This window comes from Diadema setosum, chromosome 11 (assembly GCF_964275005.1).
Source record: "Diadema setosum chromosome 11, eeDiaSeto1, whole genome shotgun sequence".
NCBI lineage: Eukaryota > Metazoa > Echinodermata > Echinoidea > Diadematoida > Diadematidae > Diadema > Diadema setosum.
Window position 1 is genome coordinate 26,136,917 of NC_092695.1, and position 144,179 is coordinate 26,281,095.

Consider the following 144,179-nt stretch of genomic DNA (forward strand, 5'->3'; position numbering starts at 1 on the left):
CTTTACATCCTCTTTGCATCCGTAAGTGCAGTGGGACCGGGCCTTTAGCCTGCTGCAGCAGTCACCTCACGCCTCAGTTCGCTCCTTCCTTTAATAATAATGTGGACTAACGCCTGCACATCTTTTCAAGACAACCGCCCCATTGCTGGATGTTAACTTAGAAAAATGGTAACTCTGCACATCACAGGTAACTATAGTAACACTATCCCACAGCCAGTCAAAGCCAAGAAATCACTGATGGTTACAACCTACTGCAGAGCTATAATTTATCTATACGTTTAAGATAGTTATATGTCAGGCGGGGCCAAGGAGCACGAGTATTTTAGTTGATGCACATCTTGGAAGATTTCAATTACGCGCGGTATTATCTTGATGCCTGGTGAAAAAAGACCGACTGAGAAAGTTTGCTGACCGTTTTCAATTGCTATGTCCTCTTCCTACTGATGATGGAAATAATTGTGATTTTATGCTGTGATGTAAATGTAACAAGCATGCTCACCATGTTAAGTACATGCAATAATTTACAAGTAATTAATTGATCGAAAAGAGCAATACGTTGTACGTCAAAGCATACTCCCTTGCTTGCGTTGCTCAGACGATTACAATTATAGGGGTGGATACGCAATTTGAAATCGCCTTCAAAAATGTTTTTGCCTTTGACGGTCAGTTCTGTGATTGATGTAAATTGTTTGTCAAAGGCCTGTTTGTTGATTCCTTTTGAACCCACTTCATTCATCTTGCTCCTATTTTTCACCTGCTCCGATTTTGTTCCTATAAGATACATACCCGAGTCCTAGAGAAACGTGCAACGATGCGAGGGGAAATAAATAATCTTCCCCATCACGAAAAAAAAAAAAAAAACCTCCAACAAAAACGAAAAAAACACACAAACAGCAACACAACAACAACAACAAACAACGACAACAGGAAGGACAAAATGCCGCACGGAAGGAAAGTTGTGCCAGATCGGAAAGCAATCATGAAGACCATTACACATTGTACTAGGAATATCACTCTTCGGGTTGAGTAGAATCAATCATAACATTTTTCTAAAGCCATACGAAATAATCAATTAACCAGACCGGATTCAACATGAATAGTTGATAAAAGTAACGATCTTTTTATTCATTTCAACATAATTGGTTGAGGATAGTGTAACAATCTTTTTCATTCATACTCGAGCTCCCCAAAGCTGCATGCAGATTCTGTCTTTGGTTAAACGTGTCATCATGATGTACACTGTACACATTCACAATACACTGTCAGTCCAAAGGCTTGATAAACATGAAAAAAAAAAAAAAAAAAAAAAAACAGGCACAAAACGCTACTGATGAAAAACCACCTGATTAGTTCATATTCTTGCAGAATTAACTTGTGAACTTTGGATAGCATCAAACATGTCAATGAAATCTGCCTTTTCGTCTGTCTCGTGAGGTATACAGATGGCCTCGGGACATTGTTTTGGCGTTGAGTGAAGTAAGTAAATAATATAAACTCTCCAGTATAGTGAATGGATAATGAAGAATAAGTGAATTCACATCCAGAGTGAGACACTAAAGCCTTACATATCTATTTATTGTAAGGACATGTAACAAAATACATTATGGGGAAATACAGTACATTCCCGTTATAACAAAGTCCTCGGGATAGGCGGTTTCTTTCGTTATATCGAAATTTCCTTATAGGCGAAAAGCATAGTGTATAGATGATAATTTTGAGACCTGAATTTTGATTTCGTTGTACGTGTAACGAGAATTTCGTTACAACCGTGTTCCTTATAACGGGAGCGTACTGAAACGTCTTTATGAAGCCGGTACACTTCGTAGTGAGGCTAACAAATCGTGCACAATGTCCCGAAATACATTGGAGACAACATATCCTATTTGAAACTTTACGAAGTTCACATTCATAATTCACACGAACTCCAAGCATTCTGTTTTCCTTTGTATCAATGTTTGGGTAATGTGTTCTTTGTTTATCTGCAGCGCAAACGAGCAGCACGAACAGATTACACCTTGCTGGAAAAAGTGTTTAGAAGGATTGCATTCACTACAACACTGTTTTTGTCATCCAATCGTGAGTCTGGTACGAACTGTGGCAATTTGATGCCTAGTACAGTTTGTATTTAAAAAATAACATCACTCCCACCAATAGCAAATTATTTTTGTGTTTTATTTTTCTTTATTTTTTATTTATTTATTTTTAATGGCTGGTCTCACAGAACAGTGAACTAACTCCTCTATTGTCAAAGCTTATGAGCAAAGCCCTGCTCATTCAACTGAATTATTCTTAACGGATCAAGAGACTAGACATTACACACTGTTGAATGCAACTATATATCAAATGCTGTAATTTACGTCCACTGAGAAATAATACATCTCCACACATGAATACAAATACATGTTTAGAGGAAAAATACATCCAAAATGTTGTATTTGTACATGCATTCATAAATGAATTAAGAGCAAGAGAGAAGTGGCAAATTCCTGGTGGTAATACAAAAATGAGGAGCATTCCTGTTTGGCAGGAAATGAATATGCCATTGATACCCCAAGTACTTTGTACTAAGTAACCCTCTGCTACAAGTACATGTACTTAATATCTAACTTTGCTTTGTGAAGGTAGGTGGTGTTTTTGATAATGATACATGTGTATATTTATGTTTATAAAACATGAGGTCTTAACTTATCGTAAGTGCAAGCATGGATAGTAAGGAGAAGCGGAGTACTGAAACAAGAAATGTTACAAAAATATTATCTTGGTGGTGAATGTTAATACATATTTGTATGCCATGAGCACAGTACAGATAGAAATATACTATGAGTAATGGTGGTTTAAATGCACATTAATAGGTAATGACATTGTGCTATAAATTACCGACATGTATTCAGTACCTGTAAGCACATCGTTACACAGAACCAGGTGTATAGTCCCACAGTCATCACGCACCGTTTGAAAACAAACTTTGTAGCAGTTATTATACCACTTACCTTTGATGCACTCTGTCATAATAAGATAATAGGGCCGTCTGTTTTACATGTACGCCATTATGTTATCTCCCGTGTGTAGTGAATGTCTCCATTCAGCTGGTATTAAACAAGCTCACACATATATACACTCTAGAAACCAATGAAATCTATTCCCTTGCCATTGCAGTGTGGGGATGGTGCAAAAGCAAACTGTTATTTGTCATGGTATTTGTCAGTGTGCGCCTTTGAATCCAACATTCAGAAGAGGCGATGGAATTAATCTGTCAGTAGTTCGACTATGATGTCTGACTAAATCATGTATTAATTCCATCATTAAACCCAGAGACAGCTACTTTGTGCACAGTGTTAACAACATTTTGAGTAGACAGCATTGAGAGGATTAATGGAATATCATGGGAAATATTTGTGGCTGATTTTTTTTTTTTTTAAAGAAGCCTGATATTTTACAGGAAATTTATTGGACACTTGCTCACAGAATTGAGTGCACTGCTATCAAGATTACCAAATGAAGGTATACAACATTGTAAAAGCCTGCATTCTGTGATTTCTTTAATAGTAAATATGTGTTACTGTATTTTTACAATTGTAACCAGAGCTATAGAATAGACAGCAGTCTATGACTAAATAGTGGGTGTTGTAGTCATCATATCTGGCACAAAGAATTTGCTACAGGGAGTGGTTTCTGGTCTAATAAGAGGTAACTTTACAGTTGTCATAGTGAGCATACACAGTCTTCTTACATGCAGCACACGAGAGTAACATGAGGATTATTGTAGTCAAGAATATACATGGTATTCCATTTATTAATAATACGGAAGGGGGCATTCTGTACTGTACTAGGGAATATTTGACTTTTTTTTCAAGAGACAATTTCTGACAGTGGCAAGCTACAGGTGTATATAAGGCTCCTGTGCCAACAAAGTCTTACTAATAAACAGTAGAAAGATATAATATGTTGTGTACACCATATCTGATATCCTACAGTCTGTCTCATATTCACCCTGTGACGAAACAAGCAAAGAGAAACATAATTCGTCTCTAAATCTGAGAGGATGATCGTAGCCACTTTGGTATGACACAGGAATGTAAAGCAAATTATAGGAAGCACTGCAGAAAATGTTGATATTTTGTTCTTTTATTATTGGTTGGCCATCTGCACTCTTACAAGTCAACCTGGTTTGTTCATACATGAAAAAGCTGCACATTATTCTGACATAGAGCACAATATCATATTATATGCTATGCCCATAGTATGTGGGTATGATTGACTATACTATACGTAACTCACTTTTCAGAGTTACTATAAACTGCCATACACCAAATGTACGGCCAACCCGAGTCTCACTATAAATGAAATAAAATGATGGGTATACGCTGTAGTTGCATTTTGTCACTGCCACTGTTGTTGTTTTTCCCCAGTGAATAAAAAACAACAACAAAAAACAACAGAAAAAACATGAATTTGAGATTGAGGAGAATCTTATCCATTTATTATCATTTTATATATACACGTATATATATATATATATTTTTTATTTTTTTTTTGGGGGGGGGGCAGTGTTCTCATCTGATGTTCATCTTCATTTAAGTCTGACATGGATGGGGAGTTAACTGCAATACTTAATCTGGATTTCCAGATGAACATGAAGAGCATGAACTGATTCAGTGACGCCACTTCCGACAATCAAACAATGCAGTGCACAATGGTACAATAGCTGGGATTTTCAGCACCAGTGTCTCTACATACAAGTAGATTACAAAAGAACTGTGATATACAAATTTGCTAGAAATACAAATTTGAATTATGACATTCACAAACAATAACCAACTCATGACAAATGTCAACATGAACATATTCCAGATGCCAATGACTGGAGTTTTAAAACATGTAGCTGTACAAAATTGTACACGGAGACTCTCTAACTTATTCTGTTAGTACAGAAAACAGAAAAGAAACATTCCGTTGTAGTTTTTCAAACACCATGATGCAAACTGGTGGAAAAAACAAACATACCGATGCCTCAGCAAATGGAAATTGAAAATGGAAAGATATAAGTACAAGAAAATGTTTAAAGAAATGTTAATGTAAAAAGGAAATCCATATTGATGTACAACGGAGGAAGATATAAATGCGATGTCCTCATTTACATATAATTCAATCATTCTATGCTTTCAGGCTACTGTGCATCTTTACATTTCCTTCCAAATTAGTGGCACAAAAAAAAAAATGCTATCTGTTGACCAATAATTCTCGGGGCAACCTTTGGAATATCACATTAATTACATACCAGCACTGCTTCAACTGCTATAATATTTCGTCACCTCTGGCATGCTCAAGCATATAAGTGTGCCCCAAAACCACCATGTGTTGTTCCCTGTGCAGCATACAATGTAAGAACACAAACTTGTGGGCGGATCTTCAAGCAGCATCAAATACGATGGAAAATGAACACACCCATGTCTCTGCCCTTCAGTCTTAATATTTTTGTGACCATGACAACTAATTATTGTCTTTAATCACATGAATCAACAAAAAGACTAGAAGGATGTAAATCCTAGACCTTACAATATGTGGATGTCTTTCTTGCTGTAATGTGACTCCACACTACATCTCCTACATGCATGATGTCTATGATCTTTTCATTAAAACAAGTCTGACTAGCTCCATTCTAACAGGGAAAACTGTCACTGTCCAATCAGTGCTATGGGAACTCGTTTTTGCCAATGTCGATACAATAATATACCCGTCAAAGTGTGCTGCTATGCGTTTCCTGTCACTAGCTGATACAAAGTATACGCTCTTCAACCCTTTCAGATATTGGACAAATTATGATAAGTCATCAAATAGCACATTTCAGATACTAATGGTGCATACACTGCATCACATTTCAGGATTTAAATATGGGAGTTGGATCAGCTGTATCATCATCATTCTATTCCCATAAATCACCAGCAATATGTGAGAGAGAAAAAAACCAACAACTCTACAAGCAGGTGGTTTTGCATTGTTCCCACGAGGTATCATTTCTGTCCAGTGGCTCATTCGCCTGCTCTCCTAACAAACTGCATTGGAAGATTCCCTCAGTCTTCTTTGGGGATGAGTTTGTTCATTTCTGGCTGCAGGAGTTCCTCAACCAAGTTATTCACGAACCTGTTCAGTTCGGAGACTATGTCTTCTTTAGTTCTGTCAAGGGAAACACGGGAAATACATGTACATTACTCAAGGTGGATTATTAAAACGCACATAATTGGAAATGTCAAACTGTCAAATGTACAGCATTGGAACTGGCTACAGCTTGGTTTGTGGTGATGCTGATCCTTGAGCAGTGGGCGACAGGTTCAAATCCCAGACAGGTTCCTTCTTTCTCTCTTTTTTGACGATGGCCTATCATAGCACACATTGAACTTGCTACTTAAATCACAGACAGTAACATCACAGAACTTCTAATTCTATGACTGCACACACTCTCAGCAAAAATAATTCATTTCATTCAGATTGAGTTGGTTATACAAGGCTTTGAGTATGCACAATCCATCTGGCATAAGGAGAAAGCGGCGCGAGACTGCTGCTTTCCATGAAAGGGAAATCTTTAAGGGCATCTAATCTCTCATAGAGGCTTAGAAAGTTGATATCAATTTCAGGAAGTCATCCATCATGCTGTACACATACTGTAAATCAGTCCTAGCTTCTCTTACATACATGAAGGGTAAGAATCTGATACCCATTCTAAAATCTTACCATCATCCATACCACGTCTTTGCACATTAAATTACCACTGGTATTTGACAGTTTTCATGAGCTTTTCTTTAAACTTTCACACATTAGTATTGGATTCAAATGTATCAAAAGACTAAAGGCAGGTGCATGTGGGATCAGGTACTGACCTGCTAGCGCTGTCGGCGCAGATCTCTGTGTAATACTTGATCTTTGGCTCAGTGCCGCTTGTTCGGAGGGTGGCTACCACGCCATTGTCAAATGTGAATGTGATCATGTGACTGGACTTGCTCACTGGAAGTATCTGGATGGAAAACAAAATGTACAGCCACATATGATAGGATTAACTGCAATGAAGAATTATCATTTCATTCAGAAATCATTCATGATTATTTTCATAGTTGTTATTTTTGGTTTTTCAAACATGGGAACTTCTGCATAACAAGAGAAATGGCACTAAATTTCTTTCTCCCACTTCCAAGTTCACTATTTTACAGAATATACAACAAGAATACATTGTCAAAAAGTAAAGAGGTAGTATATTTGTCTAAGCAGCACAATAGAATCATGCAATTGATCTGACGTAATACTATCGTGCAGTATTAGGACACCTTTTTGACGATTCCCATAATGAAGTGGACTCGTTAATAAGTTCCACATTATAGCAATGGACCACTTTCAACACCCTCAACACAAATTTGATTACAGAAGATGAAATTAAGTCATCCCAGTTTGAAAGTAGATTTGTGATCATGCTTGTAGCATACTGTAAGATAGCTCATAATGCATTGCAAGTTATGGATTCTACCAACTTCAAAGCACCAAACACCAGATCAGGGGTGTGGAATGCCTGGAGCCGTATACAAATGATGCACACGTCTGAGTGTGTCAGTAGGAATTGTGTGTGTAAAATAACTACACAATGAGGCGAAGCTGAGTAGGTTTTAATAGACTACAATCCATAGTTACTGCATGCACAATACTCCTACTGACACAAAAAAGGCATGTGAACCATCTGTTTTACGGAACAGGGGATTTCCCCCCCCCCCCCCCCCCGAAATCTATTTTTTGATCACTGAACCCGATGGTAGCTTTACGGGATACATTTCCTTTTGGCTTACCTTAGAAGCATATCATGCATCTAGTACTTCCAGCCATGCATCTAGTAACTACTGGATGTTTGGTAAATTAACTGGATGCATGATGATAGCTAGCCCATAGGCATCCCTTACCGAGTGCACAAGCACTTGTGATAGTGTGCCAACTGTTGCTAAAGGCGCAGGATAACATGTTTGCAGTGGCTACCGTCAATGAGGCAACATGCTATCTGTAAAAATCAACACACAGCTCTTGACAACCGAGTTCACAGAATTTTCTCGACCCATCTGATAATGTTGTATACTTACAGCCTTTTTGTCTGGCTGCCTGCTGTCATGCCCCGTGGTGAGGTCTCGGACAGACGTTACTTTACTTCCCCCGACAGATGATGGATACTGAAAACAAGAAGAATATCAGCAATTGCTGTCAGTAAAGGTTTGTAAATTCTACATATCATAGCAAAACATATATCACATTCAATTCATTTTTCTTTGTTTTTTTTAAATGAGAGTCACTTCGTTGTTTATTCTTTCTCAGTCTAATCTGATTATCTATGATAAATTCAATGCGTTCTTTTGCTGCGATACATTGTGAACATGATTCTACAAGCACCTTAACAAAATTGTTTCTGCAAGAATATCTCTAACTCTCAAGCACTTGCTCTCGTAAACAAATCTGCAGATATCACATTGAAATCATCAGCTCATCACTTAGAATTAGCCAGAACATAACTTACTGTCAACACCATCTTGTCAATTAAACATCAATCAAAAGAGAAAGCGCATTCAAGACCACTTGGGGAAAGTCTCTGCTCTTCAAATAAAGTCTTACTCTTATCTTTTTGTTGCTATTTAATTTCATGAGCATTTGACCTGCTGTTGAAAGTTTCATACAACATTCGATGTGGATTATAAAGGGAAAGTCAGTAATCTGTTGTCAGACATGCACTAAAGTTAGGTTACTACCTCATGAACACTATTCCAGAGTAATGGGATGGGGAGGGGCATTTATACTAGCTAACAAACTACAGCTACTATTACTACAAATGTGACCGTGCATCACAAAACGAACACAAAGTCACAGCCCTTGATTTTGCGCGAGGACCTCAAAAGGGTGAAACAGGTCAACCAAGTCAATCTTGAGTTTTTTATACTTTCTGAAAGAGGTATTCTTTGTCTACCTTATTCATAAGTTTGGGGTCATAAAACAAACAGGAAAGTGTGTTTTCAACAGTTTTTCTACAACCCTTTTTGTAGAGTAGTGCGATTAGGTACGTCTTCACAGGTCCCTTTTCATTTCTTTAAAATCCTTTAAACATCCTTCAGTTTCAACTCTAATTAACTTTTGAATAGATAGTGCTACCACCTTGAAAGTTGGCATTTATTATGGACAGAATGTGTTAATTGAGCAGGCTCAATTTCAGCCTAAACTGATAATCCCTTCATTGTTGATGCTCCAGTGGTTTACGTCCTGCTTCTTGTCCGATTTATCACACAGCCAGCACGGTTTCTAAAGATTAAGCTCTTGAAGAGACCCTTTACTTCAGAGCCTCTCTTCTCAGTTCACATCTTTCCAGAGTGTGTGCTTTCTTTCAAATATTCAGACAGGTTAGGAGAGTCCATTTGAATTGAGTTATACATCATTTTAAAGCTTAGAATCTGCTCTTTCACCATCTGCCCTTAACTAAAAATACATGTCAGGCGACATTTTTGTTGGTTTTGTGATGCAGGGTCACAAATTGATGAACACTGACAAGTGAAACAGAGGACACAGTACACTTACAGATTCCTGGTCTAAAGTCCGTATCCTGGCGAAGATAGCATTTATTGTCTCTGGGTTGTGGCAGATGTAATAGGAATTCCTTGATACGTGGTAGCCATACCTGTATTGGGTGTATGAAAAACAACTGCAATTTCACTGCAAGGCTATAACAACTAAAAACATGCCCCAAAATATCAACAACTAGAAACAAAAAGCTAAACCTAGAATAAAAAAGACATTAAGTAACTAAACAAAACATAATAAAACAAAAGATGGGCAAAGTCAAGAAGATAACGTTAGTCACAAGTAATTTGGCTTGTTTTCATGCCCCACTTGCAGGTCTGCCAACATTCCCACATCCAAATCAGCGAGATTCCACACAGCAATCAGGGAGATATCTGGGTGTTACATGCATTTTAATGGGTGAAAATAATTCCAAAATCAGGGAAAATTTAATATACTCTTATTCAGACATGAACAGATTTTGATACTTTCAGGGAGACTTCTGCAGAATCAGGGAGACTTGGCAGCTCTGCACTATTAGAGCATGAACTATTTCCAGGAAAGCTATGACAAGCAAAAGCTCAAACCTGGAATAAAGGTCCTCCAGCTTCCCTGTTAACGTCATGCCCTGGGAATCCAGGTAAGCAGCCATCTCCGCAGTAAACGTTCCTGCACTGACGCCATCTTTGTCCAACACCATTGTACCGCACATGAAACCTGGCAGAAATACACATCATAATCATACTCTTTACAAGACAAGAAAAAAAAAAGAGGAAAAAAAAAGAAGAAAATGTCACTTGTACAATCTAACATAGAATTTCTGCAATTCTTGTCAAAAAATGTTACTTTTAAATTCATTGATATATCATGCATCTAATTTCAGTACAAACCATCATGCAATTTCATAAAGTGGTTACCCGCACTGAATTTTGACCATGGCATAATTTCCAACATTTGAATTATCCTTCCTCAGTATCATTAATTCATCATTCTATAATAATGAAAGTGTAACAGTGTCTGAACTGCTAATTCACTGTATCAAAATTCACAAGGAAATCAGTGGATATCATTGCAGAAAGCCACCAACAAATTGTGCATTTAAACAAATCATGCCTTTAATTTGTCACATTGAGAAACAGGCCTTGTATGATGAAGACGAAGGGCTCTGAATGGTACTAGCACTCACCAATGGCTTCTTCATAGGCAAAGAGGACGGATTTCTTCTGCTCCATCAACTCCACAGCCTTATTTCCCATCCACTTGAAGCCTGTTAATGTTTCCTGTTGATACAAATACAGCATATCTTAAAAAACAACTAGGAATGTTGCTTTGGCGGCTGGCATGCCTCCGCCATATCGCATAGTTCTCCCAATAGGTTTATAGAATATGCCTTGAAAATGTTACATGACAGTTTCACATAATTGGCCCCCCCCCCCCCAAAAAAAAAAAATGAAATGACATATTTGTAACAAATATGTGAAGTGTTTACTTTCCTTGAACTAGGTTTCATTTGGATGAATGCCTATATAATTGAAGGGGTCGGTGCAATATAGTGCTAACCCACACTTTGGTAAAAATTGAGTTACATGCATTTTCATAATCCTTATCCTTCACTCTAACATCCGTGAAAATATCATATTAGATTTCAACCAATAAGATTGTAAAAATGCATGCATTCATGTTTTATTAGTGTACAATGTATGGACTTTCCAAACATTCAACAGCGATTATCTCAAAATGACTATTGTGTGGGTTAGCACTATATTGCACCGACCCCTTCAATTTTAAGAGAGCAAGTATTTACAGTTGGTATTTGAGCATTTTCACTTGACCTATGACCCTTGCCCTTTGACCCCATGGTCCATACTTCTTCAAATAAGATTTGTCATACAATTTACATCAAAGCAAAGCTTATATTTTTCTCTAAAACATTACTTTTTACATGTCCAAGGTGATAAATACCAATAAAAGTTACATAGATTGAAAAACAGAACATTTTCCCAAAGCATGACTTCATTGCTGTCTCAGAATAATGTGGCACACAGGGGGTTTACCCCATGGCACATAAAGAGTTAACATCAAGTTTATTGAATGAAATGTCCACAAAAGTGATTTCCAGACAGATGAACAGATGAACGGATGGACAACCCAAAAATAATATGCCTCCATCGACACTTGCATGGCAGAGGCATAAATACACTCTCACACAAATGTCTGATGTGGCATGTGATGTACAATAAGTTATGTGACTCTGCATAAGAAGTTTGGATCCATATGAATCAATGAACGTGACATGATACTGTTGTTGTTTTTACACACTTGCTACTCCCCTCTGAGTTTGTTTATTTCCACTTTTAACGAGAAGTATACAAGAGAGTATATTATGGAAACCCCACACGAACATCCATCTACACAGACAGCTACATCAGATACAGTCGACCTTGCCTGTAAAGTCAAATCTATTTGGACCAAAGAAATAGTTTCAACTTTGAGAAAATTCTACTTACATTGTATGAGGGACTAAAATCAATAGAATGTAAAGAGGACTTGAAAAAAGACCTTCAATTTTTAATAGGCCATTAATCCACTTATGCGAGGTTAACTTAAAGAAGGTTGACTGTATTTCAAGATACCTATGAATAAATTTTACTTTACTTGGTGTGTCAACAAGCTTCATAATCCTTTAATGATGGTTGCTATGGTTTGAAATCCCTCTTTGTATGTTCTCCACAAACACCCTGCTTCGAAGCATATTTTTGCTCAAGTACCATTTCTGGGGACTGAACTTTTACATCACTCATTTCAATTGGTTATGATAATAATGTACTTTTGATCAATTATATCATTTTGTTAAAAGCTGAGTCTGATTTCTTTCGTACTCTGACTGTAACTCAAAAAAGTGTGTAAACAAAAACAAATGTTTTAATACTCATACAATATGACACCATAAAAATCACATTAGGATTACACTGACGATGCACGAAGGAGCGTGACTTACCAGAAATTGAAATCCTTCTTTCTCTGCCATTTTCTGGAGAAACTTTGAGGAAACAGTACTGGCTAGCATGTACACATCATTACCTGCAGAAAAACAAAGATCACAATGACACTCAGATGAAACGTGTGTTCAGTGCTGATACTGCAAGTCAAGACGAAGCTCCTCTGATCCTTTTCTTTGTCTATCAATATGGGTTGAGGAAGCAACTCCGACATGCTATAAAATTGTTCTCCATGTGGTTCTCAAACAAATGACTAGTTGACTAGATTGCACAAGAAGTTCCATTAACCTGTCGAGGACAAGCTGTTTTTCTATAATATGCATTTCCCACCGACATCTGCCTAGTCCCAAGTATATTCAGGACTAGGGTAACAGTTTCTCTCATTAAAGTCGAATGCATCTCTCATTTGCTTCTTGCATTCTATTCTAAATGTTACATAATCATTTGCTTTAACCACCCAATTCAGATATGAAATATAAACCCCTATAATGATGTCTATGGTAAAAGCTGTTATTTTCCTGTTCAGATATAATATTTATTTGAATGTGGTCACAGACTTTTTGCAAGATGTTGTTTCCCAGCTTTGACCCAAAGATTATCTCAAGTGCACTGATGCCTGCTGTTTTCACTCCCTATCAACTTTTTGTGTGCCATGGTGTAAACCCCCTGTATGCCACATTATTCTGATTCAACGCAGGAGCACTTTTGGGAAAACATTTTTTTCCCCTTTTTTCTGAAGCCATGCAACGTCTTAGACATACGTTTATGCTACACGTAAACTTACATTGAGCAAAATTGGAGAGAAAATCCAAGCTTTGCTGCAATGTAAAGTTTGTGACAAAGTTGTGATTATTTCTCTCGCACATGGCCAGTACAGTAGTAGCTATATATATGATTTTTTCCTTTTCCAGGCCTGAGAGGCATGACTTTTGTAGCAAATACAACCTCTGCAGAAAATTAGAATTTACTAAAAAAAATAAAATATAAAAAAAAAATCCTAGGATCATCACTACATATTCACATATCGGGCAATGCAAATTAAATGTCTGCAGAATTGAATCTCAATGAAACTTTCATTGTATCTAGGTATTTGGCGATTTATCGATCGGTTTGGGCAGGATTGTGCATTTGAGCAAAATGTGCTATCTACTGAGTCAGGCATACGAATGTGGCACATAAAGAGTTGAATTCGCTGCCAAGCAGTGATTAGCAAATTTTGTAAAAATTAAACCCTTACGAAAATTACAGCTTTTACAGTTCTAGAATCTCCTATCATTGGACATCTCTGCATTAACTGGTACTCCACCTACTGATAGCGGAGTCTCCGTTCTCCTTCTTCGCCCGATGGAAGCACCACCAACCCAAGAGGGCGCCCAACTCGTTTCCTGTAAAGATCTTCCATGACCCGTTCTTCTGCTTCTCCCCTACTGCCAGCCGGTCTGCGTCGGGATCGTTGGCAATGATGATGGTGCTGTCGTTGGCCTCGGCTGTGCTCATGGAGAGGTCGAGGGCACTCTTTCCCTCCTCAGGGTTGGGATATTTCACGGTGGGAAACTCTGGATCTGGCTCAACCTGTGAGGAGGGAGCAAAAACAGAACTTCTGTTGCAAAGCCACAGTGGAGTGAAAGAGCAAAACAAAAGAATTCAAGGCCATGTTTGAGTGCTCCAAAGCGGTAACCAAAGTGATCTACAGTAGTGTATTTAAATCCCATGCGTACCATACTATATCATGCCAGATTTGGAGTGTTTGAGCAATTCAATTATGATAGCTGGTTTTATAGCACATTTCACACTTGTTAAGTATCTCAATGCACTCTACAGACTATCATTACCCCAGTCACTGGATACATCATTTCCAACCAGCACTGACAGTGCTCATTCTCCACTCCCTGGGGAGCATACCAGCCATTTGCAGCCATTTTACAGGCGCACACATGCTAATCAACCAACATAAGCTTTCTTATCCTGCCGGGTACCCATTTATACTCCTGGGTGGAGAGCAGCAATGTGGACAAAGTGCCTTGCTGAAGGGCAAACGTGTCGGGCTTGGCATGGGCTCGAATCCACGAAACGTACCACGCTCATGTCGTTCACAGACGAGCGCTCTTATCCACTCAGCCACGACACCTCCAATTTGTGGAGAAAGCATACATTATGAGTTATATTTAGATGCGATCACATTTGGTAGCAACAGGGTCATGCACCTGGCACGCTTATGCCACTTACAGGTGTCCCACACAAAGAGAATCAACTCTTTGTATTACAGTGTATGAAGTATGTGCATGTTACAAGCATTCTTCTCATACCAACTTTCGGTATGGTTATGTCACGCTTTTGGAGCACATTTGAGAGGTGGTCCTCTTTGCACTCAGTAGTAGTATGGTACGTATTTTACACTTTAGGAGTATTTGAGCACTCCTCTGGCGTGTGTATGGTAAGGTATGGTACACATTTGATGGCAAATTTATCACTTGTATAGATGACTGATTTTTACCTCTTCACTGAACTTTTCATCATGGTAAGACATTAGCCGGGCAACAAAAACATGTGACCTACAACCATGAAAGCCTGATTGAATTGCAGGACACTGACTTTCTGATTGTGGGCTTTTGCAAAATCTCCAGATCTGAAGTGATTGGATGATGACATAACATGTCCTATTACATTTCAAAAAAATCGGTTAGCAGAAACAGGAAAAACCAAGAGCAATATACAATGTAGACAGCATGATGTCCACTAAGTATTTGCTTGAGTGAATAGTGAATGCACTGTGAACTATAATGTAGTACATCAAAACTAACAATGTAAGACTAAAACGAACACCCATATCTCACATACTGGCTACTTGTGGGTGCTCTTCTCCACTAAGAGTCAACAAAGTTGTGCTATAGGTCAATAGGGAGCTTTAGATTTTCGCGACCGGGACGTTCAGAGAGAAAAAAAAAAATACGTTCTGAGCATGCGCACAAATGCACATCAAGTCAATCTATATTTCACTATGTGTTCTGGGCTATTTTTACGTCCGCTCAATTTAAGATGCAAAGAGCTACTTGATGCACTGATTATATGGGGGCACCATTTTATTTTTTATACGTTGCGTCCCAGTGTAATCTAAAGGTACTTTTCAGCACGACACAGGGGAGAGGAGAACATCCAACGCACTCGTTGTCTCAAACGTCCACGCGTCAAAATCTAATGAGCTACAGATTCATAACCACTTATAACTTTAAGACAGTCAGTGAGTGTGGTTGTTCAACAATACTGTTTCCTTCCTTCCGATTGCAATGCATGTTCAAATGATGTATTAGTTTTACCATCTGGGGCAATTATCTACAGACATCTACGGTGTATATTGTTCTTTCACTGTAGACAAACAGTGGGTTACGTTGAAATGTGGAGGGATGAAATATCAACCAAATACATATCATAAAGGTCTACTGGTATCAGCTGGGCACAACTGTATTATGACCTTTATTATCAACTTAATTACTTTAGTTCAACCCAAGCTCTGTTCGGGTCAAATTCTGATTATTCTTATCTTCACTATACAACAAACATGGTTCAGAGTCAACAAATATACCAGGACTGATGCAAGGCTGTCACTCAATGCAGTAATGGGGAAGTCAAATAGCGTGATTTACTTCAAACTCAACTTCCATTCATTTGCACATGTGTAGGTAACTTGCAAATGTGTATACAGCGTGAACCCAAAGAAAAAAAAATCACCCACTGTATCTGCTTGTGAAATGCTTGCAATTTCCTTCATACATGTCATCATTCCCACGTCTTAAATCAGCAATTGCATAATCACATCAACCCCAACTGTGCTGTGCTCAAAAATTGGCATGCATGCTGGAGTGCTTTCTTTGCGGACTGGCACAGACGTCTAGAAAACTATAAATCCTCAATGAATAGAAATTACCTAGTTCACCCCACCCCCAAACCCCCACTGTGTCAACGGCCATTCCTACTGGACAGATGCACAATGCTATGCATGAAAGGATTTAATAACTTTACAACTGCGTCACATTTTGATGGACTATTGATGGTGATGGAAGCTTGGCAAGTTAAGCTTAAAGTTCCTAGGCACAAGGCACATAAAGGTTTGATCTTCTTGTGACCTGGAGTATTAAACCAGCTCACCTGCTCTTTCACCATGACAAATGGCTTGAAGCCAAACTCTTTGACGGATGCATTGATGAACTTGGTGCCAACTCCATGCATGGCTGAATAGGTGAACTGTAATGGTGTCCTTTCGTTTATTGATCTGGAAAAAGAAAAATATGTGCATAAAATATGTAAAGGAGTCCAAGCATCAAGACAGTGATAGAAAAATCTGCACTTTACGAATATTTACTTCTCAAGACAGGAGGCTTTGATGTTCAGGGTCAATTGAAGTCCATTGTCTCTTTCTTGGCTTGAAGTTCCATAGCAACTATTGTCTTGGAATTATTGAATCATCTCAAAGTTGGCGAACTCATAATGTACAGTCTTTTCATGAATATGTAAGAGTAATGTTGTTACTACATATTGTACAGTTTAACATATTCTTGTGAGGTGTTTTAATAATGCATTTTTGTGTGCCTCCCAATATGTGAAAAACTCAGGAAATAGTGTCAAACAAAAGAAATATGGCTCTTTACAAAATACAAAATGCACCTACAAATTCTGCACTTCCCAACTTTTGATAAGATGCAAGGATTACTCACTCAGAAAGTACCCAGGATGTAAAATCAAGATAGCTGACTACATGCAAGCATATATTTCCATTCCCACCAAGAAACTGACCTGTGATACTTTTTGTGGGTTTTTCTGATACAAGGTCACGTACATACATGTTTGATGTCGTTGTTTTTTCTTTGCTTCAGATATATTGACAGAGGAATGACTGTATCCATTGAAAGCTCACCTGTAAAGACAATGCTGTTTTAATTCCTGTGTATAGGAGTAGAGGATTTCTTCATACGGATCTTGAAGCTGTTTGCTGGTCTCCAGAACTGATAAGTCCCATGAGTTTGACCATGGTTCTAGATTTTCCAGTATGTTTTTGGCTATCCCCTTGTCAACTGGGCTGATGATCTGGAACAGGAACAGAAACAGAAACATAATTCATCTCCTTATCATCTTGCATCATAACAGGTCCAGATGATATCGGAAATCTCATACACAGCCATACATTGTCATTCTGAAGCAATTAATCAGGGTACAGAGTTCTATTTTGCAGAAACCTAAATTTAGCTTGTAATACAAATAATGGCCAATCTTGAAACTTTTCATAGGTCTGACATTGCAACATACACACAAGGATTCATTTCATGTCCTCACTGTCATACTTTGCCCATAACTAAAATACCAGTTTCACAAATTCAGCATACAATATGCTTGGAATCTTTCAGCAGCTGACAGCATGCAAGTTTGCCAGGACCCTGCTCCAGTAAATGGTGCTAATAATGAAGGTTTACATAAAAGAGTAATGAAATCTTAAATCAACAAAACATGAGAGATGTAAGCCATGTTCAGACGTATTTCTAGTCGGAGTAAAATTTTATGGCGCAGCAATTAAAATTCAAATCTATACTTATCTAACCACGACCCTGTGTCCACACAACGGCAAGGCCTTCGCGGGGATCACCGTGGAGGGTCGGTGTAACTTTCGGAAGTGGTAGCGCCGCGCACATCGACCACACAATTGTTTTTACCAGAGGTGTTTTCTTCTCCATTCTTGTTCATGGCAATTTCTGAACGCTAAATTCTTTGTTGCGATCGACTAGGTTAGATTGCACTACACGCGCACTTGTACTCGCAAAATGTCAACATTGCGATTTGACCCCGGAAGTTCAAGGTACACTTATATAAGTTCAGAGATACTCCAAGGGCTTGTCCGCACGGGCAATTTACTCCGACCGTCTAATCGTGGTAGCGAGATACTCCTGAGAAAACTCAGGAGTATCTTGGTCGGAGGAAGAGGTCGTGGTAAGTTCCTCCGACCGGAGGAAGTTCCCACGACCTTGTTCAGACCGGCATTACTCCGACCCTTCCTCCAAAGTTACTCCGACCAAGCTTCCTCCAACCCTTCCTCCGAAGTTACTCCGACTAAAACTGCCCTCGTCTGAACATAGCTGTAGTCATGTACGGGAATTCTGCTGATAGACCTTCTCAGGCTTAATAGACATTACCTGTGCTGAATTACTCCAGTAGACTTTGTAGCCATTGTCTCCCTTTGGATTGTGGGATGGGGTTACCATGACACCTGCAACACAGCTGTATTTCCTTATGGCATATGGCTAAAACAAAAATCAACAATAAGATATCACAATGATTAAAATAAATGATAAAAGATTAGCTGCAGAGGTAGTATATTACAGCAAGAAACTCAAATAACAAGGAAAAGTAGAAATTATGCGGTGCGTAATATATGTCCCCGCCGGAAGTACATGTAGCATTTTGTAGCAAAATGTACAATACAGGTAAAAAATCAAGGTCAAAGGTCAAAATTCTGTGGAAAAGTTTTGAAGCCCTCACCTACTGTAGTGCCATCACATAAAGCAAACGGAATCGAAATCGGGTTGGAAATGGCGAAAGAGTAGCATTTTGTAGCCATTGTACAATATAGGTCAAAAATTAAGGTCAAAGGTCAAAGAAGTCAAAGGTCAAAATTCTGTGTAGAAGTTTTGAAGCCCTCACCTAGTGCCATCACATAAAGCAAACGGAATCGAAATTGGGTTAGAAATGGCGAAGGAGTAGCGTTTTGTAGCAAAATGTACGATATAGGTCAAAAATCAAGGTCAAAGGTCAAAGAAGTCAAAGGTCAAAATTCTGTGTAAAAGTTTTGAAGCCCTCACCTAGTGCCATCACATAAAGCAAACGGAATCGAAATCGGGTTAGAAATGGCGAAGGAGTAGCATTTTGTAGCAAAATGTATAATATAGGTCAAATAATGAAGGTCAAAGAAGTCAAAGGTCAAAATTCTGTGTAGAAGTTTTGAAGCCCTCAACTAGTGCCATCACATAAAGCAAACGGAATCGAAGTCGGGTTAGAAATGGTGAAGGAGTAGCATTTTGTAGCAAAATGTACAATATAGGTCAAAGGTCAAGGTCAAAGGTCACAACTGAAATTCTGTGTAGAAGTTTCAAAGCTCCCATGTAGTGCTATCATTTAAAGCAAACAGAATCAAAATTGGCTCATAAATGACAGAGAAGTAGCAAATTGAAGATTTTGATCACACACGGACGCACAGACAGACGGACACACGGACACACACACATACGGAGCCTGTTTCATAGTCCCCTGCTCGAACTCGTTCGGCGGGGACAAAAATTGATTTTTTAATTCAATTTCTGCATTGAAATTTCAGAAATCCCCTTTTTCTATGATACTTCTGTCCACATTTCAGTGTTTGCAAAATTACAATAAAAACTCCCCTTTCTGTTGTAATGTAAAGAAGCATGCATAATGATGCACATTAATTGAAGGAATGTAAAAGATTATGTGGATTTGAAAACCTCCCTGAATTTGGTAAAGCAACGGAATCAAATGTATGTAAATGTAAATAAACACTCAGCAGACAAGTAAAATAGATTACAACAGAAACTCTCCAAAATGATTAAAATATCACAATTCAAATGATGTGCTTCTGAGACCCCGTTTACAGTGCGAGGCTCGGCCGCGGCTGAGCCGCGGCCGAGCCTAGCCCCGCGCAAAAGGCCAAATGCGAGGCCAAAATTGGCCTCGCATTTGGCCTTGCTCTGGAGGTGGTCTCGGCGAGCCGCGGCCGAGCCCGGCCTCTTCTTGATGTAAACGCAAACTGGGCCAAATGCGCGGCCAATTTTAGTCTGGCTTCCAGACCCTCTGCCCGTACTATTTCGCTATTCACGATATTAACCCCCTCAACGTGGAAAACTAGTATAGTTTAAAGTGGTTTTGTCCTGCAAAGGATTTTTCCTTCGTCAAAGGCTTTTGCCCGAACGGCGACTTCGTCGCCACGGAATCCAGTTGGCAAAGGGTCTGAAAACCAGGCTATACCAAATTGCGTTTGTTTACAAGCAGAGCGCCACTACGACAAAATATTGAAAGGTTTGAATTAAATGCGCGGCCGAGCCCAGCAGTGTAAACAGACAAAATTGCGAGGCTCGGCCGCGCAATTGAGGCCGGGCTCTGCCGCGGCCGAGCCTGGCCCCACACTGTAAACGGGGTCTAATTTGTCTCACCAATTCATTTTGATGAGTTAACCATTTTTTTTTTTCTAAAGAAAATCATATTAAATTTTCTGTGTGGCTGAGTGGACAACAAATGGTTACAAACCACTTGCCACCTGCCACTTAGAACATGGTTAATGATTATAAAACCTTGATGACCCTTGAACTTTGACCACTGGCCAGTGAAACTGTAGTTTTGGATGAGATGGGGAATTCAGATTATAACTTTTTGGGAGATAATTAGAAGCTACTTATGAAATCTTAAACAGCATACAATTCTAAAAGTTTCTTTGATGAAATGGTTTTGAAATGGCTCAGATATCTGAAAACAAGTTAAAAGTAAAACAAAGTGGGCCTAATAAAATGCGGGCTCTGTCTTTTATCGGGATCTCTTTATTTTTGGATATCTCAGCCATTTCAAAACCAATTCTCATCAAATGAAATTTGAATTTCCTCTTCGATCGATATGCTCTTTTATATTTCATTTAAGTGGTTTCTAATTATCTCACAATAAGGTTAAAATTTGAATCTCCCATTTCAACCAAAACCCTACCATTCCTTTAATCTGATCTAATCAGTGGTAATCAAAGTGTGGTAGATGTTTCAGTAATATTCTGCTTTAATAATTAGGTGATCCGAGTATCCTCTCGGATCACCTTCTGTATCTGTACTGATTCTTTGTTCTTCTTTTTAATCTTCTTTATTTCTGGACAAAATTTGTGCAGAGGTTAGCTCAGAAAGTGCATTGCCTCTCAATGTCAAACTTATACTATATATGTATCATGTCGCAAAGACGACAGCGCAAGTAAAATCATAGTGATCAGTCGACCGTGACGTCACTATGACGTCATTATATGAAAACACATTTTCATAAATATCTCATTAATAGAATGGAATTCTTCAATGAAATTTACGTCACACATATTTCAAGTCAAGTGAATTCTACTCATATTCTCAAAATTCATTTTTATCTCAAAACGCGCGCGTACGCGCGCGTTGAAATATTTGTATGCTCAAATCGAGCTCAAATTTTTTTTGCACACGTTTCAGACCATTTGGAGCATTTTTTGAAAAATTGAAAAAATTCGACGGACGCGTACGCGCGCGCACATATTCGCACACACAGATCATATGCAATAGAAATTTCCCGTTTTTTTACATTTATCGGATGCCTGAAATGTCAAGGAATATTTCTACCAAGTTTCAAGTCAATCCGACTTAATATGACGTCATACGGGCCCGTCAAAGTTGAAATTCCGCGCGCGCATCAATGGCGATATACAGTGCAACGATGCCAAAAAAACGCCAATTTTAAATCCGGTTTTACTCGTCAGGATGGACGGTGACCCCCCATTTTCTTTACATATTCTGAAAGCTGATGAGTTGAATATGTTATTTCATGGGTTGGCGATGTTGGAAAAATGATTAAAAGATATCAAATATCTTAATAAAGTAAAAAAAGTAAATTTTCAAAATGACGTCATCAAATTTCAAGTTCACTCAAGCGTATCTCACTTATCCTTTGCCAATTTACACCCAGATTTCAGTATGTTGTAGCTTATTATATGATCTTTCATTAATATAATTACAACATTTTGATTGGATGACGGCATCACCTCGTAAAAATGGATTGAAAGTAATATTGTCAAATTTGACCAGTTTACGTGTTATCTCTATGGGAGAGCAGTTTTTCTGGCAGTGAAAATTGACATGACTCTCTTTTTCGAGCACTAGCTCACTTATGCTTCGGTGAATTTCTCCCAGATTTTAGTATGTTGTAGCTGAGACTTTGGGCTATCGTAAGTGTGCCCTCCATTTTTTCATACGATGTCGGCATCACGTCAAAAAACTTGGTTGAAAATGGCACGAGGCTTCGATGCAGCGTCATTTTGCTTAATACACAGGGCCTATGGAGAATGAAATAGGTCATTGCGTAGCGCATCCGACTCGTAATCCTATGGTCCCTGGTTCGAGGCTCACCCCTGCCAATATTTTTTAAATTTTTTTAAACACTTTTTTCTTCTTTTTCTTTAGTTAATCTTAATCTCCCTTTCCTTACTTTATCTTTTTCTGATTTTTTTATGCTTCTCCTTCAAATTTCTATAAAATAACATAATTTTTTCTTTATTTTTCTTTCTTTCTACTTTCTGTGCAATAGATGAACAACAACAATGGCTATCAATCCCATATTTTGCACATGTTTAGTACATGTCACGTACATTATTTCATAAAATAACAACTACTTGATCGGACACCATCTTGGGTATGTAAATTAGGGTCAAAGGTCATAAATGTTTCATCCAGTATCTTGGTGAATACATGTCCTATCTTTCCCATATTTTGCACACGCAAAGACCATGTTACAAGAATCATTTCATAAAATAATCACTTTTTGCTTAGACGCCATTTTGGGTGTGCAAAGTGAGGTCAAAGGTCAAATATACTTCATTCTGTATTTCCGTTAGTGTATACGGAATTCGGTACCAAAGATGGCAGGTCTCACTCCCTTTTCTAAATGAGAATCCAAATATCACACGGCCAATGTCTCTAAACAAGGATGAAACCTTATGGTCATGCCTATTGTGATCAGGACTCTAATCATTGATTAAAAAAAAAACGGATCACCTAATTTGTCAGTCTTGACAAATTCCGGGTCTAGTTGAATTTGATTCTACCAGAATTATTTGTTTTACATGTGTCAGTAAGGAAACAGTGAATGCTTGTAAGCAACCAGCTTCAGGAACAGCAGCTTGAAGTTCCCTCCATAGGACTACGCAACGAGGACAAAGTGCCTCGCCTACAGGACACAATTGCTGCTATGTAAAGGCCGTGTCACACCATTCCGGGCAAGATACACGGGCTTGTGGCGAGGAGGTAGTTTCCAGCACGTAGAAGATTTTCAGCGGGCGAACAAGAATGTTTGCAATTTTCATTCATGCCTTGTCATACCGAACGGGGGAACTTCTGCGGCTTGACTTGCGGGGAAACAAATTTACTCCCCGGAGCTCTCTGCAGTTGGTCCGCACCTGACAGTATCTAGCGCGTAGTTGCCCGGAGGTGCTCACGCAAGTCCGATTTAACCGCAGCCAAGTTTTGAGCATGACCAAAACTTTTTTTTCCGGGTGAGTCGCGGGAATGCCCGTAGAGGTCCACGCAGAACGCCAGTAGGAGACCCTTAGCGGCAGTACTTCCCGCGCAATTCCCACGCAGGTACTTCGCAGTCCCGTATGCAGCCAAGATAATGAAATTCTGTGAGATTTCAGCCATTCCATTAGAGGAATTCCTTCACTGAGTTGTCAGCCCCCACGCGACTGATACAAAGGTCACACAGTATACTCGCAAGTATAACGTGTCCAGCAAGTAAGACACATACGCTGACTCGCATAAATCCTTTTCCGCCCTCAGGAATGTCCGGTATGCTAGAAAATCTCTACACGTAACAAGCCCGAGTAGCTTGCCCGGAAAGGTGTGACAGGGCCTAAACACGGTTGCGGGTAAAATAATATGCGTGCGCACCTCCGGGCGACTACTTTTGAGATACATGCTAGGTACTGTCATGTGCGGATCATCTACGGGGACCTCCAGGTAGTCAAAATTTTTCTTAGCAAGTCACACGCAAGGCTGGTGTGACACGGCCTTAATGAACACATGAACACATCTTGCCCTAACAAAGAGAATACCTCTGTAAGCTTACCACAAATGGTGTTGGAACAATGTCTGAATACAAGTAGACTGGTATCCCAGCATGCAACATGATGGCTGCTGTCAGGTGGGCATATCTGACAAAAAACAAAACAAAACAAAACAAAAGAAAATAAAACAAATCAAATTCAATCACGGATTATCCACACACAAACCGAGGTAGTTAATGGTTGAAACAGATGACATCACTGATGATGAAAACAATAGTAGTGTTACTTGTATAGATATATTGACAGTAGTAATACAAAGACAGTGGTAATGGTGATGGCAATAATGACAATAATAATATTTTAATAAAAAAACTACTTTTTCTCCTACAACCATTATAACCAGGCCATCTACTACTACTACTACTACTACTACTACTACTATTACTACCACTATTACTAGTACTACTACATGTACTACTATACTACTATTATTAGATAGTAATGATTATATTAATAACCACACCATATAATCTTGATATTTACAATAGAGTGAGATTGCTATATAAAATTTAATGAATAAATACGTGGCTTTACTACTGAACCACAAAAAGGAATGTTGTAATTATCAGAACAGTCCTTTTCATGGTCCGGTAGTAATGTCAGATGCTTATTTTCGTGTAGCCGCCTGACAGCTTGACAAGACTGATACCAGTTGAGTCAAAACCAAAAATAGACAAAGTGAAAATCTCTCCTGTCATATCTAACACACAAGAATATGACCTGCAGCCACATATCACACCAACTCTTTTACTGTACAAATGCAGTGTTATCAGAAGGTGCAAAACATCAAGGGGTCAAACTGATACTACATAGTTGGCATTGCTATTGATAGACACTTTAACCCATTGAGGACGAGTCCCGAATATACTCGGGCAAGTGTCTATGGGAAATGCTTGTTGTAGCAAAATCAATCCGTCCTCAATGGGTTAAGACAGTATCAACAATATCAATTTCATTTTAATAAATACATTTATTTCTGACAGTTTTATCTGGCCTTGTACAAAAATTAAACCCACTCAAGGAACAGCAATACGGTAGAGTGCAGCAGGCACTGATCAAAATGAGCGACTAAATACAGTATAAACCCAAGAGTAGACTGAACTGAACGTAAAAAGGGAGAGATTTGCAACCAGCAAATATTGATGTGATTCATTCTAGATGACTAAATTATGAAGAGACCTGGTGCATCAGAACGTGAACAGGTGCAGATGGTACAGAAATGTGTGTGCACTGGCATTACAAGCACTCATTTTCCCTCACACAGTATTATAATGCCCACGGGATGATTGTGTTACATGTAACATTAAACTCATGATGGTGATGGTTATGGATTACCTTTGACTGCAGTGCCTGGCATCATAGCCAATGACAATCCCTCGAGATTTGCACTCTGGGTTGCTGGATTCCAGGTACCTGAGAAGCCCCTATTGGGAAGAAAGAATACTTGTCATAATGATTGATGGAAATGATTCTACTAGTGGTAGGAATAGTATTAGTAAATCCAGTAATAATATACAAAGTACATGTAAGCAATGATAGTAATGATGATGATGATGATGATGATAATAATAATAATAATGACAACAATAATAATGATAATAATAATAATAATAATAATGATAACAATAATAATAATATCAATGATAATATCAATGATAATAATTACAATGTGGTGATATGTTGAAGATAACAATTTTAATTACCTGTACAATAACACATATGTATTCTAAACCTTCCTTTCCTACAATGGAGTTACATTCTCAATTAATTCCAAGACATTTTTTCTAGCTTGGGGCTTTATATACTATAGTAACGTGTCAAGCAATTGACAGTTTCATTTTGATCCATACATGCCTTGAATAGATGATTCATTTTCAAAAAGATTGACGGACTATCTGTACAAGTCTCAAGCCTAGCCATCAGAGGTACAATAGCCGCGGTCACACTGGCAAAACATCAAGACGTTTTAGATCGCGATCTTTAAGAACTCAAAAATTTGCCAGTGTGACCGCGAACTTCTCACGAAACTCCCCACTCCAGCTAGTGATATTTCCCTACCCCCCACCAAACTTCTCGATCTTTTGCCAGTGTGACTGCTAAAAACTGAAAGTTTGCAATTTTAAACTTCTCGATCCCTTGCCAGTGTGACTGCTAAAAACTGAAACTTTGCGATTTTGAACTTCTCAATCTTTTGCTAGTCTGACCGCACCTCATGTACAAAGTATCTTGCGCAATTGGCCAATTGTGAAGGTCTATTAAACTGGTGACATACACTTGGGCCTCACCTGAGCTGTTTGAATGATTATTAGATCATTAATCCTGGCAGTGCCTGCCTCCATCGCTGCCCGTAGACCTGGACAGGTGTGAAATGAAAGACTCAGGTATCTAGAATGTTTGAATTATCAGCAAAGATAATTTACATGATCATGGCAGTGAATGAAACTGGATACAAACTACAAGAGGGAAAGCAAAGAAAATCTGAGATTACCTGATAAGTTGTATTTGCTGTAGAGTGATTGTACTTACAGTGTATCACATTCTAGTGAGAGAAACACAAATATATATATATATATATATATATATATATATATATATATATATATTTTCTTTTGTAAGTGAAGGACACATGCTAAAACTTATGGAAACTGTATGCTCTAAGATAAACAGATCTTAATAATGTTAATTTGCTTTCAAAAGTCAAAGCTGTAAAACTTTTTACAATCATGTCACTCAACAATTTCATTAAAGGACATAAAATCTTCCCAAACAAGATTCTGCCTACGCTGTATATGTCAATGACTTCTACATCACTATCATGATTGAGTGATTTGACTAACATTGGAATGCAACTTCCCCTGACCTGAATATACAGCAATTTGCAAGTCTCCATGCAGTGTCTTCTAGCAATTATATTATAATAGTATGGAAACATTTTTGTTCACACTATCACATGGACAATAAACAACCTTAACACCAAAGCAACATCAAGAGGAGATAACATCATTACCCGCTGTTCCAAACTGGATCCTGGTCCCAAACCTCTTCCGCAGCTCATCAACATTGTGGTCATTTAGCAGATCAATCACTTCTTGCCTGGTAGCCATATTCTGCATGACAAAAACAGTTCATTGAGGTTTAATTTGTGACAAAAAGAGCATTAGCTGGGCTTGCTTTCAATGTGAATAAGTTGCAATATATTACATGTGGACATGATTTTCCTCTTCACCTTAAAAGTCAGCAGGAACCCTGGGGCAGATGACTAAATAGTGAGTATTGTAGCATGTTGCAACCAAGTATTTCTGTGAGAAGTGAATTTCAGTCAGGCAATAGCAGTTCACATACACGTAGATATCTCTGTGATTGTTCATTGTCTTTGTAAACATACACCTGTATAAACCGCACACTTTATAATTATTGTAAGTGGAGCTAGTACCGGTATGAGCACCTTTCAGTACTGTATGGAATTAGTGTTATAAAACACCATTACTAGTGCTACTTCACAGCTCCAATAACAGTATGTCAGCAGAGCACAAAGCACCGCACATTGCAAAGTCGATCAGACTGCTAACAATTCATTAAATCAAATTACTGTTTAAATGCCATGGTACAGGACATGTATCTGAAAGTAGTATGCCCAAATTGGACACTACTTTGTATCATAATCTATGAAAAAATATACAGCTGTATACAATAGTTTGTAGCAGCAATGATGACATCAACTACGTACACTGTACAGTATCAAGGGTGATGGCTTCTATCATAAGGGATAATCTGATGCAATGAGCCAATCACATTGCAGGTCTCTGTTCTTGCATCATTTTGGACTACTGAGAGTGTCAAATGAGGTAGCCTTGTGTCTTCAACAATGGATGTACTGTATGACATGTACAATTTGTACGTAGAGTAAGGAATTTACATAGTACACTGTATGATGTCATCATGTGTACTGCAAATCCAGAAATTTTCATGTGCATGCAACTTTTGCAATTTTTGCAAAGAGCCAAGATTTGCCGAAGTAAAATGTATGTGAAAGTTTTTGTCCACACACGCATTGTATGCCAGTGGCAATTTGTGGAAATCTCATGCCGCGCATGTTTCTGGTTTACAGTAATATTGAAATAGTCAGATTGTCTTTTGCAACACACAAAGACACAGAGCTATGTATATGCTTTGTGGGTGAAGAGCTCTTAAAGTTTACAAAGGTCTTCAAATGCCAAGATCTAAAAGATAATCTTGAGTGGCTTGCTATTGAAACCCATGGTCATTTTGGGAAAACTTGGCATTTTGCTCAAAAAGGCTATGTACAAATGAAGAGTTTGTTTGCAAAATCGATAAGTCCATATTTGCCAAATGGAGATATTTGCGATTAAAGGTCAAGAAAAAAAAAGAGAATAATAAGAAAATTTTTGCTTCTTTTGACCATAACTTCAAAAATATAGCTTTATACGTAGTGACCAATATATCATTCAAAAAGTATTATTTTGTACTTTATGACAGAGACCGTACTTCAAAATCTTAAAAAATGGACTTATTGGTTTTTGCGAACAAACTCTTCAAATGTACACTGTTATACATTATAGTAATACATGTACAATGTATGTAGGTCACAGCTGAGATGAGATCTAGCTGCTCATTGCAGGCCGACTGCAATTTCCTTTTAATCTTCCTTTAACAATGAATCCATACAGCTTGTACAAAATTGTATGTTATTGTTAGGGATGCACTAGACAAGATACTTGCAATGTTATGAGCGCAAAGTTCTAATCACTTGCATTTAATTCCTCAAACTTTTCTGAAATGATGACATTTTAGCCCCTGAATGAAAAAGTACAGTGTACCTTTATGTACACTGTGTGATAGTATCATTAATCTTTTACAGCCTGGTATCATTAATCTTTTACAGCCTGAAAAAAATAAAAATAAATACCGGTAAATGAAAAAATTGGTGGCAAAAGGATAATCAAAGATTGATCAACTAAATAAACATGCTCCTTTTTTTATGATGTACAAGGCTGTTCACCTGACTCATGATAAAAAGCAATATAACAACTTATTAAATCGTTTTTAATGTTGTATGGAGGACTGACATTTTGTTCAGAACTCAGTGAAATCTTGACTTTAAGGCATACAATGAACACCAACTTGCAGAAGTACGCTTTGTAAGGTGTGCAGTATGATGTGTGGACTGAGAGTTCTATACGGTCTCCTCTCCAAATACTAGCATATTCTGTCGGTACCTGTATACAATGCCATACACGCACTGTACGTACATGATTGCTCATGAATGCAGACTCACGACAACTCCCAAGGGCTTTCTGAGAACTGCAAAGAAAGAATCTACTGTACGTATTATAAAAATGAATTGGCTAAGTTTCTAAAGTGCACACACACGCTGTTTACAGGTGTACAATGCTTTCTATAAGGCATCCAACATGAATATAGTTTTATATTATGTTCTAGTTTTACATTATATTTTGTTCTGTTACACCTGTACATGTCTTTGGGTATCCACAGGTTTTGCTGTTTCAGGCCTATTTAGTGTCTGTAAATTGTTCTTCCTTTTAACCCGTTACAGACTAGTCCCGAATATACTCGGGCATGTGTTTATGGGAAATGCGAGTCGTAGCAAAATCAGCACATGCTCGCTGGGTTGGTATTCACTGTCTTTCAAGTTTGGAGCAATTGTTCACAATGCCATAAATAAAGGAGCCCAGCTGCATTTTGAAAATTCATGAAGCATAACATTACACAGAAGTGCATTGTCGGCTGATGATCATGCCAACATGTACCGGTAATCAACAGGGCTATTTTGACAAGGCTAATAATTGGTGAGGACATGTACACACTGTATCTATTTCACATAATGTAGCATCTTTGCAAAATTAAAGGGGGTGCATGCACCCCTTCCATTTTTCACCCCCTCCTGGACCCACCACTGTCATTAGTACATCCAGCTTTGTAAAACATCAAGATCACTGAAAAAAGATATCAATGTATTGAAGATGATTTCTTTAATATCATAATGCTTCAGTTTTTAAATATCAAAATTGTTGTACTGTAAATGATAATAAATAAGCTGTATTAAACTGAAAGAGGAAACTGGCTATGCTGCAAACATTATTTTGTAAAAAGTGCTGAAACAAATGCAAAATTTAGTCGAACAGTAAAAACTGACAGTATTGAAAATTCACACTTGGAAGTATACTGTGTCGTGTCTTCCCTATAGAACCAGAAAGTTGTTACACATGAAGCTTCATAGAGAAAATCATAAACCCATTTCCTGCTTTATTGTCAGTTTGTTACAATCACACTTACAGTAGATACTACATTGTAGTCAGAAGTACTACAGTTGAACCTCTCGTATCCGGACAAGTCGGGACCGGGGCTCATCCGGATAAGGGATTTGGCTGGATATGGGAGACTCAATGCTTTATACATACATACACATGTACTGATGTAGCCCATTGTAGTACCACATGTAGTAATGTGTATACTGCAACCTTTTCATTGTTACACTCAGTAACAGACCCCAAAATAGAGGTTTGTGTTTGCAAGAATGAAATAATTTTCTTTTAAAAATTCTTGGGATGATTTACCTAAATAATTATTAAGAAATGTATCAAGTATATGTAATTCATGTGTGTTTGTGTAAGAGTTCTCATGGAGTTGGGAATCCCCCTTTCCTGCCGTAATTATAATAAAAAAAAAAAAAAAAATCATGGCGAGATTGCGTCCGTATAATAGAGAGATCCGGATAAAGGGAGGCCGGATAATAGAGGTTCAACTGTACAGTACGTGTACATGTACATTGCACAATTTGTAGTTTGTAGATCTACAGTACCAGGGTAAGCAACCTGTATTGACAATGCACAGTATGCACTGTAGGCCTTAATTTGATATGTCTGTCTGCAAATATATGGGACAAGCCCCCTGGGACATTCTGCTGGGTTGGTACAGTGCAGAAAGGTCATTTCAGGTCACATTGCAACATTGTCTCATCCATGCAGCCGTAAAAACTGTGATACACATTCAGGATGGCACACTAAGACTCAGACTCAGAGGCTGTGTCTGACGAGTATTCATGTCTGGATGGCACATCATCCTCACATGCTTGAAATGTCATGCATGGTCCGATGCTTTGGCAGTCTTGTCATAGAGTGTGGGACAAGAAACACACTGCCAGCAGCTTAATTACTCAGGGGCATTCACACAAACTGACTAACTGCAGACACAGTCACATGTACGAGTGGATGTACAACATATACATGTAAGTTGCACACGTCTAACGACAATATGGAATACACACAAGAGGCCCCAGAGGAGATACACTGTTAACTAGCTCAGTTGCCTAGACCTTTTAAAATGTCAAAATTATGTGTTCACTTCCACAAAGAGGGTAAGGTTGTGGGTACACTGTACATCTTGCGCCTGGCTTATAATGGTAATGCCCATCTTGGGAGGGGGGGGGGGGAACAGATATCCATTACAGATACATTGTACTATACAGTTGGTCTTGTTTTATTTACATTGTAGTGTTATAGACCTAAACAAAAGTATGGGTACCGGTACACCTCACTCTGCGGCCAAATCCTGCATTTTAGTCCACGCCAAGCACGCAAACTGCCCATATACACAAGTCGACCACAACACCATCCAAATTCAACCGCCTGCTTTATGTAGAAACCTACAGAGTGTGCTATGTATGTGCTTTTGCGCAGGGTCCAACCTTGTCCTTGGCACAGGAGGTCGAACCTTGGTTCAGGTGCTGAGCATTATAATTATTATTAAAAATTACTAGGTGTAGGTACAATTGTAGCCCGACCAGACGTCATGCAAAGCGATACTTGTGTACACGACAGGGCTGTGTATTACATTGATTGTATTTGTAAAGTCTGCGAATCACACAGAATATCAAATGGATCTAGATCGGAGATCAGAGGCCCATTGCATAAAAGTTACTATTATGGTAACTTTGCCATCCAATAGTAACTTTCATGGAATTCTTGATTTTGATTGGCTGTTGAGTATTGTTGCCATGGTAGTTATCATTGGATGGCAAAGTTACCATAATTGTAACTTTTATGCAACGGGCCCCAGATGTAAATTAGTATATTACAATTTTTCTAATGTCAGATCCAGACCACAGTACCATCGGTACCTACTAGCACTAGAATCTAGTAACAGACGACTGTGATGTCCTGATGATGCCATGGATTCATGTCAATGATATTTCTCTCTTCTTGGCATCATTCATAGCCAAGGCAAAGTCGGCTACCCTGGGTTTTAGGGGGCTAAATTATTTCAGGCTTCTAACTTCAGCACAGCCCAGGCCCCTATTAAAACCTAGTATCCTATTAAACCCAAAACTCTAACCCTATCAAAACCTTTAAAAAAAGCCACCTACGAGACCTAAATTTAATCATACTAGATCTACTTTGATACATATCACTTTTTTTTTTTTTTCAAATTTTAGCAGAGACAGAATCTATCACTAGGGCCTAGACGATTCTATATTACATATGGTTGTGCTGAAGTTAGAAGCCTAAAATAATTCAGCCCCCTCAAAACCTAACTAAACACAGCCCATTCGCTGTAAGTTATAACAAGTTACAGTGACTGGGCTGTGTATAATTCAAGTTACTAAAAACCGAAGTTTGCCGGCAAAGTCAAAAGATATGAATAATGATGTGACATAGAACCTAGTCTGCTCTGGTGGTAGACCTCAAACACTTGTCTTTACATGTAGAAATCTTTCTAGACCTAAACTAAAAAACCACATGAAATAATCAACTCTGAGGATAACACATGAAAAAATATTTACTAAGTTTACTATTAAAGGACCTAACGTTCTAGATTTCTAACGATGTAATGGGCAGTTCACTGGTACAGAGTGAGTGGTAGCCCCACCACTCACCAGACGTCGCGTGAAGAATGTCGCGACATTTGTGTACGTACAGCGACAGGGCTGTGTAAACCTACTGTACTGTAGTTTAGAGGAGTGGAGTTCAGGTGGGCAGAATCTAAAACATAGATTGTGTTAGATCTAAATTGTTGTACTCTTTTCTCGTATTAAACCTACCCTATCCCACTCTAGCCATTGCTTGATGGTCTTGTCGAGTTCAGGGTCACCGGTGTCGACGTTTTCACCCATCTCCCTGCTGTAGGCTACCAATGCCCAGCTGTCGGCTCCTACTCGCTTTGGGGGGTTAATAAAGACTTTCAGGGTTCACGACCAAGGAGACACCACACGTCCTCGATCCCCGGAGCTTCAGGTCAAGCTTCGCCCACGTCAGTGCTCGAAATGTAATGCTCCACTCCAGTGTTTATGGCAGTGTCCATATGCTACGTCGCGACGTGTTGGAATGAAAACTGAAACATCCCCGCATATGATATGCCGCAATGATAATACTCGTGAGTGTTGATATTACATTGCATGGGAAATGTGATACAGCGGCGGCTTTCCCTTGGCCTTGTCTTGTGATCTGACGCTCACCACCGAGCTCCTCACTCAACGGTGACTACCGCTCAATCGTCCGTAGTGCAGCCTGTTATCAGACAAGCCAATCAACCCTAGATAGTAACGTTAGAGAGAGCCTAGATGGTCCGTGTCACCTTCGTCGAAATGGACGATGGTTCGGATTAAATTATTTACACCACGTGTTCTGCTGTGAGTTGAAGCCGAGAACACACGCACAAGCGCTAGCACTCACAGTTTTAGTACAAGAGTACTATATTATGCTGTACTCGCTATTACTGTGGACGGCGGCGTTATTGCGGAGTCCAAAGTTACCGTTCCCGGAGAAGCGGCGGTGGCGGCGGCGGCAGCTAGTGTACTTGCTACGAAACGTTAGTACGATCACGAATAGGCGCTAGGCGGCCCGTGTCAAGAAGAATATGGTGGAATACAGGGAGATCATACCACGTGTCCAGCATCCTGATGACGACAAGTGCAAGGATCAAAATGTATCTCGGGAGGAAAGAGCGCAATTACAACGTGTACGTGCGTGCGTACTGTTATGCAATGAGCAAAAGCCACAGTTCAGAGAAAAATCTGTACACTGACACCGATAAATAGACGCAAAACCAACCTCTTCAACCTGCCTTAGCGACCACCCCTCTGTAGCGGACACCTGTCGTTTACGGCCACTGAAAAGTCCCCCGAGAGAACTGACAGGTAAGCCATGCTAAGGACCCTGTGTCCACAGCGGCCCCTTTCAAACACTGCCAGCAGACGCCAATTTAGAGGTCACAGATCCATGGAGCCGCAGGCCGAATATCAGTAGACCACAGTGTTGTTGTTGTTGTTTTTGCAGCCACGTCGGTAACACCACCGAATTATTTAGTTCGGTGGGTAACACACGATTATATACTAAGACACAACAAATCAATATTCCAAATGGGCTTTACAGTACTCAGTAACTCTTATCCATTTTACACACACACTATTAACACGAAGCAGGGAGTTTCCCACCTTCCTGCACGGAAGGTAGGGCCTATATTTTCAAATTACATTCAAAATGAAAATAGAACTCATACAGTCTCTGAAAATAGCAATAACATAATTATTTGACCAAAAAAAAAAAACCCACAAACAAACTACATATTTAGAACGGTTTGTAGCTTTCCACCGATCTATTTCCCTCCATTCAGGCAGAGTAATTAACGCATTCGTAAAAAGTTTATTATTTACTTGCTGTTTATTATTTACTTGCTGTTGCACACTTTGATAGTGGGCAATAACGCGATCGTTATATTTCTCAATGCATGAAACAAACGTATGCACATAAATTATCATTACAAATTATGATGCAAACGTAATGTCGGAGAACCTGTCTACAGCGGGTTGCAACCTGTCTGTAACGGCCAGCCGCCACTGCGTCTCGCTTGGATGGCCGCTAGAGACGATTTGACTGTACTGTAAAACCAAAAACATGATCCCAGGAAACTTTCGCGAATAGCCACAAGGGGGCCTAAGTATTATTGTATGTATCGTGGAGACAAAAGATAACAACAAAACAAGAGTAAAAGCAACTTTTACGCGCATTCAACTTGCGCTAATCTTGGCTCCTCATGAAATATGCGAAAGTTTCATGGACGAGAAAAGTTCTGGGTCTAGAGTATCGGCCTACGTAGCAAGAAAAAAAGAATGATAAAATGCAATGATGTATATATGAATATGAATGACTGGTCAATGTCTGCATTTCAGCTCAAAGTTGATGAAGATTACATTGACAAAGCGTTGATAAGGAACAGTTCCACTTTACGATTCGTATCATCTTTTCTGTATTTGTATAGGCCTGTGGTATAAGAGAATGAATGACTGACTTATGTAGACTTAGTAGCTCCCACGTCGTCCGACGCATGAGGCGGTCATCATCCTCCAGCTTCGTCTATCGGCGGCTAGGGCCTTGATATCCTCCCACTCTTTTAGGTCTTTAACATCTCTGCAGACAATCTGTTGTCAGTTCATTCGTGGTCTGCCTCTTCTCCTTCTGCCTGGAGGAACCCACCAGAGGGATTGGTTAGCTATACGATCAGGTAGAAGTCGTGCAGCATGCCCATAAGCCACTTAAGCCGCCTTTTGCAAATGATGGAGGATACTGGAAGTTGATTAGTTCTCTCTCTCTGACTTCCTTATTGGTAATGAAGTCATTCCACTTAATGTGCAGTATTCTTCGGAGGCATTTTGAGTCGAATGCATCAAGCTTGGATTCTTCAGATGTTTTCAAGTTCCAAGTTTCACAACCATAAAGGAGTGTTGATAGGACATTTGAGTTGTAGAATCGAAGTTTGTTTTTTCAGGCAAAATTTCTTGCTTGACCAGATTGTGTTCAGCTTCTTGAAGGCAGCAGAAGCCTTCCCAATACGACAGTTAAGTTCCGTTACAATCACACCCTCCTTGTTTATGGAACTCCCAAGATATGTGAAAGTCATCCACAATGTCAATCTTTTCTTGGCCAATAAAGACATCAATTGGAGGTTGGTGGTCGCCTGATAACATGTTCTTTGTCTTTTTGGTGCTAATGACTAGGCCCAGTTTTCCTGCTTCATCACTTATACTTCTGATTAGCTGTTGAAGGTCAGATGGGTTATCAGCTGTGGCTGAATGAGAATGAGAATGAGAATGAATGAGAGGGCCAAGAAAGGGCAAACCACTGTATTTACGTCCTTAATTTATTTATTTTTAATCAGCGAACTATTTCTTTGTTCAATTGCACTGAACCTAAACTGGAAATAGGAAAGAGATATCTAAGGATCCAATGCACACTCTCACTCACTCACACTAGGGAGGTGGGTCTGATCCCCACCCCTGTACTCACACACAGTAACAGACAAGAACAGTTTAAATGCAAAAATCACTTTATCAACTTTTATGAACTTCAGACATCTGAGATTGAAGCTACTAACAAAATTAGACATCCATAAATAACATTGTGATGATTTTTGTAATACATTGTATCTTCAAAATATTTCTCGTCATGAATCGACTGCAGTTTCAATGGAGTGATTTTTTTTTTCTCTATTTGACGAAGACCTTATACTTATCAAATCACTTTGAAATGGCATTTTTATTATCATTATTATTTTTTGCATTTTGAACTCTTGTAGAATCAACACAACACACAGACTATAACCATTTACGCTGGAAACATAACACCTTGAAGAGTTCTTTTGTATTTAGCAATACATTGGTATTTAGCAGACACAAAGTGAGTGACGGTTGATAATGATATAGCTGTAGCCTCATCGCTGTAGCTCCATGGTTAACGAATGATCTATCCCCTGTACTTATCTCTCCTAGTCGGGTATGTATTCCCTATTCCCATATCATTCAGATTCAAAGATGAATCGGTGCAGAGAAAAATCTCTTTGCTCAAGGCCGTGTCACACCTTTCCGGGCAAGCCTTGCGTACGACTTGCGAAGAACATTTTTTACTGCCCGGATGTCCCCGCAGATGACCCGCACATGACAGTACCTGGCACGCATCTCATCCGTAGTCGCCCGGAGGTGCGCACGCAAATCCTTTTTAGGCCCTGTCACACCTTTCCGGGCAAGCTACGCGGGCTTGTTGCGTGTAGGGATTTTCCAGCATACCGGACAAATTATTTCTGAGGGCGGACAAGGATTTGGGCAAGTCAGTGCATGTGTCTTATTACTTGCTGGACGCGTTCTACTTAAATCCTTCTTGCGGGTATACTGTGTGACTTGTGTGCCAGACGCGTACGTGGGGGCTGACAGCTCGGTGAAGGAATTCCTCTGAAGGAATGACAGAAGTCCCACAGAATGTCATTACCTTAGCTGCATACGGGGACTGCGAAGTATCTGCGTGGGAGTTGCCTGCAACGTACTGCCGCTAAGGGCCTCCTACATGGCGTTCCGCTTGGACCTCTCCGAGCATCACCGCGACTCACCCGGAAAAAGTTTTGGTCATGCTCAAAAATTGGCTGTGGTTATTAGAATCGGACTTGCGTGCGCACATCCGGGCAACTACAGGCGAGATACGCGCTAGTTACTGTCAGGTGCGGACCAACTGCGGAGAGCGCCGGGTATCAAATTTGTTTCCCCGCAAGTCAAGCCGCAAAACTTCCCCAGATGCGGTATGACAAGGCCTTTAGCATGCTCAAAACTTGTTCCGAGTGAGTAGTGGGGGTTCGCTCGCAGAGGTAAATACAGAACACCAGTAGGAGACCCTTACTGGCTGCACCTCGCAGGCAACTCCAACGCAGGTACTTCTTAGTACCTGTAGGTCGCTCGTAACAGAAAACGGATCGGTTTCTAAGCTCTTACGCAGGTCACACGGAATACACGCAAGCAGAAGGTAAATAGCACGCGTCTAGCACGTAGGAAATAAGTGCGAAACTCGCAAACATTCTTGTCCGCCCGCGGAAAATTCTCCTGCGTCCTGAAAAATCCCTCCTCGCAACAAGCCCGTCTTGCTTGCCCGGAAAGGTGTGACACGGCCTTGAGATTTTGGAACATTCAAAAACCACCCTCTCTAGAGGGCGCAAATCCTTTTCGCATTTACCGCAGATTGCCTGGTTGTACTTTAGTGGACTGTGACTCGACAACATGCTGTTAGAACGAATGGCAGGTATTGCAGTAAATGATTATGTCAGTGAAAGTGCATGACATTGTGAAAATTAAATCAAGAGTCCCACAGGGATATACATTAGGGCCGTTGATATTTTAGATTAACTAATTATATGATATGTAACTTAAAATTTGAATGATCAAATGCATTCCAAAATGTCGCTCTATACTAATGACACAGTCATTTTTCAGGCATAGTAAATTAATTATTAAAGGGATCGTATAGTTTTGGTTGAGACCTAATTTCAGGTTTCCAACATTTGTTTTGGTGAGATAATGTGAAACCTCTTATCAAATATGAAGAGCATGTAATTCCATGAGCAAATCAATGTTTATTTGATGAAAATTGGTTTTGAAATGGCTGAGATATCCAAAACAGAGCAATTCTAATAAAGTGTGGGACCCACATTTTATTACGATTGCATTGTTTTACTTTGTTTTTGGATGTTTCAGTTATTCCAAACCCGATTTTCATCAAATAAACTTTGAATTCCTTTTAAAATGGTATGCTCTGTACTATTTCATAAGTGTTTTATTGGTATCTCGCTTCAGAAAGTTAAAAGCCCAATTCTCATCTCCACTTGGTCCAGTACTGTATCATCCCTTTAAGGAGGTACAAAATAACTTGCAAGGTGACCTTGATATTATTTGTAAACGGCTAGACCTAATAGTTTGCGCTTACACCTACAAAAGACAAAAATCACGGTTTTTTTTTTCATTAGAAAAAATATGGGAAACAATATGTTGATGATAAAATACGAAAACCTATTTAATAGCAAATGTAAAGAAAGTAAAATATTTACCCGTTATGCTCGACTATGGTGTCACGTTTGGAGAACATGTTTCAAGTATCATTACTAAATAATTATCTCGAACAAGTAGGTTACACTGGGAGAATCAAACAATATTTATGTTAATATATAAAACAATGAAGAATCCATAGCTTGCCATGATTTTATTTTACATTGATTAATGCAGCAGGCATACGTCTTGGGGAAGCTGTGCAAAACAAGCGAACAAATACACAAACAAAGCAAGGATTTTCAGATACAAAAGCTTTAGAATGACACGAATGAATCTGAATGAGGATACAAGAGCGTCCCAGGAAGACTAACTTGTTCCACACACTAAAAATGGCTATCAGTGCAATTGAAGAGTGTGTTAAATATCAGTGATGTACGGTAAAATTCAAAATAACTTATTACCAACCTGAAAGAAAGATATCATTCAGAGGGGTGAAGGCTCAGGATTGAGTTTCTTCAGTTTGTCTCCCTCTACAAATGAAAATTTGTTAAGATCGCAACTGCTGATCTGTAAATTGCTGTGAATTGCCGATTGCTGATCTGTAAATGGAACAAATATTTGTTCCATGTTCATCGTGTCACTGCCGGCAACCAGGGACAGCCTGGTGGTAGTGTCGCTGCCCGGAAAGCAGTAGATGATAGGTTCGAGTCCCACTTGTTCCTTTTTTTCCCCGACATGTTTGTTAATTTACAGATCAGCAGTTGCGATCTTAACAAATTTTCATTTGTAGAGGGAGACAAACTGAAGAAACTCAAACCTGATTATTACCAACCTATTCGGAACGACTGATAAACAAACCTATTATAACCTACAGAAGGCGCAATGTTCAACGAGATATGAAACTCGTCAGACTGACGAGTTAGGTGATACGCTTGGGGTTATCAGATGTCGGTCATCTGTGATCGACAAAGAAAAGAATGTGATATAGACACCTTGAAGTTATAATTGAGTTTGCATGCAAAACCGTTTCCCTAACCTCTCGGCCACGGGACATCCACGGAAATGGTAAGGCAAAAAAGAAATGTATAGATATTACAGGGAGAAAAGTCAATGCCCACTCAACCAACGTGGCCGCGTGAACATGTATTGCATTGCTAGACGGAAATGCGGCCTTGTAACTACTGATGTCGCTATGCCATTTCTGGCAACTTGGGAAAAATACGTGCCGTAAACATAAAACCTATAATCGGCTGGTTTTGATACCTTGCCTTTAATCACAATTTTCAGTGTGATGACGTCATCAAAGTACAAAACAATGATGTGGTCTTGAACGACAATTGTTCAAAGTACAACACCTTCGTCGTCGTCATTACATATTATGATCAGTTTGACAAAGTCAGCCTGCAAAATTTTGCAGCAGTCGAAGCAATATGGTCTCCAACACAAAAAAGAGGGATATGGTGTGTGTGTGTGTCTGTGTGTGTGTATAGGTGCGTTTATATACGAATGTGATTTCTACATGGACGATATATGTAATACAAAATTGAAGAAAAAAAAAGTAAAATAGCTAAGTAATTTGTTTCGTGATCTTGTGGGGTTCGAACCCGCACGTGTGCAACCTCACGTCTCTGAGACGTCGCCTTTAACCACTCGGCCATACGTCTCGACGAGAAAAAAAAAAGAGGAACGTAAACTTATGTATGTGAAAGATGAATCAGGAATCGTTTTGTCCACATTCCATTCTCATTTTCAGTTTTAAACTGCAAAATTGTCAAACTAATAAGGAGATTTCAAAGAATAACATGCATGATTACTGCAGCTTATTGTCTCAGTTACCACACACTTAAGTTACAGAGGAAATGGAGCAAAATCATCTGAGATAAAGGTGCTTAAACGTTGTCAAGTTAATGCAAATAAAAAAAAATCACCTCCCATAGAGATAACACGTAAACTTGTCTGATTTTGAGTCTTTACCTTTAATAACAATTTGAAGTATGATGGTAAGTCTTCTTGAACCAAGAGTGTGGAACGCAAGCTTCTACGTGAAAGATGAATCATGACGATCACCCGTGACCGACACATCTTCAAAGGGATCAGTTATTAGAAGTGGAAGCCCTCGTGCCAAGCATATTGTCTCAGCAATTCCAAAGCAATGATACCCTTACATTTATGCATACCATAATTTCCCTCTGAAATCAATGGTAGGTATATTCATGTACAATTGCTTGCCTTGTCCATAAACTTTGCTTTACAAACTTTCAGTGAAACGTGTCATAACATAATTCTGTAACTCCATTAGCAGGGATTGACTTCATAAAGAAAGATATATCAAATTGAACGCTTAGCGCGTATAACTAAGGGGGATTTTAGCCTGATGCTCTGTTCTTCACTGCTCAGATACCAACAACACTCATTACCTACGGCTACGTATAGAGAAACAGCCATGACGAAAATAAGTTATTCCTTTTCTTTGGCAGATAGACACACAACCCCTTTAAACCACACTATAATTGACATGGAGGGACATGAAAAAGTTCATTACTACTACTGAACAGTGATGCCTTCTACTCATGTGGCACAAGATACCTCTATAGCAACATAAAACCTGTCTACAACTCCGTTATTGCGTCAAACAATAACATCCTGGAATTTCAAAGAGATGAGCGAGACGCCATACACCTGGCCTAGAGTTAATTCATTCAGTTGCCATTCCTGCTCCAGTTGAGTTATGCAAATTATTTTCCGACCTGTCTTGTGACAATATAACAGGAACAAACGTAGAGAAAAGGAAAGGGAAAAGGAAAGGTGGCAAGCGGGGCACTGTACCAAGGGCAATTTAAACAATACGTATGATAAATGAAGCAAATCCAACCTAGAGCCTCCGACAAAAAAAAGAGGAACTTGAGCGACTGTGTGTCGTGGGGTAGTATAATTGATAAGATAATACGATAAATGACATCGATCGGAATAAAGCTGAACTGCCAAAAGAAACACAAAGAAAGAGAGAGAAAAAAATGATAGCGTCCTGCGGGTCTCGAACATCTCGTCCTAAGGTAGTGCATAATGACCATGCAGCGCGCTAAGTGACTATAAAGCCACACGGCTGTACCGAAGATTGGATGTGAAATTTATCTTTAATCTTTATATATATATATATATATATATATATATATATATTTATCTTAAATATTTATACCATATACAACATTAAAAAATTCATTACTACTACTAAACAGTGATGCTTTCCATTCATGTGGCACAAGATACCTCTATAACAACATATAACCTGTCTACAACTTCGTTATTGGGTCAAACAATAACCTGGAATTTCAAAGAGATGAGCGAGACGCCATACACCTGGACTAGAGTTAATCAATTCAGCTCCCATTCCTGCAAGTTATTTAAACATACATGTTCCTACCTATCCTGTTACAGTATAACAATAACCAATGAAGAGAAAAGGAAAGAGCAAACGAAAGGTGGCAAGCGGGACACTGTAACAAGGGGCAATTTACAACATTAAGTGTGACAAAATTAATGAAGCAAACCCAATCTCCAAACTCCAATACAAAACAAGGGAAATAGAGCAGCCGTGTTCACGGGTTACGTACACTTGATAAAGTAATACGATAAATGACATCGGAGTAAAGCTGAACTGCCGAAGAAAAAAAAGAGAAAAAAAAGAAAGAACGGATAAAAGTCCTGCGGGAGTCGAACCTCTCGCCTTCCGGTATGGCGTTATGAACAACCAGCGCGCTAACCGATTATGCCACATGGCTGTCCTGAAGATCGAGTGCGAAACTTAAATCTAAATACTATCGTGACAGTGTTGACTTGTGATGGCGCTATTCAACTTCCCACAAGTGGCAGCGTGGATTCGATCAATATACAGTTGCAAAGAAAAATTGGGAATCGTTCCGTACAGATTGCATTCTCATTTTCAGTTTTAAATTGCAAAATTGTCAACCTGATGAGGAGATTTGAAAACATAAAATGCATGATTACTAAAGCTTGTTGTCTCAGCTACAACATATTTATGTTTCAGAGGAAATGGAGTAAAATCAGATGAGGTAAAGGTGCTTAAACGTTGTCAAGTCAATGCATGGTTTAAAAAAAAATCACCTCCCATAGACATAACACGTAAACTTGTCTGATTTTGAGTCTTTACCTTTAATCACAATTTCTAGTATGATGACGTCATCATATTTCAAAACCATCACATGGCCTTGAAAGGCAAATGTTCAAAGTGCAACATATCTGAATTTGGGGTAATATTGAGCTTAAACAACAGAGATACGAGCAAATGAATGTCAGAAACAGTACCTCAAAAAAATCAATTCCACTTTTTTGATTTAAAATGACGATATGATGACGTCATCGCGTATTCCTGGCAATACTGATACTTGGAATGTTACTTACAATTCATATACTTTTGTAATATGCAATAGAAATATAGGGTCAACGGACGATTTAAAGAGCTATGGCGAAATAAACAAAGACATGTTTTTTCACTATATTTGCAGAAAGACGCGCACGCGGAATTTCAACTTTGACGCCAGTGCATTCCTTTGTTATAGGTCGTAATCGATCGGAAATCAATGGATATTATTACTCAAAGTATCAGGAATCCAAATCAGTCAAAAAAATTGCATTTTCATGTTGCTTACGGGCTCTGCGCGCGAAATTGCGCGGACGGACGCGCACGCGAGAAAATGTTTGAAACGCTTAAAATTGTCTGAAACTTCGAGATTTCCCATTGGGAAGTCGTTTTGAGCCTTTTAAAATTTTGATGCGCGCTTACGCGCGCGTAATGATGACCTGTGTAACTAGCGTTAAAAAGTAAGATAGAGCGTGACCTGAACTTCATGTCCACCGAAAATGATACAGAAATGACATCTAGTTATGAAGTTATGATCGATCATGTGACAAGGTCCGAAAATCACAAAATGGCGCCTAGATGACGTCATAGATATGTAACTGTCATGAAAACCTTATTGTGGCTAGATTTTGTCATGAGACATGTTGACTGAAAATGTCATGTTATTTCGTAATGTCATTCTTGAGATATTGACGACACAAAATTGTCCAGAAAGAAAGAAGAATAAAAACGAGATATGAAACTCGTCACACTAAGGACGAGTTAGGTGATACGCTTGGGGTCATCAGATGTCGGTCATCCGTGATCGACAAAGAAAAGAATGTGATATAGGCACCTTGAAATTATTCAGCGTGCATGCAAATCCGTTTCTCTAACCACTCGGCCACGGGACATCCACGGAAATGGTTAGGCAAAAAAAAATGTATAGATATTACAGGGGGAAAAAGTCAATGCCCACTCAACAAACGGGGCCGCGTGAACATGTATTGCATTGCTAGACGGAAATGCGGCCTTGTAACGACTGATGTCGCTATGCCATTTCTGGCGACTTGGGAAAAATACGTGCCGTAGACATAAAACCTATAATCGGCTGGTTTTGATACCTTGCCTTTAATCACAATTTTCAGTGTGATGACGTCATCAAAGTACGAAACAATAAGCCAGTTCGGGGTTCCACTTTGAGCATGAGCAGAAAAAGGTCATCTGTACCAGCAGAGCATGGTGGTTTTTAAATTCACTGAGATAAGCATCTGTAATGTAATGATTATTCAACTGATCCCTATAAGTGGTGCTTGCCAGCACATCCACATGACAGCAAAAGCGGTGTCTGACAATATCAATAGAAAGAGATTGTTAATACATTCAATGCAAAATAATGAAATGGATGCTTTCCAAAATGTCAATGGAAGGATCATTCTGGTCACCTGGTCTATGCAAGTTCATCCTTTGTTTGAACATGACTGATGAATTCCATAAATTGTTACGTTGGGCAAGCTCATGCCTTCTGTCGCTTGAAACTAGTGGAGTGCCTAATCAACTGAGAAAGAAGAAAGGTCATTTGTACCCATGTGCCCATGAGCTAACCCCGAACTGGCTTATTGACATGGTCTTGAAAGACAATTTTTCAAAGTACAACACCTCCGTCGTCGTCATTACATACTATGATCGGTTTGACAAAGTCAGCCTGCAAAAGTTTGCAGCAGTCGAAGCAATGTGGTCTCCAACACAAAAAAGAGGGATATTGTGTGTGTGTGTGTGTGTGTGTGTGTGTGTGTGTGTGTGTATAGGTGCGTTTATATACGAACTTGACTTCTACATGGACGAATATGTAATACACCATTGAAGAAAAAAAAGTAAAATAGCAAAGTATTTTGTTTCGTGATCTTGTGGGGTTCGAACCCGCACGTATGCAACCTCACTTCTCTGAGACGTCGCCTTTAATCACTCGGCCATACGTCTCGACGAGAAAATATGACGAACGTAAACTTATGTGTGTGAAAGATGAATCAGGAATCGTTTCGTCCACATTCCATTCTCATTTTCAGTTTTAAACTGCAAAATTGTCAACCTGATGAGGAGATTTCAAAGAATAAATTGCATGATTACTGCAGCTTATTGTCTCAGCTACAACATACTTTAGTTTCAGAGGAAACGAAGCAAAATCAGCTGAGATAAAGGTGCTTAAACGTTGTCAAGTCAATGCATGGTTTAAAAGAAAAATCACCTCCCATAGACATAACACGTAAACTTGTCCGATTTTGCGTCTTTACCTCTAATCACAATTTTCAGTGTGATGACGTCATCAAAGTACAAAACAATGACATGGTCTTGAAAGACAATTGTTCAAAGTACAACACCTCCGTAGTCGTCATTACTTATACTATAATCGGTTTGATAAAGTCAGCCTGCAAAATTTTGCAGCAATCGAAGCAATGTGGTCTCCAACACAAGAAAGAGGGATATTGTGTGTGTATGTGTATAGGTGCGTTTCTATACGAACGTGATTTCTACATGGACGAATATGTAATACACCACTGAAGAAAAAAAAAGTAAAATGGCTAAGTATTTTGTTTCGTGATCTTGTGGGGTTCGAACCCGCATGTGTCATGGTATACCCTACTGTAAAGTCATGTAATGTCGTTGTGTTTCTACTGTCTTGTTCTCTCCTGTCTTTGTAAAAAAAAAAAAAAAAAAAAAAAAAAGTTTAATGTATTCACAAGAATCCTTTTGAGTGGTTCACAATTTACAAGCATGCTTTTCAGTGAACCTCTCAGTTCTTTCTTTTTTTTTTATCCTCCAAACATAACTTTGTATTTTGCCGGTATGCATGTATAATTTCGTATTTGTTAACCATTATCTACCATGTAAAGTCGAATACATGCCTATGTTATATCTTCTGATACATTTCGTGTTATGTTTGACGAAAAAGAAAGAAGGAATGAAATAAATGAAATGAAAATGAATGAATGAATGAATGTGTGCAACCTCACGTCTCTGAGACGTCGCCTTTAACCACTCGGCCATACGTCTCGACGAGAAAATATGAGGAACGTAAACTTATGTATGTGAAAGATGAATCAGGAATCGTTTCGTCCACCTTCCATTCTCATTTTCAGTTTTAAGCTGCAAAATTGTCAACCTGATGAGAAGATTTGAAAAAAAATAAAATGTATGATTACTGCAGCTTATTGTCTCAGCTACAACATACTTAAGTTTCAGAGGAAATGAAGCAAAATCAAGTGAAGTGCTTGAGCGTTATCGTCTATGCATGGTTAAAAAAAAAAAATCCCCCCATAGACATAACACATAATCTTCGCTGATTTTGATATCTTGCCTTTAATCACAACTTCTAGTATGATGACGTCATCAAATTAGAAAACATCGACATGGACTTGATAGACAATTGTTCAAAGTATAACATATTCAACGTATGTCGTCAGTTTGGTATTGACTGGACGATCAAACACAGGAACATGAGGCAGCGATTAGTAATCTTCGCTGATTTTGATATCTTGCCTTTAATCACAACTTCTAGTATGATGACGTCATCAAATTAGAAAACATCGACATGAACTTGATAGACAATTGAAGGGGTCGATGCAATATAGTGCTAACCCACACAATGTTCATTTTGAGATAATCGCTGTTGAATGTTTGGAAAGTCCATACATTGTATATTGATAAAACATGAATGCATGCATTTTTTACCATCTTACTGGTTGAATTCAAATATGATATTTTCACGGAGGTTAGAGTGAAGGATAAGGATTATGAAAATGCTTAATCGTGTCATTAATTCCCAATCAATGACATCCCTACTATAGGCATATCATAATTTCTCATCTAAAATCAATGGTCTATAGGATTCATGCACCATTACTTGTATAGTGCATAAACTTTGCTTTTTAAGCTTTGAGTGAAACGTGTCATAGCATAATTCTGTAATTCCATCAGCAGTGATTGACATAATGAAGAAGAAATATATATCACATTGAACGCTTAGAACCTAACGGGGGGGGGGGGGGTATTATAGCATGATACTCGGTTTTTTACTGCCCAGCTAGATGCCAACAACATCCATCACTCACGGCTACGCATAGAGAAACAGCCATGGCGAAAATAAAACTTTGCTTTCTCATAGGCACAATGACACAGAACCCCGTCAAACACACTTTTCTTGGCAGGGATGGACATGAAAAAGTTCATTACTAATACTAAACAGCGTATGCATTCCATTCATGTGGAGCTAGATACCTCTATAGCAACATAAAGCCTGTCTTCAACTCCGTTGATAGAACAATGACAACCTGAAATTTCAAAGAGATGAGCGAGACGCTATATACACCTGGCCTAGAGTTAATTTATTCAGTTCTCATTCCTACTTCAAGTTGGGTTATGTTATTGTAATCATTCCCATCTGCAGTATAACAAAACCAAAGTGAGGGAAAAGGGGAGAGAAAAACGAGAGGTGGCAAAAGGAAAACTGCATGCACAACTGCAATCCATAGCATTGCGTGTGACAAGTGAAACAAATGTTTTAGTTGTTATAGCAGTGTTTTATGAGCATAAACAGACAAATAGACAGACAATGTCAAATTTAAAAACCATCAATTTAATGTCAGAGAAGATGGTAAACAAGATGCATTGAAACCGTAACTAAATCGAACATATTCAGATATAACATTCTTGAATTAAAAACAAGATAAAGAAAAATAATGTCCACGTCATGATTAAAAAAAAAAACGCCGCACGAACATGCATTATATTCTTGATGCAAAGTTCCAAGGATTGTCTCATTAATTTAAAAGCAATGATTCCCTTACCACCACCAGCACCACACCACAATGACGTCTCTAAAATCAATGGTAGCACATATCATTGTATCTTGCATTGAATTAGCTCCCTTTTCCTAAACTACCAGTGAAACGTGCCATATTATATGGTGTAATTCGATCAGTAGTGATTGACTTTAAAGAAGAAAGATAATGCAACAAATTGAATGCTTACCACATTGCTTATAGGGCTATTCCAGTTTGGTACTGATCTGTTCTATTCTCCCAGATGCCAACAACACATATCACCTATGGCTAAACTAGTGAAACAGCCATGACGAAAATAAACGACAGAGAACCCTGTCAAAATCACTACACTAATTGGAAAGGTATTGCCCGAAATTCCTCATATAATATGAAGCAATATCAAGTCACTTCCTTCCCTGCCTGTCTTTAACTCCGTTTTTGTCAAACAATAACAACCTGGAATTCTAAACAGATAAGCGAGACGCCATACACCTGGACTAGAGTTAATTAATTCAGTTCCCATTCCTGTTAGTTATGTAAACGTACACGTTCCTAAATATCCTGCTACAGTATAACAAGAACAAAATCTAAATGAAGAGAAAAGGAAAGAGAAAAAGAATGGTAGCAAGCGTGGCACTGTTTCAAGGGGCAATTTACAACATTACGCGTGACAAAATTAATGAAGCAAACCCAACCTCCAAACTCCAATACAAAACAAGGGAAATAGAGTAGCTGTGTTCATGACATCAGAGTGAAGCTGAACTGCTGAAAAAAAGAAAAGAAAAAAGAAATAAAAGGAAAAAGTCCTGCGGGACTCGATTAACTTCTCTCCTTCCGGTCGGGCATTATAAACACGCAGCGTGCTAAGCGATTCTGCCACACGGAAGATCCGAAGATCCTGTGCGAAACTTAAATCTATCTATGTATGCTATACACAACACAAATTTACATTGATATTCAGTTTTTTTGGCGATATACGTCAAGTGACTGATAGCGCTGTTCAACTTCCCACGAGTGGCCGCGTGGATTCGATCAATATACAGTTACAAAGATAAATCGGGAATCGTTTCGACCAGATTCCATTCTCATTTTCAGTGATCGACAACGAAAATAATGTTAAGTAGCGACTTGAAGTATAATATAATATTGAGAAATATTCGTGAAGTCCAATTCTTTATGCAGTCCTACATAATTCAGATGAAATTGTTTCTGTCATGCAACCAATTGAAAATTTCGTGTGGTGTCGGCGTGTCCAAGTAAGTTGATTGGAAAGGATATGTGAATGAATATTTACCAATAGGTCTTTATATTGTAAAAAAAAAAAAAAATCAAACATGGCCATGCGGTCTTTTAAGAGCCATCTTCACTTTAACATTTGTAATTTCAAGTCCAAGTTGCCAGTCAAAGCAATGTGGTCTCCAACACAAAACAAAGGGATATTGTGTGTGTGTGTGTGTGTGTGTGTGTGTGTGTGTACGTTTACATGAAAACGTGATTTCTACATGGACGAAGGTGAATACTCCATAAAAGAAAAAAAGCAAAAGATGTAAGTATTTTGTTTCGTGTTCTTATGGGGTTCGAACCCGTACGTGTGCAACCTCACGTATCTTGTGACGTCGCCTTTATCCTCTCGGCCATACGTCTCGACGAGAAAATATGAGGAATGTAAACTTATGTATGTGAAAGATGAATCAGGAATCGTTTCGTCCACATTCCATTCGCATTTTCAGTTTTTAGCTGCAAAATTATCAACCTGATGAGGAGATTTGAAAAAATAAAATGCATGATTACTGCAGCTTATTGTCTGAGCTACCACATACTTAAGTTTCAGAGGAAATGGAGCAAAATCAGCTGAAATAAAGGTGGTGAAACGTTGTCAAGTCAATGCATGGTTAAAAAAAAAAAATCACCTCCCTTAGACATAACACGTCAACTTGTCTGATTTTGAGTCTTTACCTTTAATCACAATTTGAAGTATGATGGTAAGTCTTCTCGAACTAAGAGTGTGGAACGGAAGCTTCTACGTGAAAGATGAATCATGACGATCACCCGTGACCGACACATCTTTAAAGGGATCAGTTATTAGAGGTGGAAGACCTCGTGCCAAGATATTGTTTCAGCAATTCCAAAGCAATGATACCCTTACATTTAGGTATACCATAATTTCCCTCTGAAATCATTGGTATTATACATGTACAATTGCTTGCCTTGTCCATAAACTTTGCTTTATAAACTTTCAGTGCAAGGTGTTATAACATAATTCTGTAACGCCATTAGCAGTGATTGACTACATAAATAAAGATATATCAAATTGAACGCTTAGCGCGTATAAAAGGGGGATTTTAGCCTGATGTTGTGTTATTCACTGCTCAGATACCAACAACACTCATCACCTACGGTTACGTATAGAGAAATAGCCATGGCGAAAATAAGGTTTTCCTTTTCTTTGGCAGATAGACACACAACCCCTTTGAACACACTATAATTGACATGGAGGGACATGAAAAAGTTCATTACTACTACTAAACAGTGATGCCTTCTACTCATGTGGCACAAGATACCTCTATAGCAGCATAAAACCTGTCTACAATTCCGTTATTGGGTCAAACAATAGCAACCTGGAATTTCAAAGAGACGAGCGAGACGCCATACACCTGTCCTAGAGTTAATTTATTCAGTTGCCATTCCTGCTCCAGTTGAGTTATGTAAATTATTTTCCGACCTGTCTTGTGCAGTGTAACAGGAACAAACGTAGAGAAAAGGAAAGAGAAAACGAAAGGTGGCAAGCGGGGCACTGTATATCAAGGGCAATTTACAACATTACGTATGATAAATGAAGCAAATCCAACCTCCAGCCTCCGACAAAAAAAAAAAAAAAAGGGAACTTGAGTGACTGTGTGTCGTGGGGTAATGACATCGGAATGAGGCTGAACTGCCAAAAGAAAAACAAAGAAAGAGAGAGAGAAAAAAAAAATAATAGCGTCCTGCGGGTCCCGAACATCTCGTCCTAAGGTAGTGCATAATGACCATGCAGCGCGCTAAGCGACTATAAAGCCACACGGCTGTCCCGACGATTGGATGTGAAATTCATATCTTTATATCATTTACAACATGAAAAAGTTCATTACTACTACTAAACAGTGATGCCTTCCATTCATGTGGCAGAAGATACCTCTATAGCAACATAAAACCTGTCTACAACTCCGTTATTGGGTCAAACAATAACAACCTGGAATTTCAAAGAGATGAGCGAGACGCCATACACCTGGACTAGAGTTAATCAATTCAGCTCCCATTCCTGCCAGTTATCTAAACGTACATGTTCCTACCTATCCTGTTACAATATTACAAGAACCAATGAAGAGAAAAGGAAAGAGCAAACGAAAGGTGGCAAGCGGGACACTGTAACAAGGGGCAATTTACAACATTAAGTGTGACAAAATTAAAAGCAAACCCAATCTCCAAACTCCAATACAAAACGAGGGAAATAGAGCAGCCGTGTTCACGGGTTACGTATACTTGGTAAAATAATACGATAAATGACATCGGAGTAAAGCTGAATTGCCGGAAAAAAAAAAAAAAAAAGAGAAAACTTCCGCGGGAGTCGAACTTCTCGCCTTCCGGTATGGCGTTATGAACACCCAGCGCGCAAAGCGATTACGCCATATGGCTGTCCTGGAGATTCTAAGCGAAACTTAAATGTATGATTATACTGTCGTGACAGTGCTGACTGAGATGGCGCTATTCAACTTCCCACAAGTGGCCGCGTGGATTCGACCAATATACAGTTGCAAAGAACAATCGGGAATCATTCCGTACAGATTGCATTCTCATTTTCAGTTTTTAACTACAAAATTGTCGACCTGATGAGGAGATTTAAAAATATAAAATGCATGATGACTGCAGCTTATTGTCTCAGCTACAACATATTTATGTTTCAGAGGAAATGGAGCAAAATCAGATGAGGTAAAGGTGCTTAAACGTTGTCAAGTCAATGCATGGTTTGAAAAAAAATCACCTCCCATAGACATAACACGTAAACTTGTCTGATTTTGAGTCTTTACCTTTAATCACAATTTCTAGTATGATGACGTCATCATATATCAAAACCATCACATGGACTTGAGAGGCAAATGTTCAAAGTACAACATATCTGAATTTGGGATAATATTGAGCTTAAACAACAGAGATACGAGCAAATGAATGTCAGAAACAGTACCTCAAAAAAAATCAATTCCACTTTTTTTATATAAAATGACGATTTGATGACGTCATCGCGTTTCTCTGGCAATATTGATACTTGGAATGTTATTTACAATTCATATGCTTTTGTAATATGCAATAGAAATATAGGGTCAACGGACGATTTAAAGAGCTATGACGAAATAAACAAAGACATGTTTTTTCACTATATTTGCAGAAAGACGCGCGTGCGGAATTTCAACTTTGACGCCTGTGCATTCCTTTGTTATGGGTCGAAATCGATCGGAAATCAATGGATACTGTTACTCAAAGTATCAGGAATCCAAATCAGTCAAAAAAATTGCATTTCCATGTTTCTTAAGCGCTCTGCTCGCGAAATTGCGCGGACGGACGCGCACGCGAGAAAATGTTTGAAACGCTTATAATTGTCTGAAACTTCGAGATTTCCCATTGGGAAGTCGTTTTGAGCCTTTTAAAATTTTGACGCGCGCTTACGCGCGCCTAATGATGACCTGGGTAACTAGCGTTAGAAAGTAAGATAGAGCGTGACCTGAACTTTATGTCCAGCGAAAATGATACAGAAATGGCATCTAGTTATGAAGTTATGATTGATCATGTGACAAGGTCCGAAAATCACAAAATGGCGCCTAGATGACGTCATAGATATGTTACTGTCATGAAAACCTTATTGTGGCTAGATATTGTTATGAGACATGTTGACTGAAAATGTCATGTCATTCCGTGATGTCATTGTTGAGATATTGACGACACAAAATGTGGCAGAAAGAAAGAAGAACGAGATATGAAACTCGTCACAATGAAGACGAGTTAGGTGATACGCTTCGGTTCATCAGATGTCGGTCATCCGTGATCGACAAAGAAAAGAATGTAATATAGCACATTGAAGTTATAATGAGATACTTAGTTGAACTTTTTTGGGCCTACATTATTCAGATCACATTTGTTTTTCTGTCACACAAACTAAGTGGAAATTCTGTGCGTGTGCGACTAAGTCGATTTACGGATTTTTTGAGTACGTACAGTGCATAAACTTAGACCCCGTTTACGGTGCGGGGCTGGGCCGAGCCGCGGCCGAGCCGCGGCCAAGGCCAACCTCAATTGCGAGGCCGAGCCCCGCAATTTAGTCCGTTTACACTGCCGGGCTCGGCCGCACTTTTGATTCAAACCTTTCAATATTTTGTCGTAGTGGCGCTCTACTTTTAAACAAACGCAATTTGGTATTGTCTGGTTTTCAGATCCTTTGCCAACTGAATTCCATCGGGCAAAGGCCTTTGCCGAAGGAGAAAATCCTTTGCAGGACAAAACCACCTTAAACTATCCTAGTTTTCGACGTTAAAGTGGTTAATATCCTGAATAGCGAAATAGTACAGGCGAGGGTTTGGAAGCCAGACTAAAATTGGCCGCGCATTTAGCCCACTTTGCGCTTACACTGAGAAAAAGGCCGGGCGCGACCGCGGCTCGACCGCGGCCGAGACCACCTCCAGAGCGTGGCATAATGCGAGGCCAATTTTGGCCCCGCATTTGGCCTTTTGCGCGTTTACACCGAAATGAAGGGGGGCTCGGCGCGGCCGAGCCTCGCACTGTAAACGGGGTCCAAGCGATCCTCGGCACGTACAAATAAAATATGACAATTAAGTGTTTATAACCATCCTGGCATTAACAGTGGCCTTTTAAAACATGACCTTTGACCATTATTTACATAACCAATATGACTCCCTCTAATCTTGCTATTACAATGCTCAGTTCAGAGATCTCTTACAGCTATATACAAGCCTGTGAGATTTACCAGCATTAAAACCAATGAAGCCTCCGATACAAAACAAGGGATATAGAGCAAGGGAGTCTGTTTACATGAGAATGTGATTTATCCTGGACGAAAGTGATACCTCAATTAAAGAGAAAAGGGCAAAAGAAAAATGGGCCAAACGTACGGCTCCAGCGAAAGAGACATCGCCTTTAACCATGTAACTATAGGTCTCCTCTAACTAAGAGTACACTTTGAACGTAAGCTTATACGTGAATGATAATTTATGACGATCTCACGTGATCGACACACATTCAAAGGGGACAGTTAGAAGTGGAAGGAGTGCTTAATCGTTTTATTAATTCCTAATCAATGACACCCCTACTATAGGCATATCATAATTTCTCACCTAAAATCAATGGTCTATAGGACTCATGCACCATTACCTGTATCGTGCATAAACTTTGTTTTTTAAGCTTTCAGTGAAACGTGTCATAACATAATTCTGTAATTCCATCGGCAGTGATTGATATAATAAAGAAGAAAGATATATCACCGTATTGAACGCTTAGAACCTAACGGGGGGGGGGGGGTATTATAGCATGATACTCGGTTCTTTACTGCCCACATGCCAACAACATCCATTACCCACGGCTACGCATAGCGAAACAGCCATGGCGAAAATAAAACTTTGTTTTCTCGTAGGCAGAATGGCACAGAACCTCGTCAAACACACTTTTATTGGCAGGGATGGACATGAAAAAGTTCATTACTAATACTAAACAGCGTATGCATTCCATTCATGTGGCGCGAGATACCTCTATAGCAACATAAAGCCTGTCTTCAACTCCGTTGGTCGAACAATGACAACCTGAAATTTGAAAGATATGAGCGAGACGCTATATACACCTGGCCTAGAGTTAATTTATTCAGTTCTCATTCCTACCTCAAGTTGGGTTATGTTATTGTAATCATTCCCATCTGCAGTATAACAAAACCAAAGTGAGGGAAAGGGGGAGAGAAAAACGAGAGGTGGCAAAAGGAAAACTGCATGCACAACTGCAATCCATATCATTGCGTGTGACAAGTGAAGCAAATGTATTAGTTGTTATAGCAGTGTTTTATGAGCATAAACTGGCAAATAGACAGACCATGTCAAATATAAAAACCATCAATTTAATGTAAGAGAAGATGGTAAACAAGATGCATTGAAACTGTAACTAAATCGCTGCTTTTCTACTCGGTCACGGAACGTCCAACTTTATATTCAACAAAAAAAAAATGTTAGGGGAAAGAAACAAATTTAGATATAACATTCTTGAATTAAAAACAAGAAAAAGAAAATGCCCACGTCAGGATTTAAAAAAAAAACCGCCGCACGAACATGCATTATATTCTAGATGGGAATACGGTCTTGATGCAAAGGTCCAATGATTGTCTCATTACTTTAAAAGCAATCTATGGTTCCCTTACCATCACCAGTACCACACCACAATGACGTCTCTAAAATCAATGGTAGCACATTTATCATTGCATCGTGCAGTAACTCCCTTTTCCTAAACTACCAGTAGAACGTGTCATATTATATTGTGTGTTTCGATCAGTAATGACTGACTTTAAAGAAGAAAGATAATGCAAAAAATTGAACGCTTACCACATTGCTTATAGGGCTATTCCAGTTTGGTACAGATCTGTTCTATTCTCCCAGATGCCAACAACATATGTCACCTATGGCTGAACTAGTGAAACAACCATGACGAAAATAAACGGCAGAGAACGCCGTCATAATCACTACACTTGGAAAGGTGTTGCCCGAAATTCCTCATTATGAAGCAATATCACGTCACTTCCTTCCCTGCCTGTCTTTAACTCCGTCATTTGGTCAAACAATAACAACCTGGAATTCCAAAGAGATAAGCGAGACGCCATGCACCTGGACTAGAGTTAATTAATTCAGTTCCCATTCCTGTTAATTATATAAACGTACACGTTCCTAAACATCCTGCTACAGTATAACAAGAACAAATGAAGAGAAAAGGAAAGAGAAAACGAATGGTGGCAAGCGGGGTACTGTTTTAATTCAAGGGGCAATTTACAACATTACGTGTGACAAAATTAAAGAAGCAAACCCAACCTCCAAACTCCAATACAAAACAAGGGAAATAGAGTAGCTGTGTTCATGACATCAGAGTGAAGCTGAACTGCAGAAAAAAAGAAAGAAAAAAGAAATAAAAGGAAAAAGTCCTGCGGGACTCGATTAACTTCTCTCCTTCCGGTCGGGCATTATAAACACGCAGCGTGCTAAGCAATTCTGCCACATGGAAGATCCGAAGATCTTGTGCGAAACTTAAATATATCTATGTATGCTGTACATTTATATTCAGTTTTTTGTCTATATACGTCAAGTGACTGATAGCGCTATTCAACTTCCTGTGCGAAACTTAAATATATCTATGTATGCTATACATTTATATTCAGTTTTTTGGCTATATACGTCAAGTGACTGATAGCGCTATTCAACTTCCCACGAGTGGCCGTGTGGATTCGATCAATATACAGTTACAAAGATAAATCTTGAATCGTTTCAACCAGATTCCATTCTCATTTTCAGTGATCGACAACGAAAATAATGTAAAGTAGCGACTTGAAGTAATATTGAGAAATGTTCGTGAAGTCCAATTCTTTATACAGTCCTACATAATTCAGATGAAATTGTTTCTGTCATGCAACTAATTGAAAATTTCGTGTAGTGGTGTCGGCGTGTCCAAGTAAGTTGATTGGAAAGGATATGTGAATGAATATTTACCAATAGGTCTTTATATTGTAAAAAAAAATCAAACATGGCCATGCGGTCTTTTAAAAGTCATCTTCACTTTAACATTTGTAATTTCAAGTCCATATTAGTTGCCTGTCAAAGCAATGTGGTCTCCAACAAAAAACAAAGGGATATTGTGTGTGTGTGTGTGTGTGTGTGTGTGTGTGTACGTTTACATGAAAACGTGATTTCTACATGGACGAAGGTGAATACTCCATAAAAGGAAAAAAGCAAAAGATATAAGTATTTTGTTTCGTGCTCTTATGGGGTTCGAACCCGTACGTGTGCAACCTCACGTCTCTTGTGACGTCGCCTTTATCCTCTCGGCCATGACAGTACGTCTTGACGAGAAAATATGAGGAACGTAAGCTTATACGTGAAAGATGATTCAGGAATCGTTTTGTCCACATTCCATTCTCATTTTCAGTTTTTAGCTGCAAAATTATCAACCTGATGAGGAGATTTGAAAAAATAAAATGCATGATTACTGCAGCTTATTGTCTGAGCTACCACATACTTAAGTTTCAGAGGAAATGGAGCAAAATCAGTTGAGATAAAGGTGCTTAAACGTTGTCAAGTCAATGCATGGTTAAAAAAAAATCACCTTCCATAGACATAACACGTCATCTTGTCTGATTTTGAGTCTTTACCTTTAATCACAATTTGAAGTATGATGGTAAGTCTTCTCGAACTAAGAGTGTGGAACGTATACCTTCTACGTGAAAGGTGAATCATGACGATCACCCGTGACTGACACATCTTCAAAGGGATCTGTTATTAGAAGTGGAAGCCCTCGTGCCAAGATAATATTGTCTCAGCAATTCCAAAGCAATGATACCCTTACATTTAGGTATACCATAATTTCCCTCTGAAATCAATGGTATTATTCATGTACAATTGCTTGCCTTGTCCACAAACTTTGCTTTACAAACTTTCAGTGAAAGGTGTCATAACATAATTCTGTAACCGTCCATTAGCAGTGATTGACTACATAAATCAAGATGATAAATATCAATTGAACGCTTAGCGCGTATAACTAAGGGGGATTTCAGCCTGATGTTATGTTATTTACTGCTCAGATACCAACAACACTCATCACCTACGGCTACGTATAGAGAAACAGCCATGACGAAAATAAGTTTTCCTTTTCTTTGGCAGATAGACACACAACCCCTATAGCCCCTATAACTGACATGGAGGGACATGAAAAAGTTCATTACTACTACTAAACAGTGATGCCTTCTACTCATGTGGCACAAGATACCTCTATAGCAACATAAAACCTGTCTACAATTCCGCTATTGGGTCAAACAATAACAATCTGTAATTTCAAAGAGATGAGCTAGACGCCATACACCTGGCCTAGAGTTAATTTATTCAGTTGCCATTCCTGCTCCAGTTGAATTATGTAAATTATTTCCCGACCTGTCTTGTGCAGTGTAACAGGAACAAACGTAGAGAAAAGGAAAGAGAAAACGAAAGGTGGCAAGCGGGGCACTGTATACCAAGGGCAATTTACAACATTACGTATGATAAATGAAGCAAATCCAACCTCCAGCCTCCGACAAAAAAAAAAGGGAACTTGAGTGACTGTGTGTCGTGGGGTAATGACATCGGAATGAAGCTGAACTGCCAAAAGAAAAACAAAGAAAGAGAGAGAAAAAAAAAATAATAGCGTCCTGCGGGTCTCGAACATCTCGTCCTAAGGTGGTGCATAATGACCATGCAGCGCGCTAAGCGACTATAAAGCCACACGGCTGTCCCGAAGACTGGATGTGAAATTCATATCTTTATATCATTTACAACATGAAAAAGTTCATTACTACTACTAAACAGTGATGGCTTCAATTCATGTGGCACAAGATACCTCTATAGCAACATAAAACCTGTCTACATCTCCGTTATTGGGTCAAACAATAACAACCTGGAATTTCAAAGAGATGAGCGAGACGCCATACACCTGGACTAGAGTTAATCAATTCAGCTCCCATTCCTGCCAGTTATTCAAACGTACATGTTCCTACCTATCCTGTTACAGTATAACAATAACCAATGAAGAGAAAAGGAAAGAGCAAACGAAAGGTGGCAAGCGGGACACTGTAACAAGGGGCAATTTACAACATTAAGTGTGACAAAATTAATGAAGCAAACCCAATCCGCCAAACTCCAATACAAAACAAAGGAAATAGAGCAGCCGTGTTCACGGGTTACGTACACTTGATAAAATAATATGATAAATGACATCGGAGTAAAGCTGACCTGCCGGAAAAAAAAAGAAAAGAAAAACAAAAAGAACGGGAAAAGTCCTGCGGGAGTCGAACTTCTCACCTTCCGGTATGGCGTTATGAACACCCAGCGCTAAGCGATTACGCCACACGGATGTCCTGAAGAGTGAATGCGAAACTTAAATATATAATAATACTATCGTGACTAGTTGACTTGTGATGGCGCTATTCAACTTCTCACAAGTGGCAGCGTGGATTCGATCAATATACAGTTGCAAAGAAAAATTGGGAATCGTTCTGTACAGATTGCATTCTCATTTTCAGTTTTAAACTACAAAATTATCAACCTAATGAGGAGATTTGAAAACATAAAATGCACGATTACTAAAGCTTATTGTCTCAGCTACAACATACGTATGTTTCAGAGGAAATGGAGCAAAAACAGATGAGGTAAAGGTGCTTAAACGTTGTCAAGTCAATGCATGGTTTGAAAAAAAATCACCTCCCATAGACATAACACGTAAACTTGTCTGATTTTGAGTCTTTACCTTTAATTACAATTTCTAGTATGATGACGTCATCATATTTCAAAACCATCACATGGACTTGAGAGGCAAATGTTCAAAGTACAACATATCTGAATTTGGGATAATATTGAGCTTAAACAACAGAGATACGAGCAAATGAATGTCTGAAACAGTACCTCAAAAAAATCAATTCCACTTTTTTTATTTAAAATGACGATATGATGACGTCATCGCGTGTTCCTGGCAATATTGATACTTGGAATGTTATTTACAATTCATATACTTTTGTAATATGCAATAGAAATATGGGGTCAACGGACGATTTAAAGAGCTATGGCGAAATAAACAAAGACATGTTTTTTCACTATATTTGCAGAAAGACGCGCACGCGGAATTTCAACTTTGACGCCAGTGCATTCCTTTGTTATAGGTCGAAATCGATCGGAAATCAATGGATATTGTTACTCAGAGTATAAGGAATCCAAATCAGTCAAAAAAATTGCATTTTCATGTTGCTTACGGGCTCTGCGCGCGAAATTGCGCGGACGGACGCGCACGCGAGAAAATGTTTGAAACGCTTAAAATTGTCTGAAACTTCGAGATTTCCCATTGGGAAGTCGTTTTGAGCCTTTTAAAATTTTGACGCGCGCTTACGCGCGCGTAATGATGACCTGTGTAACTAGCGTTAAAAAGTAAGATAGAGCGTGACCTGAACTTCATGTCCACCGAAAATGATACAGAAATGACATCTAGTTATGAAGTTATGATCGATCATGTGACAAAGTCCGAAAATCACAAAATGGCGCCTAGATGACGTCATAGATATGTTACTGTCATGAAAACCTTATTGTGGCTAGATTTTGTCATGAGACATGTTGACTGAAAATGTCATGTTATTTCGTAATGTCATTCTTGAGATATTGACGACACAAAATGTGGCAGAAAGAAAGAAGAATAAAAAAAAAGAGAAATTTTGACAATCACAATAGGTGATACGCTAGCGTATCACCTAATAAAACGAGATATGAAACTCGTCAGACTGACGAGTTAGGTGATACGCTTGGGGTTATCAGATGTCGGTCATCGGTGATCGACAAAGAAAAGAATGTGATATAGGCACCTTGAAGTTATAATTTAGTTTGCATGCAAAACCGTTTCCCTAACCTCTCGGCCACGGGACATCCACGGAAATGGTAAGGCAAAAAAGAAATGTATAGATATTACAGGGAGAAAAGTCAATGCCCACTCAACCAACGTGGCCGCGTGAACATGTATTGCATTGCTAGACGGAAATGCGGTCTTGTAACTACTGATGTCGCTATGCCATTTCTGGCAACTTGGGAAAAATACGTGCCGTAAACATAAAACCTATAATCGGCTGGTTTTGATACCTTGCCTTTAGTCACAATTTTCAGTGTGATGACGTCATCAAAGTACAAAATAATGATGTGGTCTTGAAAGACAATTGTTCAAAGTACAACACCTTCGTCGTCGTCATTACATTATTATGATCAGTTTGACAAAGTCAGCCTGCAAAATTTTGCAGCAGTCGAAGCAATATGGTCTCCAACACAAAAAAGAGGGATATGGTGTGTGTGTGTGTCTGTGTGTGTATAGGTGCGTTTATATACGAATGTGATTTCTACATGGACGAATATATAATACAAAATTGAAGAAAAAAAAGTAAAATAGCTAAGTATTTTGTTTCGTGATCTTGTGGGGTTCGAACCCGCACGTGTGCAACCTCACGTCTCTGAGACGTCGCCTTTAACCACTCGGCCATACGTCTCGACGAGAAAAAAAAAGGAACGTAAACTTATGTATGTGAAAGATGAATCAGGAATCGTTTTGTCCACATTCCATTCTCATTTTCAGTTTTAAACTGCAAAATTGTCAAACTAATGAGGAGATTTCAAAGAATAACATGCATGATTACTGCAGCTTATTGTCTCAGTTACCACACACTTAAGTTACAGAGGAAATGGAGCAAAATCATCTGAGATAAAGGTGCTTAAACGTTGTCAAGTCAATGCACATTAAAAAAAAATCACCTCCCATAGAGATAACACGTAAACTTGTCTGATTTTGAGTCTTTACCTTTAATAACAATTTGAAGTATGATGGTAAGTCTTCTCGAACCAAGAGTGTGGAACGTAAGCTTCTACGTGAAGGATGAATCATGACGATCACCAGTGACCGACACATCTTCAAAGGGATCAGTTATTAGAAGTGGAAGCCCTCGTGCCAAGCATATTGTCTCAGCAATTCCAAAGCAATGATACCCTTACATTTATGCATACCATAATTTCCCTCTGAAATCAATGGTAGGTATATTCATGTACAATTGCTTGCCTTGTCCATAAACTTTGCTTTACAAACTTTCAGTGAAACGTGTCATAACATAATTCTGTAACTCCATTAGCAGGGATTGACTTCATAAAGAAAGATAACGCTTAGCGCGTATAGCTAAGGGGGATTTTAGCCTGCTCTGTTATTCACTGCTCAGATACCAACAACACTCATTACCTACGGCTACGTATAGAGAAACAGCCATGACGAAAATAAGTTATTCCTTTTCTTTGGCAGATAGACACACAACCCCTTTAAACCACACTACAATTGACATGGAGGGACATGAAAAAGTTCATTACTACTACTAAACAGTGATGCCTTCTACTCATGTGGCACAAGATACCTCTATAGCAACATAAAACCTGTCTACAATTCCGTTATTGGGTCAAACAATAACATCCTGGAATTTCAAAGAGATGAGCGAGACGCCATACAGCTGGCCTAGAGTTAATTCATTCAGTTGCCATTCCTGCTCCAGTTGAGTTATGCAAATTATTTTCCGACCTGTCTTGTGACAATATAACAGGAACAAACGTAGAGAAAAGGAAAGGGAAAAGGAAAGGTGGCAAGCGGGGCACTGTACCAAGGGCAATTTAAACAATACGTATGATAAATGAAGCAAATCCAACCTCCAGCCTCCGACAAAAAAAAAAAGGAACTTGAGCGACTGTGTGTCGTGGGGTAGTATAATTGATAAGATAATACGATAAATGACATCGATCGGAATAAAGCTGAACTGCCAAAAGAAACACAAAGAAAGAGAGAGAAAAAAAAAATGATAGCGTCCTGCGGGTCTCGAACATCTCGTCCTAAGGTAGTGCATAATGACCATGCAGCGCGCTAAGTGACTATAAAGCCACACGGCTGTACCGAAGATTGGATGTGAAATTTATCTTTGATCTTTATATATATATATATATATATATATATATATATATATATATTTATCTTAAATATTTATACCATATACAACATGAAAAAGTTCATTACTACTACTAAACAGTGATGCTTTCCATTCATGTGGCACAAGATACCTCTATAGCCGCTGCAACATATAACCTGTCTACAACTCCGTTATTGGGTCAAACAATAACAACCTGGAATTTCAAAGAGATGAGCGAGACGCCATACACCTGGACTAGAGTTAATCAATTCAGCTCCCATTCCTGCAAGTTATTTAAACGTACATGTTCCTACCTATCCTGTTACAGTATAACAATAACCAATGAAGAGAAAAGGAAAGAGCAAACGAAAGGTGGCAAGCGGGAAACTGTAACAAGGGGCAATTTACAACATTAAGTGTGACAAAATTAATGAAGCAAACCCAATCTCCAAACTCCCATACAAAACAAGGGAAATAGAGCAGCCGTGTTCACGGGTTACGTACACTTGATAAAATAATACGATAAATGACATCGGAGTAAAGCTGAACTGCCGAAAAAAAAAAGAGAAAAAAAAAGAAAGAACGGATAAAAGTCCTGCGGGAGTCGAACCTCTCGCCTTCCGGTATGGCGTTATGAACAACCAGCGCGCTAACCGATTATGCTACATGGCTGTCCTGAAGATCGAGTGCGAAACTTAAATCTAAATACTATCGTGACAGTGTTGACTTGTGATGGCGCTATTCAACTTCCCACAAGTGGCAGCGTGGATTCGATCAATATACAGTTGCAAAGAAAAATTGGGAATCGTTCCGTACAGATTGCATTCTCATTTTCAGTTTTAAATTGCAAAATTGTCAACCTGATGAGGAGATTTGAAAACATAAAATGCATGATTACTAAAGCTTATTGTCTCAGCTACAACATATTTATGTTTCAGAGGAAATGGAGTAAAATCAGATGAGGTAAAGGTGCTTAAACGTTGTCAAGTCAATGCATGGTTTTAAAAAAAATCACCTCCCATAGACATAACACGTAAACTTGTCTGATTTTGAGTCTTTACCTTTAATCACAATTTCTAGTATGATGACGTCATCATATTTCAAAACCATCACATGGACTTGAAAGGCAAATGTTCAAAGTGCAACATATCTGAATTTGGGGTAATATTGAGCTTAAACAACAGAGATACGAGCAAATGAATGTCAGAAACAGTACCTCAAAAAAATCAATTCCACTTTTTTGATTTAAAATGACGATATGATGACGTCATCGCGTTTTCCTGCCAATACTGATACTTGGAATGTTATTTACAATTCATATACTTTTGTTATATGCAATAGAAATATAGGGTCAACGGACGATTTAAAGAACTATGGCGAAATAAACAAAGACATGTTTTTTCACTATATTTGCAGAAAGACGCGCACGCGGAATTTCAACTTTGACGCCAGTGCATTCCTTTGTTATGGGTCGAAATCGATCGGAAATCAATGGATATTATTACTCAAAGTATCAGGAATCCAAATCAGTCAAAAATATTGCATTTTCATGTTGCTAACGGGCTCTGCGCGCGAAATTGCGCGGACGGACGCGCACGCGAGAAAATGTTTGAAACGCTTAAAATTGTCTGAAACTTCGAGATTTCCCATTGGGAAGTCGTTTTGAGCCTTTTAAAATTTTGACGCGCGCTTACGCGCGCGTAATGATGACCTGTGTAACTAGCGTTAAAAAGTAAGATAGAGCGTGACCTGAACTTCATGTCCACCGAAAATGATACAGAAATGACATCTGGTTATGAAGTTATGATCGATCGTGTGACAAGGTCCGAAAATCACAAAATGGCGCCTAGATGACGTCATAGATATGTTACTGTCATGAAAACCTTATTGTGGCTAGATTTTGTCATGAGACATGTTGACTGAAAATGTCATGTTATTTCGTAATGTCATTCTTGAGATATTGACGACACAAAATTGTCCAGAAAGAAAGAAGAATAAAAAAAAATAAAGAGAGATTTTGACAATCACAATAGGTGATACGCTGATAGCGTATCACCTAAAAAAAGAGAAATTTTGACAATTACAATAGGTGATACGCTGATAGCGTATCACCTAAAAAATAAAGAGAGATTTTGACAATCACAATAGGTGATACGCTGATAGCGTATCACCTAATAAAGAGGTTAGTGTCCCCCACATACCCCGTTCGAGGGCGGAGTGTAAAAGAAAATCCTCTACGACGTTGCTGTTATCTTGTACAATGCACTTGCTTGTAATGTTCAGAATTGCGCGTCCCGTTATACTTTCAACAAACATTGCAAACCTTTCAAATTTGACTTGATTTGCTATTAATTCTGACTTTTTATCTGCATGATATACGTGTATTGTTTGATTCACTCTCTAGTTAGGTCTATATTATAACTTGATAAGCTGTATGTAATTCATGTACCTGTCATGTTCCATGTATATTTTCATGATGTATAATCAAAGTAAAACTGCAGAGGGTCTTTGGAAAGTACCAACTGATTAATAAGTCAACCATGCAGGATAACATAGAGAAAACAATTTATGATATATCTTAATGCGTAATAATCAGATGTTCAATGACACTAGTACATGTGTCTTCGAAGTAAAATTTGATAGCATGCAATGAAAATATCAGTATTTCCACAGCTTATATTCTTCCGTTTTAGTATTGGCGAGCCATCATTGAATGAAAAACGAATGATGCTGTGATGAAATTACGCATGCATGAAACAAAAAAGTCAGCAAAAACGCGAGGGATCATGTTATCATGAAACAATGTCATTTCTTGTGGTTGTTAGAAAATGTCCACGGTGGCACGACTACCTTTATCAACGATCACTCCTAACTCCTATCCCCCTATAGTCATACATTCATAAGTAGCTGTAACAGGTATATAGGCTGGATAATTTCAATAAGTATAGCCTATAAATACTACTATAACGGTTACAGCTCGTTATTCCGAAGGTTCGTTATTCCGAAGGCTCTTTAATCCGAAGATTCGTTATTCCGAAGGTTCGTTTTTCCGAATTTCATTTTCAGATTAACGAATCTTCGGAATAACGAATCTTCGGAATAACGCCACAAATATTCGGATTAACTAACCTCTGGGTATAGGGAATTTGTGTGTTTCGGATTAACGACCCTTCGGAATAACGAACCTTCGGAATAGCGAACCTTCGGAATAACGAACAGCACCCACTATAAGTATACTAATCACACTACCATTAAAACGATTACTTACCAACAACGATGTTTTGATTAATTTAGCAACGATGGCACCATGGGGTACACACACACACACACACTGGGTCATGCACACACTAAAATCGTTCTGCGGCCCCTGCTGTCATCAAAGAGGCAAGTGATAGTTCTTTATCTTTATCATTCATTATCAGTATAAGGAATCGCCCCGGTAGGTTTATAGATTCGAACTAGAAGTATCGAACTACACAATGGGCTGTGCGTTCCCTAACATTCTCACAGTCATCGCTCTGCTGTGTGTGATTCCCGAATTCCAAAGTCAGGGCATTTTTTTATTTGAGAGATCCCCTGTTCAAGTGCAATAACAGCTCGGAATTCATTTCATCTCGCAAAATATTAGGATCTCGGGTAGCATACTATCCCAATTCGTGTTCAACATTTCAAATTAACCTTTTGATATGTGGAGACATTCATTCAAACCCGGGACCTTTCAGAAAGCTCAATGTTAACTTGGATCCTGGAGTTTGCAACAGAAATCATGATTTTGGAAAAGATAAGAAAAAGAAAACACACCGCGGGAGTAAGGGACGTGGCAGAGCCAATCCAGCAACCAGACATTTTGATCCGTTCTTTGCTTGTCCCATATTTGGCTGCAATGATGGCTTGCCTATCCCCGTGGTCAGTCGTCACAGGAAGTGTGAACAGCGTACCACTAGATCTCGTGCAAGTAGCAGATCTTCCCTGATCAATCTTCGACCACAGCACCAATCGCCAAAATGCTTGCCATCTGTGATGTTGTTCAATGCCCGTTCACTCAGCAAAAAGTTCAATGAATTTGATGCTGTTGTCAATACATCTCACAAGGATTCTCATATATTGGGAGTCACCGAGACTTGGTTCTCAGAAGTGAATCCTGCATGCTCCTGCCAGCTTTCTTCATATAAACTATATCATAAAGACCGTCAAACCCGACAGGGAGGCGGTGTCGCTTTGTACGTTCGCGATGATATCAATAGTGTTCAAGTTTATGATGACATTACACCTCGTCATCTTGAGGCGCTTTGGGTGCATCTCCGATCTTCTAGTACAGTGCGTCTATCCTCAGACATCTATGTTGGTGTGATATACTCGCCACCGCGATCACCTCACAAGGATGAAATGACAGACCATATCATCTCGATTGTGGACAATGCTCGTCTTCAATCTAGTAGTTCGTCCTTCCTCATTCTGGGTGATTTTAATGACTTGGCTACACGTGATCTTGAAATTCAAACCTCGCTTTCCCAAGTTGTTGCCACCCCCACGAGAGGTACAGCCATTCTTGACAAAATTCTAACGGATTTAAGTGATGAGTACAACGAACCTGCTATCTCGGCTCCATCTCTTCAAGTGATCACAATGTTGTCTCTGTTCACCCAAGGACAGCTCCACCTCCTAGAAAAACTACTAAGTTTTCTTTTCGGCCATTTAGGGAATCCTCTGTGCGAGCATTTGGACAGTGGATTACTCAGACGGATTGGTCTGCCCTCCCAGACTCTGCAGATGCCAACACCATAGCTAATGAATTCAATGATCTGCTGAACGTTAAATACAGATTTTATTTTGAACTCAAGACAGTCAAACAACGGCCAAATGATCAGCCCTGGATGTCTGATCTTATTCGAAGGGCAATCGTCAAACGCAACAACAGTTCTGCCAACGGTCTTCGTGATTTCAGGCAACTTAGGAACCTTGTGCAAAGACTCATCAAACGCGCGAAAAGCACCTATCTGCGTAAGGTTCAACACTTGAAGTCTTCAGAACCTGGTAAATGGCATCAGCAAGTGCGTCATCTTGCAGGGCTTCATAAGAAACAGCTTAATCTTTCTTTTGTTAACAAAACTGATGGAGAAGTAGCCGAGGATTTGAACTCACACTTCGTAGCCATCTGCTCGTCGCTTTCTCCTCTTGACCTATCGGCATTATCAACCTATCTTCCAGCAGCGTCCCCTCCGGCTATTGGACGCTTAGAAGTGTATAATAGACTTCGTCGCATCAACACTTCCAAAGCACGCCATCCAAATGAATGTCCGACCCGTTTGCTAAAGGAAGTTGCTCATGAGTTATCTGACCCTTTGACCCGAATTTGTAATTGTTGCCTTCAGGAAAGCTGTTTCCCCGACATCTGGAAAAATGCATCCGTGTGTGCCATTCCCAAAGTTAGTACTATCACTAGTTTTGACCAATTACGTCCCATATTCATTACTCCTACAATAGCACGCATATTTGAAGGTTTTCTTACCGAATGGATAATCGGAGACATCAGTGATAGAATTGATCCCAGACAGTTTGGCAATTTACGCGGTACTTCCATCATGCACTACCTTGTCAGTCTCCTGGACACCGTCCACAGCGGAATTGACAAGTCTGGAACATACGTCAACATGTGTGCAATTGATTTTTAGCAAGGTTTTCGACCACGTCAATCATACGATTGTGATCCAGAAATTGATTGACTTGGAGGTTGACCGTTCTATAATCCCAACGATTGGCAGCTTTCTCTTCAACAGATCACAAACTGTTCGTTACAAGGGCAAAACTTCACAGCAGAAGGCCATTACTTGTGGGGTCCCCCAAGGCACACGAATTGGTCCAATCCTCTTTTTGGCATTGGTTAATGATGCTGCTTCTAATGCACCAGAAAGATGGAAATATGTTGATGTTTTGACTCTGGTCGAAGTAGTAAAGAGGACACAGTCATCTGAAATGCAAGCTCATGTTAATTCACTGGTTACATGGTGTCATGACAATGATGTACTTCCCAATGCCTCCAAATGTAAATCAATGCAGATATCATTCCTGCGGACGGAGCCACAACCTCTTCATCTGGAAATCAACTCATCAAGGCTTGAAAGCGTTTCGTTGGTTAAGTTACTGGGGGTCCTTCTCCAAGATGATTTAAAGTGGGATCAACAAGTGGAGCGGATGATTTCAAATGCTTCCAGGAGACTGTTCATTCTCACCAAACTCAAAAGAAATGGCGTAAGTACTGATGATTTGGTTACCGTCTATCAGCTCTACATTCGGCCGACCCTTGAGTTTGCTGCCCCTGTTTGGACATCCGGCATCACCAATGCGCAGTCTATCAGCATTGAACGCGTGCAGAGGAGGGCTTTGAGAATTATTTCCTACCCAAATTTGAGACCATACAGTGAATTTCTACAGATTGTAGGCATCCCTTTGCTTGAGGAGAGACGGCTTGAGCTAGCTATAAACTTTGCAAGGTCATTGCTGAACTCCAAACATCGTCATTTTCTGCCTGAGAGAAGAGAATCCGCTGCCGGACGTCATCTTCGTAATGCCTCACAACTTGCCATTCCTCGGACGAGAACAGAACGATATAGACAATCTCCCATTCCATATTTCATTCGATTATTGAATAGTTGAATTTTTAGATATTGCCTGTTTTCATCTCACTTCGCTTTGCATTCTTGTACCTGCTACTGTGGTCTATATTTATATTGTCTGATGGGCGTTAATTTTTGTCATAAAGCTGTACATGTGACGTTCTATGGTTTGCAGGTACGGCCACCAGGTTCTTATAACAGGACCAGTGTATCAGTTAGAGATTCCGGTTAAATGTGATTTGTTAATCTTGGTGAATTTCGACTGTTGAAGGCCATACTGGTCAATGATCTTTATTTGTTGGGCAGTGTATACATGTTTTTGTTATTGTATTTGTAATTATCATCCACAGTTTTGGGATTCGAATTTTAATTTTACTCAGCAGGTATAAAACCCAAAGATGTAACTAAGAAATTTGGGGAATTTGGAGAATCTCGAAGGTATAATGTGAATGTGAATGATAATTTACATGTTATATTGTGTGTTTCCAATGTACATGTACTTCACAGCTTTGATTGATGATAATTTACTCACTTTAAATATATAGTGCTGGGTAGGTCTGAATATTGGTAAAGTTGTTGATTTTGATTTAATGTATAATGTGCTTTTTGTGTACTTATGTTTTTGAATGCAATGAGTATTTTTTTTTTCATTGCTCAATAGCTCAGGATGTGTAATTTGCAATGCGTGTGTGGCTATTTTGGAATGCTTGTTTTGATAATCTTAAGGTGTGTCTGTTTTAAGAGTGAGTGAGTGAATGTGTGTGTATGTGTGTGTGTATGTGTGTGTGTGTGTGTATATATGTGGTCTCAACGATCAGTAGGGTTATTGCCTTATTTTATTAAAATGTAAAGTATTTATTGATGAGTATAAGGGCCTGGTAACGTAATTTTTGTGTAAGCTGAAATATTTTTGATAGATACAAACCTGTGGATTAATCTGTGTTATTTGAAATTCGCTGAACATTATCCACTCCACTCCCCTTGGATGTGACTAAAAGGAGAGGCTGATTTTGATATGAAATATAAACTAAGGAAAAATAGATGGAGATACAACTGTATATGTGTACAAAGAGTATTATACAGTGCAATCTACAATGTATGAGGTTGTTGGGGTGCCTGTTTTATTTGTTCGTAGATTTTTGGTAACGATTGTTTCCCATTTTAATCTTTGTTTTGTGATAATAATATTCTTTGCATTCTATATTGTAAAAGGTATCTTCACGTATTTGTGTATAATTTGTTTTGTAAACGGGAATTATAAGTCTTCGGACTTTTCACCCGTCTGTGTGTTTGTTGGATGGCAATAAACCTGATCAATCAATCAATCAATCAATCAATCAATAGAATCTATTGTTGAGTTAACGTATGCTTTACTATATGCAATGCAAATCCGTACCTTGACTTATATTAATCCATAATACACTGGTCATCACTTATGCAGCCAAAATAATATCTACACGTTTATACGCCATAAGTTTCATAATAATTGTCACTATTTTTCGATGTTTTTTCTTCAGATCACTTGAATACGCCCACATAAAACCTTCGAAACCAAGATTGGAATGAGCCTTCCCTATGATGAATGTATACTGAGCATAATATTTAACGTGCATTTTCCCTGCAATGTCTTCTGTTAATCATTATTAGGACTTTAGCAATGATTGACAGAATCCTGGTTTGGAAAGTGTTGTTGTTGTTGTTGTTTTTTTTTTTTTTTGGTTATTGTTTTTGGTTGTTTTTTTGGGGGTATTCAAGTAATCTAAAAAATATTACAAACATATTCACGCGTATTCAGATATTCATTTTGCCACGTAGGTGATGTTCAGGGTATCACGAATCAACACAAGTCAATATGTATTTGCATTGAATAGTTCCTTCATTTTATTCACTTGATTATGCAATCCGTTGTCACTCATTGACGCTGGTTGCAACTGTTATATCTAAAAATGCCAATGAAACATAGCACGTAGAAATACAATCACATTGAATCATGGGGAAAAACTTAATGCTTCACACTTAATGATCAAATGATGATCGTACTATGTTCATTTATTTCATAAATCAGTCAAGATTTTCTTTCCGTCACAAGATTAGCAAGAATGCCAGATGTGCATTATGACCAAAGTTCTTTCATAAAGTATATATTCTGCTATCTTTTCCCTTTGTTATTAAATTTTGTAGAAGGACATCAGAATATCCTGGATAGATTTACCCCTTCGTAATTATACTTGATACTACATATAGCTACAAATCATTGTTGAAACTGTAAGACTGATTAACTAAAAATTGATTGCTTTGTGGTATCCCCTAAAAAACAAAAAAAAAAGTATTTCTCTTTTTCTTTTTTAAGAATGAATCTTAATTTTAATGAGTGTTTCCACAAACACGTGTGCGGACGCACACAGCCATCCACCCCCGCACACAAAAGAAACCAGCGATTTCTCAATGATGTATGACCAAACATTTCATTTGCCAGTTAATTTTATGACAAGTCGACTGATCCATGATTCTCACTGTGATGCCCTATTCTAGATTCATTTTCCACTGTGTTATATTGGCCTTGCATAGGGAAGTTTGTACGTTAAACGATGTGTACTTGCACAGTCGAGAGGACCACAAAGTCCAATGGACAAGAACATACTGTTTCCCTGTCTCGTAGGCACAGGATAAATATAGAGTGGATTTAATAATACGAAAACCAAACAAAAGAACAGGAGCTTGTATTGAACTGAAACCTGTGACGTCAAACTCTTCACCATGACATTGCTCACAATCATCCGTGAAATACAGTCGTCCAGGCACGTTCCTTCAGACTATACTCTGGAAACTTTCCCCCCTCTAATATTTGGAAAGCTGTTTATTGAATAGAGAGAGAACCATTGAACCATGTCAGTCAGCCCGATGCCAGCAGTGGAGGTCTGTACTGTGTATACTGGTACTGTAATAACTTGTTGAGTGTTAATACCATTCGTGTACAAACGCCATCCATCCACTGTTGTGCTGTTGTGCCTTCTCCCGTTGTACCAATAGTGTGGTAAGTCCCATGTTTCCATTTCATTGTGTTACGGTGTTGTGTGACTGATGTTTACATTGAGTCTTCTTGTGTATTTCTGGCATAAATTACAAGTATTGAGACATAGAACTCCGGCGAACTCCAGCTTTGACTGTGGAGGGAGTGCGAAACTACAAAAAATATATGAATTTAGGTACAAAATCGCAGTACATAAGAAAGCAGTGTACAAAAACCTAGAATGACATTTGCGGCTAATGATTAGATGATTCTAGATCTAGATTCTAAGAGAACACTTGACTTGCCTGTTTCGGAGGCAGGGGAAATAACTGGAAAACTATACCCTTTCAGATTTAATATCACTGAGGAGGTGCAAGAGATCAGAGTCGCAACTCTCTTATTCCCATGTTTGAAGCCGCCACAAAAAAAAAAAAAAAATATATATATATATATATATATATATATATATATATATACATATATATACAAATACAAATGAAAAATTATTTGAAGTATGTGCCGAACCAGGTCTGTCTCGCATATAGGAAATAAGAAGATCAGTGTCTCATTACGTAATGACAAGTCACTAAGGAATGTATGTCTTTATGATGGTAATTACTTTTCGCCATCCTTGCATTCGCTCTAGCGTGACGAGGCATTAATACAAGATGAGCGATACATTAAGGAATGGTACAGTTTGGGTTCAGATTCGGGATTCAGATTTTAGCATTTTGTAAGATAATTAGAAACACTTATGAAATATTAAAGGGGTGTACAGTTCTAAAAGGAATTCAATGTTATTTGTTTAAAGTTGGTTTTGAAAAGGCTGAAATATCCAAAAATAAAGTGACACAAAGCGGTCCTAATAAAAGTTGGGTCCCATCTATATTAGAATCTCTTTGTTTTTGGATATCTCGGCCGTTTTAAAATCAATTTTTATCAAATAAACTTTGATTTTCCTTTAGAATTGCATACACTTTGATATCGTATAAGAGGTTTCTCATTATCCTACAAAAATGTTGGAAACCTGAAGCCACACCTCGACCAAAACTAGACCATCTCTTTAATGGTAGACATTGTACACAGAGACAAGGGGACGCGCCCATTATAGCCAACAGAAGTATAAGACCATAGTGTGTGTTATATCAACGTTCATTGGAAGGACTTATGGTATGTCACCAACGGGTATGATTTTCTCTTTGATAACGTCATACATTCAATTCAGATAGATATCAACCAACTAGAGATTAGATTTCGCATTTTGCTTTTTTGCGTTTTTTAACTGGGTGAAATAACACTAATTGGTAAGTAGTTAAAATGTTTAAAGCGAAAGGAAGTTTAATGGAATTGAAAATGATGCACATGTGTTTTGGACGTCACCGGATCGGGTCAATGAAATAATTCCCGCTGAGATCATCTCTGCCTCATGTTGGACGACATGGAAGATTTGAAAAAAAAACAAACAAACAGCATTTTGATCTCTATTGTGTACTGAAGAGTGCATAGTTCCTCCGATTATGTCGCTAGCGCATGAATCAGGGAAGGGGGGGGGGGAGCATTTTGCTGCTATGCTTAATGATCGCTTGTCATATCTAAATTGGCACCAGTGAAGGTCACTGCACTTCCTACACTAGATATCATTATTTCCTTTTTCGATTAAATTCGTTTCCTTGATTAGATTAAAACCTACAAATTTAAGGGAGATATAATTACATCGTCTTTTTATGTGTTGCCAATTCCAATTAATAATGAGTTGTACATTAATAAGCTTTTGAAAATCGGCAACCGAAACAATATAATATATATATATATATACATATATATATATATATATATACACACACACACACACACATATATATATATATATATATAATTTATGAACCACAGAGAACTCCACCCAAAGCGTTATGTCTACTCTATCTTATGAAATATCAACCTTTAATAGTAAAGAAAAAATAATTGATACAGCACGAAACTACAAAATTATGGTTGTTTCAACATGATGGGATATAGACCAGGACCATGCGTTGAAATCTGTTGTGCGCCGAAACTACAAACACCACACAGGGAAGATCTTTCTACCATCAGAAGGGTATCTAATTAATGTTCAACTATGAATTCAGTTGTCATGGCAACATTTACTTGTTCAGGAAAGAACTGTCTGTGAAATGAGCGACATCAAACCCTTGAGGTTCAACAAAGCCACTTCTGTACACGTATAGTTCTACATGAAATGCCGCATATTTACAGCGATTGTAAAAGGTGCCTCATAATGTCAAAAAGGACTAAGGGCTCACGACCTATCCCTTTGTTTTCATAGGCTTTCAGAAAGGGAGCTTACAAAACTATTCCATGCATAATAGTGTTGGTACAGTGATATCGCTATAATATATTACTGTTAAGCACAATAAAGTGATCTTACACTAACAACAGATGTAAACAAAGGCTATACCATTTTCCACATTAACTTGTATAAATCGCTTGTATAATTAAGGAAGCACCACAATTCCGATCCTTATTGTAATCCTAAGGAAAGCAAGACAACGATCTCAAAGTTATTCCATCAAAACATTAGCATTTCTATTTTTTAATGTAATAAAAAGCGAGTTTATCTTGATACAAAATTATGTCATCCACATGTATAACATGTATAGTATGTACGTTTTAAGTGAGAACTGGTGAGAAAAGAGAAGGATACTAATGAGCCTTGAATACTGAACAATGCTCTCTTGTTTGCGCATTCATTTTAGGTCACCTCATTTTTCAAATTTAGATTAGTTACGGTATATTGCCAATGCACAAAGTGAGGCCTTGAAGTGAGGCCACACGAAGGTAAAGTGACTACGACTTGCAAGGTGACAGCAAAGAGTACACCCAGGCGAATAAAGCATAACACAGGAACCCGATTTAGCCCTTCTTTTGACAAATATATCCGATTATTCTGCATTTTAGAACGTAGAGCGTGCAGCGAAGGCCGAAGAAAAGATGGCGGAAGAAAAGATGACTGTTGAAGACCCACCGGCGTACAACGAAGCTAGTCAAGGTTGGTTGTCTACTGAAATAACGGGGACCTCCCTAGTCTCACTTAGTAAATTGTAGAACTACTTTATCGTGTTGATACACTTTATACGCAATTATTTTGAACAAGAAACCTGATTTTGCTTTGTGTGTGTATACAATAGGTTTTCATCTTAAGGTTTGTAAGACGCCATGATCAATGATTAAACGACGATCAATCATAAAGTTAAAATGTGATGTATTATAACAATGTATGTCTTTATTCATATGCGCCAATGTGTAAAACACATGCTCCTGTTTCAATTAATTAAGCACCTTAATTCTCTCTTCCGTTTCCCTTGTTCAGCGTGTAGGCATTCTCTTTCCTTCTTTCCCTTCTTTCCATTTATTCTGTTGTACCTCATTCTTTTCAATGGTATACCCTTCCGCCAAATCATGTCCTGTTGTGTTTCTCCTGTCTTAAATCATTTTTATGCTAAGTATTTGTAAACTAGTATTTTCATAAGAATTCTTTGAGTGGTTCAGAGTATACGAGCATGCTTTTTAGTGGACTTCTCAATTCTTTTTTTTTTTCCTCTAAGCATTACTTTGTATTTTACCGGTATATGCATGTAACTATATCTTTATTTGTCAACAATCATTAAATTACAGTTGAATGTATGCCTACGATACAATTCCTGATTTATTCTGTGTAATATTTTGTTGGGGAAAAAAAAGAATGAAAATAAATGAATTGAATTGAATTGATTTCTATTCCTTCCTCTTTTCAGAGACGCCACCTTCATACCAGTCTCTCTTCGGTCAGATAAAGGATGTGCGCCAGAGCTCGAGTGGTCCTATCGACTTTTGTCGAAAAGTCGGAAGTTTGCTGCTCAACACACGTTAGTCGTTGCCATAAAATGCTCTAATTAATTGAAGATGATATTGCACGTAGAATCCCCCTCTCTCTCCTTCCTGCCTACATGTATCTATATATTACGCAAAATATGCCTTCATGAATTAAATTCATTCAGTTTTAATTAATTTTTTTATTCATTAGCAGTCCCCTCCATTTCTAAACAGCCTATACATAATTACCAAATTTTTGGTACATGCACGTTGATTAATTCCATATGATTTGGTCTAAATTTTGCTACGTTTGGAACAATATTGCACGTACAGATATAAATATTCATTATGTTTATGATTGTATACAACGTTTGTTGGAAGTGGAAAAAGAAAAATGAATGAAATGAAGTGAAGTTGACTATCAACCGGAAACACGTTCTGTCGTTACTGTGTGGCTCATGGCATAAAGCCTTTAACACCTGAACACTGACGCATATTATAATACGCTATACAGTATGTCCCCCCCCCCAAAAAAAAAAAAAAAAAATTACAACGGGGCCCTCTGCAATGATATCTTTATAAATAGTGAATCAATCTAAATACAAATTCAGGGTATGAAACTATAACTCATTGCCCACATCTTACAGAAAACCCCATTCAATTTGCTTCAGTGGTCAAAGATGTCGGGAATCTCTTCTGTCCAGATTCTGTCTATTATTCACACACAAGAGCATTGAATTGCTAAAATTGGAAGAATCAGACTTATGACATGCTTTACAACAATCCGCATTTCTCTGTGACCGCTTAGCCAAATTGAATGGGGTTTTCTGCAAAATAGAGCTAAGATGTTATATTTTAAGACACTGAAGTACCACTTAGACAGGTAGATCATATTGGGTGTTATCAACTCGAAAATCTGATCGTAATTTTTGGGGCGACTTATTGCAGTATGTCCCCCAAAAAATTACAATCAGATTTTCGCGTTGATAACGCCCAATATGATTACATTTTTTAAATGCTACTTCAGGGTCTTAATATATAACATCTTAGCTCTATTTTGCTGAAATCCCCATTCGATTTGGTTAAGCGGTCACAGAGAAATGCGGATTGTTGCAAAGCATGTCATGAATCGGATTCTTCCGAGTTTAGCATTTCGATGATTTTGTGTGTGAATACATAGATAGAACTTGGACAGAAGAGATTCCTGACAACCTCTACAAAATTCCGTATTTCTCTTTGACCACTGAAACAAATCGAGTGGGGTTTTCTGTAAGATGTGGGGAATGAATTATAGTTTCATACCCTGAATTTGTATTTAGATTGATTCACTATCTTTAAAGATATCATTGCGGAGGGCCCCGTTGTAATTTTTTTTGGGGACATACTGTACAATACTCGCAGTCCATAATTCATAATCACTAGACCATCGCTAAATACCCGTTCTGAACCAACAGAAACTTGTCTACAGCCACCACTGGGCCCAGCATGTTCCCACTTGTTAGACTGACGAGTCAAGCTGAAGTTTACATCATTATAGTCGTAAATCGACAATGCTCGACGGAAAGATTAATCGTTGCTCACGAACCAAAATACACGATTAAAAGTTTGCCGGTGGCATGGATCATCCATGCTGAACAACAACAGCAGCAACAACAAAAATCCCTAATACTAAATATTTCTGTGATTTTTTATATGAGAACAACATAGGCGAACAATGAAGAAAACACCTTCTCTTATCTCTAGTTTGCTTTCAAACATTAACGTTTCATTATCTTGCGTCATTGATAGGGGAATTTCCCGCAAGCCGAAAGAAAAAAAAAATCCTCGCCAGAATCGCTTTTGCTTGAAGCCGTGTAAAATCCCGACATAAGTCACGTTAAGGTTCCCTCACGTGGCATGCCGTTTAGAACCGTGTGTGACATTATATACTTGGATTTTGAGAAATTTTAACAGAAAAAAATAAAATCTTAATGAAGTGGGAGAGATAGATACTGAGGAAAGGAAAGAGAAAAAAAAAACCCAAAGGCATGAAACGGTACGACACGAGATGAACTTCATGAAAATAATGACAGTTTGACTATTCGTTAGTAATATACACAATGGCAGATTCTGTAGTATACGCCAGCGCGATCAAGAAAGATGCTCAAGGCACAGTATAGTTAAAGTGTACATTGAGCTCAATGAAAAAAAAAATGAAAAGAGACAGAGAAATAGTCTAAAAAAAAAACAAGATTGATCATGTATGCCATCAGGCAGATCTTGAAAGATTCAACAGATGATTTTTTTTTTTCCTTTAACTGTTGCTATATATAGTTTATCCCAAAGCAACGACCCTACCTCCGCAATGACGACACTCTGAAAACCATGTATGGTTATCATCAATACATTCATCTACTGGCTTTTGGCTGACTGCAAAATTATGAAGCTGCGACATTTTTACCATACGCCTCGCTTACTTCTTTTTTTTTTACACTTTGTGTTTTGAGTTGAAGTGCATGACCACAAACTTTACAAGGTCATATCTAATGCACTTCAGGAGAAATATAGGTGAGAGAAGCCCCATGGAAAACCTACGCACAGATGGTTGCATATTATCATCAGAATGTATGATTATGGTTCGAGGTTGTTACCAACCGTGACCACCAAAAGTTAGGGGATGAAAAGACAGCGGAAATCCATCAAAAAACAAAGAGCCAAACAAGAGCCATAAAGTGTGTATGTGTGTGTGCGTGTGTGTCTGTGTGTGTGTGTGTGTGTGTGTGTGTTTTGTTGTTTGATTTCATTCCATTCCTCCAATTGACGGTAGACACATTAAGGGACTAGACTTACATAGATGAATTTCTAGCGAAATCCGGAAGGTACACAGGTTTATCAGGAAAAAAAAAAACAACAAAACAAACAAGAAAACCTAGAATTATAAAACATTACAGAGGGCTTATGCTTATGTGAAATGAAAATTATGTCCATTATCAAACTTTTTTTTTCAGATGATCCCCATTATCGCAAAAGAAAATATAAAACTGTAAAAAGCTCGGTAGTGACCATTTCCTTAAAAGCATTTCTCGATTCCAAAAGAGAAGATGCATCTAATGTGTGCCAGAGAAAGACTGTTGATGTATAACTCGTTTGATCTAAGTGGAGTTCGTTATCTTGAGAATAAAAATAAAACCATTTCCCCTTTATACTATCCAATGATTGCACTTCTTTATAGTGACGTAAATTACAAAGCAGCCTTATTGCCTTTAACTTACGGCAATAAGAACAGCTTTTGATCGCATTTGCTCTAAACGTTACCCCACAATTTGGCAATTAGCACACTTTTGTATAATAACATTTTTCACGAGCAAGACACTCAACGGGTACTTGATATTTCAAGAGAAATATATTTCTCTCTTGATAAAGCAGTAATATCCTGTCATCATCATCACCATAGAATAATGTATTATTGTGAAGTGTTGTGTGGCGCTCTTGGTTGTAATTACTCCTGTTTAAGAATTACATTTTTTCTACAACCATGATGTCGTTTGCTTAGAAAAGTTGGCTTTTTTTTCTGTTCTACAGAAAATTTTGTAAAGGTCTGTTTATGTAGCTTTTGACACTCTACAAAAGCAATAATGCTAGGACATCATGTTTTGTAATGCATCCAGATAAATCATGCAGGGAAAAAAATATGATCACAACACCAGAGTGACGTCAGCAACATTTTTAAACAAGACAGCGATTCTTGACAGATAGTTTCAAGAGACTTCAAATTCTATACCAGTTGTTGCCTTTACTTCCACGTCGCAAGGAACAACAATTTTTCCTTAAGTACAACAATTTTAATCAGTCTGCCTTTTTGATATGAGTATGATGTTAATGTGTTGTGGTTGAAAGGTATTCTAGTGTCTTTCTTTTATAGAATGATGCATGTTGTCTTGTCTGTTCCGTGCTTACAGTTTTGGTGACAATTCTACTGGCATTGGCGCTGGCAATACCCATCAGTATGATTGTTATCGGTGAGAGCAATCGATAGTATCGCATGCTTACAATAGAAAGGAAAAACTCAACTTCATTTATTACGCACATCAAACTTGGATTTCTTTGAAACGTTATCTTCAGAAATATCTTTTAATTTTAAGTGGAATGATGACCTAACATAACAGTTTTATGCTTTCATGATTTTGTGAAATGTGCCTTTTCTCCTTGGTAAACTATGCTATCTGGAACACATTTGAATAAGTAATGAATTAATTTCAATTTTACTTCTCGCAACTAAAACTCTTAGCAATAATGCTCCGCTCAAGGATGCCTCAACAGAACATGTTGAGAACCGTTGACGTCATGTTAGGTAAAGATAAATGTATCATGAAATTTTACTATGATACAAATCAGCGTGCATTTATTGCACTGTTTGTAAAATGTCGAATCCATAACGGTTCACTTTACTGTATTCCTAATCACCACATGTCGCATCCGAAAATCAAGTAAACTGTTATTGTAAACTTCTAATTTTCCTTCTAATTATTGTTATTGTTATAAGTATTATTATTATTATCATCATCATCATCATTATTATTATCATTGTTATTATCATTATTGTTGTTGTTGTTGATCAAATTGTATTTCCCTTCTGAATATTAAAGGGGCGATCTACAAGGATGACTGCCCAGTGGAGAGGTTCATTCCAATTTTCCTGATCGTAGAGGGCGCCTTTCAGATCGTCAAGATCGTCCTCGACATGAAGGTGCGGATCCAACGCCAGAGGCTGCCCGAGGGAGATCGGAAATCCTTCCAGCCAAGTAAACCGGAGTTAGCCATCGGCCAACTTCTCAACTGCTTCCTCTTTGCCTTTTTCATCGCAGGTACTGTACACCTACGTCGAGGGGTGTCGCTTTTGTTGTTGTTGTTGTTGTTGTTGTTGTTTATGGGGGTTCAAATTTTTCTTACACGCTCCACAGCCTTTGACCAAAATCCAGAGTTTTCTACATTTTAGTTGGTATTAGAAAGTAATGACATGTCATCTGGTAAATGAACCATTTGGGGCCACGTGTTTGTTAGAATTATGCGAAAACAAGTGCAAAATAGGCAAAAGTAGGGTCAAATGGATATCATGCTTAATGACCACAAAAAAACATGCCGCCTCCGTTTGATTTTACAACGTTATGGCGGTATCATAACGCATTCAGAAGCAGTAAATAGTGCAGTTGGAATTCCTTTATTGAATTTTTTACAAGGCCGATTGTGCCCCGTCTATTTTGCGTGTTTTTATTATGTATGGTGTGTAGGGGATGCGTGTGGGTGTGTCTTTGTGGGTATGGTGTTCAAGATGATATCTTAATTGCAATTCCTATCAATCAAACCAACCTCTGCAGGCAATGTGTGGGTATATCAAATCTACTCGCCCAACCTGAGCGACCCAACCTTGCCGGACTACTGCCAGCGCACGTTGTACCTTTACTCCTTCTGGCTCATCACGTCGACGTACATTATTCTGGGCGCCTCCTGCTGTTGCGGCTGCCTTACGGTTGCCTTCGCCTCCTGCGCGTCGGGTTAACTCCTTCGATCCCATCGGAAGCTTCAACGCGTGTGACGTCAATGGTTTTTCTCAGTGATTATGTCGGGAAGGCCATAAAGCAGCATATTAAGAAGTGACACGAATTCGAATGCCCAGGTTATATATAGAGGATATGTATGGGCGTAGACAGATAGAGGATAAAGAATTGAGAAACGCACACATCTACAATATTATAGATCACACGCTCTGGGCATGGTATTTTATGTATGATTATAGATTGTAGAGATAAACATACGCACATAATAGCACGTATATCCATAAATATGCATAATTATAATCATATTGTATTCAAAGAAGGGAAATTGAGAGAGGGGGGGGGATGTGTTATCAAGTAGAAATGACAAAGCTGTCGAGTTTGAAGTCGCAGCTTCTTATTCATCATCATCATTTCAGTTGGCACAAAATTGATAAATACGCACTGCCATCAGTGCCATGTGTGGCATTGATGAGTTCATGCCAACCTTTTGCCCGAAGAGACGCAGCCGAGCAACTCGCAGCCCTGTGATTTTCTTCATGTTTTCTGTCCAAGTTGTCGGTGGTTTCCCTCGCATCTCTTTGCCCTTCACTTTACCTTGAAAAAGAGTCTTTTCCATATCATCAAGTCTCATGATCTATCCAAAAAGTCGGAGATTTTGGTCACTTTCCTCTTACACATGACGAGCTCTGATCCAACCTTCTCTAGTATCCAATCATTTGTCTTGTGTACTTTTCGTGGTATTCCTGGCATTCTGCAGCAACGTCACATTTCAAGTGCATTTAACTTCTTGCAATCAGCCTGTTTCATTGCCCAAGTCTCACATCCATATGTTGCAATGTTCTGTATGTATTTCCATACCTTTGAGTTCTATATGTGCATTAATGTTTAATCCTTTATATCCCGGGTATTATACTTTATGGGAAATTTTTCTCGTACAGTGTCTGGAAGTGTGCATGTTTTCTCAGTTGCATTGCAGTAACAAGCTTGACTATACATTATGAGTAAACTATGCATATTTACAAAGAGATAAACTCATGGCAATGCTATATAGACTGAATACAGCAAGGTAAAAGATATATTATTGAAATTAGCAAAACCCGGGAGTATATGAAAACGAGGAAAGGCACTTGAGAGCAGTTGTTCCGCGCTGCTTATTTCACTGATGTGAACTGACTGCAGCTTAATAGATATGTAGTAGTGCATTTTCCCTGCAAGCAGGCGACGATGTTTCTTTACAAGTTGATCTATCATGTCGATGACTGAAGTGGTATTTTTTTTTTTTGCGAGGTACAGCCTAACATGTACTGAAACGATTTGTGTGTGTGTGTGTGTGTTGTTTGGGCGTAGGCAATTTCTTGCGGTCATCGATTTCTACGTCATGTTTTCTCGTAAGTAGTCATGCTTCATGATTAAACTGTTTACAGTAAGATTTGCGTAGATCTTCACTTAGGAGCCTTGAGACAGAAATTTAAATGGTGGCTCAGACGTTTTCGAGACTGCTTCATCAAAATCTTTGTGTATATTAAGTTCGTGGGCGCGTGAAGATCATCTTGCAGCAACAGATCGCGACATTTTTTAATTGCCGCAATGTAATTGTAGCAACGACACGTCGCACTCTCGTCATCGTATGCAATAACATTTCATCATAATATTAGGCCTATTCATGGTGGAAGCTAATATTAATTATAAATAAGTTTTGTTATGAAGCAACACTAATGAAGAAATGAAGCGATTTCATATTCACCTAGAAATCATCACGGAAAAGCTTTGATAAGTCTGCCCCCCCCCCCACACACAAACACCTTAAGAATGGCCAAAGTAAAGTGGATACGGATTAACACAAAAACAATAAAAACAAACAAACAACCAACCAAACAGGACAAACGATTCATTGCTGGAATTTATATCTAATAACGTTTATATTGTTTTTGAATTTCAGTTTTGTTTACTTTTGTTTATTTACATGTATGTGTTACTTTATAATGGAATCTAGATATGATGGCAAGTAAAAACAATAGAAGTGTGTCACTGATGTAGAAAAGCGTTTTACCTGTGTGGTTGTTATCAAAGTTCAGTTTTATTCTATGGTCAGTTGATTAATAGGCGTTTTCACATCAGCCCGATAAAAATCCAAGCTCGAAATATTTTCCGCGATTGCGAATTATAAAGAGCGCTATTTCATTTCTTATTCACATCAGCCCGAAGAGGAGGTAGCCCGAATAGTTAAAGATTTTTAATAGCTAATTCGACAGCTGAGTATGTGCAAACAGCATCAGTAATGTGTGTGTCCTCTCAAAAATTCTTCATGACTTGTGTGCAGTTTGCCTCGATCGATCGGGTCACACACGCTAAGCATAATGGGATTCACCGCGCTAATTTCTCGAGTCGTTTTCACATTATCAAATAGCGCGCTACTATCCCGCTATTTCAGAAATTTCCCGAGTTGGAGTCGAGAAATTTTCTCGATCAGAGCGATACAATTAGCGCGGTAATTTGTGTTCACATTATCAAATAGCGCGCTATTTCGCTATCAGGAAAATTTCCCAAGTCAGAAAATAGCGCGCTATTTGGAGACATCGGGCTGATATGAAAACGCCTATTGTGTCCGACGCTCGTTTCAATCTTTCCATTTTATCAAGCAATTTTGAGGTGAAATATAGAAATGTTACAGAAAATTTTTCTCAGGCAATCGTTCCAGACATAGTCTATATTCTTCGTTGTATTCTTTTCAAGCATGCAGGTAACTTGCTGTGTTTATGAGTTGTACGTTATGTTGACATGTGGTGAAGTTATTACGCAAAGTAAGATTGTCAGTGCAGTTTCTTGTATACTAATATACTTCAGATTTATCAAAACTTTTATACTGTATTTTCTATACTTTTCCATTAAATTTGAGAAAATATATGCACGGGCTGTGATCATTTGCTGTCATAGTTTCAGGGGAAATTAAAACACAAGTCAAAACCAGAGAGAGAGAGAGAGAGAGAGAAAGAGAAAGATACAGAGAAAATGTATGAATGTATGAAATGAAGAAGAATGTAATGGATAATACAGTAACGAGTTTCTTTATTTGTGCATTTTTCTAGCATGCCGTATACCAAAACATAAACTAATTTATACCATTTTATTATTTCACCTTGGATAAAAGTGCCCATTAAAGGGGATGGCTAGTAACTGATCAGTGGAATCAGTGGGAATGCTGGGGGATGATTGTTCCAATCCTTGTGGGATTCATTTAAGAGTACATTATATATCTATTGTTGTGTGGAAATTATTTGCTTCAGATTGGTCTCATATTCACGTAATGTGCAGTGCAATGTTTCCAGGTTAGCATGCCTGTACAGTGTCGGGGCGATCGTTAACGGCCCGACATATAGGCTTAGCCTACATCCTATAACTACAATGTAGTTACTAACAGGGATGTCACAGTATACAAATAATGACTTCTATGAGGGGCACAGTTAAATTTGTGGGCCCAAGGTGATGTGAAAACCATAACTATGTATGCCCGAAGCGAAGCTGAGGGCATAGTTATGGTTTTCACATCACCGAGGGAATACATAATTTTAACTGTGCCCCGAATATCAAGCTATCATTATTTGTTTTATATACCGAACATGTAGATTCCGAAATATAGATACCGAAAATATAGATTCTAGTCTCTTTTACAGCACTCGTAATCAACTCTGATCGGCGGTCGTATCATTGGTGCGTACATATGAGTGATCTATGTATACGGGGTTGCGACTGTCTCCAGACCTATTTACAGGGCACAGTTGATTCTATGCCCCTGGCACAGTAAATCATGAGTAATTTTGATCAAAAAATGGGGCACAGCTATTTTCATGACTCCACTTTTAACCAATCAGATGAGAGGAATCTATATATGAGGTATATAATGATTTATATAGGGGCATTTAGTTGAAATGCTTTAAGTCATCATGGTTACCAATTGGATTACACTTTTATTATAAAAATATGAAAATATCTCGTCAAAGGTACAAGCTGAAATTGTGAATATCACGGCAATAATATTGAATGAATTTCTTATACATTTCAGAGTTTATTGCAATCATGTAAACATTGAATTTAACCATCTTTTATCTATTTTCACGAATAGAATTTGAATAGCGTATGAATATTCATGAGCAATAGAACCAGTAGAAAACAACAGAAACCAACTGGAATCAACTGGCATAACAATTCCAATGTTAGTTACTGGGTTTAAATCTGGAATGAAATGGTAAGCAAGTCCAGTCAGGTACTTGGTACATGGGTTTCAAGTGTCAACTCATTGTTTGCACACAAATTGATTACACACATGCACACATACAAACACGCATAAACTGGTCTAAATACAGTTTGTCAGTTGAAATGTCAGCTGATTTCAATTGGTACCAGTTGAATTTGATTAAAATCATTGAGTCCAAATTTAATCATTTATTTTTGTTTTGTTTTGTTTTGTTTTGTTTATTTTTAAAACGACACCAGCTAGTATGAAATTCCCCAGCTTGGTCCAAAGTGTTTTAACTGGAGTCAACTACAATTCCCAAGTTTGGTCCAAGCTCGTTTCAGCGTGGTTCAAAATGTTTTAACTGGAGGCAACTGCAGTGTAGTATGCTTTTAGGGCAGCTTGCATGCCAGTTTATTCCACTTCTTCAAACTGGAGTCAACTGGAGGCAAATGGCACGTACTACCAGATTCGTGAACTGAATTCAAAAAGTAGACTTCAACTGGTATCAACTGGCATCAAGTAAGACCCGAACTGGCATCAGCTGGTACCAGTAAAACCTCAACTGGTATCAACAGGCAAACATTAAGACTTGAACTGGTATCATCTGGCACCTATAAGACTTCAACCGGTATCAACTGGTACCAATAAAACTTCAACTGGTATCGACTTATACCAGTAGACTTCAATTGATATCTACTAGTACACAGTGAGACTTGAACTGGAATCAACTGGCCACCAGTAGACTTTTACTGGTGTCAACTGGCAAGCAGTCAACTGGCAGCAACTGTTACCAACTGGTACAGAGTGAGACTTGATCTGGTATGATTTGGCCACCAGTAGACTTACTGGTGGCAGCTGGCAAGCAGTCAACTTCAACTGGCATAAACTGGTACCAGTATAACTTCAACTGGTATCAGTTGGCCACCAGTAGACTTTTACTGGTGTCAACTGGTAAGCAGTTAACTTCACAACTGGTATAAACTGTTACCAGTATAACTTCAACTGGTATCAACTGGCCACCAGTAGACTTGTACTGGTGTCAACTGGTAAGCAGTGCAACTTCAACTGGTATAAACTGGTACCAGTATAACTTCAACTGGTACCAGTTGTAACCGGTTAAGACCAGTTCAAACAAGTAAAGACCACTTAAAAATGTCAACTGGTTTCTACTGGTTTGTACTGGTTTTTCGACGTGGGATATATAGATACCTAATGTGCAAAATCAGCCATGAATAATGATGATGAGAATGATGAATCATAAATCATGTAACATGTATTAGTAAATGCCTATACATATGTATATACATACTTACGATAGATAGTGATATGTCAGTCTGCTTCTTTTTTCTAACAATATCTCTGAGAGATTAGCTCCAGTAGAACAGAGACATAGGTTCATCACTGAGGATGAAATAGTTTTCCTGCAAAGACACAAGTGGCGCCATATTGATCACAATCGCTGCCAGGTTCTATCGAGTATGCAGCTGTCCATGTACCGAGATAACATTCTTACATGATTATCATTATTATTAGACCCAGTTGTGCATTTGATGTCGGTGTGTAGGGGCCACTAAACAGGGGGGCTGGGGAATGCAGCCCCACCCCATCTACACACACACACACACACACACACACACAAACTACAGTAATTACACTTTTTGGGGTCTGTTGAAAAAATTGGGTGAAAAAGTCGGGGAAAAATCGGATAAACAAACCCCCTCTTTTTCAGAAAGATCCATCCTTATATTCTTCCCGTACATGCCGTATAAGCATGCGGGGAGGGGGGGGGGGGGGGGCTAGGAGGTAGAATTTACCTGCAGCCCTCACCTTGAAACACGGCATCTACACGGATCAACACGGCAACTACACGGCATCCACACGGACCATCCCGGATTGCTCTGCCAACACGCCAATCCCCGGATGACGCCGGATGTTTTTGACCTCCAAAAGTTGCCGTGTTGGCCTCCCGGCGTCAACACGGATCTCTTCCCGGATCATGCCCCAGTCACATAGACATCCCGGATCACCCGGACCACCCCGGATCTGATCCTGGGAGAGATCCGTGTTGACGCCGGGAGGCCAACACGGCAACTTTTGGAGGTCAAAAACATCCGGCGTCATCCGGGGATTGCCGTGTTGGCAGAGCAATCTGGGGTGGTCCGTGTGGCTGCCGTGTAGCTGCCGTGTTGATCCGTGTAGATGCTGTGTTTGTCCGTGTAGACGCCGCGCTCTTCCGGCCTTATCCGTGTAGCTGCCGTGTTGATGCCGTGTGTACAGTCATACCAAAATCCCGGATATCCCCGGATATCCCCAGACGTCCCCGGATCACCGTGTAGATCCTTGAGCATCCGTGTTTATATGTGACTGGGGCATAAGGAGGTCAAAAACATCCGGCGTCATCCGGGGAATGCCGTGAAGGCAGAGCAATCCGGGGTGGTCCGTGTGGCTGCCGTGTAGCTGCCGTGTTGATCCGTGTAGATGCCGTGTTTGTCCGTGTAGACACCGCGCTCTTCCGGCCTTATCCGTGTAGCTGCCGTGTTGATACCGTGTGTACAATCATACCAAAATCCCGGATCTCCCCGGATCTCCCCGGATCACCGTGTAGATCCTTGAGCATCCGTGTTTATATGTGACTGGGGCATGAGTTTCGTTATTCAGAAACTCAACATTTCCCCATACCAGAAGTACGTTATTCGAAAGATTAATGAACGGGTTCGTCAGTGAAATATTTGGGGTGTTTTTCCAAATGTTCGTTACTCCAAAAATGAAAAGAAGGTGCATGCTAGCAAACCTTCGGAATTACAAACCTTTCGTTTTCTGATTAGCAAACCTTCGAAATAACAATCTTTTTTGTTTGTTTTCGCTGCCGGATTAGTGAACCTTCGGAATAATGAACCTCCGGATTAACGAACCTTCGAAATAACATACTTTCGGAATAACGAACCTTCGAAATAAGAAACCTTGGGAGCAACGAACTGTAACCGCACAAACAGTGTGCATGATTTTCTTATCACATGATTTCAAAGAAACTGTTTTAAAGTGACATAACATACTGTAGTAGTTATAGTTGTATGTGTACGTAGAATAGCAATACGTCCACTTCGATGCACCAACAATGCTCACACCGTCTTCTGCAAAATCCAATGACGCCTTTACGTTGGCAGTTAATATACATTGATTTCCTTAGCCATGACTCTCACTGCTAGGTTTATCTTACAAAAAAACAAGAGAACCTAATGCATTACTTGCGGGATTCATTGCAAGTATATGGATGAAAATAAAACTGTGTTGTCTCTTATACGGGCCTTCCTCCTATCAAGTATCCTACTTGGGGATGCATGTGTTAAAAATCAGCGTGATTACCTTTAAATTGTCCCTTGTAATGAGTGTCTGCGGCATGGCGAAACACAATTAGTCACAATTATATCGAGAACTTCCACGGCTAGATCGTTTGTAACAATTAGACGGGAAGCGATATATCACTGTTCTTCCCTGAATCAAACAGGAAAAGAGAGGCCGACATGGCGTTGCTTATGGTGGTGAATGGTAAATGACAGCATGGGCACGAACCCACAAGGCTTTAAAGATCCCTCTCTCGTCTTGTTGGTTAAAGGGATAGCGTGATCATCACGGAAAGTTGTCTCCATTTTCACAAACATAATTTTATCTATAGTAAATCGACAAGTCCTCATGTAGTTTTGATTGATAAAACGTACGCACACACACACACACACACACACACACACACACACACACACGCACACACATACACAGCGCTCACTGTTTGTTACAGTATTCTTCGATACCAGAAATTCGGAGGAGATGGTATGACATCACCGCCTCATAACCCTCTTACTGGTTTACACACACACATACACTCACATACGCACACACACACACACACACACACACACGCACACACACACACACAAACACGCACGCACATACACACACACATGTACAAAACAAATTAAAATGTTTTGAGTCAATGCTACAGCAACTTTATAACCCCTTTCCCTAAAGACAGCATTGTTGGGTCATTACAGAATACTATAGTGTAGTATGATTTGATAAAAATATGCCGGAATTTATATTCTTTTGAATACAAACCTATAAGGAAAGACAAATTGTGAAGATGTGTGCGTGGGTCAACTCCTCTAACCTTCTGAATTTGTTGTTTGAAGCTGATTAAGCTTCCGTGCTCCATTCTCTATGTCAGAGTTTATTCTATCTATTAAAGTCGACTTGAATGGAGTAGATAGATACTAGGATTGTACTTTAACCCGAAATAATCATATCCTTCAGGTAAGGTTACCATCATTAAAATATTACCCTATTTACTTGAATAATAACGCCATCTTCACGCTTCCGGCCAAGCAAGACAGGCATGTCTGAAGTTTCCTTTTAAACCTTTCCCCCATGCGACCGACGAGATTTTCTTCTTCTCGGCTTTCGTTTCGAAATTAGGTCAATGAATTAATCATTCAAAATAATTTAGGTGGCTTGACGTGGGTGTTCTTATTGGGGTGACGTTATACCACTTTCACAAAATGCATCCCTCACTTATCCACATAAGAGAAATGCGGCAAGTTCAATAAGAGTTGCATTCACAAAATGTGCTATATTTTTAAGAGCGCCTACAAAAAAAAAATCCTAGAAAAGGCCGATCACATCCACAAACTCCAAAACTATTGTCACATAGATATTATGCGGTTCATTAGCATCGTCAAAAATGTGTTTATTACGTTGGTTCCCCTCCAATTTCATGACTAAATAATGCTGATATCATCCGCACAAGTGAGTTTGTAAAAGTCGTATGTATATTCGGGCACTTCATGTTTCTAGATTTCGACCTTGCGTTGACTGTGATTTGAATGCATTTTCTCTGGAATATTTAGGCTAAATTAATCAAATTAATAGGAATCAACATAAACTAAAAGGAGCAACATGTAAAAATATTAATTTTTTAAATTCTGCTTTTGTATTTCACTTTCTGGATTTTCATCTTTATTTTTGGGCTGATATTGATAATTTCTCCTCAAAATAATTGAAAGGACAAATAGATTTTGAGAAATGGGATCTCAGGCTTAAAGCAGACTTTCGGTGCATTTAGCCATTTGACAGTAAACTGTTGTTGTTGTTGTTGTTGTTGTTTGACGTGGGGCTTAATGTTTCATAATTTAATGAATGTTTTAAAATGATTAGCGTCACTTGAGTTGCAATACAGGGATTTATGTACCAAACTATAGTATTCTTTTGTAATGTAAAGCCTAATTCAAAATAAAAACATTTGTTTTCAATAATCACAGATTGGTATCAATTTGTTAGAAAGAAAAAGTTCTGAAGAACCGGATTTACGTCTGGCAAATGATTTAAAGCAGTAGGGATGTCCTTCCATCGTGGAAACCCCATTCAGAATTTTGCCCTTTTTGAACTTATAGAAGTTGAAATACAAGGTGAGCCAACAGGTGAAACAAGCTCGCTAATCCGATTAAGATTGCTCATTGTCGGCTAAATCCTTTCTGAGCCATTATAAATGTAGAAAGAAAACCTCTTAAGATATATTAGGGTGGTCATCACATTATATCCATCGACATAATGTTATCGTTTCTATCAGTTTGGTCATCAACGTGTTGCATGTCTATACACGTACTGCGCATATTGTGTAGAGTTTGAGTTGTAGAATGATTATAGCGCTGCATTATATACGATCAGTATAGTTCTGCCCAACTGATGTCCCTTCTCCCTCATCTCTGCTTTCATGCCGACAGTCAATGTTAAGTTGGGAAGCCCCCTCACAGATGTTTAGACGTGTAAGAGATTCGATTGATGTGCTATACATTAGTTGTTTCTTGAAAGTGCGAATAACCAATCCGTTTTGCCACACTTGAAAAGAACCCGAAGCCCAAATATAAATGTGAATTGATTGAAAGCAGCAATTTTAGTAGAATCATCAGTGAAAGTTTGAGAAAATCATACAATTAATTCAAAAGTTTATAATTTTTTAAATTTCGGTGCCATCATCGCTGTATTAGGAAACTACTATACTTAATGACGTCATAGTGGACAACAATATAAGGAAGACTTGAAGAAACGCAACAGTTAACTTTTCTAACATAATGAAAGAGCACTCGACTTACCTCAATCGGCATTCGAGACGCAGGGAGAATGATATTACCCTCATTACATGTTAGTAACAAGATGATGGAATGTGCACATTTTATGAAAAAATGAAATTTTGTGGAATTCTCCTTGTGTCTTTTCTTTATTGTTGCCCATAATGATGTCATGAACTCTAGTAGTCTTCTGTCAAATTCAATTTAAATGATTTTATTTCCATAATTACGAAGTAATACAAAGTAATATGCTTAACGCTTGCATGAGTACAAAATATCTTCAGGTATTTTGAATCACAAGCTTCAACAAAACATCGATTAAATTAGAGTACATGTAATATCAACTTTGTATTTCGATAAATAAACAAGTAAGCAAATACAGTTTTGTCTTTTAACTCTATTATAGAAAAGAGTTCACAAGAGAAGCATAGCGTGTAAATTTGTGAATTACTCCGGGAGATCTCAAGATCCGTCTTTTCCAGCAAGGATGGCGTCGAGACTTTTGAATTGATTGACCGATTTTCCTCAAACTTTCATTAATAATGTGTTCTATTAATAACTTTAATTCAATCCATATTTTTATTTGAGCTCCGGTTTCCTTTAACCCTAAGTATAATGGCCCCTCACAGGTCATTGCAAATGTCAGCGACCTTTTCACACTAAGCTCTTGAACGACAGGTGGCTCTTGGTTCTGCGCGGAATGTTGTTTCTGGGGGCGCTCTCCCAGTGGAATTCCGGGAAACTCGTAAAGTTGCTGTTTAGCTGTTGTTGTTGGGTTTTTTTTCCAAAATAAAATCTGTTAGGTTGATGCTCTGACGGTATCCGCTCACAAGTCCACGAGATAATAAAACATTAAAAAATGGCGATGATATATCAACGTCTCTACAGGAGACAGAATAATATGTTTCTCGAGGGTTCGTAATTGCTCTTTATTTTTTGCTTTGGGAGGTTTATTGAAACAATATGTTATTTATCTAGATTGAAATTCTGCATAACATTTACGGAGCTTCCAATTGCAAGTTTTGCTCCCTCCTTTCTCGACATATCATAAGGACACGGTTTCTTTCCAGAAATCTATAGAATAAAGGCAAAAAGCATGAGACCTTTTGCCTGCATGCTCTACAAGTGAAGATAATTCACTAAAGTAACATACGACAATAATATTCGTCCAGATGGTATCAGGGCAATTACCCCCCCCCCCCCCCCCTGCTAAATACTGGTTAGTGATAAGTTTGGAGAGTTAAAATTAGGTTTAGGGTTAGGTTTAGGGTTAGAGTTTAGGTTGGGGTCAGGATTAGGATTAGGATTAGGGTTAGGGTTAGGGGAAGGGTCTGGGGTAATTGTCCAGGGGGTAATTGCCCTAGAAACCTCCAGAGAGGTATGCCTTGTCAAAAAGTACGATTCCATTCCATGTTCAAACTGACTTTCATATATAGACTATGGTCAGGGAATGAGATTGGTAAGGAGTTCTATCCATCGAGCACAGAATAAGAGAGTCATGAAATCTCCAACGATCTCACATGCTTTCACTGAACAGTGATGTAATCACCACGCAAATCATTTTGCACACACTAATATGTCAAGATAGTGGTTTGTTGGTCGATGATTCAGCTATTGCATGGAACCTATACATTCAAACAATGGGAGCCGGACTTTACTCGTCAGACTTTAACAAGAAAAGTTTTCCACGATAATTATTTCCGTCAGAAAAAAATAGCCATTTAACCGGAAATTCCTGAATTTTACCATCTGCCAGATTTGTCGAATTCATCTACCCATGGATAGATGCTTCTGACTTCCAGATGAACGCTAAATGGTTATCCCTTTAATGTCCACTTTTCAGTTTTCAGGCTGTTTTAGACGCACTGCCAACCAGCTATTTAATTGTTTGCTTGTTTGTTTGTTTGTTTGTTTGTTTGTTTGTTTGTTTGTTTGAAGGTGTTTTTTTTTTCTCCAGACGAGGAAGGGGGAGATAGTCGCTTTAAATACCTATTTCTTGTTGCTCTTTTTGTTTATTTTTAATACATCACTTGACTGAAGTAATATGCACTTCATGGCAGCTTCAGTATTACTTCCGTAGAGTGATAACCAAGCTTACTGTTACATGGCGCGTAAGTCGCCTTGCTGGTTCCATATCCTCTGGATAGCACTTGACAACCAACCGCTACTGCACTTATTATCTAATGGTCGCGACTGTATCAAAGACAAGAATGATGGATGTCTTCGTAGCGTCTAGGACGAGAATTGATTAATAAAAAGAGGAAAAGAAGAAAACGGTGTGAAAAGAAATTGGTCATTCGAGAGATTCAACAACAGAAGTAGAGAAGCATACTGGATTTATAGGAAACGTGTTCAGAAAAAAGAATCAGGTTCATGACCAAAAAAAAAAAAAAAATGGAGATTACCTAAATTTATATATATATATATATATCTATATCTATATATCTATATATATATATATATATATATATATATATATATATATATATATATATATATATGTATATATATATACCCGTAATCAATTCTCGTCCTAGACGCTACGAATACATCCATCATTCTTGTTCTTTATATATATTATATATGAATTGAAGAAAATATTTGGTGTACCTGCGCACATGCGTGTGAGCGTCCCTGCGCTCTTTTGAGAGCAAAATATTAAGTATGGAAGGAGTGGGGTAAATTGAGAGAAAAGGCGGTTTAGGCCTTGTAAAGTACTGACATACCTGACTCAAATGAACAAGTTATAATTTTTTTCCACCTTGCTGTGGAACCCCAACTTTGCCCTATGTGCTAAAAAATACCCACACATTTGTGTTTGTGTGTGTGTTTGTGTGTATGTGTTCTTTTCGTTTTATTCGTTGAACTTTTATTCCATTCGCCACAGTCAAATTCCCCCCCCCCCAAAAAAAAAGAGCAAAACCTAATTTATCCATGAAAATAAAAAAAAGGAAACGGAATCACCATTGAAATCGAGACATTTATAGTGACAAACCCTCGGTGTGCTCATCCTGTCTTACATTAATTTTTCCATTTACTGGATTCTCAAAACTAATAACTAAGAGATTAAAAGACCTATATGAGTACAGTTTATAGAATCGTCTTCAGGAGGGTATCAGCGGGACCTCGTTATATAATAGAGGTCAGATACAACAATACCATCTCATATAACAAGTGATTTTTGCAGATCTTATCACTAATAATTATAATAACTTATTGAGTGTAGATGTACTTTTTTGAAATCATTGCAAAAAAGAGAAGAAGTAATTGTATGAAAGAATTACCGGTGATTTTTTTTTCCCCAACTGTCTTTCTACTTGATCAAAAAAACTGATTTTTCCGCTTCTCAGAACGTTCGCTGGGCTTTCAGTACGCAGTCAGTCGTAAAGACGTGCCTCACGCCATTTTTCTCCGTTTTTTTCAACGACAAGTGGCTTCGGATATCGGTTTGTGGTCACACGTCTTCCGTGAAATTCAATGTGCATCCATGGGAGTATGGCAGGGGACTCCCGATGGCAACTAAATGTCAAAGATATCGGCAAATATTTGAGAATAAACCTTATTAAACCATCTATAACACACACACACGCACACACATAACCTCAAAACTTTTATACAATCACTTATTTAGACATAAACATATTTTAAAACTCTTTCAGAGCCGTTATTAATCTGACAAACATTTGCATTCAGACCAGTATACAAACACATCGCACCCAACACGAATTTGACCCATATAATTATGCATCAATATTTCTTCCAATGCTATGTATCTCTGACATTGATATTGATACCATTAGTGTAATTATCTCTTGTATATCATGTGTATCTATGCTACACATGTATTCTGTCTGTACGTATGCGTTCTACGTATGTACCAGTTTTATGTGTATACATAAAAACTATACAAATATCCAGGAATGGACAATAAAATTGGATTGAATTGAACTGAATAAAACTGGGAACTGATATCCATGATTAACAGTGCAGGCCAAGTGAAATGACGTTCAACGTATGACAAAAAGAACAAAATCCACTTGACCCCCCCCCCCCCCCGAGGGGGGGGGGGGGGGTCAAGTGGGAGCCTCCTGGGGTACGACCTCTGCCCAGGGTCTCCGTTACTAACATTTGATTTTCACCTGTGAAGTACCGAGACACCGAATAGCAAGTTCTGGCGATCCCAGGTTCAGATGAAAAATGTGTATGCGCTCTTTTTTGTCCCCTTTAACATCTCGAGATTCCTAGCTCTATTAACATGATTAAGATATCATCCTGGTATATGGTTGCTTGTATCCGCCAGTGTGTTTTCAGAAAGAAGGCAATGACTGCTATTCCTGGCTTACAACAATGATCTTCGTAGGTCCTCAGACAAGTTCTCATTCAAATCTTTTGCTGATGACTTGACCATTTTTGTTCTCATCATGACACCGATATCTTGATAAAAACAACAAATGATGAATCAAAAAAAAAAAAATAAGACGGATAAGTAATCACAGAATACTACCAAGACAAGGTATGTGCTTTTTAGCAAATCCTTAGGCAGCCTTCCGGGCAATATCGTAGGATACCACTCCCTCAAAGTAATATCTTCCCTTGATTTTTAGGGGTTTGTTTAGACAATAAGCTTTCATGGAAGTGTCATATTGATGATATTTGCAAAACTATAATGTAGGCGTAGAAAATATACTATATTGTCTTTCCTCATTTTCATTCATGATGCCATATTCAGGTTTCACATTATCACATTTTTTTGATCTATGGGATCTTAGCTTTGGGTAATACTTATCAGACAATTACCAGATAAACTTCTTTTATTGCAGATTGAGATTTACCATAAAATTCTGGTTATACTCTCTTTTTTTTTAATGCATTTCAACTTTCATGTTTAATTATAACAGTAATCAACTTCCAAAAGTATTTCATGATTCATTTCATCGAAATAGCTACGTGCATAATTATCCCACGCGAGGATCCAACGAATTTCATTTTCCCATGTTGAGCACAGTTTATACTCAATGTTTATATACACAGGGCCCAAACTTTGGAATACCTCAGATTACAGTTTAAACAGGGAGGTGGGAAAGATCCTCTAAATTCATTACATTAAAATAGAAATTGAGAAAACATTTGCTTTTGGCTTTATATAGACATTGGATAATCAAATGGTTTATTGGCACTTGGTCTACTATCAATTTTGTTTAATTCCCGTTTGGTCCAATTCTCACTTGGTTTAAAGCCCAGTTTGCCTAATTATCATTTCGTCTAATGACCAGATGATCTATCTGCATTTTCTCTCCTTGGACTTTTTCGAATTATTTGTCTTATAAACTGTGGGTATTAGACAAAATAGGCAGACTCCATCCAAAAGTAGATCAACTGGTAATGAGCCTATTTAAGTGGCAATTGGACTAAATGGTCATTAGACGAACTGGTAGTAGACGAAACGGGATTAGACCATGTGGGTTGAGACTAAATGGCTACTGGACGAAGTGGGCATGGTGGGAGTAGACCAAGTGATAGATCACCTAATCAAATCAATAATGTAATAACATTCTGTTTTCACATGTCCTGACGATAGAGTGACATGTTCTATCATACAGACCTCTCTACACTAGGCTCTGCTCTTTCTCCTCTTTCTTCTTGTTCTTCTTTGTTTTGTAATGCCATTGTGCTCTCTTCCTTGTATAATGTCGTGTCTTTTTCTGTGTAATAATAATGTATGCATGTGGGTTTTTTATGCGTGTATGCACGAGCGTATGTGTGTATGTGTGTGTGTGTGTGTATATATATATATGTATTATGGTGTTGTTTTTTCTCGGTACACACTGTTCAATTCCTATAGTGTCTGTAGGTTGTAACACTGTTTGCATTGTCTTAATTTGTTTTTCCTTGTACTTTGAAATAGTTACTGCTTATAATGATGACGTCCTTATAGTGCTTGCTGTACATGAATCTGGATGATTATTTTGATAGTTACATATTACATGTTGAGTGATCCACGTTTTACAAGCCTTACTTTTCAGTGGACCATTTATCCATTGTAATACATTTATACTTATTGTCATTCTTGCAAAGTGTGTCTTGCTATTCTTGGTTGTTTTAAGTAATTGTACACTCTAAAAACAGATTGGTAAAAAAATCAACCAATCTCATTGGTTAACCCGATATTGGTTGTTTCAGCCATTATAATGGTTATAAACTAACCAATTCGTTGGTCAACCAGTAACCAATGTAATTGGTTAGGCTATATTGGTTGTTTCAGCCATTATATTGGTTATAAACTAACCAATTCGTTGGTCAATCAGTAACCAATGTAATCGGTTAGGCTACCTATTCGGGTATAGGGTCTGCAACCAATCCACATTGGTTGCCGCGCTCACAGTCATGCAGTTATCTTATTTCTTTATTATTATTTTTTTTTTTTTTTTAGTTGTAAGCGACATTTTCTGTTGTTTTGCAGAGTTTGTTTTAAATAGTTTAACCATAAGGCCGGTTTATGCATCTCACAGTAAAAAAAAAAAAAAAAAGAACAACAGCAACAACAACACTCTCAGTAAGTTTTGCATAAAACCTTGTCTCGCGGGAAGTGAGGAAGTGGGTCACCTGACTGGACCCACGCGGTCGGCCATTCCTGAATAGCCTATACGAGCGCGATATCAAAAGATACTTCATACTTGACCTACTTCGATTTTCTTACAGAAAATTGTAAGAAAGTTGTGAAAATAAGACGCTACTATTAAAAAATGGTTAAACATATCAACTTAATCGGAACTTAATTCATTCATACGAGAATTTAGTGCAGATCGATAATGAGACAATGCATTAATTAGTTACATATTATGCATGATTGCACTGACAAAATACAATTATAGGCCGAAAATGAAATTAAATGAATAAAATGAACTTGTGTATGTGTGTCTCTCTGTGTGTGTGTGTGTGTGCGCGCGCGCGCATTTGTGTGCGGGAATAAAGGGCGTTTTTTTTTTCAGTTTGAACATAATTTCTGTTGGTTCTTATATCGATCATGCATCTCCATTACGAGACCATGTAAAAATAACAAAATGTTATTCCAGTTGGAGCTTGATTGTTGTCGGTTTTTTTTTTATTATTATATCAATCATGCATTTTCATTTAGAGAGTATATGTACAAAATAACTTAAACATCGAATATCAAAGCCTATAATTTTTTCAATTTTCATGTTTCCATATACGACATAAATTTTGCTTGTCTAAATATGTGTGTTTTGGTCATAAAGAGGCCTTTAAGACGTCATAAAGTCGTCAAAAGTCGACATACGCTTTGCTTCTATATCGATCATGAATATTCATGAGAGATGATCTGATATGCAAAAGCTAATGGCAAAAAGTAAATACATTAATCTATAAGGCATTCATATTGACTTCGATCTTAAAATGTGTAGAAAAATTGTATACTTTATTGAGATATTCATTATTCAAATTTCAACTTGTGTTTCAGGAAATATTTTCATATTTCAGCTGGCCTGATAAGAATGGAATATAGTTCAGTAACCATGCCTTCAATCATTAAAATTTTTCGTGGGTATATAAACCATTGGTTGCATTGTGATTGTAGTTAGGAATAGGACATAGACATAGCTTCTAGTGTACTAGGGTGTGTAGGATAGGTCATTTATTTTCAATAGGCTAACATTACGTCATCGTTGGTTGTGTACTATAATCTAGCTAAAGAGTACGATATGAAATTAGCCGTAAATGTGACGTGCGGCACTCACCAGTCGTATTTTTTTATTCATGAAATGTGGTTAAATCCCAACCAATATCACTGGTCCCTTCAACCAATGTGGACTGGTTACATCATATATATATAGCCCACACTAGATTAACCAATCTATGGTTAAACTAACCAATCCATGTTGGTTAAATGTGCAACCAATGTAGATTGGTTGATATTTGAACCAAACGAGATTGGTTACTGTAACCAAGAGATAGGTTGGACACATATCTACCAACGAGATTGGTTAAATTTAACCAATATATTGGTTATTCCAACCAATCTGTTTTTAGAGTGTATATAATCTTATTATGCTTTCTGATCCTTACATTGTGTGTTTCATAATGATGATTTGTGCAATGTATGGTTAGTATTTTGTGACAACTTTTGTCGGATGGAAATAAAATGATTTATTGAATTCAGCTGAATTAAATTGAATTGAACTGAATTGAGTTGAATTGAATTGAATTGAATTGAATTGAATTGAAGTGAATTGCATTGAATTGAATTGAATGATACAAAATTGAAGAAACAAAGGCAACAACACACTTTGCGCAGATGATGATAAAAGATCTTATATCTGGATCTGGATGGACATCAGGCAGCGCTATGGATGGCTCATGCTTAGATTCAGGCGAGCATAAAAAGAAGAAGAAGAAAATTTTTTTTTCAGGAATAAAAAAAAGAGTTGACAGAATCTAAAGTCCTAAAGGCGAAGTGTCTATGCTCTACTGTCTTTCAGGAAGGAGTGGCATTTGCAATGAGAAATATCGGTTTCCATGAAACAAAAAAAAAAAGTATATAACCGGGAGAAAGAGACAGGTGGGCTATGGTAATCTATCATTCCAATGTGGGCAAGGATCGCATTTCTATCTTTCCATTATAGCATGAAATTTTGAGTGAAATGAATTACAGGAATGCATCACTTTCGTGGTAAATAGATTGCCATCGTCACAATTAAATCTTCCTGAGACCCATGGGAGGACAAATGCTTTCCTTAAAATCAAGAGAACCTGCTGGCGTTTAGCAAGACAGGAATTCCCTTGGTATCATTCGTTCCATTTCTTTTCCTCACTCCCAGTCTATCCTTTTGTCTGATTTGTTTGTCCGTTTGGGTGTCTATCCCTCCATCTTTCTCACTTTTTTTCATAATACACATGCACAAACATACTTTCTGTCAATCACATTGTATGTCTCTTGATACACCAGTCCTGTCTGCGAATGTACTTTTTTGTTTTTGTTTGTTTGTGTGTGTGTGTGTTTGTGTGTGTGTGTGTGTGTGTGTTCATGTCTAGGAATTTGCATTTATTTTGTGTAGCATTTCCTTCCACATTTCCATCTCACTCATTGTACGCCCCCAATCTCTTCTTCACAAACTCCATGAAGATTAAGATAAGACAAGTAATGGTGAAATCCGAAGCGCGTCTCGGTTATCGTACCAAGACGATTATGATGTGCGCCTGGAGATACGGGCTCTTGGGTATTATGGAAACAAGCACGTCGAAGTAATGCGATTTGTGGTGGAACTTGTACCTGCGAGTGAAACAGCATACCAAATTTCTGTGATCTCCTTCTTGTGAGAAGAAAGTGAGGAGTGAAGAATAGGGTGAACGACCTCGTAATTTGCAATGCCCATGCACAAAGAAAAAAAAAAGGAAGCAAAAAGTAGAGTCGATAAGACTCAAACAGCAAAAGAGTATAACGTCATTGGTGACGTACAATTCGAACGTAACTTCCTTTCTGAACTCTTTGAAACTTACTTTCTACTAGGGCAACTTTCACTGATGGTTATCAGTATGACCAAAAGCTTTCTGACTGATTTTATCTTTACAGTTTAAAGGACAATTCCGGATGAGTGACAGAGTAAAATCTTACTTGCACAACAGGGAAAATTTGATCAATTATAAAATCGGATAAAAATTAGGAAAGTTATGAAATTATGACGTATCGCTAATTAAAAAGAAAAAACAGTTCTTCAACAGATATGAATATGCAATTGAGTGAGTTGATGATGTCACTGCCTTACAACTTACCCGATAATTTGTATACAAAATCTTGAAATTCTCAGTTTCCTTTTGTTCAAACGCAATTATGCTCCAGGCTCAAATCCTAATATGTCTGACTAATAATATTACGAAGAAGTTACTCAGTTGTTAATAAGAAGAAGAAGACTTTAATTTTCTTTTTTTTTTCTTGTGTGTATGTGTTCACGAACAATGGAATTTTGAAGTGATGACGTTATTAGCTCACTCACTTGCACATCCATACACTGCAAAAAGTCCGGTGTTAGATATGAAATACCGAGCTGGTGTTAAATTTCCGGTGCTCATATCATGGTGTTAGATTAATACCTCCGGGTGTCATTTCAAAATTTAAAATTGTTTTTTGAATAGTTTCTTCGTTACTGCACTTCTTGTTAATTTTGAACTTCAACAAGACGATAAAGAATTTTCCGATAAAGTACTCGATTTTTGAAAAAAAATCTGTAAATACATTTACACCACAGTAACACCAGTTGATGTGGTCCCCTATTGAAGCTGGACGGGTCGGAAATTAACATCACTAATATCAAATCAACACCATGCGGTGTCATTATTGAATTAACTCTAGCGCACTGTCAAAAATATCACCAGCCACAGTGTCAAATTAACACCACGAAGTGCCAGGCGAACACTTTTTAACACCGTCACAATACATTTTCTACACCTGTGGGTGTGGTCCTCTATTGAAGTTTGATGGGTGTTAGATTTAACACCCATGGTGTTAACTCTAACACCGATGTTTTTACAGTGTATCACCTACTTATTGTTAAAAAACTGTTGTCAAAAAAAAAAAAAAACCCTGGAGAATGTATACAAATTCTTAACGTCCTTATTTTTAACCTGATTTTGATTTTTTTTAATCGTTTTAAATCGTTGCTCGTGTTTTCTTTATCTAGTTATTTCTGGTCAAGAATTATCCTCTGCATTGTAAATCAGTTCAATTGTGTGACGTTCATTCATCTCTATGTACACACGCACAATCTTTATAATGGTTTTGTTCGGATGGGAGAGTTTAGGAAAATAAAGGCTAACAATAATTTTATAGTCATATTAGTAACACATGAAATCGGCATTATGACATTATAGGGCCTAACTACGTCTCAATGAGGCATGTTTAGAATGCTCCCCTTCTTGCAACTATATATACTGACAACTCAAATGACGAAGGCAAAAACGTACGTCAGTATATCAACAAATTTGAATTCGAGCATTTCTGGCTTTCAGTTGTCTTTCAATCGAACTGTTTAATCACACTTCTCTGCAGCCAGCTAGCATTTTAAAATAGATACACAGAAATCCGGAAAACAGCCGACCCCAAAAAAGTACAACTAGACCTGAAAATTTGTCAAGACTGACAAAATAAGTGATCCGTTTGATCCGTGATTGGGTGCGATTGGCCGTGAATTTTTGTGATGTTCATCTGAGAACAGGAATTCGAACTTGGCATCTTGCGGAAGATAAGCTATACAGGCTCTGCCCATAATGCATATTTCACAAATCTCACTGATTCGAAGCCTATAAGCTTTAATTTCAATCAAGATATTATACATAATCCTGACATGCAGTCAAAATAAGCAAAATCATAAGGTTAAGTAAAGTCGACGTTTTCATAGTGACGATGTAATCAAATTGAAATATTATAACTGTAACTTCGATAGAAAATGAGATAAGCTCTACAACAAATTGAAATCTTGGTGAAAATTAAACAAGGATAAGTGACATACACTCAAATGAATTCTAAATCTGCATGATGACGTCATTTTGAAATTCACATTTCTATTTTCATACAGAAACTTGAAATCATTCTACCAGCCTTGTCGACCCATCAGATGAAATTTACAGTTCATCAGCTTTTAGAATATGAAATACAAAAGGAGGGGGGGGGGGGGTCACTGTCCTCTTAGCGAGATGTAATTGATTCAAAATATGCTTTTTTTACGCACATTTGCACTGTATATGGATATTGGCCTGCACACGGAATTCCATTGCTAGCGGGCCCGTATGCCGTCATATCAGGTCAGATAAAAATTAGACGGAACTATTCCCGTGATATTAGAAACCTATTCTATGCGAAGAAAAAAAAAATGATTTCTAGCTCGGTTGGAGCCTCTGAAATGTTGATACGTGTTGGCTGTGTCATGACAATATTCTGTATTGGAGACATAGATAATTGCATTAAATATCTGTCTACCAAGTTTCATTGCAAAATGAAATATGGAAATTGAGATAAGATGTTTTAGAAAATGACGTCTTACTGACGTCACAGGTGCTTGCTCACATGGGGAAAAGACAGACTAGATAAGAGCTTGAATTTATTGAAGTAATCGATACACAAGATTGTACAGAGAAACATAAAGCATTCGTACAAGAACAATATGTGATCCGTGATTTCACACGGATCACCTCCATAATGAGACTAGTCACTCTCCGGATTCCAAACAAGTCTACTATCACATTGTATTTTGTAACAGTCGGAATATAACCTCATTTATGTAAGTCTGGGTGCGAGCTTGTGTCTCACCCCCCCCCCCTTCTTTCCCTCTCTCCCTCTCTCCCCTTCACACACCCACACACACACACACACACACACTCTCTCTCTCTCTCTCTCTTTCTCTCTCTGTAGTGCTTGTTGCATCTTGGACCAATAAAAAAATCGTGTAGTAGTTTAAGTTATCGAGATGAAAGTTTTTTCAGGTGGGTAAAAGGAATTACCACATTATCTACACAATATTATCCAGTGTGGTTGACGAAGTTGAACGCGATTCTCATAAGGATATTCCCTCCCTTTTGTTACGCAAAAGGTGAATTTCCTTTTTTTATGGCCGGGGTCTTTAATCGTGTTTTTCGCCTGATAGCAGTTGTGGCTGACGTTTCCAACAGGTTCCACCAAATGATGAATTGCCCCTATCGTTACATTAACCATATGATGAAAACATATCAGTATCATCAGCAACAGCAGCTAAACAAGTGAGAAAGACGATGGACGATTCCTCTTGTTCCGGAAAGCATCCAAGGATAATTCACTTATTTTGACAAAACCCCCTAAAATATTCTCTTTCACACAAGATTGATTCATTGCCCCTGGGGAAAAAAAGTCAAAGTGAAACTACTAACACGTAGGGGTATAATCTGAAAGACGTTCTCTTGCTTTGCTAGAACAATCGATTGGGAAATTCCTTCCAGGTATCAAATATATCAGTTCTATCCTGATTCAATTATGGCCTTGAAATCATGTAGCTTTGTTTGCGCGAGGACGTTATAGAAGATATTTCGGTCCTTCTGTCCGTTTATGTCATTTGCCCGTGTTCATGGTTGCCGTCAAGGTATAATTAATTTGAAGAATCGTACATCTAAAATGTTTGATCACACAAGAACCCAACGCATTAACTATTTTCAACTTTGATCAACATGGTGTTAATTTTATTCTGCGACTACAGATTGAAAAAGTCGCATTCAAATATTGATATAACTTATTAATGTGGGCTCTTTTAGAAACCCCAATGTTCTGATTATCAAACTACAGGGTAAACGTAGCAGAAAGACAGGTGAAACATATTGCGACATTGGCAAGATATCGCCTATTTCAGTGAAATGCGACAGATGATGAAGTGTGCCAGAACAGCTTGAATATCTCGAATTTATCTATGTTGATGCTTAACAGGAGCTTCGGGCTAGCCATATACTATTAGCCGTCTGGCCATGATGCTATGTGCGCCCTACTTCTAATGGCATTTGATCTTGAAGATGGAAGATCTTCGCTGATTTTCCCTGCAGGGAATTGAATTGTTTGAAACCTGGAGGATGAAAGCGAATAACGTCATTCTTAGCGTCTTGCAAGTAGAAAGTAAATAAAAAAGAGAAACGTTTCTAATGCGGATTCAATGAAAATTCCTATTGCAAGGAGTTATCCGCAAGTGGTGAGGTAATCATATAGTCGGTGACCAGAAGGGTATTGATGTCCATGTTTACATGAATGACTGATATCCAGATTGTCAAGTCTCTCTCACTAATCCGAGAAAGGCCGGAAATACTCATGCCTTGTGCTATCTAAAAGTAATTTCGGATAAAGATTGTAACACTCAGTTTACAAAAACAACAACAACAACAACAACAAACAAATGGAACTTTACTCGTTGTGTCCGAAAGAAAGATATTCCTATATGATGTAGAGTTGATTATTAATGATCAAACAAAATAATTGGCATAGGTGCGTGCTGTCAACTGCCTTTTTCATGTTCGATTATTTTTGCTAAACTTGCTTCTTCGAGAAATCGACTCAGATCCATTTTTTTTTGGGGGGGGGGGGGGTTAGACGCAAAAACGAAACAACATGACATAGGAACAAGTGATTCGGGATATTAGCAGTATATATCTCCCTTTCATGTATGTTTGGATAATTCATCTATGAAATAGATAGTCGGAAACGGTGTGACTGGACGTGATAGAATGAATGATACCATCATGTTTTCCGACCACTTTAGAAATATCAAAGGTAAACTGAACCAAACTCACCGGGCATGACATTAACGACAGCAATGTGGCTTTCCAAGGTAACGCAGAATGCAGGAAACAAATCAATGAATTGCCCATTAAATAAGGACAGCGAAGACTGACGGAGAAAGAAAAAGAAAAGGGCGGGAGAATGGGAATCTACAGAATAAGGAAACTAATTGTACTTTCTCCAGCTCGGAGTTAGATAAAGATAGCGAGAGAGCCGCCACGGTGCTTCCTCGTTCTGTTGTCATCGACCTATCTCAAACGTATCAATCGCTTCGCGATGGCATGCTGCTATAGGGGGCGGGAAGCGATCCGAAGCTCGCGGCTCCCCTCATGCAAGACAATCGCAGGAAGCAGGAGGAGAAAGACGAATTAGAAAAGCCTCGAGAAAAGAAACGGCTGATTGCACGGATGAAGAACGCAAAGCGAGACAAAACGGAAGTGACGCGTGAGGAAAGTATAGAGAGAAAGGGAAGAAATATGTACACCCGTGAAAGCTGGAAGATTTGAAGAGGAGAAAATGCAACAGTTGAGAACTGAGAAGCTAAATATATACAATCAGATGTGATTAATGACAAGGACACCTTGATTTCTATTTCTATCTCTATTTCTACCTGAGGACAGCCCAATGTTATAAGCAACGATAAATTATCTCCGAGTGAGTAATTCTATACAACGTGCGAGATCAGAAGAGAGATTTTGGCGCTTTTCGATGAAAATGTATTTTGAATAAACGTTTGCACGGTATATGGGTAAAAAAAAAAGAAGGATAAAATACTCAATGTGGATTAAAAGCATACTATACCCTAATTATATAGGCCTATATGTAATATATACTTACATATGAATATATGAATGTATATAATGTATTATGTGTTTAATATATATATATATATATATATACATATATGTATGTATATAAATGCACATGTATATATATATATATATATATATATATATATATATATATATATATATACATATAGTGTGATAGAGGCACCCAAAGCAACACATGCGCAGAGGTAACTACATTCTACTATAAGTAGGATTGTGTGAATCTATTTCTGCTTGCCGTTATTTAATTCTTTCACTTTTGTTATATTCGTATGATGCCAACCACAATACTTCACTGTCCGCCACAGTGTTATGCCTTGTAATCGCCAAGTATGATTAAAAAACCGTTATGATGAAATCACGTCCAACCCAGTATGTTCATTCTACATTTTTCTATCACATATCATTAAATCTTATGTTCAATGTTTCTATTCGATGAACGCACCGCCGTTCATGTTTATTTCTTTTTCACTCCATGTATGTGTCCAGATAAATAAAGTTCAGGAAAATATCTACAACTTCTACATGTGTAGAAATGTCTAAAGCCTGGCCTCCTGTGACATCCTTCGTCATCATTAAATTTGTCAAGCCTGTGATACGTTCCCAAGATGACAATAGCTATCAGCATCACACCAATATAATACACGTGTAGTAAAGTGTGATTTTCAAAAAGAAAGAAAAAAAGAAGAAAGAATGTGACTGCCAAGCGGCATTTTAGAGTAAAAGGTGGGAACAGGATTTCTTTTTATTTTTTTTATTATTTTTCTTTTTGCATAATTCCAGTATACTGAGTCCCAAAATTCTGTTTGGGTTGGTGCAAGACCATCCGATTTGCATAAACAATTTGTTGATTTCCTCCCATATTTAATCCGCATTGGCTGATTAGGAACGAGAAAATATCTCATGAACCCTGGTGGCCGTCAATAAAAAAAAACTTGATGACACTATATCGTGTACATAAGGAGCCACGTACGGTGTAGACTGTTTTGCATGCATTTTTTGTCTAAAACCGAATTCTGTTATTTAACTGTTTCAGCGACCAGTGAATAACTGGTATATAGAAAGACAATTTTTTTAATACGATTTGCATTATACTTACTCATATGCACGTCGCAGCCAAATATGCGAATACGCGACCTAAATAAGGTACGTAACCCTGTCGTATACCTTATAGGTGTATTAATAATCATACGCAGATTCAGTGAAAGCAGACATACTTGTGAACACTCGGTGAAAGTTTAAGGAAAATCACGTACGCTTTCGCGTTGGCATAATGCATGTTTTCTATGGGGGCGGTAGCTTTGGGCATTTTTGAATGTGCAAAATTTTCACTACTTAGCTGTCGTAGAGAAATTGCTGCTTTATCAATTCCATGATATTTCGTGAAAGTAACAATGTCTTAGCTATACGGTCTGAACGACTTTTTTAAAAGCATAAATTATGCTTGGAACAATGTGGTATTCGGGTCGGTTGAAATGCACGTAATTTTTTAAGGTACTGTACGGGTGGGGATAGTTTTGACACCTCCCATGGGGTTGCGCTGAAATGTGCATTCCTTTCACTGTACAGATATTGTAAAACACTGTGTCATTTATCAGCACCTCGACCATTACATTCCTTGAAAATAAAGGTGTCCTTGCCATAAGGCCGGAACGACTTTTAAAAAGCATGGGTATTATTATGATTGAACAATGACATACACTTTGGTGTATACTGCAAGCTTTCTATTATCCCTTGAGTATGGGGTACCTTTGGGCATTTCACACAGGGTTGCCTTTATTATGTGAACCCTTTTAACCATCTAGATATTGTAGAGCAATGTCTCTTCTATCATTTACATGACATTTAGTGAAAACAAAAGTGTCGTTGCTTTGCGATCGACACACAAGTTTTCAAAGGCATGTACCCGTGGCACATGTATTCGCGTTATGTGTGAGATACGTTCTGTATGTAATTCCGTGGGAATCGAGTAACTTTGGGCACCTCCGACAGGGTTGCCTTTGAATACAATATGCACCCTTTTCACTATGTGAATATTGAAGAACACTGTCTCTTCTTTTATTTTGATGAAATGTTTTGAAAATAAAAGGGACGAACAGAGGGGGCATTTCATGAAGCGTTTTGTCCAACAAATTTGTCCGACAAACTTGCCCTCAGCCAATCAGATGCAAGGATTTCAGTAGCATATAACAATTTGTCAGAAAACATATCTGACAAAATGCTTCATGAAATGCCCCCGGAATGCCTTATAAGATGCATGTCCCATGGATTTGCGTCATACGTGTGCATGCTGCATATTTTCTATATTACCGAGAGAGTGAGGTAATTTTGGGCACTTCGCAAAAGATTGCCCTTACTGTCGACTGTGCACCCTTTTCAATTCATTATACATAGATAATGTCGAACAATGTCTGTACTCTCCTCTATTATATTTATGACTTTTCACGAGAATTAAAGTGTTTGTGCTGTACGTTCGGAACAACTTTATTAAAAGGCATCTATTTAAAGCTTAGAGCATTGTTTTTGTTAACATATACCTAAATGTGTTATTTCTATCAAGGGGGATAGAAACACACTAAAAAAAGATTGAATAGTAGGAAGGGGGAACGTGAAGATGAAGTATCTGGCATAAGAAAGAGGAGAAGAAGGGTTGATAAAAGGGTCGAACGAAAATATTTTAGACCCACGTCATGTTGACATTGTTTAACGATAAAGCCATGTGTTCTTCCTCCTGTGCCATATTTTGCCATAGTTGTAATCTAATGAAAGTATCGGCTGGCAATTTGTCTCAGCCTGTAGCTTCGAGGAAAAACGCAAAGCTACTGACCGAATTGAGCTTTTTTATTTCGATTACAAGTGACAGAAGTACTTTATAAACAGAAACATTACAGAAGAGAGATATGGCTATCTTGACAAAGAAATTAATGATAAATGATATATGTACTATTATGACGTCCGGTAGTTTATAGATTTCACGAACGACAGGAAAGGAAAATTAAAACGACCCTTTCAATTTGTCCCTAAACGCACGATTCTAAACACGTTTTGATAATTCTAAATCGTGGTTTTAAGAGTTCTCGAAATACCAGTACAAATCCATCTACTGCTTTAATAACTATTTGCACTCTCAACGCTGAAAGGAATTTGGAAAGCGTACACTAGTTCACATAATGTTAAAGGGAAATATCAGGTCAGTTACAAAGTCAGTCTGAGAAGCAAAAATAACATGTTACAAGCATACCATTGAAAAGTCGATCAAAATCTGTTTATAAAGTTAGTAATAAGTTGCGAAATTGTAAAGTTTCGTTAATTTTGGCAAAACTGTTCTTAAAAAAAAAGAAGAAAAGATGTGAAAATGTAAATGAGTGAGATGATGATGTCTTCCATAACAATTTCCACTGGTACAGGAAATAAAAGAATTCGTTGTTGTTTTTTGTGCAAAATATTAGGCTATTCCTGGTTGAATGACTTTGAAATAATGATCAGTCAGATATATATTAGGATTTGAGGCTGTGATGGCATGATCGCGTTTAAAACTTTAAATTTTAAGATTGTCTTTTTTGTACAAAAGTATATAATAGGATGTGAGGCGATGACATAATCAACTCATTATTTACATAACGTATATTAACTGTTCAGGAACTGATGTGAAAACAAGTGAAACTACAAAATTTAAGAATTTTTATCGTATTGTGATCAATTTTGCGGTGATCTGTTGTTAAATCTGACTCTTTCTGTTGACACTTCATTTTGACTGATCTCCATTGAAGGGGACTTCTGGACAATTCAAGATTTAGTTTGATTCCTTAAAACAGATTGATCAAGGAATCTTGTCCCCACCAATAAAAAGAAAGAGAGAGAAAAAAAAAACAGACGGATAGTTATTTCTCTCATCGAAGTTCATAAACATACCAACTAACAACACAGACTAGGGAATTTTTCGTATTTACATTTTGAAACAGAGTCGAAATTCACGTGGGATGTAAACACACTCTTTTCTCTCAAAAGAATAGGTCCTACTTAGGGTCCGAGTAGGTCACATTGCGGCGTCTCATGTGCATATTGATCTTGGCTATGGAGGTTTGGAGCTTTGGTCAGAGTTAGACACCTGCCATTTCTCCACCGAAAACGCTCTTGCTGTGAACTAGATATTGGTAACAACAGACATTGCCCCAAACGCACCCATCATTAATCAATAGATAAAGGGAAGAGTGGTGAATATGCAGAGAGAGAAACATCGCTGGAAGAGTAACGGATAAATTGACAATACCATCTGTGTTAAAGGAGTAAGGGAGTAAAGGATTAATTGAGGAAAGAGTAAAGGATTAATTTACAATACTCTAAGGCCGTGGTTTAGGAGTTACCTGCAAAACCGAAAACAATATATATCTCTGAACGAGAATAACTCAAGTTTTAATTTTATTAAATGTGGCGTCCCTTAGGGTAGTATATCAGGTCCTTTACTTTTTATTGTTTATATTAATGACTTCTGTAAATCATCTGACATACTCTCATTTATACTTTTTGCTGACGATTCAAATGTTTTCTTTTCTCTTCAAAACCCATTTACTCTCATACATACCGTCAACTCTGAATTGAAAAAAAAAGTGACTCAGTTAATAAGAGCCGATAAATTATATCTTAATCTTCAGAAAACTAAGTATATGCTTTTTAGTAAATCCTTAGAAATATTAAGCACAGATATTATTTTTTATGATATTCGGTTAGAACGTGTATCCCATATAAAATTTCTTGGTACTACAGTGGATAATAAACTTTCGTGGAGGCCTCATATTATTAATATAAGTAAAATAATTTCACTTAATATTGGTATTATTAACAGATTTAAGTTTCATATTCCATCGGCTTCTTTGTTAACATTGTATTTTTCCTTAATATTACCTTATCTTAATTACGGAATTTTAGCATGGGGCAGGGTCCATCGAATTTTATTAAATGATTATTGCTATTGCAGAAAAAAGTACTTCGTATTATCTGTGGGGTTTCGCCGCGTTCCCACTCAGATTCATTATTCATCAAAATGATATAAGATTTAAAAAATTAAAGATTTGTTTCTTTTTCAACTGAGCCATTTATTCATGTTCAACTACAACACAAATGCTCTCCCCAATATTCTTAATTCGATGTTTCCACGAAATCAATGTTTTCATGTTTATTCTACTAGGCAGTCTAATGAGTTTCATCTATCCCTTTTCAGAAGCTTATTAGCTCAGAATACATTTATATGCACCGGCCCTTAATTTTGGAATTCATTAAATTCTGAAATGAAAAATTCTCCATCGTTATACTCTTTTAAGCGTAAATTGAAATCTTTTTTGCGAAATTCTGGCAGAGATATTTATTTTCATTACCTATATAGGTTACAGAAAACATAAGGTTCATCATTAGTTATTGAATTCATCCTTTCGCAATGAAAAACGGCATTATTAGTCATGATTCGGTATTTTATTTCCTTAATTTTTCCATAGCTGCGTGCAGTCACAAGCTGTCCCAAATACTTCCTCAATCCCCTCTTCCGTTTCTCTTGTCCAGCGTGTAGGCATTCTCTTTTTCTCTTTCTTTCTTTTCTTTCTTCCTTTAATTTTGTTTTTGCTCTATTCCTTTCAATCGTATCCCCCTCTGTCTAGTCATGTCATGTTGTGTCTCTGTTGTTTGTTTCATTTTGTCTTATTTTCTGTATTATGTATTATGTACCTGTAATAATGATAAGTATTTTTGAAGATAATTTAAAGTGGTCCACAATCTAGAAGCAATGCTTTTTAGTGGACCTCTCAGTTCTCATTTTTTACCCTGCAAACATAACTTTGTAATTCCAGTATGTGTGCATATCTTTATAAGTTTGTTGATTACCATTAATTGTCATACTTTGTAATGAATATTTGCTTATGATTGCATTTTTGATTTACTTTGTGTTATGTTTTGTTGAAAGAAAAAATGAGAATGAAATAAATGAAATGAAATGAATGAATGCTATTGATGAATGATGCAGATGCGCACACACGAATCTACACCCTACAAGCAATGCTTCTATTTAGATTCCTCATATTTCACATGTTTTATTGTCTTAGAAGCTGTACTTGACAATTCATCCATGCTTTTGTATGGTGATGTTTATGTTTTATGTATTTGTTGAAATGTGGAATGTGGAACAATAAAAAAACAATAAACAAAACACGTCCTGCGCTGATGAGTAAATTTGATATGGTTTGTTATGTGCTACTACATCTACTCTATGTTCCCGGCTACCACGGCAATTATGCTTCACCCTATACCTTGGACAGAGCGGGATGAAACAATGCGGGGGAAAAAAAGTTGGGCATTCGTGATTGCAGTTGATGTCAAGTCAAGCTAATGCCATCGAAGAAGCAAAGACGTGCGAAGCCCCTCCTCCGTAAAATAAATAAATAAATAAATAAATAAATAAATAAATAAATAAATAAATAAATAAATAAATGTGTGTAATATGTAAGCAGCAAACAGGCACACCTCGGGCATTCATGTTGCCTCGTCGAAGTCTCAGAACGCAATAAATGCCATTGCTTGGCAGGGCTTGTTTTTATGGGTGAAGTTCGGTATTCCGAAGGTCAGTCGATCCGAAAATAGAATAAGGTCCGTTATTCCAAAGGTCTGTTAATGCAAGAATGAGAATGAATCAATTTGGTTGTTTTTTTTTTCCCCGAAGATTCGTTAACCGAAAAATACATGAGGTTCGGTAATCCAAATGAAAAAAAAAAAAAAAAAAAAGATGCGTACTAAAGAAACTTCGGAATTATAGGGAACGCCTTCTTGTTCTCGGATAAACGAATCCTCGGTATAACGAACCATATTTCATTTTCGGTTTTACGAACCTTTGGAAAAATAAACCTAATTTCAATAAAGCTTCCGAATAACAAACCTTTGGAATAATGGGCCTTATTTCACTTTCGAATTAACGAACCTGAGGAATAGCGAGCGATAACCCTTTTATACCGTGACGTAGGCACACATGTGCTCCAGAGATATGGGATTTGGCAGCTGCTTATCCCAATGACCCGTCACGGATATCGTGAGAAATCGTGGGAAATGTTAGCAAGAACTTGCTAACCTTGAATGCGGATAAAAAACGACCCAAATCCTACAGCTAGCTAACTAGGTTTTTGGCGCACGATGCTGCCGAGGTTGCAGAACATAATGACCCGAATTCCCAAACGTTGCCAAGATTTAGTCCATGGATTCATGAAACCACGGACTACCTAGTGCATCGTCCCAAACGGTGGACTAAATAATCCATGGACTGAATGATTTAGACTATAGTTTAATCCACTGAGTAAGTGAACTGAAGCCATCGCAAAAGTTTTTACCCACAAATGTGAACTGAATACGCATGCAGGTATGATGCAGGTATGAAGCCACATGCGTTGAACGAAATAGTGAAAATATAAAGTGCATTTCACAAAATGTTCTTTTCTGAAAAAGGCCAAATTTCTTCGTCTTGCCACTGATGTATGTTAAGGGTAATATCATTCCCCCTGCCTTCTGAAAGAGGCAAATCAAGTGTTTTTTTATCATGCGAGAAAAGTGAAAATATATTGAATTTTCCTTACTTTTTAAAACATATTTCTACTTCAAAAATTCCTAACGTTTGAACGGTTTTGTCCGATTTTCCTCAAACTCTCACTTATGTGTTCTACTAATATTGCTGTATTCACTCAATCCACATGTCTGTGAAGGTGAACATGTCCTTTAAACTTGTTAGGCAAATATCTTCTGCCAAGCGAACAACACTCTGATTATTGAAAGTGTTATTATAGAAGTCATCAACTAGATTCTAACATGCCTCCAGTTTTGAATTTGAAAATTACCTTGGACATTTTAATCTAACCAACCTATTTACCTAACCTACCCATTATTGTGACTCTTTACTTTAGTTCATGTCTTTAGATTTAGGGGGTACTTTTTTGTGCTAATTTGATTTCTTGGGTGTAGAAAAGCAACAAACAGGAAAAAAAAAACTCCAAATAAGTATAATAAAGGTCTGTATCAAAAGATTCTATGGCTAATCTAACGTAGATGTGGACTGTGCCGTTGTAGCGTAGCTTTAAACAAGCAGCATGAAAGTACATGTATGGGACCACACCGTGCGACTCGGTGCTGAAAGGAAAACGATGAAATTGTAGCAAAGAAGTGTAACGTAACTTGGCGTGATAATGTTCATTCGTATGATTATCAGACAAAGAGGAAAAATACAACTTCATGCGAGAAAGGTAACGTCTTCCTGATTTGCGCCACCAGTGCTGAATAACCCTACCTAAGCTAAAACATACTTCAACTAGTTTTTGTTTGTGGTTGTGTGACAGAAAATTCGCACTCTTGGAACGAATCACGCAAATCGTGTTGTGAATGTTAATTATGTGGCACTACCTAGCTGTCAATCGATCGCATTCGAATCTATGGACAAAAACCGTGAACCAGATTTAGTCCACGGTTCAAACCACCTTCTGAGTTGACCAAATCTGTGACGTTACACATGACGCATTTATACCATGGAGTAAATCTGAATTTTTTTTTGGAAAGTAGCCACTTCACCTTTAGTTTTCCCAGGACAAAGTATCGAGTTCATGCGATAAGGATTTTCAGATAAATTACGAAGGACAATTGGTATTGGTATTGGTATTGGTAATTGCATTGGTATTGGTATTGGTATTGGTATTGGTATTGGTATTGGTATTGATATTGGTATTGGTATTGGTATTGGTATTAATATTGATATTGGGATTGGGATTGGGATTGGGATTGGGATTGGGATTGGTATTAATATTGGTATTGGCATTGGTATTGGTATTGGTATTGGTAAATTTTTCGACATGTCTTCTATGTTATGGGAAAATAGGAACAACAAAATCTCAAATAAGAGTAGGCTCATACAAGTAACCACAAAAACCAATTGTCCAAATTATAATGAACAGGACTGTTAGGATAATTGACAGTATTTATTAGTCCAGGGGAACTTCTAAAAACATCATGTGTACAACAACCACCAAAAAAGCTAACGCCTACTAAATTGTCCTCTTGTCACACGTTTCTGCTTTCTGTTACCGAAAAAAGTGGGCTCATCACTTAACTGCTACCACTTCTTGCATTCAGGACGATAGAAGAAATGCATCCAACATTTCTATCATGCACCTTCGATGTAACCGTTTAAAGCTTTTTTTTTTTTTGAACTTCTGGGTGGAGAAAGGTCAATTGTTTCAGTCTTGAACATTCAGAACGATTTTATTGACTGCAGATATTGGTGGACTTGAACGTCGTAGTACACTACACAATTATGCGTTCTCCAGACAATTATGTGACCGTGCATCACAAATCCAACAAAAAGTCGCACTCACTAATTTTGTGGGAGGACTCAAAATAGGTGAAATGGGTTAACCTAGTCAATCTAGAGTTTCCTATCATATTCTGAAAGAGCACTACTCCTTCCACATTATTGTAAAGTCTGAGCTCATAAAACGAACGAAAAATGTGTTTTAGCAGTTTTTCTGGAACACTATTTTTGTAGAAAATTGTGATTAGGTGTGTCTTAGAGTCCTATTTTCATTTCATAAAAACCCTTTACACAGTCTTCACTTTCAACTCGAATAACTTTTGAAAGGAAAATGTTACTGCTTTGAAAGTTGTATTAGTCATGGATAGAATGTGTTAATAGAGCATGCTCAAGTTCAGCTTAGTTTGATACTCCCTTCATTGTTGATATGAGGTTTCACATCCTGGTTTTATGTTTGTTTGTTTGTTTGTTTTTTGTCCCATTCATAGCAGGGAGCACGGCTCAGTTAATCTTAGATTAAGCACTTTGGAGAGTCAGTATACTTCAGAGCCTCTTTTCTCAATACACACTTTTCTATTTTTCTAATAATCGAATTTAGATAGTATTTAGTTATTTAGACTTGAGTTACATATCATATCAAAGCTTAGAGTCTGCTCTTTCAGAATCTGCTCTAAACTAAAAAATCCATGTCTGGTGACTTTTTGTTGTTTTTTGACGCAGGATTACAGGGTCGGGTTAGTTAGGTTAGTTATAGGTCACCATGTCTATATAGTTTTTTTTTGTTTTTCCACTTTTTATGTATATCAGTCAATCAGTCATATGATTTGTTGTATTACGTGTGTGTGTGTGTGGGTGGGGGGGGGGGGGATGCACCCTACAAGCACGACTGCTTTTTACCATTCCTCTCTATTTCCATCATTTCCGTGTACTTACAATGTTTTGTAAACTTATCATTTATTTTGTATTATGATGAAATTTATGTATTCAATTTCTGTAAAATATTGATATGTTTCTGTTGGAATTGGAAAAATAAATGAAATAGATAAATGAATGAACACGTATATAATAAATTGTATATGTATGTATATTTTTATATGTATACATCATTTTATATATATATATATATATATATATATATACATATATATTGTTTTTTGTGTGTGTCGTATTTGTATCGAGACTTATGCAGAATTTTACATCACTTTTGTATACATGGTATGACTTGCGTAATGTTATTGTATATTTAAAAAAAAAGAATCTATTTCGGCAGCACAAGTGAGAAGAAAATAGCCGCTCATGTTTGTTCACACTAGTTTTATTGTTAAAATGATGCTGATGATGAATGAAATTCCAATAAAGAATATCATTTTCAAATTGTTATAGTAATTGCCTAAGATAAGGTTTGATTTATTGTCTTGTTGCTATTTTTGGCCTTCTTCTTCACCATCTCATCTCGTGTAAGAACGTTTCATTTGACATTTTGGTTAGGTGCTAAAGGCATCTACGGATCTCACCTATGTTCCGGGAGGTTATATGCTGTACGGAACATTATTGTTTACACTATACTTAGCATTGCAGCCGCCGGAGGTTTTCACGCTGATTGCCCACGCTGACTCCAAGGCGAGGGACACTCCAGAGTGATTGATGTGGTCAATGTTCAAGCTCAAGGGGATTTATCTTTTTTTTTTTTTTAATGTGGTGTGGGACTGAGTGCGATACCAAGTTTTGATTACATTATAAAATAATTATTATACACACACACACACACACACACACACACACACACACACATGTATATATACATATATATATATATATATATATATATATATATATGCCCATGTATAAATGTAGCAATCCAGAACCCTGGAGGTATGTCCTTCATTCTTAAGACATCCGGTGTAGTTGACAGGGCTTGTTGGAGGGTAACATTTACATAGCTCAGTAATCTGACGTGGTGAGAATGACTGACAGACTGCGGTTGTAGCTAGCTCTGATAAAAGCGGTGGTCTTTAAATCAATACCTAGGGGGACACGGACGTACACCCCATCGGAAGATCATGGAGATGCGAGCGCCAACCATCGATAGTGGCCGACTAGATATATGCCAAGGAGACGTAATTCGAAGAATTTTGCGGCTGTTTGTAGAGACGCCGCAAGATGATTCTAACCTGGAGAAGAGGACATAGTGGTTTTCTTTGTCAAAAGAAGTCTCAAGGCTCGAGTAAAGGAGGATCGGCTTTTAATCCCTTCATAAGGCAAATCGTCTTCCATTTGGAGAAATAACATCTATACACATGTTTCTTCAATGGACAGACAGATTTGACGCAAGAAAAAAAATATCCCCTCTCTCTCTCTCTCTTTATGTTGATTTGAAACCTAACTTCTCGTTCAATTACGTTCCCCCACCTAAGAGCGATTATCTTTCAGATCTTCATGGTCTAAAATCGTTTATTTATCCTCTTTTTCAAAAACTCGGCATTCGAAGAGACTTCAGTAGAGCGGTTAGCATTCTTGTTCCCATAATCCTTCTTAATCTCGTAATAATAGCAGAAAATAGGAAGTTCGAGCTCTGTCAAAGAGGCCGTTGAGGGCAAAAACATTATTCCGCGTAATCTAATCATCTGAAAGAACATCTGATATAGCATCCGGTGCAAACCTTCCAAGATAAGAGCCAGCGATGTTATCCTCAGGGATCTACGCGCGAGCGGGAACAGCAGATCTCAATTGACAATAATTTTCCTCCACCTGATATTCTGTGAACTTCTGTGAACTCACCTCTGAGATAATGCCATGAGGTTACGTACTGTACGACACACCCCTGCAACCCAAAGGGTTACGACTCCATTATAAATGAGTATCATTTTTTTTTTTTTTTTGTGGCGGTCACTGTCTGTCTAATGACATGTTATTTATGTCGCTCAAGATCTCTGGTGGCATGTTTCATTATGTTCACATTTACAAACTGAATATGACTATCATCCATTCGTAATAACACAAAATGTATCTCCTTATACACTGTACAAAATAATACACGTATAGACGTACACATGTATGATTATATATCTACATAATGTCTGTGTATGTTATGTATACATATATATATATATATATATATATATATATATATATATATAATTCAATTCATATCCATTATCTTATATCGTACATATTAGAAATAGGTATGATGCTGATTTTTTTTTTTATCTTTTTCTATTTTACCTTTGGCTCAATTGTCATCGATGCTACTGTATGTATTATAGGTAATGACAAAGGATGTCGCAGGAGGCCAGGGTTGAAACATGGTTGACGAATGCAAAACATAATAAAGATGTGGAGGGAAAATAAACGGATAGAAATGGAGATAATATGTACTAGTGTATGGTTGAACAACAGGGCGTAGCATAGTGCAGTGGAAGAAGTAATGACAGGCCGCATTAAGTAGATATTACATGGCAGAGTATGTGTTTACCTGTTCGGCAGACCCGTATGTCGTATTGGACCGCTTGGTTGACTGTAACGGAATGAGGAAAATCAAATATGACATGCTAGGAAAGAAGGTAACAATAACCTCTAAAGAGGCGATACCTGTATGATATGATATCGATTTCGATTTAAATAGTTAACCCTTGCAGGAACGATATTTCATAAAGTATTCGATATAAAATTATTGTGGACAAACAAGCTAGCGACGGTAACGACAGTATGCAAGAACGTAATGCGGGTTGAAGAGGGAACAATTTATTGCTTTATTCATAGCAAAATAGTAGGAAAAGTGATTCAAGAATTTAGTATTATGGAATAAAAGTTTGAGCATTACATTCAAACATAACTAAAAAAAAGCATGTAAGAGATAAAGACAGCTATATCGCGAAAATTCTGATTGGTAGAAAGAAATATTAAGGCAAAACGAAGTATTTGTTTGGTTAAATCGACAGTTATCATAGGTCACACCATTTGTAAGATTCTTCCCATCGGTCTAATATCAGTAAGATGTCCATCATACTGATAATGAAGCGTAAATACCTATTCTGTTGAATATAGCTGAAGAATTACTGTCTTTATGAGTGTTTTAATGGTCATTACTCCTCTCTTTCTACTTTACGAGTCATATCTATGGTAATTGCAATGAGATAAGTGATTTGCAGTGCAATTAAGGTCTTTTCTTAGTTCCACAATGCCAGTCGGAAACTACTGGGAAATGCTTTCGGGGAAGTCTTGATGAATATTTGCGTCTCGAATAAGGTTAATTAAGGCTGACAGCCACAATTTAAACATCAGTGCACTCACTTGGCAATTTTATGAACCCGTTTCACTGTGAAAATCTTGATCATGGCTGATGAAAATCATTTGTTTCTGTCATTCTTCATCTTCATAGTTTGGTAATATAAGTTTCCAGACTGTAAGACTTGCAATGATACATTGCTTACCCCCCCCCCCCTTGCGTGTTTGCAAGAAGTCTGCAACAAAATCGGTTAGAAAGCCGACCATCATTACAAACATCTTCTAGTTTTGAGACTAAAACATCGTTAAAATATAAAATGATGCAGTAAATCATGCATGAGACAAAAAAAAATACATATAATAGGTCCTTTGAAAACGTTGTAATAACATGCTTGAAGACACCAATGTCAATAATTCATAACAACCAAAGAGTTTTGAGAGTCAGTTTCTTAGAACTTTTGGACATGTGATTTTTACAGCTCGATAGATGTTAATCATTAGACTTGTTATTATATATTTGACAAAAAAAAAAACTCGCGCTTGCTATTTTCTACTCAGATCTCTTTATTTTACATGTTTCTGAGCTGAAAGGGTATCCTAGCGATGAGATTTATAGAATTAAAAAGAACTAAATACGTGTCGATGACATTCTTGTCATCAACGGGATCCAATATCCATAGTCAGACACGGTCTCGCTAATGGCGTTACTCGAAGTACTTAGAGAATTTACGCATATCCGAACAAATCTGTAATATGAGAATACAGTTTTCTGTCAATTTTCATGATTGCTATATAAAGTCGGTGTGACATAAAAATATACAAACCTATTTATCGTATCATATTTGATTTGATGAGGTCATCATTCAATTTATTTCAAGGTCAAAACGATGATTGCGATAATAATGTGATCTGTATGCCCATGTGTTCTATCTACATTATACATAAATCATTTCTTGAATTCTTTGGAGAAAAATGCGTGCAATCATTCAAACCAAGTACAAACAGAAAACAGGTCAATATCATACAAGCTTACAAGAGAGAGAAAGAAGTTAGCCGAAGTTCAGGAAAGTCCGGGAGTATTTGTTGAGTATCACATGAACGCTCTGACACTACATGAACAGCAAGCCTTCGTGTCAAGCAGGGACGATATATAGTGAAGTACTGCAACAGGTGTAGCATTTTGCTCCAGGAGAATCAAGGGCATAGAAAGATCAGCCCAGTGACCTTGATGTTAAAAAGAAAGACATGGCAGAAAGACACCAGATCTCAGAGGCAGACCTGGGACCACTCCACCCTGCACCCGATGCCAGGAAGAACGAGTCAAAGACATAGAATTACAGACGAAATCAAGGTCAAAGTGTAAAGAGAAAGAGGGAGGGGAAAATATCTAGCGTGGGTGGTATGGGAAAAGTGGCGCCTGTGGCGTTTATTTGTAAAATGGCCAACGCATAAAAAATGATTGATACGGGTCGTAAAGGAGAATTATACGCACCTAAACCGGCTCGGTGAACACAAATCCTTTTAGGTAGGATGATGATTCTGAGGAAGCACCGGAGGTACTTTTTGGTATCACACTGCGCTTTCACCTGGTTTTCGTGATGGGTACAGGCTAACGACGACTTGACGACCATACATAGGGTGTATCGTCTGGACTCGAGGGCTGTATATTTGCCATCTGAGATGTGTGCCAAGAATCTTCTGGCGTATGAAGGACTTCGGAGAATCAGAGGCAGTGAAGAAAGACAACAAACAAACAAACAACAACTCTAGAATAGTCTGCTGGTTAGAAGAGACATAAGTCAAGACGACAAGCAAGCATTTGTTAACTTTCTCTCGCTGCGTAGTTATACGAGCCTTTACATAAATGTCTCTGCATTATGCATCACGTTGTATCATTTTGCTGACAATGTTGCATAAGAATGGGACTGGCGATCGCAAATTTCTAGGGGAGAGGAACGATTTTCATGGCCTATCTTTTCTCTTAGAAATCAAGACGACCTTATTAATGACGAGTGCAGCAGTTCAGCAGACGACTGAATATTCTCGTCCTATTTCATTTGATTGTTGTGTCCGTGTATGTTCTTATGTGATGTATAGAAAACTGCATCAATAATTTACACCCACATTGGAAGGTGCCTTAGATGGTGTTTCATACGTATTTCTCTAACAATGACAATTATTAGGGAATTATTGTGTTAACCTGAAGGTTGAGGGCTTACCAACCCCACTGACAGCTGTTTTTTATGATGAATCCGAAACTTTACCTACATTTTGGTTACCTTTACCTACATTTTGGTTATCTATATATCTACTCAGAACTGTCAAGGCTATAACAATCTATATCATAGTGATTTCAACAACAACAGTTTTACAGTCATCTCACTTCCGATTATTCAAATCGACCTCTACTCTAGACTTGAGCTCCCATAACAGCTGCATTAGCATGTGCGCGCCTGTAAAATGGCGATTGGCCATGTTGGCTGGAATGCTCCCCAGGAAGTGGAGAGTGAGCATTGTCTGTGCTGGCGGGAAATAATGTATCCAGAGACCCGTTTCATAAAACTTGACATCAGTGACAACTGCCACATTTCTATTACAAATTTGCTCTCAGCCAATTAGATGCAAGGATTTCAGTAGCTTGTCACATCTATGACAGCTTATCACTGATGACAAGTTTTATGAAACGGGCCTCGGGGTGGTAAAAGCATGTGTGCGCTTTGAGCACTCTTACAGAGTCGATTTGGCGCAATATAAACTCACATTATTATCATCATCATGATTTCTTGAAGATAATGAGATGACACGTAACCCCTATACCGTATGTCAATAAAAAAAAATACAACGGGACCCTCCGCAATGATATCTTTAAAAATAGTGAATCAATCTGAATACAAATTCAGGGTATGAAACTATAACTCATTACCAACATCTTACAGGAAAGCCCCGTTCGATTTGCTTCAGTGGTCAAAGAGAAATGAGGAATTTTATAGAGGAAGTCAGGAATCTCTTCCCTCCAAGTTTTGTCTATTGTATTATCACACAAGAGCATCCAAGTGCTTCACTTAGAAGAATCACACTCATGACATGCTTTACAACAATCCACATTTTTCTGTGACCGCTTAACCAAATTGAACGGGGTTTTCTGCAAAATAGAACTAATATGTTATATCATAAGACCTTGAAGTAGCATCTAGACAGTTTAATCATGTTGGGTATTATCAATGCGAAAATCTGATTGTATTTTTTTTTTGGGGGGGGGACATATTCGTATTGTACAAACTACAGGAGAAGGCCCGCAAATAGAAAACACGTCTAAACTTTGCCTTTGCCAAAGTCAGAGGAGACCGGACGTTTCATCATACTCCTGAAAATAGGTTGCCCTCCACAACAAACAACCAAAAGCCAAACAGAACAAAACAAAACAATTACAAACTACTTGACACTATAATCATCATTCCCAGACGACACGTACTGTCGAGAGGCTTCGGTCTAGTTATATATATAGCTTCTATCAGCCATGCACCCTTCGACAAGAAAAGCTATATTGAAAAATGGTGATCCTATTCCCCATCCGCTCCGCTCACTTCCATTTCAGCTCCTCCCGAAACATTCGGCTTGAGAACTTTAACGAAGGGTGTATCTACAGGTTAGGTTGGGTTTGTTAACCGTTCTATCATCACCCGCAAGAAAAAGAGAAGAGGCTAGGATAATGCCCCCTCAACGGGTCTAGGGCAACTACCCCCTGGGCAATTACTAGTACCCCGGACCCTCCCCCTGACCCTACCCTAATCCTGAACCTAATCCTAACCCTAACTCTATAGCTTTGTAACCCTAATCTTTACTCTAAAGTTATCACTAACAAGTATTTAGCAGGGGGGGGGGGGGGAGAATTGCCCGGGGGGGGGGGGGGAGGGGGAATTGCCTTGATACGCCCTCAACCACAGACAAGATCTTTGATGAAGAGTCTTACAGGTAGATCTTCACACTAGCTTCCAGGGATTGTGGACCCACGATCAGCTAGAAATAGACAAAACAGCAAACATTCTGTTAGTAATCACCATCACCTGTTTGTGAAACTAGAAATCGTTCTACAGGTTCACCCTCAGCGGTGACCTGTCCTTGATTCATGGTGATCAACGAACTCATCCGAAACATTTGGTCGACTTTCAAGTATGAATCTTAAGTTTGGTTTGGTGGTTGTTTTTGTGTTTGTCTTGGTCGATCTAAGGCTTTAATTTCCAATCACTGTGGAAGTTTATAACTATTGTTTCATCAACACATTGATCGATGCCAGCAACATCTTGATGACAACATGGAACTGCGCTTTCGTAGGTAAATCCTTGTCATCAGGTAGCGCGGAAAGGTGCGAAACCCCTGTCATTCACTCGCACCAACCTAGCTTCCGTGAATACGAGAGTTGGATTCTCTGGTACGACAGAAATTGCTTGAAAAAACAAAAAGCACCGGCTTTAGCATGTCAAAGAACATCCTCTACGGCAAATTGCCATCGTGCCCTTATGGCCGCACGCAGACAGATGTGTTCGCCGCTATGACTCTAGGCGCGACATGAAAAAGCTCTGAAAGTCAACACTGATTACAGCTCGTTATTCCGAAGGTTCGCTATTCAGAAGGCTCTTTATTCCTAAGATTCGTTATTCCGAAGGTTCATTGTTCCGAATTTCATTTTCGGATTAACCGATCTTCGGAATAACGGACCTTCGGAATAACGCCACAAATTTGCGGATTAACGAACCCCTTTTCATTTTCGGATTAACGAACCTCTAGTTATAGGGAATTTGCGTGTTTCGAATTAACGACCCTTCGGAACAACGAACCTTCGGAATAGCGAACCTTCGGAATAACGAACAGCACCCGTTCAGTCGCTGCCAAGCTCTAACGTCATCACTGACCTACGCGGTTAACGAGGACAAATCATGATAATGGTTGACATGGGATATACTACAAAAAAAATACGAACAGCACAGATAAAGCTAAATCTCTCAGGCTCATCTGAAGGTCACTGAACAGTTTAGTAGAGGGATGGTGTTGTATCATGACATCCTCGGGGCACTATAGCATATTGAATACTACCCTCGGTTTATCCATGGATAAACACCAGATCCTGCCTCTAATTTAGCCCTATAAACTCACATCCTCACATCCAACTATTAGCACTCGATTTCAGTACATAAATGGTCTCATGATTTCCTTGTCTTTTTTTTTTCCCACCAATATTGAGGCCCGTGAGGATGAGGTCTGCTTGAAGTTAGAATGCTACCCTGGATATTTAAGGTCGTCACATCATCATCATTATGAAAGTCTTGTATAACATGGGATGTGCAATATGACTCATTACAGACATGAAGCTTTCTACCTTTTGTGAAGTGATGAACTTGATGTTGTCAATGTTATTGCGATTTTAAAATCATCATCGCTAAATCATACGATATTCTCTCTAGTGTAGATTTTGAGGATTACAATACGAATTACCACCAACCAACCCCCCCCCCGCATGTTAAACACACACACACACACACACGCACGCACGCTCGCACACCCATGCACTTTCATCGCCATATTAAATCTCTCGCCTTTATGCAAAGTATAAAACATTTCTGTTCTGTTCGAGGACATCAATATGTATTTTGCAGCAAAACTGTTAGGGTATGTTTACATTTAATCTACTGATGTCGATGTGTCAAGTACCCAAGAACCAAAATTGAGATTTTGCGCATATTTCATCATTTGAACCAGAGGGCCATATTACATTCGTCAGTCAGTTCCATTCCCCCGAGTGACTATACATTATCTCGTATTCAATGAAGAGGACAATATAGTTTGAACGCGTCAACCACTTTTCAAAAGCAGTTATCGTTGTATCTGGGCATATCGTCACCTTTGATGTTTAATCCATAATCTTAAACCCCCCCCAAAAAAAAAACAACAACAACAACAACAACAACAACAAAAAAAAAAGGTGAAATAACACTTCCCATTTTCCTCCAAATCTCGCAGGACATCAACCCTAGAAAAAAGGGTAAGATAATTATACTGCAAGGGTGTTGCGCAGCGGCAATAATTGAGTTGAGGAGACAAAGTTGCGGTCTACATTTATGATATCATTATTCGTTGTAATGAGAAAAAGAACGCCTGTTCCAATAATTCATAGTATTCTGCAAGAAGGCGTCAAGTCTCAAATTTCGACCGATGCTTCTCCATTCCCAGAGTGTATGCATTAATTGACTTACTGGCTTTCATGCGAATGACCTACAGATCGTGGGAATGTCAGAAACTACTGTCAGAGACAGTAAGCCCGAATCTAGTCACAAACATTGAAGAGCGCCATCTAAAGGCCTTTGCGCTGACGAAGCTGGACATAGTCACTACTAGTAGTAGGGTATGCCTAATTGATAAGCAAGCAATCAATCAATCAAACAAACAAACAAACAGATGACTGTTAAATATTCTGTTATATTTCCTTCAAATCGATGACAAAAAAAATCGACGAAAAAGTTGGCCATCTGACCAACACAGGTTGGAGAAGAGATCAGCTTTGAAGTTTGGATGAAGTCAAGTATTTATTAGAGGCGAGTATACGCACGACAGGATGCATTTGGACAGCGGATGATGAAGAAATTAACTGTTCATCGTATAATGTTATTTCTACCCAAGTCAAATTTCTTTCATATCTAATCGTTTTTGGAAGATTTCTCGGCTACCATGCCTGATCCATAAGCTGAGCAACATGAAGTGAGGTGTAATACATGGAAATATACGTACCTAGCTACCAACAGGTATCAGTAAGATTGTACAATGTAGTTTCGAAATGCGTACCATTTATTTTCGTCCTGCTCAAAGAATAATTCAGACAAGGTTTCAGAGCTGACCATGATTGCCAACAACCAAAAAGACAGATGTAGCAATACTATTAGCAAACTCTCACCACCCCCATAACATGTTCGCACCTGCCTAAACCGTGGTCGAGTTTCACTGAATTCCTCTACAAGGATTGCCCGGTCTCATATTATGTAGGGCAAAGATAACCATTCGCGATATGGGGTGATCTGCTTTAGCTATGGCCTATAATTATGTATTAAAATCTGTGTGATACAATATATCTATTACTAAAAGCGACTGCTTCATCGACTGAAGAGTGAAATCTTCGTATTCTTGCATTCTTTCTTTTTTATATATCTCAGATACTTTTTAATACTCTTTAATAGTGTTACCTCGTAACACTTCACCCCTGGCATATTTAAATCTGACATTTTTATCTTTTGTATCTATACCTCTGGTTTTGCTTGCATAATCAGCGCTGACATCTAGACCCCCAGCATTTTTATCTTGACATTTTCACCTCTTACATTTTTCTCTTTTTTTCTTTTTTTTTTTTGGGGGGGGGGGAGTATTGATGCCTGGCATGTTTTATTCTTTTATTTACAATTGCGTTTTCCCTGGCCCAACAACTACAACTGTTTTGAGGAAAACAAAAATGTAAAAGTTAGGCAAAGAATATGATGAAAGCAATGCCAGAGCCAGGATGTCGAAATCATGAAATGATCTCTCTCCCCCCACCCCGTCCGAAAATCACCAGCAAGGAAAGGCACGAATGGGACTATAGCTCACGTTTGTCAAATACATTTCTATTAGAGCACAACATTACTAGCTACAGTGAGTTTAATTACCAGTGCGCAAAAAAGGGAGGAACATAATTTTTCTCAAAATCAGAAATCAAATTAGAAAAAAACAAACAGGTTCTGAAATTCCAAATTTTCACATAGTTTCATACCATTATTATTTTAGTGTCACTACATTTGCCAATGCCATGAAAGTGCATTACCTTTAAGATATCCTGTTAACCTTATATGCACAAATTTTTACTATTTTGTGTGTGTGTGTGTGTGTGTGTGTGTGTGTGTGTGTGTGTGTGTGTGTGTGTGAAAGGCAGTGAATTAGAAAGAGTTGTACCTTGTCAATAAGTATTAGTTAATTACCATGACTGTTGTGTTGCAAAAATTTAGAGGTAATGGTTTAGGAAGATGCAGTATCAGTCGCTATAAGTTTATTGTCCCCAAAACATGATTTTTAAGGGTTTGTATGTGTCTGAGTGTGTGGTAACTATCAACCAATTTTATTTGCACTGGACATTTGCGACCAATATGACTGCACCATCGAAAATGGTAACCATCAACCACTTTTATGTTTAAAGGACATTTTCTACCAATATGACCTATGGTATATGACTGCAAGTTCGAAGACGTGAAATGTTACAATTTTTCGTCTTTGATTGAACTTCTGCCATTCTGCATATAGTATGTGTGATCTTCTTCTACAATCAAAGCAACCTGGTTATGGAAAGGAATAAGTACTGTAGTTATCTGAAGCGTGGCCTGTCGACTGCCTCCATCCGTAAGAAAACGGGGTCCTTTTCCATGCAAATAAGTAAGCATTGATCAAACATTTTACAACATTTCATGCTTGCAATTGTTGCAGTAACCATGACAACAACTAAAGTGCGTACATGCTATCAGGCCACCACCTAACTGTACTTTCTTCATGGCAAAATGAAATCACTTGCGACTATTGCTATTAATTTCACGAAACGGACACAATGTGTGTTTCAAGTACTATTACAAAATGGAGATTTACACGTCCCACAGGAGCATCCAATAACTGAACTTTGGCGTCAACGTGGTGGCGCACACCTTTCTGGGCCACTGAATGGCGTGTGTGTCAGTGCGGGCTCAGAATACGTGCAAGCTGGTAGGTGGAAAGCGAGTCTCTGAATGGGCGGGTACGCGTAGCGCGGAATCGAGTAAATACGCCTCGCTTTGGTAGGCGGCTTGTGTCAGTATCAGCGTTAGCTCAAGCTTCACAACGGCCGGCTCATCCCGAGGATAAACATCGTAGACCAACCGCTCTCTCTCTCCGATCTCCTTCGTTCTGGGGAAGAGAGTTTCTCTCAGCGGGTACAGTCTCACTACTGGACTCACTACTTTACCCCCTTCCTGTCTCAAGGTAGCTTGCTGTTGGATCCATACCTGTCGAATTTTCGGCAGAGATTTTTGTTTTCTGTCTATTCGATCAGAGTTTATCAGGGAATGACAACAATTCATCATTGACAGCAAACTTTACGCTAAGGTGAGTTGTTTTTTTTTTCTTCTGCTTGTTTGAAAATGATAGTATTAATTTCTCAGCGAGCAACTCCCATGTGCCTTGTCGTTATTATGAGGCAGAGACTCAGTATGCCTATACAGTGGAAAGCTAAAGAAAGGTTTTGCAAAGGTCCTGTCGATTTGCACTTCCTGAATGATCCTTTTCTTGTGATTACTATTTAACTGATCATGCCTCGGATGTGTAAGCATTTTTTTTTTTTGGGGGGGGGGGGGGGGCGTGGACTTTGGGGAACTTTCTCGCACTTGCATTTCCTCCTATCCTTTTCTTCCATATAGCTGAAGTCTAAACTTTTTACCAATTAATGTTTATATGTAAAACCGAATTAAAAACGACAACAAATTTTCAAACAAATTTTCGACAGTGATTCGCATATTCAGATCAGGCTCTCTTTAGGCATACTGTAGCTTTCAAATTATCTTACCAGGCCCGTAGCCAGGATTTTTCAAGGGGGGGGGGTGCGGTCACTAAAAAAATGGACCTTCGGTACCAATACCAATGATGACACACACACACACACACACACACAATTACATATATGTATGTATATATATATATATATATATATATATATATATATATGTATATATATATATATATATATTCTTTGGACGACCGAACTACAAAAGTTGTATAAGAATTTGCGCGCGAAGCGCGCTGCAAATTTTGAATTTTGACTGTTTTAATGACGTTTTAAAGTCTCGAGGAAATTTGTATTTTTGTCTGTTGCATGCAATCGCGTTACGGTATTTCATCTATATAGGAAATAGTAAAAACTCATTTTGCCAGGAAGTTGCAAAGTTTAATCGTGTTCGAGACTCTGCGCGCGTAGCGCGCCGCAAAATTGAGAAAAGTGATTTTCCTGGCGTTGTTTTAACTTTTATTTTTTCTGTTGTATACCCGCGTTAGCAGGCCTGAAGCCAGGATTTTTAAAGGAAGGGGGGATTGCGTTAATTAACAAAACGGTCCTTTGATACTGTTCCGGGAGGGGTAGCGACAATTAAAAGGTGGACACCATGCTCATACATGGACTTTCAAAATGGCCCCTAAACGAGTAATGATCATATGATTTTTTCGGGCCTTAAACAAGTATTCCTTAAATGTCTGCACCCTAAAGAAGTACTTCATTATGATTGAACAATATATCATTTTCCCAAATTTCGGCCTTTTTGATACCCTTTGATTATATACGCTCGTACATCACACTTTCCAGCTAATCCGTGAGAAACAACGACCTCTATTACGCGTTTTCTTTAGCGAGTATGGTCACGGTGTCCACCTTTCAGTTGGAGTTTTCCATCCCATTGGATGCTGTTTGGAAGATGAAACATTCACTTTACTATACAGTATATCAGCCGTTGGTATGCGAGTTTGTCAAAAACGAAAGTAAATAAGAACATTTTTAAAACAAAATGAATTGCAAATGTGAACCATTTAGATTTTGCCTCCTTGTGGTAGGATATTTCCAGCATTTCCGAACTTTCAAATAATCATTTTAGATTTAATAATATTAAAGGTAGTAGATCCGATTCGCAAACATCTCCAATATCAGTCAAATGTCATATTAACCATCATGCTAAGAAGGTTTTCTTTGTGAAATTTGGAGGTCAGTGAAATTCAAAAATTAAACATCCGTTAGCCATTGGAAGAAGTTGAGTGCAAATTCAGACCTCAGGCTTAGTGCTCAGATGTTTTCCTACTTGATTTGATCTGTCTTACTGTGCACACTAAGATACATACTGGAATGGTTATTTCGTATTTATTAAATTATAGTAGCATATTTGGTTACTAGCTGTCTCTAGGCATTTTCGAATTTGGGCTGCAAAGAGATCGACTACCTTTAAGTTAGAAGAGAGATAAGTAAATAATGATAAAATAAACAAACAAAAAAGAATGAGTTTCTTTTGTAATACTATCTGACAAACTTTTTACTTTACCATTTTACTTCATAGCTCAGCACTTTCCATTCTCTCATACCCTCTTACCCATTACATTTAAATGAAATACAACTAAAATGAGTTTGCGTGCCTGCATAATACTCTTTGGAAATTATAAGTGAGAATGTTCTTAGGTTTTGGCTCACTTTAAAATGAGAACCAATAGAACTGTCACAACATGAGAAAATGTATAAGTAATAATCAACAGTACATTTCCGAATTTGGCCTGCAAAGAAATCCGCTACCTGTAAGTTAGAAAAGAGATTAGTAAATAATGATAAAATAAACAACAAAAAAGAATGAGTTTCTACCGCCGTATCCAGAACAGAGCCTGAAACGGTGCAGGCTCAAGAAATCGTTTGTACTAATACGTCTTGAAGTACTGTGTGATACTGTTGACTCAGACTTCTACAAAGCTGTAAGTGAGAATTTTAACCCAATCCGGCTCATTACCTGTGTTTTTTATGAAAAATATGAATAAAGAATGTAAATTAAATAACGACGCGTCACAATGCAGTCTAAAGCTCTCACAATGTTATCATACATAGGGTTTTCCCTGACTGTTTTTACTCCGGAGCTCTTGCAATATTCAGGCTTTTCTAATACTATCTGACAAACTTTTTACTTTACCATTTTATTTCATAGCTCAGCATTCTCTCTCATACCCTCTTACCCATTACATTTAAATGAAATACAACAAAATTGAGTTTGCGTGCCTGCATAATACTCTTTGGAAATTATAAGTGAGAATGTTCTTAGGTTTTGGCTCACTTCAAAATGAGAACCAATCGAACTGTCACAACATGAGAAAATGTATAACTAATAATCAACAATATATTGAGACAGGCAAGTAATCATCCAAAATAGAAAATGATGATTACATAACAGGAGTTAGAGGGGAGCATTTGCCGGTCCTTTGAATGTGCACTTGTGCAGTGTGATCTTCGCTTAGTCTTTTTCTAGTCTTTAAGCATTGTTTGAAGTTCCAGTCTTCTGGGATGCTTTCTGGCGAACAATTTCACCACCCTCTCGTTATCAACGTCAAAGTTGTAATGGATATGCATGAGTGCCAAAGCAGACAGCCTGTCTTGTGTCATGCTGGCCCTCAGATAGGTGTGCAGTCTGCGTAAGGCACTGGCGCTTCTCTCGCATTCGCAGCTGGTTGTGGGGATGGTGCAGCATATTTTTAGCAATGTAAAAACATTTGGAAACATGTCTGCATCACACTGTTTTATTGTTTCCGCTGCAGTAGACGGACGTTCATGGGGGAGGGGGTTTGTTTGGTACTTGTGTTTCCATCGGAACAACTCCTGCGGAAACACTTCCGCTGATGGCATAATGTGTGTGTAGGCGACAGAAATCGGGTTAAATCTACAGTTGAAATGATATAGTCTATGACCTAATCATTCCTTTACAACATTATTTCAGTTGATTACCTGTGTACAACACGTGTATATAAGCGCCCGATTGCAGACAGCAGGTGGCAAGGTGACCTTTGCAACTACTTACATTATTACCACCTCCGAAGGAAATGCACCAGTCCGACTATACAGCCATCATCGAAAAATGAGATGGAATGTGGAATGTATTTGGTCGTTTTTGCTCCCAAACTTAACAGTTATGTTGTCAATAAGGCTGCTACACTAGATAATGTCTCACATACAACTGTATGTGGATATTGCGTTGAAAATGATATTTGGCGAGAAACAAAAGCTTGAAATCACGGGAATTCACACTGCTGACAACGGCAGACAGTGAAGGTCAACGGCTCAAATTTTCGTTGGTAGTCTCGTCACGTGATAGTTCTGTATGGATTGTACACGTTCCCTATGACAGCAATTGTGAATGGGTAGTCTAGCTTTACTGTAAATTTGCGTCAGGACTGCTCAACCAATGGACAAGATTCTTATGTCACAAAAATGGGCAGAACCTCTACTTTCTGAAACCGTGCGCCCCAAGTTTGTGCGATCTTCCGTTCTCGAGATATCCAGTCTGGAAGAATTGCAAGACGGCAAAATATGCTCAAATTCGTCAAATTTGGACTGTTCGCCATAGACAATTCTACTCATAAGGTACTTTTCTGATCTAATTTGGGTCACTGCTACAAATGTTACAATAAAGATATATACACATAAATAATCCCTAAGGTGTCCACTTTCAGAATCCGGGCGCCCCAAGTTTGCTTCTTAAACAGTTTAAAAGTTATGGCAGATTTTGTGGAAAATGCGTCGATTTTTGACCCGTTTTACGTGTTGTAGCGTTCGCGCGGAAGCGCGGCTTCGCAGATGACCGAAAGTTTTCAATATGTAATAGCTCGCACAAATTGATACATAACATTTGTGTTTGTGTGCATGGGGACGATCCGATGGTTCATACAACAAAAGGGTTTCGTACAATTATTTTTAACATTGTTAAACGTACTCTTCCACATTTACGTAGCATATAATGTGTCTTTATATTTATTTGGATTGTTATCTTGAGAATTGCTAAAAACCGTTATTATGAAAAAGTGGACCTTTCAGAATTTGGGGGGGGGGGGGGGTGCGTACGGACCCGACGCACCCCCCCCCCCCCACCCCCTGGCTACGGGCCTGCTTACCCAGCTGTTGAAAAACTATAGTTCAACATATTTTCAGTGTATAATCCCTATGGTTGAAGTTTTCTATTTTATAGTGTTTATCCGAAACGTCATTAATGGAGGGTCATTGATTTCGTAGTTCTTTTATTATACGTCTATACAACCTATTTTTGTTCGTATGATTGTTCAAAGTCCGGACATGGTTGAATGGCTACATTTTTCCATTCTTCCCCCCCCCCCCCAAAAAAAAAAAAAAAAAAAAAACCACAAAGAAACAAACAAAACAAATCTATTCTCGGGGAATGCAGGTAGAGCAGGATTTTACGAGACAGATTGTGTAAACGTCTTATTCGTTCTCTCTCTCTCTCTCTCTCTCTCTCTCTGTTTGCGTCATGATTTTTTTTTTTGGGGGGGGGGTCAGGAGAGTCACGTGCTAATACTAAATTGAAAAAAAAAAAGTTTAGAATCCCTACCATTTATTGACTATATGCATCTTTCGTTTCAATCGGGTCGGGTGATTTAAAGGTACTGTCTACTATTGGGAGCCGAGATTTGACAAATTTTCGAGTTATTACATGGGAAGCATATGTGTAGGTCAGTTGCATCACAAAACACCATTCTATATAGATATTTTGCAATAAAGCCTAAAATATAAGGAGATATCACTTTTCTTCTCACTAAACCATAACTGTAGACGGTTTAGTCTAGAGACTAGACTCTTATTATAGCTGTTTTTCACATTTTGCATATTTGACAATACCCAGCATTGATTATACTGATAATTTTTTATACTTGTTTCTATCTTCAACTCAAACTTTAGAACTATTTTGCAGCACTAAAGCTAGGTTTATGATTCATCTGCACATGGTGAATAATGTCTTTCGCAATCTTCCGTGATAGCAGATCAAATCTCCGCGAGCTCTCATTTTTCACAAAATAAACTTGCTACAAGCATGAGATTCCATTAACTTTACAAAGTGCATCTCGTTTTGTTTCCTAGTTGGAATGTTTGCTCGATGCTTTCTAACGGACGATTTGCAAGAGGGAAGGAGAAGAGATTTGAACTGTGATCCACTAAAAAGAAAGAAAAGAAAATCCGAACTGAAAAAAAAAACCACCGAATTTACGAGTTTCAAAATAGGCCTACCGTCAGACAATAGCATCTCATTGTATCGCCTCAAGCTATATGATACAAACATTAACTTCACGACGAGAAACCAATAATTCTCCCCTGTCCCTGCCTTCAAAAGCTGCAGCAAAATTTGTGTAGTTCATCTTGTTTATTGACTGTGCATGCTGCATATTGTCCCAAAGCAGCTCACTGTAAAAGTCCTAGGTGAGAACATTCTCTCACTTTGTTCTAAAAGGATTTATCATGACATTGTGTAACTACATATTGGCATCGATGGATAAAAACTCGTTCAATTATTTCCCTGTACAGTGTACAACCTTCAAACCTCAATATTAGAGCTTTGTTTTGTATCAAATTAAAGTGGTCATGTAACGTTGTAAGAATATTGGTGATACATTCATGCTTATTATGCTTCTGAGCTGTTTACGAGCTGTTGTATTTGTTTTGTTTGATTTGATATGAATTTTTGCTGGTGGTGTCTCTTGACAGAGCAACGCAGTTTTGTAACTTGTGTGATGTTCCCAAGATACCAATTCACAATATATTCTACTCAACGACTGCCACATTTTTTTTTCTCTCTCTCTTCTTCTTTTTTTTTTTTTTTTTGGGGGGGGGGGGGCATGGAAAATCGAATTCATCTCGTTACCGTCTATTATGAGTGCGCCTACCTAAATATAGGAGTGGATACAAGAGCAACAAGTGTTCAAGAACCAAACATTCTATTATGTTTTTGTATACACGCACAGTACAAACACCAGTACTTTGAAATTCTGGTAACGGCACAAAATACAAAATTGCCCTCTATCAAAAGAAGATCGGAATTGCTCCTGGACCCAACATGATAATGAAGAGAAGATTGATAATACACGCAAATAATGACAGCTGACTTTATTACTGATGAGGTCGGGCCAAGTCTCAACGTTCTTCGTATGTTTTATCGTTGTTGACTGAACAGCTCTCCAGTTTGCTCGCTCAGTCACCTGTGTCGTCTGACCTTGTCTTCCCTTTTCATATACGTCTCTTTACCAATGTTCACAGAAGACGGTTTACATAAGACAGCTTTTCCGCGCTTGACTTCTCGACAGAAAATAACCCTGAATAGTCGGTTGTACCAGGAACAGACAACTGAACAGTCACCAACAATTGTTTGCGTGCAGTGTATAGGTCTACGTCTTGCCGTGTTAAAACAAATCAGTGGGAGGAAAACAGCGAAGGTGTTGTGTTTCCGTTCTTCATGTAGAAGTACAATGTCGATACTTGGTATTTTCACGAGTGTTTTGGACCCTTTTTCATTTGTGTCATTTTCTCTGCTGATACCCTCTCCTGACTGCATCTGTGTTTGGTGTCTCTTCAAGAATCTACTAAACCGGTCATGCACAAACCTCCAAATAGTTCCAAGTGCAATTTCTCTGCATTCGCAATACTATTGTTGCACCCTAAACAGAAGCTGCGTACGCTAGGCGTTGTTGTTGTTGTTGTTGTTTTTACAATAACAAAACAGAAGAAAGTGAAATAAGTACTGGTAGGTATTTAAAAACGCATAAAGTGTAGTCCTTTGGTCGATCGAGGAAGAAAAAACAGACACATAAAACGACCACAAAAAATTCAATCGTAAACACAAAATAATGTCATTTACATATTTTGCAACAATGCTTAAATAGTCAGGGCATTATTGTTTAAAGCCTCATAAACCAGTTCAATTTCATATTCACGTCTTCTGCATCCAGTAACCTGGAAACCTCAAATCAGTTTTAGAGAGCATTGCTCTTTCACTTTTGTTCGGATGATCATAGAACTCAAGTCAAACGACTGTCCCCGTCCTTTTTAAGTGAGAAAGCCGGCGTCGTCATTCCGATTGTTACACTGCATCTTTTCTTATTTCGGTTTCCATTACCATCGCCGTATCTCCTTAACAGAATGCTTAAGGCGTTGCATCTGTGGTTCGCTTTGCTTTTTATGTTCACTGATGTGATGAACTCGTTTGGTTAGTTATAAGACAGGAATACCTTAGTCAGAGCATAGTCAGAGTGAGTATATTACACGCTTGATGTATAAGTGTGTGATGGTGCACGCGTGTGTGTGTCTGTGCTTGTGTGTGCTTGTGTGTGTGTGTGTGTGAGTGTGTGTTTGTGAGTGTATGCAGGTGTTTGTGGGTGAATGTGTGCTTCTCAACTTTTTTTTTTCAACCTGAGGCCTACTTCGGATACTACGATTTTTTCACTTTGATGGCAAGTTAAATCAGATGTCAAATTTTGTTTAAACCTTTCATGTTTGGCCGACATTGCGCCCCATACGGGTTAAGAAGCATGGTTTTATAGATAATCCTCATTTTGACTTCACTGATTTCACCATCGCTTTTTCTGGCTACCATAGTGCACGTACTCGGCATAGTTTTCTCTTGCGTAGAAATTTGTCTCTAGTGTGAACATGTTCGCTCTGTTTTGAGTTTGTTTTGTTTTATGTTAAGACGGACCAACTTTTGTAAAGTTAGCTTGATCTTCACTCGGGTGCGTTCACTCTAATGCTGCATCCGCTGGCATTCCCCTTGCAACATGCAGGTGTTGTCGTTGGGAAGGCCATAGATACTCAGTAGTTCGTCAGGGTCGGCGAGGGCAGGGAATCTGTTCTCTTACTCTGTAACTGGGCCCCAAGTCAATTTATATACTATCGCTTTGCTCTATGCACACTGTTTCTTACGCGAATACGTAACTAACTGTCTTTTGAGTCCAACCTCCCGAGCCTACAAACATTGCTATCAAACCTGTTGTCCTATATAACATACATGCCAGGAAGAGAATAGTATAGCAAACTTTGCGGTTATCAACGTTTTTCAGGAATATTCATTTCGATTAAGGTCCCTCACCAGGGGCGTCGAACTTTGGGGGCGGAGGGGTAAACATATTGTCCCCCATAATTCCATGGATGTGAACAAAATTCACGTAGACTGATAAAACATGTAAATAATTACAAGTTAAATAAGAGGTAATAAGGTATCATGACATAGCCATTCAATTTTTTCGACACTTTTGATTGATCATTTTCCAAATATTTCGGCAAAAATAGAATTTCAATTCTAAAAATGGAAAAGCTTCATCGTGTTGGAGGGGGATATCCCCTCCGACACCCTGAGGCGGGGTAGGGGGGTGGGGAGGTGAGAATCAACCCTCCCACACCCTTCCCCCGCTCGTTCCACCCCCGGAGACGTTGTACACAGTGAAGACGCACAGCTGAACAAGTGATAGATACCACCACACAGCCCTTCAAAATGTTCCTATTTCATTTTCTTAACGTTTAATCATGTACAAATTTCCACAACATTTCAGGAACAGTGTGTATCAGATCGTTAGATTTCAATTTTAAAAATGCAAAAGCTCCTTCGTATGGGAAGGAGATCGCCCCTCCCACGCCCTCTCCACCTCGGTCGCTTCGCTCCCTCGCATAATTGCATTTTGAACAGCATATGTTTGAACAATAAGGGTATTTGACTTTCTTTCGGGGAACCTATACTCTCACAAGCATCTGCTTCTATGTAGGTTCCCACCACACACAATTTTATTTATCCGCCATAAATGAAATGTACTTGAGGATGATTTCGATTGATTTTGTGCCATGTAAATGTTATTTGTATATACTGAACTTATAACATAATATAATTTATAGGTTACTTTACATTGTCCTGGATTATGTTGTAAACACAACACTGTTTAGTTTGTGTTGAAACTTAAATGAAATAAGGAAATAAAAATATTAAATATAATTTTCCCAAAATGGAACACCACAAATGGAGGGCAGCATATCTGTTTGCATTTTTCCTCTTACAAGAGCAAAATGATACGTATATTCTTATTGAGAGTAGAAAAGGGTAGCAAGTTTAATGCAAAAATAGTTCCACGATCCTTGAAGGGGTGATTAAAAACGTAAATAGGCCTACGTCGATACAATGACATTTCTTTAAGTCCTTCTGTTACTCTGACATCGCAAATCATTGTAGAGTTCATATCCAGAGAGATAATATAGCATGTGATGGGTTCAACCAATACCTTACAATGAAGTTTGGAATGGAATGTCTCATTTTCACACAACCGCAATTTTGCTATATCCATTAAATTCTGTTACATGTTGGGGGAATTTGAATGTTCAATTCGATCTATTCATAATCTATTCAGTAATAAAAATCGTTTGGTTTTGTACAGTATGAAATGTTTACAAGATGTAACAGGTACAGTTCAGAGAAAGCCAGAAGCTTGTTAAAATAAAATGTACCGTCAAAACCAGATCATAAACATATATGAATATTGCAATTTAAACATTAAAATTCCAAATGATAAAAATTACCAACAATATAAGGGGAGCACAGAGAGAATAGAACAAATAGAAATAGACACGAAATTACAATTGATAAAAGTTACCGATAATATCAAAGGAACATGGAGAGAATGAAACATACTAGAACAGAGTACAAATAAGCAAATGAATACATAAAACAAAGTAAACAAAACGATAGTTTACGTGTTTATAGTACGAGAAAACATTACTGATTGAAGCACATGTGAAGTACATAGTAATGATGATTTAAAAGTAATTCAAATTAGAGAAGTCTGACTATATTGAAGAAAAGGCAAGAAAATATTGAAATTTTGTCTTATAATTGTGCAAAGGCAGCTTTTTAAGATTTTCAGGAATTCCGGAGTTCCAAATGTTGGATCCATGAAACTTTATCGACTGTTTTGGGGCACGAGTTGTTCGGAAACCAAATGGATGAATAATAGATTTATGCCATGTGTTTTTTAAGTGAATTTCTTTACAACATTTGAAACAAAGAGCAAAAACATAAAATATACCCTTTAATTTTAACCCTTGTAAATTTACACCTTTAAATTCACATGCAAAACTTGGCTGTCCATAAATACTGACAACTACAAGCCGCTGAAATTTCTATTTACAATGCACGTGTGTAGGAATTAAATCATGTGGACTAAAAACTGGAGCTGTAATACAGCCGATCGAAACCAAACTGTCATTTTACACACAGCTCACAAATTGCCATTTAGGTCACGGGACTACGAGGTCTTAACAGCAATACCCCTCCAGGAGCTCCGTGATTAAAATTTAATTTTGTAAAAGAAAAAAAAAAAAACACAGTGCCCTAAAGGATGTGAAAGAGTGTGTCGAGGAATGAAAAAGGCAAAACAAAAATTTCTACACTGTAAGGTTTATACAAACAATTTACTTAAAACTTTTCAGGCAACGACAACACGATGCAGTAGTACAAGTTTTTGCCATTTTTTTTTTCTCGGTTTCCGAGTTTTGAGCGAAATGTGCGTCTCAATTGCAGAAAAATTGTGCAACGGAATACGAGGCATCTGTTGAATGGATAAGCTGTTACTAGTATCACAAGGCGACATGGATAATTTTCGGAAGGTTCGTTAATCCAAAATAAGGTTCCTTTTCAGAAAGGACTTTAATCCGGAAACGAAATAAGGTTCGTAATTCCGAAGGTTCGTTAGTAAGCCTACGCACCTTCTTTGCATTTTCGGATTAAGGAAACTTTTACGAATATTTGGAATAACTAACCTTATTTCATTTTCAGATGAACGAAGCTGCGGAATAATGAACACCACCCGTTTGCCACAGCAAGGTGAATAATTGAAGCGTGCAGGCACACTGAACACACAGTCTTACTCTGCACTGAATGCGTAGAAATGGTATGCTTACAGTATTGTCCAATTATAGGTTATTTGCAAATATATCACATTTTCATTCATATTTCGAAGACAGATTTTATTATTCCATTTAGGTTTGTTTACTGTTTGGTCTCACTCTCCATGATGATTTAGGATGGCAATGCATTTACATCATAATGACATGCATGATGCTGTGTTACAGTGTCGTTACGAAAACAAAATTACGACCCAGTAAAAAGGATGATAGAGTGTCAGTGGGAAATTTGTATTCATGATAATCAGTAATAATTGCACTGTACATAATTCACTTCACTCCCCATCCCCCTCTACCGCCCCTCTTCAATTCCATTCCATAAGATTGGATAATTGACCAGCATCACGAGTAGTTCGTTTCTCGTTGCATGCTATCTCTGTCGCGCCCATAATTATTACTACTCTATCATGTCACGCACCAGCTCTGCTCTCGAGGTTCTCTATCCTCATGACTGATTAACTGTCATTATTTCTTTAAGTTTGTGAGAAGAAAATGTGATCCGTCAACGCGGAACCTTAATAAACTCGATGAATATCGATTTGTAATTATGATGTTTTTAAATACTCCATGCAGACTGTAAGGTTTCCACGGTAAAGCAAAATGTCCCCTAATACTAAGACGAACTACCGGAGGAAAAATAAAATCCTCAGTAGCGGTGAGGAAGTCGCCATCAGTAAAACACAGTTATTAAGAAAACCGGCTTTGAAGTTCGGATGCCGTTAGGGTGGAAGATATTGGACGTTCAAACGCAATATGTTGATCCAGAAATCCGTATGAATATGCTGGAGAAACACTGACGTGATCTAACTTACATACACACACACAAAAAAAAAAATCACCAACTGCGATAACAATATTACATATTGAAATCTAGAAAGCCTGGGGAAAAAAAACCAAACCATTTCATCAGCCTATTCCTTTGTGCATGGCATGCAATGTGCAAAGTAATTTCTCCGGAAACTGATGACCATAATTGTTATACGCTAATCAAATGATTTTTTTAATGCACATTTTATTCCTTATTACCGGCTTGTGAAATCTAATTTGATTGTCAGAACCATACCTTGCATGCCAAAGCTTTTCACAAGGGGAATTTGTCGAAAAGTACATGGCTCCATGAATATTAAAAGTACAACTACCCATTGCTATAAACCTATCATTGTATGCACTTGAGCATTTTCCCACCAAAAATTTCATGAACAGGACCGTCTACACAACTTATTCAATTTAGGGACCTGTGACTCCTTTTCATGGTAGAACTGTTTCAGTTTTAAAAGTTTTAACTCTTACCCTCACAACTCTTCAGCCATGCTGCGAAAAAAGGAATAAACCATACCTAATGTCCTCCCCCAGCCTTTCGCGCTGTGCTATTAAGAAGCTGTTGACATTAAATAACACTGACGTGTATTTTTTTTTCTTTTCACATGTAGTGGCAAACACAGGGGGAACAAATTTGTTCATAGATGCCGCAACCCATCAGGTAAAATTTATCTAACTTTATCTCTCCTTCACTGAGTGCGCGAGTTGAATTCACAAGTACTATCCCATCTGTCGAGAATGTTGAATGAAGTATACCTCCTGTAACAGTCGTAGTAATTGCGTTTGTGACACACGCACAAGACTAATTTCCCCCATTTGCACACTATAATTGATCTCAAACTCGATTTTTTTAGCGTTTCTCATGCACCCGGAACTCGGGAGTGTGTACTTGCGTGTGTGGGAATGAGAAAGAAAGCAGAACACGTTTGCTTTTTAAAGGGTTTAAAAAAAAACCCGAACAGGTTTCAGCGACATCAGACGCTGTGTGTTATGTAGGATAAGAAGATCCAAGTCGCATAGATTGAGTATGGGTACCAATCGCTATTGCTAAGTACAGTTTCAATATATCCTAACATTTTTTCATACAACATGCGCCGAGACTGTTTTTTTTTTTTCATTTCCAATGAGTATACTCTTTTTGCAGAGAGTATTCTAAAAACAGCATAAAAAGAAAATACAAAAGAAATTAAAGTGTATAATTAGTCCTATATTATAATTATGCCTAATACCTGGGCGACTTCATGTTGATTAACTTCTCTATCATGGACAGATAGAACTTCCATTAATTGAAATTAAAGTCCCTAATTGTTTTGTTTTGTTTTGTTTTTGTTTGTTGGTTGTTTTTTTTTTGGGGGGGGGATCACTTTGAAAACATATCATACCATCGTTGATGCAAGCTGAAATACTACCTGATATTATCAGTGTCATACATAATTACACTGTATATCACATTTTAATTTCATCTCTAAGCCAATTAGACGCTGTTAGAGTGAAGCCCTGGGCGATTCTCAAAAAATCCCTCCAATTCCATTCGTTACACAAACAGCTTCCGATGC

The 144,179-nt window shown here is 38.2% G+C and overlaps 2 protein-coding genes across 2 annotated transcripts; one reads left to right on the top strand and one right to left on the bottom strand.

The window, feature by feature from the left end:
• Positions 1–1,097: 1,097 nt before the first annotated feature.
• On the bottom strand, positions 1,098–33,833 carry LOC140235132 (phosphopentomutase-like). Its single transcript, XM_072315171.1, has 16 exons — positions 33,533–33,833; positions 27,461–27,560; positions 26,739–26,806; positions 25,789–25,877; positions 24,456–24,540; positions 18,743–18,850; positions 17,476–17,645; positions 16,710–16,833; positions 13,877–14,138; positions 12,566–12,648; positions 10,754–10,847; positions 10,155–10,284; positions 9,586–9,685; positions 8,112–8,198; positions 6,876–7,009; positions 1,098–6,174 (listed from the first exon to the last, which is right to left on the bottom strand). The coding sequence occupies exons 1-16, from the start codon at positions 33,602–33,604 to the stop codon at positions 6,072–6,074; spliced, it is 1,809 nt and encodes a 602-aa protein (XP_072171272.1). The 5' UTR covers positions 33,605–33,833; the 3' UTR covers positions 1,098–6,071.
• A 38,903-nt stretch (positions 33,834–72,736) lies between these two features.
• LOC140235379 (transmembrane protein 272-like) lies at positions 72,737–82,355 on the top strand. The gene is made up of 6 exons (XM_072315406.1): positions 72,737–72,766; positions 75,816–75,906; positions 76,652–76,762; positions 80,648–80,707; positions 81,335–81,553; positions 82,064–82,355. Exons 1-6 carry the CDS (start codon positions 72,737–72,739, stop codon positions 82,243–82,245), a joined length of 693 nt encoding a protein of 230 aa, XP_072171507.1. The 3' UTR covers positions 82,246–82,355.
• The last annotated feature ends 61,824 nt before the right edge of the window (positions 82,356–144,179 follow it).

Coding starts and splice junctions, on each gene's coding strand:
- LOC140235132 (XM_072315171.1), bottom strand. CDS start 33,604: ATGGGTGAAAACGTCGACACCGGTGACCCTGAACTCGACAAGACCATC. Junction 8,199..9,585: donor GGACTTTAGACCAGGAATCT/GTAAGTGTACTG, acceptor TCTTGTTTTCAG/TATCCATCATCTGTCGGGGG. Junction 6,175..6,875: donor TGCGCCGACAGCGCTAGCAG/GTCAGTACCTGA, acceptor TTCCCTTGACAG/AACTAAAGAAGACATAGTCT.
- LOC140235379 (XM_072315406.1), top strand. CDS start 72,737: ATGTCAGTCAGCCCGATGCCAGCAGTGGAG. Junction 72,767..75,815: donor GCCCGATGCCAGCAGTGGAG/GTCTGTACTGTG, acceptor TCTGCATTTTAG/AACGTAGAGCGTGCAGCGAA. Junction 75,907..76,651: donor GTACAACGAAGCTAGTCAAG/GTTGGTTGTCTA, acceptor TCCTCTTTTCAG/AGACGCCACCTTCATACCAG.